The 114,387-nt window shown below is 40.4% G+C and overlaps 3 protein-coding genes and 1 long non-coding RNA gene across 6 annotated transcripts in view; 2 read left to right on the top strand and 2 right to left on the bottom strand.

The window, feature by feature from the left end:
• Positions 1-29,587: 29,587 nt before the first annotated feature.
• LOC146706205 (uncharacterized) lies at positions 29,588-34,478 on the top strand. Its single transcript, XR_014921466.1, has 2 exons — positions 29,588-29,730; positions 34,137-34,478. It is a non-coding gene; the product is annotated as an uncharacterized LOC146706205 (long non-coding RNA).
• On the bottom strand, positions 33,456-93,898 carry ap3b1a (adaptor related protein complex 3 subunit beta 1a). Of its 2 annotated transcripts, none has more exons than XM_085464300.1 (27): positions 93,600-93,898; positions 83,327-83,402; positions 83,138-83,212; positions 80,946-81,041; positions 80,633-80,793; positions 79,207-79,273; positions 73,765-73,947; positions 72,743-72,892; positions 71,149-71,246; positions 70,931-70,985; positions 70,777-70,848; positions 70,522-70,584; positions 70,285-70,417; positions 70,066-70,175; positions 69,778-69,954; positions 68,724-68,910; positions 67,911-68,041; positions 66,565-66,709; positions 65,386-65,560; positions 63,064-63,202; positions 61,545-61,593; positions 58,205-58,308; positions 48,607-48,835; positions 44,958-45,042; positions 44,190-44,287; positions 42,628-42,766; positions 33,456-34,313 (listed from the first exon to the last, which is right to left on the bottom strand). In XM_085464300.1, exons 1-27 carry the CDS (start codon positions 93,725-93,727, stop codon positions 34,160-34,162), a joined length of 3,279 nt encoding a protein of 1,092 aa, XP_085320426.1. In that variant the 5' UTR covers positions 93,728-93,898; the 3' UTR covers positions 33,456-34,159. The 2 variants fall into 2 exon arrangements, with proteins under 2 accessions (XP_085320426.1, XP_085320428.1); XM_085464302.1 differs by lacking the exon at positions 93,600-93,898 and adding an exon at positions 85,810-86,268.
• A 554-nt stretch (positions 93,899-94,452) lies between these two features.
• LOC146706203 (secretory carrier-associated membrane protein 1-like) lies at positions 94,453-108,422 on the top strand. 2 transcript variants are annotated; one of them, XM_085464299.1, is made up of 10 exons: positions 94,629-94,694; positions 99,448-99,568; positions 100,120-100,197; positions 101,882-101,989; positions 102,605-102,716; positions 103,018-103,146; positions 104,426-104,585; positions 104,688-104,789; positions 105,457-105,574; positions 105,675-108,422. In XM_085464299.1, exons 2-10 carry the CDS (start codon positions 99,566-99,568, stop codon positions 105,822-105,824), a joined length of 960 nt encoding a protein of 319 aa, XP_085320425.1. In that variant the 5' UTR covers positions 94,629-94,694; positions 99,448-99,565; the 3' UTR covers positions 105,825-108,422. The 2 variants fall into 2 exon arrangements, with proteins under 2 accessions (XP_085320424.1, XP_085320425.1); XM_085464298.1 differs by lacking the exon at positions 99,448-99,568 and having other exon boundaries at positions 94,453-94,694.
• Positions 108,423-113,562: 5,140 nt separating this feature from the next.
• lhfpl2a (LHFPL tetraspan subfamily member 2a) overlaps positions 113,563-114,387 on the bottom strand; it is a 6,858-nt gene continuing 6,033 nt past the window's right edge. The window contains exon 2 of the mRNA XM_085464297.1: positions 113,563-114,292. Within this exon, the coding sequence (XP_085320423.1) occupies positions 114,036-114,292 (257 nt within the window). The 3' untranslated portion in view covers positions 113,563-114,035. The remainder of the gene's footprint in view (positions 114,293-114,387) is intronic.

The following is a 114,387-nucleotide window of genomic DNA, read 5'->3' as shown; positions in this document are numbered from 1 at the left end:
AAAAATAAACAACAAGTTAACTTCTTTAAGTCTAGAATTACATAAAAAAGCATAATGTAATTGTAAACAGATATGCTGTCTTTCAGTATTTGTCAGCACTATAATCTCTAATCAAGGCATATTTTACACTGCTCTGTATCTCACCTCAGTTAAAGGACTTTTGCTGTATATGACTTAAAGATTTAGAGGATATTTATTAAAACTTTATTTAGAAATGCTAAAATGTTACCTACAGGCCTTGTGAAATACAGATAGTATATATGCTCAGCTGATCAGTTGTTCACTGCCTACCTACTGTTTGGCCACTCTATTAATATTAAATTAAAAAAAGAGTCCCTCAAAGCTCATATTGCATTATTTTGATCTTAATGAGAATCTGGTTGTTTATGTTGTGTGTTTTGAGGATCATCCACATTAATTAGAATTTGACAGATCCAATTAAAATTGTGGGCCCATAATGATGTGATGGGGTTGCCACCAGGGGAGCAGCCTCAAAACAAACAGCACTGGTTTAATGTAAAGGTTGAGGGGCTGGATCACAAAAGCTCGAACAGGAGGCACAAGTTTATGCGAGCGTACGTGCACACGAGCCTGTTTTCATCGTATCGTGCTTCTCTGCCACCCCCACCTCCAGAACCTCATAAAGCTCATAGACGATAATGATCCTGCCATAGACTGTAATGATCCCACCATTTCATGGGGTATTACACTATAATGATGATAGTCCTCGACATTTGCATCCCATCCAGCCTTTAGCTGCTGAGCTGCACCACCATCTTACCTGGCACGGGTAATTTATAGAGCGAAGGCGTGAATAAGCCGCTCTGGAATAATACAACCAGCACTTAGAGTCAGCCGCAGAGATTTATTATGGGAGTGTAAACCCAAAAGGCAAATAGGATCGACATGCTGGGGTGTGTGTGTGTGTGTGTGTGTGTGTGTGTGTGTGTGTGTGTTTCCTCTATTTCCCGTTCAAGAATAAAGACATCCACAAGAATCCACCAGTGACAGCTCATAAAGGATGATGGGGAGGCGGATGTGAGACCTGGGAGGGGTTGAGGTGGGTGGGGATGTGGGTGTGGTGAAATCATAAAAAGTCCCCCCTCAAAAAAAAAGACAGAGAAGAAATGAGACAAAAAAGGGACGGAAGCTAACGCCACCACAAATATGTTCTTTTCCCGAGAAATTTTTCACGACCGTTCTTTACAAACAGAGAGACACATGCAACACAGAGACGGCACGCACTCAAACACACACAGGGAGGGGGGGAAAAACAACAACCCTGTGCGTATTTTACTCTGAGAGTTAATGGGAATAAAATACCTTGGTGGATGAGTGCAGATGTGTTTGATACAAATAGTCATTTTCCTATTTGCTGCCTCATTGAGCATGATGAATGATGGGAGTCAGGGAGGCGGCGTGATGAATGGCAGCACCTTGGCTCCATTGCATGCCCTATTGATTCTCCTTCTTTATTACTCCTACAACCCAGCTGGCTGCTCCTGCCCTCCCTACACTCTCTCCTCTCCACTGAGGGTGAGAGGAGGAGGAATTGAAGTGGGGTCTTCTTCCTACTGTAAGGCCACACCTCTAACAGGAACAACACCGTGTGTGTGTGTGTGTGTGTGTGTGTGTGTGTGTGTGTGTGTGTGTGTGTGTGTGTGTGTGTGTGTGTGTGTGTAAACATCCAAGTGAAGAAGCATAATGTGTGTGCGCTTGTGGCCTGCTGGGACTTCATGGATAAGGGAAAAATGAGTTTTCTGATTAGCAGATTAGAGGCCAACGGTTTCTAATAGGGACTTGTCTGGGAGTTGCTTAGTTAGAGGGAGGGTGTGTGTGATTGTGTGTGTGTGATTGTGTGTGTGTGTGTGTGTGTGGGGGGGGGGGCATTTCGAGGTGGCCACCTCCTTGCTTTCTTGTCTATTTTACTTTAAATGGGCATAGATATACACAATGAACACTGTGTTTCATTAAAGAAGACTTGAAACTGCTAGAGGCTATAAACTCATTAGTAAAGTTTTAAAGGTTAGAGATGGAGTAAAAATATGACATTCTTCAAGACTTCTACAGAATTAGGGTTCTCTTTGCCGACCATAGGGGTCACGCCTTACTGGAAATTAGAAAAAATGCAGGTATAAGGTACTTCTGCACTGGTTTTATGTTTCAGATCCAAAGATTATGATTATTTTATATACAGTATAAAGTTAAATAAATCAATAAATGTGCATTATACTGCTGATGAAAACAGTTTCCAACAAATTTAAGTTAGTTAAAGTAAGTCAAATTAATTAAAAATGGCAGGTACAAGACTTGTATCTTCCACTGTCTCTACAGACAGCCTCAGAAGCTGGGGCTCGGACTGCCGGCCCTCCTGCAGAAAGGCAGGCCCATGTTACCTCTTTGGGCTGCGCCTGGCTGGGCCCCAAGAACGAAGACCTGACAACCAGCCAATCACCCTCAATCTCCCACCCCAGGCCAGGCTCCAGGGCAGGTTCCTGGGAACCTTGGTCCCAGGCAGGATCATTTGGATTTTGTTTTTCTTTGAGGTCATGTGAATCGCTGTTTGTCTGTAATGACTGAAAGAATAAGATTGCGGTTACAAACAATGAAAATGAGTTTTTTCCCAAGGGAGAATGCCTTCTAGGGAGAGGTTTTCCCATGTCGTACTGGCAGAAGCCCCCAGAGCAGACCAAGGCTACTGATGGATGGATGGATGGATGGATGGATGGCATCTATCAGGGAGTTAGGGCAATATCATACAAATTGTGAAGGGAAATCATGAAGTACCGAGTGGCTAATGTGTTTTCATTACTGTCATTTAAAATTATAGATCAACATACATACATCAACATTCTTATTAAAACACATTAGTTTATTGAGTTAAGTGCTATCTGAAATACTCACAATTTGTGAGTATTCCACCAAAGTGGACCCCAGAGTTCTGGACACTTTTTTTAATTCTTTGAGCAGTAGTACATTGCTTTAGTTGCTGACAAATTCAAAGTAATGATGCACAAAGAACATGATAAAATAATGAAATTATCTACGTATTTCTAAGTACTGAGTGCTCAGTGAGCTTTAAGAGTCTTATTCTTAAGCATATTTCCCTTGCACCTGGTACACAAGGTTTGAGCAGTCTTTGAGATAAGTAAGAGGTAAAACACGTATCATATACATTTGAGTGACAGCGCTGTGTTTTCTCTCAGAGAGAAGATACGAAAAAAACAACTTGTGCCAGGGACTGTAACCTCAGTCCCGTCGGTTCTGTCAAAACAAAGGCCTGTTCATCCATCAGTCCTCTCATCTGAGTCCACATCTGAGACGCCGGGCCTCAGCATGGACGACAGCTCTGTGGGGGCTGGAGGTATGTTATGACTGGTCTGTGTGTATGGTAGGGGTTCATTCCTGGTTTAGAGGTCATGACAGGTAAGATGTGGAACTTGGAGACATAGCTGTTGTAGTCCAGCTTGATTTCCAGAGTCTCTCCTGAAGTCAAGCATGAAGAATGGTTGTTTTGGTCAATTACCTCAAGTACTAGTTGCAGAGCGTGTCAAAATAATACAATATTAAGATGAAGTTGTTCTTCCATAAGCATCATGTATACGGCACTCTAGCAGGATTGGTGGATGCAAATTCAATCGCAGATTTGAAAAACAATACTCATCGAAAATAATGGGCAATCTTTGCCGCTGATGAATTAAATTTCAAATCATTTCCTAAATGGGCTAGCTAGAGATAGAAGTGATCCCAACCAATAATATGCATGCACATATTACCCTCAGAGGCACACAGACACCATACACGGCTGCTCTCGCACACACACACACACACACATTTGCAGGCATCTACACACAACCATCTTGCTCTCAGCATGGCCTGCGCGAAGCTTCCCAGACTAAATTACAAATGTTTCAGTGGATTGGAGTTGCAGGACATAATGAAGCAGTGCGGCACGCTGAGAGGTAATTACCCAGCAGCACTCCTGCCGTTCTGCAGCCCTGCGAGGTGAGAGAGAAGATGAATAGCCAAAGTACAAAACCACTGACCCCTCAAAAGTTTCATTTACCATCTCCCCCCTTCTATCTCCCTCCCCCTGGTTTTGGGGAGCTTGGAAGAGGTAATCATCTAGGGACAGTTTTGGTAGGTTGATGAATGGTGTGTGTGGCTTTGGTGCTCGTACGCACATGCACACCTATTTATCTGCTCCGGCCCAAACCCAGCCGAGCAGGGCTAGAGATGTGGAGCATGCTGAGCCTTATTGAGTCACCAGGGCTAGCTGAGTGAGGAGACAGGCCAAGGGAGGAGGAGGAGGATGGGAGGGGGTGGAGGGATGGAGCGATGGAAAGAGGACAGACCGCCTGGCTCGGAGACGTGGAGCCGATCAATTTTCTCCTCCAGCCTATCAGTCATGTCCTCTCACTCTGTCCGTTTCTGCTGATGACACACTTTCTCTGCCCATCGGCCCATTTCCAGGCCAAGAGCGAGAAAAGAAAGTCTAGCTGTGTGTGTTTGTCTTGAATGTGCATGTTTGTGTGTGTGTCAGTCTGAAACAGAGTGAGAGAGTGAGAGAGAGCACACACCTGGGGGTTGTCCAAGGGGAGAAGTGCTGAAGACGGCGGGGGCTGGCTTCTGTCAAAGTTTCCTCTCCCACGAGTACAAGTGAGGACTGAGAAGAAGGGAGGAGGAGAGCATATAGCAGCAGCAGCCCCTTAGGTGAGCCAGACTCAGCCTCCTCTCCCAGGCGTGCCAGCGAAGGTGGCAGGATCCAAAGCCTTGTCAATGCATAATGCATTAGAGGCCTCCTTCTCCTGACAGCCCCCTCTGCCGCCTTCCACTCCAGAAGCCTGCCCGCTAATCAAAAACGACACATCCGAATGTCCGGACATACACACATGCGCATGCTTGCACGCCCAAACAGACACACACACACACTCGGGCAGAAATTTACTAATCAAAAAGTGTATTTCCTAGAGGCTGACTCCCAAGAGAAATCCAGCTGGAAGAAATTGGAATAATTTATTAGCTTACAAGTTTTCGTTGACAGTTAGCCCGAGGCTATTTATCTCAGTAATAGAGAACGTCTCCAATGTGGCAAAATTGACCAAATCAAACAGCTTTGATCAGAAAATGAATCTGGCAAGGCTGTCTGTCTCTGGGTGTCCCGTGAGGCGAGCGTGAAACAAACAAAACTGAGAAACAGAAACTGAGAGAGAGAGAAAGAGAGAGATTATTTAACAAGTGACCACTGGGGGGAAAAGAGTGAAGGATAGGCTCACACTGCAAGTGAAATCTCTCACTATGAATTATTATTAACGCAACAAAAGGCGGCCGTCGATATTTAAAATGGAGGATATTGCTGGATAAATAATGTGACAACAGCAGAACATCAAAGCAATTTGTAGAGTTTACGGTCTCTCTTCATCGAGTTTGGGATGCCATAAATTGTCCTGCTTTTTCATATTACAGCAGCAGAATAGCTAATTCACTTTGTCAGCTACAAAAACAGGGAAACAGACAAAAACAAAGGTGACTGTCTGACAGAAAAAGTCCCATCAACACTGTACTCAAGATGCCTGCTTTTGTGTGTACTTGGATTATTTTCTCTTCAGTTAGGCCGATGGTCCCCATTGTTTTTATCTACTCACTCAGCCCTGTGAGATGGACTCAGGAATGTCTGTTCCCTCAACATCTTTCATGTTCAAATGAGTTCAGCTGGAGTCATTTTAAACTGGGTCTGGATAACCTTTAGTCAACCCTTTTTCAGTAATTGCTAGATTTATTAGTATTAACAGTCCATACATACTTTACGGTGTTGGTTTTAGCTACTATTTTATTCATATCTTTACTTGTAGTTTTTAGCGACCAATTTCACCTGTTTCCTATGTTCAACTAATATTTCATTAGCACTTTTAGATAACTGAGTCAGTATTTTTATCCTGCAATTTGAACTATTAATCCATGATATTCTTTCTAAATAACTGACATGCTAGCTGTGAATTTAGCTAGGTAATTTATATTTTGTTCACAATTTTAGTCAGCTGGCTACTATATTTAATTTATTCATAGGCCTAATGATATTGCTAAAGAACTGAACAGCTACTATATAAGCTACATGTTATTCATAATTTTAGCTAGCTACTATTTTTCTCTTTGCTTATCTATAATGATATTGCTAAAGAATTCAACTTCTAGCTATAACTTTAGTTAGCTAATTGATAACATTTTATTTAAGTTTTAGGTAACTACTGTATTTAAACATTAATTCCTAATTTTGCCGTAGGAGATAGCGGTCTACTAACTAGAAGTTTAATGGTTCAATTCCTGGCTCCTCTATTCTTTATTTTTGAAGTATCCCTGTGCAAGCTAGCTGCAAGTAGCATCATCATCATAGCATCATCTATTTAAATGTGTTTGTGAATGTTGAATTTGTTTAAAAAACAAAAATAAAATGACTGTGTTAAGGAGGAAGTAGGAAAGTGTTTTGAGTGCTCAGAGTAGAAAAGCATATGTGTGTAGTCTATTTATTTATCTGTACCCCTAGCTAATAATTTCAGCTATTAGACTTTTACAAAACTCTTTCTAACATTTTACTCACTTTTTAAAGATTATCTCCTTTAATATTTTATGCATTTCTTTGAGCTACTCTTCTCTACTTATTATTTTGATCTAGTTAACTGTTCTGCTCAGACTTGTTCAGGTCTGCTTACAGTTGCTCATCTTTCCATGTAGGCCCTGTCTACTGCAGAAGTTCCCTCTGGAGTAGGCCATTTATACCGCTGATTTGGATTCAAGTGAGTTATAGTACAACAATCCATGCACTCTTGTCCACTATAATACAATTCCCATTTGCAATCTCTGAGTCCTAAAGGGATGTGGAGATGCTTCTAAGCCAAATCTATTTCCACTCCTGCACAGTATATCTGTCACTCTGTCTCAGTGACAAAGACACTGAGCCGAGCTGTAAAACATGCTTTTGACATGATCCCCAGACATGCCTCTCACGGTGAGGGACACATTCATTTGTCGAGGAGACTGACAGACAGTTCAAAGGGTCATCGGGCTGACACCAAAAGGGGACAGTAAACACACCACAACCGTCTCAATTAGCAGCTGATTCACAGCTGTCACGCATGGATCCCAAAGATAGGTCTCATTATGTTAAATGGATGTCAATCACACAAGCCTCAGGGCAACAAAGCGAAGGAGGCGGTGCTGGAGAGAAGCGAGTTAGAGAACCGCGGCCCTAAATGTGAGTTCCAAAGAATGACATATTTTGCAGTGTTTGAAACGATCAAACAAGTTTCACTTACGCAGAATAGAAAAGTCAGTTCAGCGTTTCTTTCTTGACCTCCCAGCTGAATGGAGAAGTTTATAGAACAACAACAAATTCTTTCCATAAGTGTTGAACCGCGCAGCAAAGAAACAATGATTGGATCACGGCGGGAAATTTCTCCATAGACTGGCATTAGCATTGACCCCCATCCTCCTCCCTCCCCCACCTCCACCTGTTCTGCTCCACGCCTCCTCCCACTCCTCGTCCTCTCCAATCTATCCGCCTAATGAATTTTTACCTGGCACAGGCTGTTTTAAACTCCATTTGGACTCGTGCCTACAATTACCTCCTCAGAGTCTCCAAAGTAACTGCGCACAGCCTAATTAGTATGCATTATCAATTAACAAACTTAATAGCTGGCAGATTGATTGGATCCTCTGTAGAAGGGGGCAGAGCTGAAGCGAAACACCAAATGAAAAATCATCTCCCCACGCACTTCTCATTTCTCTTGCACACAGATTCATGGATGCCTGTGTTTGAATGTTTTAGCAGTTACTTGACATTGTACATGTGTTGTTACTATATGTGGCTTTTTGGAAAATATATACAAACACATTAATTTACATAATGCCGTGTATTTTTAAAAATGCAGCTGTGCAAGAAGTATTTCATTACTTTATCCGTGTGACTGCACTGATGCCACTGATGATACATAAACATCTTATATTTTAAATTTATTGTTTTTATTATTATTATTGTGGCATCACTGTGTAGCCAGTAGTTTATCATTTTATCATCTCAAGTTAGAACAAATGGTGACTACTATATGAGTAGTATTTGATACTTTGTTTCATTGTTTTTGATTTAGTATAATGAGCAAAATATTGTATAAAATGTTACTTTATTAAATCACACGTGATGACCTGATTATAGTTCATGTGTGCAGTATGGTTCAGCTTTCTCACATTCAGTCAGTCACTGTCAAAAAAATAATACTGCCACTATTCAAAGAAGCACATTAGTTTAAGCTCAATCATCTCAGTCCATAATCATAAAGCTGATTTCATCCCTATCCTTAATTTTTGCACAGCGATTCCTGGTGCAAAATATACCTGTGTGTGTATTTATAGCACTTCTAATAACTTATTTTCCACCAATGGTGAATGCATGCAAAAAAATTCACTATTATGTCATATAAAAGAAATAAAATGTAAAAGTACATGTATTCAGTGGTGACTGAGATGTTTGGATAATCTAAGAGTTCTATTATAACGTTATATTTCACTCTATAAAAGTATTATTTAGAGTCATGTACATATAATTATATTCATGGTTGTAACCACCTACGATGTCATCAAGGTCTGAACTTCAGTATGCTTTTTTTAAACAAAGACAGTAAAAAATGCCATGAATCAATGTCTGATTTTCAACGTGACTTTTAATGTGAAAGACTCTTTGGGAATTCTACAAATTATACAAACCCCACAGGGAAGTAAGGAACTTTTTTCATCGTGCCATTTTCATTTCAAGCAATGAAATAACTTTTATTACTTTTTTTCATTGTTTTATAAACACAACAGTCATCTTCTATATTTCTTTGTCTCTGGTTTTGATTTTGAGTTTAAGTTTTGGTTGTATTGCAACTCCAGGACCCAGCCTCTTCTAAAGTGTAGCTTTTTCTACTGTTCATTGGAGCATTTTTATTATGGTGCATAAAGAGTAAAAAAAATCTGGACCTCAATAATTTATAAAAGCTACTTATGCCTCTGATTATATTATTATTCATCTATAATTATCTTAAGTTCCAGTCACTGATTGCTGGTTTTTAGTGATTTACAAGTTATGCTAACATATAACTATGTGATGAGTTCATCGTAGGTTTAGGAAAACCTTGAATATTCACCAACCACTCATTCGCAAATTATGTGCAGTAGAATTATTTTTTTCAAAGAATGAAAAGAAGTACAAGTAAACTATAACCTTGTAAATTGTATATGTAAAATGTCTTTGGTTGGCACACATATGTGAATACACTGATCTTCAATTGAAAGCACCAATACTGCACTATATAAAGTAATGAGCTATAATTAATGCCAATTCCTGCTTAAAAAGGGTAAATTTAGCTAATTATTAATGCAAGAGTTTTTTAAGTAACTAGATAGATAGCTGTGAAATAAGTGAAGTTGGTATTAATGTAACGTGAAAGTATATTAATTGATTAACTGCAATACTAAATCAAACGCACTGCTTTTTAACATTGCATATTTGTGATAAAGCCTTGAGATGAGATGAGACAGAAAAGGACACTTGCAGTAATTCAGTACTAGGAGTTTTAGGAAGGAGAAAGGTGGATGATGGGAGCCGCAAGGGTGAAAAATGAAAAACAGCTTCACTGGGACACATGTTAGGCAAAAGAAACCCAATTTGTCAGGGAGATGAAAATCATAGTTAAAGGATTCATTTTGTGTACATCGACATCACCATTAAATTGTGCTGTCTGACATAAAAGTCGCTGAATGGATGGGAACGTCAACATTTTTCACTCTTCTCTTAATTAATGCCACCTGTTTCCCCAAAACCTTTTAGAATCATTTCTGAAGGAGAGAAACGGATCACCTGCTGTGTTACTGGCTTCCCTACAAAAAAGCCCAAAAGCCCAGAAGAGATCCAACGGGACTATTATGTTCCAAAGTCTTCATCTGACTTTGTTATTTGTGTGCCAAGTAGGGATATTATCCAGTTTGTCAGCACTAAAGTCTGTAACTTCAGCCCACTTTAAAGGACTTAACATTCTCCCAGTCCAGACTATTTAACTGAAGCGTGTGTTTATGAGGGAAAATAACCCACCTTAATATCACTCTTTATCCACAACACTAATGCTTGAATAACATTCATAAACGCATTACCAAAACATGTTTGACAGAGTCGTTTTAGATGCAAATTGGCCAATACGTCCTCAGCTTAAAGTGCGCTGTCTGTGGTGCTAAAATTTAATGCTGCATTGATTCACCGTGTGTGCATTGTAATGAACATTTTCACTAGATTCAAATTGTTGGATTAAAGAAACTCGCTTATTTACATAAATATCAATAAGCAGACATTATGACAATTATCCGCCCTATTGGCCACAAACTTTATATGCTTGAAAATATACTTTATTTTCATTAGGAGGCATGAAATGCAGTCATTAGTGCATTAATTAAGGCCACTATAAACAATTATCTGGGTTAGTTTCTAATTTCTACACAGAGCTACTTAGGACAGCACAAAGGGCATGAATTCCAGCAGCAAGTAAAATAACAAATGGAATAATGTTTGTGCTTTATGGGTGTTTTTTTTCTTCTTCTTCTTTTTGTGGCAGAAATGGCTTCTCAGCACAATAGCAGTGGGGTCCAGAGGATAAGGAAAAAAACAATCCATTACCTGGTGCAAACAGCGGTTGTCGAGATAGTTCATAGTGCGGTAATACAGCGGCAGAAATGTGCTGTAAATGCAGGGAAGCAGCGAAATTGAAGAGTCACATACAATAAGCGTCACCTTAGCGGTGGGGTGGGGGACAGTGACCGCGGGTGGGAGGGTGGGGGAGCCCGGGGGGCAAATTCAGCATTACCTTTGGAAACACTGCTGCAACTTTGCAGCAATGACAGAAAAATTGGTTTTTCTTAAATTAAAGAAGTAAAGCTGATATTTATTGAAACAATGTAAAAGGCCGACTTGGGGTTGAAACCAATGCAGTACAAGAAATGACAGGATTGTTGATGAGTGTCATCTTACTACAACTGTCAACCAAATGTCAACCACTAACAAACACACCTTAATTTTTTGCTCCATGTTTCTGAAATCTGACTATGATCAGTGTCTTGCTAACATTTACAATAGAAAAATGCAACATTTGTGGTGCCTAGGTTACTAAGATGGGCTTATCTTCAAAATATCTTGACATTTCCAATAGAAAATTGTCAGGAAATAGAAATAAAGTATTTATTTAATGTCACGGCCATCGTGTTGGCATCGTTTTATGTTCCATTTAGGTTTTGCATGTATTGATGCATTGATCCCCTTAGGTGGATTACAAGTACTTCACAACCATGTAAAAGTACTCAGCTACTTGATAAAAAGTGCAACACAATACCAAATGTGCCTCTGAAACCATCGATGAAAGCTCCCCATGGTGCATGGTGTGTATAGGCAACAGAGAGGGATGTAAATCGCAGACTAATTAAGGAAGAGCCCACAGGTCCCTGTCCAGTTTAGCTTTTAAATTGTGTCTAATCGACTGAGAGCACGTTTAAAAGGCGCGAATGAGTGACTTATCACTAGTCCTGATTCGATTTGTGGAGCTAAATGAACATTTGAAGGGTTTCAAATGGCTGAATGGGCTCTTAGCACAAAGCAGGTTGTGTGCTGCCATTAGGTTCTGACCAAATAAATATATATGTTACACATCATCATCACAAAAAACTGGATCAGTATTTCACTACGAACAATGTGACACATCAAGGAATCTATCAAGAGGCACCACAGTGTGTTTGTGAGATAGAGAGAGCATACAAGGGCATTCAGTGTTGTGTGTGCGATAGCTGTGAAAGCCTCCTTCATCGTCAGTTTTTTTTCCAGACTTTTTTTTTTTTGCACTGATGTATATTTCGCTGTGCGCCGGCCTTAATTTTGATTTATAGTCCGTCCATAAATTAGAAAAATATGTTTTAGAATTCCATCCCCTGGAAAAAGCCCAGCCCGTGATGTCAGGGGATTGGGTGATATTTAAGATGTCAGAAATACATATTGGATTAGTGCGCTTTGTTCCCCCGCAAAAGCAGGTGTTTAATCATAGCTGATGGCTGGAGCGAAATGCGTTAGGACAGGCCGGGCACCAAAAAACGGGAGCCGCGTTCCCATTGCGATAAATCATACGGCCCAATGTTGTTCCACTCACACTCACATCATGCCCTCCCTCTTTTTACCCCTCCCTCCCAACATCAGTCTCGCTTTGGCACGCGCACGCTCACTAGTAGTAGAGTATCACGTGCTGCCTGGCCACGCGCTTCTCTCTCACCTTTGCACTCGCAGGGTTAAATCAACCGATCAGCAGTGTAATTGAAGCACTAGTCCATCATCTGATATGGTGACAGCAAAACAGTTATTCCCTTTTATTAATTTACATCTGATTCTTTGGGCTAATCGACACACACACATTTGTATATATATATATATATATATCGATAGATAGATAGATAGATAGATAGATAGATAGATAGATAGATAGATAGATAGATAGATAGATAGATAGATAGCATGAGCACAGGTGAAGTCTCCTGTCGTCGTCCTTTCCTCAAATTCTCATGAATAATCCGGGCCCTTTTGAAACTCGTATAAATCTAAATGACATAAATGAATGCGATCAATCATTTTGGTGGGGGGGCTTTAACTCGCGCCTTTCTGGAACTATAATATATTTTTTGTTGATATTAGTATCTTGATAATCCCACGAGGTCATTTGCTCACCTAATCATGGCTCCACCTCAAAGCCCCACACCATCGTCGGCACCGTCATCATCTTAAACTTGATTACCGCGCCCGGGCTGTCCAGCCATGAATCCGCGAATATATATATATATATATATATATATATATATATATATATATATATATATATATATATATATATATATATATATAATTTTTTTTTCCCCCGAGATTGATGAGAGGTTCGGAGCCCAGAGGGGATGCAGGGGATGGCGAAGGGAGACGTTTAGAAGAGCAAACATTTTCAAGGTCACCAAGTGAACTGGAACCGGGGGGATGCATGGAGAAAATAGTGCTTTTTGACACCAGCGCGCCGTTTGATTAAAAGGCAAAGTAATGGGTTTAAACACACGCAGCGAAAATGCCGCCAGGCTGTGTTGGCTTTTTTCCCCCGCAAATTACTTAACGGTGCAGTGATGGAAATAAGGTTGTAATGTTTGGTAATGAAAAAGAAAGCCTATATATTCTTTTTTTTTCTGCTCTTCTTGTTTTCTGACACACAAATAGATTGCCTGAGCTAATAACCGGGGCGCATTAGATTTTTTTTCTTTTTATTTCTCCAGTGTGGGAATTGGAACACATTTCTTTTTTGCACTGGTCAAAACGATGAAACATAAGACGCTTTTGTGACGGGTGAGACTAAAAGCCTGCTCAGGATTTGAGAGAGGAATTCGAAGAGAGAGGAAAAAAACTATTTAGTTGGGGGGAAAATGTCAAGCTTGCATTTGTGGGTTAAATAGGGGCCTCGAATGCCTCCTGGTGACACCGGGGATACCTGCGGAATAAAGGAATCTGCAGAGCAGAACAAAGAGGATTGCAAAACACACTGGAAGATGATTTAATGCAAGGTGCGTGGAGGAAAACAACCTCGAGCATATTAGCTTCTAGAGAGAAGTGCTAATCATGCATGGTCGCCAGTGGGAATAAGCGCCTGCAAATCAAAGCTGTATGCTTGGCTAAATATAAGCTTTATTGGACATGGAAATTCAATAATCAAACTACCTTGGAAAAGAGAGCAGAAATCCACTGAGGGGCTCAGAGGCCGCTGGATTTTTTTCCCTGAGTCTGTCTGTCTGTCTGTCTGATGGCTGTGCTGTTTATCCTGGAAGCAGCTCTTCAATGAGTCTCTTAATTCCTCTCTAATTCCGTGTGTCAGGGCTTTGCATCCCCGCTGTCCCGCCCAATGGCCCTTTGTCGCCCCCGTTTTCAGCTCTCCCCGGCATTACTCAGCTCAATGACACACGGCAAATTGCATTTAATAAATTAGCTTAATGGATTCGACGATCGGTTAGCGGGCACAGTGTTTCCTCTGGTTAAGCAAAACATTTATATCCCACAATCTCTCCCTCTCTCTCCCTCTCTCTCATACTGTCGCTGTTACGTCACAAACAGCTCTGCGGGAGCGCGTGCTTAATTGCTCACCCTTCTCTAGGCCATGCGCAATAATTTGGCTTTGCTTGTTTTTGAGTGATCCGAATTCATTCACGACTTCGTGGCTAAGGGCTCCTACTCCTACTGAGTCTACATCCCTGACCCGCACTGACACTTGTGCGTAAAAGGTGATGCCAAATCATGCTGAATCACCATCGTCATCACTATCAGCACGACCATCATCTTCCACTCATAAAGCTATACACTGGCTGCACGCGGTTAAATGTCACAAACCCTCATTCCCCCCTCCCCGCCACAGCAATCCTTTATGGCCTCTGCATGTTTGGTTGCGCAAAACAATCTCATCGGACATTATTGATGTTACAGATGTTATAGTAATCAAATTACTGGCCTGTGAAGGGCCCCTCTGTCTTCGCGCCGTGTGATGAATTATAGTAAAGGTCATAGCCTGCTGGTGCTTTATGGAGGGTTTGTATGTTAACGCTCAGGTGATTGCCTCCAGGGTCGGCTGGCCAGCCAGGCAGGTACCTCGCACACTCACACATAAACCATCAGGTTGGAGGTTTTTGATCTCAAGAGGAAAAAAAAGTGGAGGTGGGGTCACTTTTTTGATAACACAACTTTACCTTACCTATTTACATTTAAGTTCAGCATATGGGAAACAAACAAGTGAGATAAACAGCCCTCAGTTTTGAAAGTAAAAGAAATAAACAGGAAGTTTTGTTTATTAGAAAATATATATCTATACATTTCCAGTCCCTCTGTGCTATAAATCACGGAGTTCAGTAAAAAGTGTTGTACTGGAATTCTTCATTATCCATGACTTTCCAATGAACCAGAGGAAGCTCACATTGTTGGTTTAGATATCAGATTTTTAATTCTGTAAGTGTACAAGAAGAGGAATTATAATTTTATGTGATTATTGATAGTACATCAGTATTTCTCTTGTTATTGGTGTTAATCTTTCATGCGCTATAAAAATGAAAGACCCAAAAAAAACCCAGTGCTATAGTTATCAACCTTATTTTTCCTGCACATTTACAGTTGATTTTTTTTATGTATTTATTTGTAATGGTAATAAAGACATGTTCCTTGGCTATAGCTGGTTGGTTGATATATATAAAGTTCTATTTAACACTTAACGTGTCATCCAAACACAACATTGATTTTTTTCTTATTATGACAGTAAATCAGGATGTGCAAACATTTTTAATGTACCTGTAACTGTAATAAACGTATTCATTGCACGTATAAACCTTTAAATGTTTGTAACTTATAAGATGATAATAATTTGTTATATCTTTTTAAATATGAACATTACTAAAGAAGTAGTTAAGTCATGTGTGAACATGTTTGTTCCCCCCGTGGATCTCATCTTACCCAGACTTTATCTTAAAATCATCTGCTTTTTAGACATCACAGTCACATTATCATCCAAGTTCATCAGCCTTTAACAAACTCAAGTTCAATGAGTTTTTTATTGTCATTCTTATATATGCTTATATATTCTATATTCTTATAAATTCATAAGAATAAAATTTAATTTCAACAGGAACATGATGTAGACACATAATGTACACAGTGGTACTCAACTGTACTTAAAAAAAGCAAACACACAGTTACTGTAATTGCAATTACCACATTACCAGCAGTGTACCGACAGTAACTGTATGGTGTTTGTTGTTCTGGCAACAAGTTGTAGAAGAATATCGGTGAGTGTGAGGAGGAGGAAGCACTTATAATAATAAACTTCAGATACTCGTCACTTTAACCTCTGCAGACTTACTCTGGGGTTATGTGGTTATAATAAAGCCAATCTTTATTTTAATTGTGTAATGTAATATTGTCAAACTACCCAACGCAGAACTCTTTCCTAAGTAATTTACTTGCTGACAATACATGAGTACAATACATTTATTAAAAGAAAACAACAGTCAGTGGTGATTAAACATGTTCAGTCTGTAGTCCAGTTTGGCTCTGTTCTTTCTTGATTTGGGGGTTTACATTTTTAAAAATTACAATATCCGGCTATTATAACATCTATATTAATAATGCCATGTAAAATGTGCACCAGGGAACCTTCAGAGCTTTGGTGAAGTTCAGGTCTGAGAAGTCAAATAGATGAAGCTGAGTGAGGAAATCTGTGATCTCCAACATCTGAGCAAGTACTACACTGTCAATTATATTTATTATTGCTTGCATCCTTTGTTTAGAAAGCTTAATAACAAAACTTTTTATCATGTCTATTTTTATTGCTAATTACACATTTTTAAAGCCTAAAGATCAAATACCTAGACACCCAACAGGTACCAGAACCAGATCCAGGCTGCTGTTGTAATATAGGTTACTGTATTGCTTTCATGCTGAAATAGTTTTGTAGATTTGTGTCTTGGTGGCAACTTAATCTCAAGGATCACAGAAGATGTTTTCAGAACTGATATTAGTCAGATTTATGTTTGCTTGCTGCACAGGTCCACACTTGTTTTATTATTATTATTTTTATAATAATAATTTTAAGAAGTGGATAACACTTAGCTCAATGATCTCAAATGAGGCAACACATAGACGCATTAATGTGTACTTTATTTCTCGGAGAAGCTCGTAAATCCAGTGATTTTCTTGAATTCATTGTCCCCACAGAGGAGGTGCACTGACTGGTTTGGGCAGGGGAGGGGGTGTCTTGGCTGTCATTCTGGGCCACATTAATCCACACGCAATTAGGTGTCAGCGCGCCGCTGTTCGCAGTTTGATGATAGCCTTGGGTTGCGCACGGCGGAGAGAGCCCTAATCAGGAGAGTAAACTCCGCTATATTTCAATTTGGGAGGGCGCTCTTCCGCTCCAGGGGGGCTGTGGCACCGGTGATAAATAAAACGCCCATTTACTCCCCCCACCCCCCGCATTCGCCCACCACAGACATCCAAACTGCGCTCGCCACCAGGCCTCGTAATCATAGTCCGCATTTGGACGGCGAACATAAATCACACAATTGGAAACGCCATGATTAGAGATGCCAAACTCAAACAAATGCAGCGTGTAACCTTGTCAGCCCGGCGAGCTGATATGAAATCATCTTCAATGAGAAATGAAACTAAATGGAACAAGTTGACACTTAAACCAAACACTGGGTCCCTCTCTGTGAACTTCAAATAGCGTTCGCGAGGCACGAAACCGAAATCCACACGATCGCGTCCAGATCACAGTTGTAATCTTAACCTAACAAGATTACCGCCGCCCTCTCGTGTAATCCCCCCGCAGTATTATGACACATCTGTTATTAGCACATGTGACAAAGGTGTCGGTCTGAGGGGGCCGGGCCTTTAAACTCCTTTCAAATGTTAACCAGCATGTTCTTGAAGCCGCTTAAATTGTTAATTGGCTGAACGAGTCCATTTATCTAATCCCTCAGTTTCCTCGCTGTCCTCAAACTCTCCAAACCGCCAGTGGATTTGGGCTCAAGTGCTGCACACGATCTCTATTCAAATATTTCCATATGACAACTGCTCACAGACCACTCCAATTAAAGGCCAGTTGCTTTCTATTTAAGCCGCCTCAAAGGATCTCCGCTGTGTGCGTGGCGCAAACAAAAGGATCTTTCCAAAGCGTTTAGCCTCCCCGCCCACCCCCCAAAAAAGTGACTCCGGTCGACCTAGATCCGCCCACTCAAAGGCCATCTCAGGGGATTAGATGCTGGATTTAGGAGAAGAATTGAGGTTGCAACACTCTCTTTCCCCCAACTATTTCTTTTCTCTTTGCGCTAAAGAGGCCCTGTCTGTGCGTGATCAGCACCGTGGAAATGAGATGCGCATTTAAATCTGAGAGCAGTGTCCGCCGCCTGTGGCCATGCGCTGCCAGGAAACCTGCCCCGCCTGGGGGTTAATTAAGAGGCCTTCAGAGCTGCAAGAGAAGGAGAGTTCAGGTTTGATTCTCCCTACATCTGTGATTCCTAGCAAATTCACCCCCCCCCCCCCCCCCCCCCCATTGCGTATAAAGGGAGGATTTTTAAACAGTAAATTAGCATTCAGATGAGGTGCATTACAGCGCTGGGCTGCAGAGCGGGACAGAGGAAGAGTTAAAGATGATACATTTTTATGTCCAGGGGAAGATACTGATGAGTGCTTGTGACACAGCCTGCATTCACGAGGCAAAGTTTTTGTCTTTTTTTTTTTTTCTTGTAATCTAATCTTGTGGTTTTTCTTTTCAGTATTTAACTAAAAGAAAAAATGATGTGATTGATCACTATTTCATCTTCAGGTTCCTTGCCTTTCGCTTATTTTCTGCCACACATGCACACGTTAACATTACATACGTTGCATTCGGGTTAGAAAGGTGTGGAAACGCGGTGTCCCTCCACTCTCTTGTCTTCCTTCACACCCTGCTCTTACGATGTGTATGTTTTCTTTGTGCAGCTGCTATTCCTTCACAATGTTTGAACATTGTCACATTTCAAGCACCTACACCTTTTCCTCCTACAATGCCACACGTTTTACACTTTGTGTTTGCCGGACCCAGCCTTTGTTTTCTCATACTCTATCCCAGCTGCAAATTTCAAGTTGGGAAACAACAAATAGCTTTGCTGGGGTGGCTCTTAATCGATCAAGATGCCAAAAAGAGTCCCTGCTCAGACAGGAGTGATTTTAGAAGAGAGTAAAGATCTGGAACATGATAAAGAGGAAGAGTTTTCAGAGCAAGAGGCTTTTTCGCCTTTCTTGGACAGGACAATGCAGACTTTAGACAGGAGAGTGGGGAGTGAGGAGGGATGACACACAGGAAATGGTCTGGGGTATAATCCAGGCCCTGCAGTGAGGTCACTCACCTTCAGGACATGGGTCATCAGCTTAACAGGTGAGCTATAGCAGCATTGTCAGTTCAGAGTCTGTCAACTACAAAACAAGCTCATCAGCAACCATTAAGGAGAGAAATATGGATGCCAAAAAATTGTGAAATTATGAAATTGATTGGCCCTCTTGCCCAAAGATTGGTTATAGGTTAGTGATAGGTTAAGAGGCAGGGTACACTCTGGGCCACCCTGCATGACTGCCAGCGTGGTGCAACCAGAGCCAATATAAATGATGGTTACTCATGTGCCATCAAATCTGATTTTGAACTTTGCTATCCCTGATACTGGGATGTTCCAGATCCAGTAACAACAAAAAGAAGAGCTGCAACGTGTGTGGGCCCAAGATGGACAGGAAGACACTGTATTTAATTCAATTCAGTTTTTTTTATAACCCATCAAATCACGACAACAGTCACCTCCAGGTGTTTTATATTGTCAGGTGAAGAACCAGCTATAGAGAAACCCTCAACAATCAGGTGACCCACCCTGCACTGAAAAAAAGAGCATGTTAGATTTACTTAATTCAATAGTGGACATTAGTTGCACACAGATGTTTTGCTTTGGCAGAAACTTGTTTAAGTTAAAGCAACACAACTTATTCATATTTAATAAACCTGTGCATTTTGTGTTTATAAAACATGATTGAAACATGTTTAGATGAAGTAAGTTGAGCTCTTGGAATATTTTAATCCTTCACAAATTTGTCATTTTATTCCAGCACTATTCAATAACTTTTACCCCAATACTAATTGGTTACTTAAATACTACATGTTGTCTTCATATTAACATATTGTTCAACAAAGTCTAGAGTCTGGTTAACATAAAAATTGAATGGATTTGCAACAACTTCCTTCCTCCTTTCTTTACCTGGGTTGCAGGGAAATAACCCCGAAGTGATAGGTTAAGAGGCAGGGTACACCCTGGACAGCTCAACAGTCTATCACATAGAGACAAACAACCATTTCCACTTACATTCACCAGTTAACCTAACTCTAATAACTAGCAACTAACCACTCTTACTAGACTGTATCATGACATCTCAACGAGATCAAATTAAGTTGTTGAATTTCATACAGATCCTACATGATTGAATTACGTTCAAGATAGAAACACGAAATTATTTTGTACAAATTTGTAAATAAAACAACCACCCATTTTCTTTTTTTTTTCAGTATTCCAAAAAAAAAGTAGAGGTGGCTGCTCAACTTGAATGAGATGGATGCCTTCCTCAAACCAAGATCCAAAGTGCGCGAGCCAAAATCACGTGCGGTGTTGCAAGATTTAACATTGCTTTATTATTGACTTACTTCACTTGAACATGATATGAACAATTTAATATACCCTCTCTGCATATCATGTAGTATCTACACTATATAGTTACGCTTAACTTTAAAGCATGATGCAATTGTGTTAAATACATAAATGCTTACATAAATCCAAGAGATGGGCAATCCCTTTTTTCAGTCTGAGGGAGCACTTGGCAACAGGAGGAAGGAAAAACTCCCTTTTAACAGGAAGAAACCTCTGACAAGCTGTTCTCTGATTCATCCACTAGAGTGTGAATGTTATATAGAAAGCATGCATAGGGAAAATAAAGCGCTTGTATGAATGGGTGTCAATGAGCAGTTTGAATGCTCAGGTAGAGCAGAAAAAAAATTATTTAAAAAAAAAAGTGATAGTTACAGTTATCTGATAAGAGCAGCTGTTCTTTTCATGCATTTATCAAACACACTCCGTATTCATTCACAGTGCAGCTCGGAAAAAAGTAATGTAGTGAATTTAGTAACTTCCTCGAGAAAGAATTATCAGCTGATTACCCTTTCCGTTTCCATCTTCAGTCTGAAATTGCCTTCACTATCTTATTTCCACGGGGAGGGGAGGCGTTCATTTTCTCCATCTAATGACTAGAGGTCAATACATCTTCTTCAGCCTCACATCATCTAAAGTTAACACTGATGCACAGCAATGTCAGCATGCCGGGGTTTAAGAATTCAGCGGTGCACAGTGAAACAGTTGAGCAGAGGTTTGTTTCCATATTTGCGCAGTAGTCATGCGTGAACGCATCACAAACAAGTGAGCGCGAGTCTGCGGGCCACAACACTTAAAAATGCTTCACAGCAGCTCCACAGTGTCAGTGCCACGCATGGCGGTGATTAGCTGACCATCAGCCCCCTGTAGCACTCAGTATACACAGTCTTCGGCCTAGAAGTCACTCCATTATGTGGAGTGATTCAAATGTTTGGATCCATGCAAGCAGCATCTCCATTAGACGTTTCCTGTATTTACTTGCAAAGCTTGTACAATTAAAAGAAACTGCTATCATTGTTCCCACAAAACAGATTCTGTTCATGGATATTTATGATGATTCATGAGCGGGGGGTTGACTTTGACGGTGGGAAACCATGCAGTCAGATTTTATTTTATGTTTTTTTAATGTTTTATTTCATTATTATAATTTACAATAGATTTTTTCTTTTTTTACCTTGGCGCTCATCAGTTATAAATTTATGAGTTTAAGTCAGAAGATAGTCAGAGATCACAAATTTGGCAGGTTTTATCATGGTGTATTCATAAAGTAGTTAAGTATTGGCAAAATCTATATGTTTTTTAATATGAAAGAGCGCATTTGGTAAACCTCACGATAAATGCAGGTAGGTTCAGTAAGATTTAAGAGATGCTAATACCAACAAAAATAATTTGATGCTGTTTATTTTCTCAGTTAATCAGTGAATTGTTAAGTGTAAACTCTCTACTTCCCGGAGGTGTTAGAGGCAGACAGTCCAGAATGCACATTAAGACCAATAAACAAAAGGTACAAATCCTCACTGTTCTCATCTGCGTGGTTGAAGCTCCGATTATTAGCAATAACTGCAGAAATTCACTGTGTTCTAAGGGGAAATAAACTCATGCAAACATAATGCACTGTGTAACAAGAAGAAAAACAGCAGATACGACCGCTGTCAGTAACCAAATCATGAGGAAGGGCACAGTCAATTTTCTAAATGCCACTAAATTCCTTGAATGAACATCCCATTCACTGAAAGCAGAAACAAACACACACACAGAGGCACTTCTTCTCTGATTTCCAGGCTCCGCTCTGGCTTTTATAATCATTGAGAGGAACGGAAGGCTGATGCAGATGCAAAGTGTTTGCAGGCAGAGAGCCCTGGCACTCTGCTCGCTGTGCTTTATTGTGCGCTCGCTGTCACATACAGGTCTTCATTAGGAGCGTCGAGAGACTTGGTGAGGGGGCTTTTGTGCGCGTGAATCACTGAGGTTTATGTGTCTTTTTGCACCACTAATATGCCACTATGTCAGATGGAGTCTGCTTTAGTGCAAGCCTTTATGGGGGCAAATTGGTGGCGAATAGGACAGCGGAGCACTTTAACAGCACTCACCTTCTTCTCACCCCTTTTAACTTATTAACTTATATTAACTCATTTTAACCTGTCAACTGCGCTGCGTGTGTATCCCCAAATAAATCACAGCGGTGCGTGCAAAAGAGTGTATCTCAGTGCAAAATGTGTTTACCCCTGTGTGAAGACACACACAATCAAGCCTTTTTTAAAAACACCCACCCACACACCTCCCCCTCCACCTCCCCCACTACCCCCTAGTCACTACTAAAGCAGCCAATCTCCATTTTGACTGCGTGATCACTTTTTAATGCACTTGAGTGGTTTTTAAAGTGCAATAAAATGCTAATTAAAGGCTAGTGGCGGGGTTTTTTTCTCTTAAAGCCTGACCATAAATGTGTTTTCTTTTTGTGCACGCTTTCACTGTAACAAGGGGGAACTACAAGCATGAGTCAATTGTTAAAAGCACCTGCAAGACGGCCCTCGGTGAGCTGTGCTTCTTTTGAAAGAATAAGAAAATAGAAGGTGAAGAACGTCGCCTTTGAAAGAATTAGCAAGTGGCCGGGCTTTCTTTTTCATTTGAAGGGTGGGTAAACTAGAGCATAGGCCTTTAAACCTCAAGTATGTTCCACATTTTCTTTTAAGAAAATCATATTCAAATGTTCAGTTCAGATGAGAAACTGCAACTATTTTTATTAGCAGATTTCACAATGAATCTTATTCAGTTTTCTCACCCAGTTAAAACAAATTCTGTTGTATAACAATTATAAATGATGAAAACAAGCGATTATGTACCTACATATGAGTCAATTTGAATACGAAATTCAGAAGAAAATCTGAAGCCATATTGAATTCTTGTTTCATTTTGTTGGAACGTTAGAAATTTAACAGCCAGAAAAAAAAATCATCATGTTTTTAAGAATTCAATGTTCGGCAAATTGCAGCCTGAATGATATCTGAGCAAACATCACCTGTTGAAATGTTCGCAGTATTGATAGAAATCAAACTGGATGGTCACGTGGAGATTTCTGGAGATTTTGAGAGAGAAAAAAACTCATTGTGAAAAATGGGATTCACTGTGATTTCTTTTTTCTTTTTAAAAAACAAATTGGAACGTACTCTTATTTGTCCACTTCTTTAGATACATCTGTTCAACAGCTTGTGAATGCAAACATTTACTCAGCCAAACATATGAAAGAAACCCAGTGCAGTTAGGTATTTAGGTATGATCAAGACGAGGTGCTGATCTTCAAACCGAGCTTCAGAATGAGGAAGAAAAGTGATTTAAGTAACGTTGAACATGTCGTGTTGAATTGCTGATCTACTGGGATTTTCCCAATTGCACACCAGTTCTCTGGGAGAAAGACCCTTGTTGATGTAAGAGGTCAGAAAAGAATATACAGACTGCATCAACCTGATGGGAAAGCAACAGTAGCTTAAACAGCCACTCGTTACAACCTGAACACATAGCAACTGAAGCAGAGGAGCTACAGCATCAGAAGCCCACACTGAGTGCAAGTTAGACCAGTGGTCCCCAATCCCCGGGCCATGGACCGGTACCAGTCCATGAGTTGTTTGGTGCCGGGCCACGAGAGTTGAGGCTTGGGTGTGAAATGTATGGTTTTAAGGGTTTTTATCGTTAAATATTTATCATTTTTATTGTTAACTCAGTTTCCCCAGGTCTTTTACCGTGTGTTATGAATAAATCTTCTTTTTTTGGGTACCGCTACTGGTTTTATTTTGTTGTATTTATCCGCAACACCTCAAAGGCTGGTCTGTGAACATATTGTTGGACATAAACTGGTCCATGGCAAAAGAAAAGGTTGGGGACCGCTGAGTTAGATGGTAAGCTAAGAGCATGAAACTGAAACTACAATTTGCACAGCCTCATCAAAATTGGATGATAGAAGATTGTAAAAACAGTGCCTGGTATGATGAGTGCTAATTTCTGCTGCAACGTTTGGACTGTAGGATCAGAATTTGATATAAACAGCATGAAAGCTTGCATCCATCGTGTCTTATATCAAAGGGTCAGGCTGGTGGTAGTATAACTGTGTGGGGGATATTGTCTTGGTGCACTTTGGGCCCCTTAGTACCAACTGAGCATTGCTAAAACACCCAAGCCTTCCTGAGAATTGTTGCTGACTACTCCCAGTCCTTGTCAAAACAGTGTGCCCATCCTCTGATGGGTAGGAATCTTTCAACACCGTGTAACAAAACTCAGATCATCTCAGACATGATAATGTACACAAACGGCTTCCACAGTCACCAGATCTCAATCCAACAGAGCAGCTTTGGGATACGGTAGAACAGGAGACGGCTGACCAAACTGTGGTCAAGCGGGCAGCGAATACTCTTTTTACTAAGATTAAGGCACTTTTTTTATTTTTGAAACATCTAAAAGACAAGCACAAACCGATATATGTATTCTACTTTGTATTTTATTTAACTAAAAAAGTAAAAATATATTAGTATAGAAAATACCTGTTAACTGTTATCACACATTTCATTTATAGCGTCACTTATGAAATACCATGTAAGTACTTTTTCAGACTACATCAGTGACATCTTTAAAAGCATATTTCAGCAAGTAACCTATCAGAAACCCTTCGCTCCTCATCTCCTCTGGACTGTAGATCGATAAATGTGGGAAACCAAAAAAGAAAGTGAAAAATCAAATCAGCAGAGCTGAATGTGTCTGTCCTCATAATGAGCCTCTGATTGAACATTTCACTGGGCAAACATGTAGTCATTAGTCTCTGTGCTCCAAGGAAGCATTTAAAAGAAACTTCAGTAGGAGAAAAAAAAAATCAAATTACAATACAGGAGTCACAGGAATAGCTGTGAAGCATCAATTTAAGCATAATCACCACAATTACTGCTCCCATGGGTCTACTGAAGTTACACTGTGATTGTTTTCAGGGAAGAAAAAGAAAGAAAACGTCTTTGCGAAGATATGACACCTATTCCTCAGATGTCACACATCTTCTCGTTGCTGTGCGGGTCTGTGTTTTAAGTGCATTCAGCTCATCAAGGGAGCATAATTTTGTGTTTCCAGAGGATTAACTGCATTAGCGTGTTGTGAAATGATCAGTTGCTGTTTATGCACTGCAGACTTTTACCAATCAGCCTGAGAAACAAATCAAATACGCGTGCATATGTGTGTGTTTCATGAGATAGTTTAAAGGGTCAGTTCAAGGAAATTACAGACATCGTTTTGTTTAAATTAACTTTTTATGGCAACTTAAATGAAATCTAAGGAAAGAATTGTGTTGTAAATACATGTGAAAAGTGAAAATATATGCTGTCTGGAAAATAACACTTCCAAAGTGAACAGCGTAGTAAAAATGGGAGTTTTTGACTGAGTTTAAGGAGATTTTCTAAATGTGTTTGCTAAAGTGAAAAGAAAACAAAAATATCATCGTCGTCCTAAATGATCTCCCATTGCCCTGAGTTGGAAACCTTTAACATATCCAGGCATCAATTTAACCACCCAGAATATTTTTTCACTTCCACAGCAGTCTAGCCCACTGGGCATAAATTAATCTGCCAGGCCTGAGCATTTTTTTAAGCTTTGTTTTGTTTGTATCCTATCAGTCTTCTGTCACCCTTAATTGTTTTTACACATCTAACAACAGCTTGTGGTAAGTCAATCTATAAAATATGGCCTTAGCGATCAAACCACATTTATGTCATCTAAATCTGAGAAAGGAGCAAATCTACTCTGCTTAAAGTTCTTAGCTTAACGTTTTTGAGGTAATGTGACTCTTCTGGGACTCCAGTAACTTTCCTTTTGTATCTCATACTAGGTCTTGGTCCAGCCCCTCAGTTCACTTCCTCGCCCCTTCTTTTAAGTCAGCTCTCTTTCACGAAGCTTGGGTAATAATTGTGGTTATAAAGCTTAGGAATGTCTGGCCATTCTTTGTGTCAGAAAGCAGAATTATTAAAGCTAAACTCATGGGCTAACAGCATTAAAGGCACAGTAGGTGATTTTTTTTTTTTTTGAGGTTATACAATAGAAACGTGGGTAAGATCAACATCACCATCCCACTTAATTGTGTTTTAAGGTTTGTGGTTACAGATCGGTTTAAGTTCCTTTTAATTCAAAGTTTAAAAATACCTCTTTAAACTATATATGACCATTTAACATTTGTACGTGTATATTTTTATCATCTCTTTCTCATTCTGCCTCTCTCCTCCCTCATTTCCACTTCATCCTCTTCCTCCACACCTCAGGCCTCATCTCCTGAATTAAAGTCAGGTCACGATATTGTGACAGTTATTTATTGACAGCAGATCAGGCACGCTATCCTCCTGTCTTAAACAACAACAGCTGGTTATGAGCTAACATTATATCATCTAATTTTAGGCTCGAGTTTCTTTCCCTCTGATAAACATTTTGATTACATTCTTCTCACATTGTATGAGTTTATTTGCTAACTGTCTTTGAAGTGGATCCATTTCAAAGAAAGTTTCACTAATAGTAGCTAACAGCAGCAAAAATAGCTACATTTTATGTTTGAAAAATTCAGGATAACCTAAACAACTCACCTCAGTATCACTGTCGATGATGATCATTGTCAATGATCATGACAATGAGTCACTTACTGACTCATCGCCTCATATCCAACTCCTTTCACAAAGTTTTATAGCCTCTTCCACAGCGAATAGACGTGGACACCAGCTGAGGTAAACAGAGGACTCAGCTCAGACTCACTACAGTACAGTATAGGGTCTACCTTACAACATAAAGCACCTTGAGGTGACTGTTGTTGTGATTGGGCCCTGTATAGTTTTAAGAGTCTCAAGAGTTGGGAGTTCGCCTTGTAATCGGAAGGTTGCCGGTTCGAGCCCCGGCTTGGACAGTCTCGGTCGTTGTGTCCTTGGGCAAGACACTTCACCCACTGGTGGTGGTCAGAGAGCCCGGTGGCGCCAGTGTCCAGCAGCCTTGCCTCTGTCAGTGCGCCCCAGGGTGGCTGCGGCTACAATGTAGCTGCCATCACCATTGTGTGAGTGTGTGTGAACGGGTGGATGACTGAGTGTGTAAAGCGCTTTGGGGTCCTTAGGGACTAGTGAAGCGCTATACAAATACAGGCCTTTTACCATGTATTAAAAAACTGAATAGATGAACGAGTTGTTTGTCCTACAGCAGCCACCATAGCCAGGATTATGCACTTAAATTGGGATGGGTCAGGAAACAGAACTTAGCCGACTGCCATCTGCAATCTACTGACATCTAGTGGTGAGATTTTGCACACTGTACCTTTAAGGATAATAACGGCAATAACTGAAAAATCGAAACAAAATGTGAGGTTCTTTACAAGAAGTGTCACCTTTATTTTTGACATAATGTACTTTCCTGAAACATTTTTTACTTTCAGAACTTTAAGTCTTATGTGATATTATTTGTTGTAGGCCACACGTGAGCCAAACATGGCCTGAGGGCTGGAATCAGCCAATGGGCGATCTCAATCAGCTTCTTAAAAGGAAAAAGATAAATAAATATTGGGGGAAAATATCTTAATGAATATCTCAAATCTGACTGTAGGCATTCCCCTATTCTTTTTCTAACCATTGATAATGTATTGCATTGATAACGTTAACCTGCTATAACAACAACTGAACCCTCGGAAACATGAAGCTGTTGTGCAACCCTGATTTTTTTCCCCCCATATAGATTACTCAACAAGGGTAAACGTGACACCAGAAATGTCTGAGGGACTTGGCCTGGACATTAAATAGTCTCTAATCTGCCATTACCTTGGTACAAAGTCTGTGTGAAGTCTGATCACCCATGTGAGATGAGCACAGGTAGTAGTCCGGTTAATTCACAGCAAGCGAGGGGTCACCATGTGTTTTGTAGCCTCCACGCTGTGCCCGGACAACTCCCCCACTTAAACCAAAGAATTTTCAGTAGTAAGAACATAGCTGAAGCACACCTGTCGTGTGCATCAGATGAAGAAGGCCAACAGTCTCTAATCGGATTCTCCCGACACTGTCCGGGGCTCATGTGTGCAAACCACAGATAGTTAAAGAGATGGAGGCAGCTGCTGTGAAGTCCTATTTTAAAACCTCAAGATGAGTGTTTCTAGAGACAGGAAGTGACTAGCAACAGGCAGATCTTATTATGAAACCCACACTTACTAGCTATTAACTTATCAATCGCAAGCCATTAGCGAGTAAGCTAATGACTTGGATAATATACATATATTATTATGTGTGTGTGCACATTTAACTCCAATGCCTGACCAAGCGCTTAAAATGTTGCGTAAGGGATAGTTCTTCCAAACCACTTACACTACTACTCATAGTACTGGTTATGGCGTTGTTTATGATGATGATGATAATGGTGATAATAGTGACTATGATGGTAATGAAGACAGCACTGATGATGATAGCAAAGATTATGGCAATGGGTGATGTTGGTGATAATGATTGTGGTGGTGACAATAATGGTGAACAGGATGGCAATAGTGAGAATCATTGTGGTTCTAATGATGTCATTAAAAACCCATTAAAAACCAGTGGGTCATAGCTGTAGAAGTCCCAGTTACGGCTAGTATACAGTATGAATATGTTACCATCACTTTATAATACATCCGTGCTGTTAGAGCTCAGCCTTCACCCGTGGATGAGAGGGGATATGAAAAGTGTTGGATAACTATAATTCACAACATGACCTTTATTGGTTTTTGTAAGAGTGGAAGAGAGCACACCAGAAAAGATAACTGAACAGTAAAGACTTCCAAAGGGTTATAAAGCGAGAGAGCTCATGTGTTGTCTGTGAATGGCTTTTTAGGTACTGATAAATCAAATAAGTGGCAGACGATGATAAAGAAAGAGCTGCTAAGAGTACTATTTGCTTTGTTTGAGTCTGTATGAGAAGCTGACATGTTGATTAAACAAATGTAAATGTAATTTTATTGTTATGACAGAACTAAAACTCGAAATGTAGCGAAGGAATAATTTGGACTGCCACTGCCATCTTTGCTTATGCGTGCTGTATCTTTGTCTGCACTATCCGTGGCTCCTTGTCAGATGAACGAGGGGTTGATCAGACTGCACAGGCTAATGAGAAGTCGCTCTCGGTGGTAAGGTCAGACAGGCGTTTCCCGAGCCGGGCTCTTCTTTTTCTCTGCGCCATCGTTCCCTTCATCTCACTCTGCTCTGTTCAAACAGAGGCTGTGATAAGACCAAGTGAACAGGCCCATCATGTCACTGTGCTGCAGCCTAGTGAGGGGAACCGAATCAAGCTGTCACCGTGCAGGAGTGTTGAGGGAGAGGTGAAGGGGAAGAGAGGTAGCCGCCTGTTCTCCCATTCCCTCCACAGAGCCCATTATAGCAGGTGCCAACACTGGGAGACGCATGCACACACACTCTCACACTCACACACACAGTGTTGTTTCCATTACTTCAGAGCACATGGCACTGACTTACATTCATCTTCTAGAAACTTATCCAACCTTAAACCAAGTCTTCACCCTGAAAATGTAATGTTTTATGTTATGACGACTTGATTTTGTCAGCCCAAGTGAGGTTGTACAATGAAAATAAAGGTCATTCTATTCTGCTATATTACCATGTCTGCTTTAGTTTAGCTTGTTAGCATTCTTTCTTCAAAGTTATATGATTGAAATCTAGCAGGCGATGAGCTACTAGCACAGAGTAGCACAGACCCATTTTTTAATCTCAGTGTCAGCATCTTAGCCTCTGTCATGTGTTGGTTTTTTTTTTCTACATTTTATTTACCCTAAAAAGTTACCTTATTTTGGTGAGAAGGTGAAATGCTAATGCTATCATTAGTAAGCTTAGCTAGCAAGTCACACTCATTAGGGAACTAGGGACTCAGTAGGGAACACGCACACACAGATATCAGATAATTAGTGATGACATACTAAAGCTTTACTCACTAAAGCTGAAGCACAAAGTTTTTAAATGTCTGCAGTTCACAGCAGGTCATGTTCCCACACAATTACTATACATATGCTTTGTTTTGTTTTGTTTTTTTTGTTCCAGAATATGAATTAAAAATGCTAAAGAAAATCTTTAATGATGCTTGAAGTTGAGCATTTGAACATCTGAATCTGTTGGGATCAACGCGCTTTAGGAGCCAGCCTCAGTTGGCCAATAGATGAGCTTTGGATTTCGAGGTTGCTGGGAGGTGTAACATGATCACTAGTCTCTACTTCAGTCGCATATTGATTGATAGAAAATCCAGTGCAGTGGTGCTCTTTTCCTTAGTATTTGCTTTATGGCCACATGCTAAGGAAAATAAAGTTGCTTATTGAAAGTAAGATGATCACCACAGTTAATGTGTCTGTACAAGATTTCATAGCTATTTATCCGATATCAATCATCCTTGTGTTTACATTAACCTCTGATGATTTGACATGTGATCAGTCCAGTTACTTAAAAATGTCCATATACAACCTATTGACAGCATAATGACATTTTTCTTCACAATATCAGTTATCCTGCACCTGCCCTATATGTAGGGGCCTTCGGCTCTGCTCTAGTATCTGTGAGTCTTATATTGTTGTTATGCTGAGGTTTCCAAAGTGATTCTGTTTGCACAGCTATAAAAAGACAATAAACCAGAGCCAGCTAAGCTTCCGTTAATTAAATGCACATTATGAAGTTGAAGTCAGACAAAAGTCATCTATTCATCACCAGGATGTTAAACGAGTTATTTCCTTAGCTGGAAATAATTTTAAAAATTAAATTAATAAACGAAAGATGAATTAGTCTCTTTCTAAGGGATTATTTAAGTCAGCAAGCGCTGATGTAAGGCTCTAATGTTTATTCAAACCTTTCCACCATTTGCTGCTCTCTTCTTCCGTTTATGCTCATCATCGTACGATAATACACCAACATATTAACGCCAACGTCACCTACACGATCAGGAGTTCAGCAACTAGATTTGACACCCGTTTATATTTTAGGCCGCTGAAGGTTCTTTTCTATCGCACATTATGACATTATGACATGTTACCAACCAGGTATTCGTGGCTTCTGACTACAGTCGCAATACTGTGACATGGACATGGGCTATTTACTTAAAATAACCTCAGGATTTGTACTCTAGTGTTTTCAGACTGAACCTAAATCACAAAATTATAATAATATTCTTTAATATTCAATATTGTTTTGTGAAAACCAACACATATCTCTTTTTTGGGAAATATCTCAGTCAGTAAGGTAATCTGCTGACTGAGTGTATGGGGGGCAACTAGAAATTTTTCTGTGGTTCTGGGGGAGCCAGCAGGTATCCTCAAGTTCTATCCATCAGTGTTGTTTAAGAATATAATTAGATCATAAAAAATTAAGAAAGTTACTTCATTGTCAGATAATAGCGCATTAAGAGCAATATCTCTTTTGCTCTCCACATCGACTGTTAACCTGCATGCAGTCATGCCGCTAAAATTCTGCTCTAACATGTGGAGCATCTAACATGTTAAGATCCCAGTCATTTAAACTCTATTAAACCCTTTATTACAGGCTTGGCTGCTCAGTCTGTAGCCACCGCTAGCTGCTTTCTAGGCTTCAACATCAGCTAATCTGACCCTCTCGGTCATGTTGATGGTGTTAGTGATTTCTGAAGCTTTAAAAAAAACAGTTACCTGATAATTGTTTGGTTACGGTTTATTTTATTCATATGTTCCATATATTCCACATATTTCATCCTATATGCACTAATTATCAGGTATCTCTATCTGGTAAAACCACTTGCTAAGCTTGCTAGTGCTAGCTTGTTCGTTTGCACCCCACTCTCTCATCCAAATATGGTTGCTTCTGGTTCTGAAATGGTGGAGGAGCTACCTGCTCACTTTGTTACTCTGAGAAGAAAATTGTAATTTGAGCATCACCTGTGTGTTATGATGATTGTTTATTTAAATGGTCCACATGGTTGTGAATATCTTGCCAATGGAGGCTAGTCATTAGCAAGGACAGGTACACGTTTAAAGGGTTAGGTGCTTGACTTACTGAATGAGTGGATGATTCTGTCCTCATTTAACACCTCTAGTTTACCAGCTAAGTCACTCACTATCTCAGATATAGATATCCTCATTCAGCCTCTGACGAATCCGATTTTTACACACACAATGAAATTGTAACTTAAACGAGTCTTCTTTTAGGCAGAAATCTGGGCTGATTGTGTCAGAGCCAGTCACATAGACACAATCATATAATCACCAACAAGTTGCCCAACCCACTGCTTCCTGTGGGCCTCATTTGAAAGAAAGTCTTTCTGAAAACTTGTAAAGCATGCAAGTATTTTTGGAAACCTCTGTGTGGATCTGTATGATGAAATGCAAGGTGTGTGTGTCTGGCAGGCCTGACACAGTGTGTGTGTGTAATGGGAACAGCTGGCTCAGGGAATGAGTACAGAGGGAGAGGTGATGGATGCGAGTGGAGCTCCTGTGACAGATGAGCTAACAGGTGTTCACCACAACCCTCAGAGAGACGCTATTTATGAGCCGGAAAAGACAGCCAGACGCAAAAGCACACTCCGCCACCGGCCTCCTCAGTGCTCAAACACATCACGTACATCTGCACAACTTTACTCAACAATGAGCGACACGGCAGAACTGCCTTCAGATGGAACAGAGGTTTTAGTTTGCAAGAAGCAGCTTTGCTCAACAGTCAAGTTGAAGCCTTTTCATGGCTGTACATACACAAAGTCCTCATGCATCTTGCTGCAAAAATTACCATAAAACATTTTTTATGGTGCACCTAATCTTGCACCTTACTTTTACTTTTCTCAGTTTGCAACTAAGCTACAACTAAATTTGGTGTTCTTCTCATGTTTATACTGACTCTGCTTCCACATATAATGCACTCTCTTTTAAAAGTGAATGACCTTAGCTTGTAGGAGGGCAGTGATTCAAGAGGAATCAACCTCTTTAGTTTAAAACAAGTGCAAACAAATAGGGGCTTTTGCAAACATTACCAGCCTCAGCCTGCCAATTAGAGCTCAATTTTTGTTTCAGCCACATTCTGTTAAATGACTAGACTGCATGACACAGCTTAGTTTTAATAAAGTCACATTTTTATTGTTGAGATGTACAGATAAAAAACACTCTTGGACATCCGAGTCTGATGTTTGGTTTTCTTGATAATGTCAGGCACTGTAACAAATGTGATTTGGTAATGTTTCAAGGCTAGAATGTAAAACTAAATCAGTGTTTGGTGTCACGGTATTCATACAGTTTTATGATTTGACATTGTGTTTGTGGGTCAAAATGCCACAGAGCATCCCCCCCTCTCGCCTGTTATTGGTGGCAAAGAAGTCGAATGAAACATCGCAGAGGCACAGACATGTTGGCACTGTGAGTGGAGCGGTGATGCAGTTCTTCCCCCCAAATGTATGTACAGATGTTGGTACATTATCATGCTTCATCAAACCATAAACAGCATGAGATTTAAGTAATTACTGCCGAGGAAAATGGCCAGTTAGTCGGATATTTTTACCATGGAGTTGTGTCTGGAAATACTTAAACACAACGACAGCAAGTTCAGTTTAATTCTAATTTATTCTAACTTCCATGAGGCTTCTAAAGATTTAAGATTTCAATTATTCTCGTGTTTGAAGATATTCTGTTTCCAAACACATAGGCCACAGAAATAAACACTGAATAGCATTTTTCAGTTGTTTACACTTCATTCTTTGTGAACACTTCTCGCTATGGTTCTTCTGCATTTTGGTGAAATCTTCAATTAAGCGTCGCCCCCGTTTATTTTTTATTACAGCGAGATGAAAAGAGGGGAGGATCCTACGCCTGGGCGAGGGCTTGTTTGAGGTCTTGGAGCAGCATGGAGGCCATGACGCTCTTTTCTGTGTTGATGGTAAGCAGCGCTCCCGAGGACTCGCTCAGTTCTAGAGACACCAAGACCAGAGCTCTGCTGCTGACTGTCTGCCCAGCAAACCTGCAGGAGAGGAGGAACACTTGGATCAGTTTCAAACAACCAAAGAAGAAACCAGGAACTGAAGTGCAAGGCTGAAAGTGGGACCTTAAAAGGCACATATGGGTCATACTATGAGCGACTGTTTAATTCTATACCACCGATAAATAAAAATTTATATAATTTTTATGATTACCGATCTTATTTGATGACCATCTTTGAGCCTGTCCAGTGTAGAGCTGATAAAAACAGATAAACCAGGCGAATGACATTGCCCCCCATAAGTAAACAAAGATATTAAGCCAATACTGCAATTAAAAATGCAGATTCAGCTGATCGCTGACCCCAGCGCTGACATTTTTGTCTGCTTGATTAGTTTGTGTCATTTCATACCCGATAACTTTAAAGTCTTTCAAACATTAATCACACCATCTGAACATTTGTCTGCAAAAAACTGAAACAGAAACATTAGCACAGATGTCGGCAAGTATCTTTTTAAAAATGTTATTGTGATATCAGCTCATATATCTATTAATCTCTACTGTACGCACAAAAACAACAACTTTACTAACATTTTACCCCTTCAGATCCACATAAACACTGATAAATGATAATTGCATTGTTTCCCCAAACTCATAAATCTTTGCAATGGAAGCTTCTCTAACATCTCACACCTTGTAATTACCCTAAATTAGGCAATGAGACAAAAGAGGAAAACGATGTGACAGGAAATACAGAGAGCAATGCAACAGACAGTTCATTAGGGAGGAGACACGCCCTGCAGTCAGTCAAACTCAATTTCTCCTGTTTTTATGGACTCCGAGTGTCTGTGAGTGTGTGGGAGCCCTGAGACCAGTATGGGGGACGCTCCGTCCAACCAACTCCCTGTGGGCAGTGAGGAGAATTCTCAGCCTCCAGTTTCCTTGGATACCATCCCCTGTAGACTGGGGGCATATCTGTGCACACATGGTCCCCATTGAGAGGGCTAACAAGAGGCAGACAGGGGCTATGACCCAGTGTGACCCTCTTTGAGGGTGCCGGGCTCCCTCTCCTGCCCCCCTTTGGCCCTCTGCATCTCTGAGCCTCACGTGGCTAACTCTCAGCCATCTGCCTCCATTTAGCACTACATCGCGCAACAAAGACCCCCCGTGGCAGCCCGCTTAGGCCTGACAAACAGCCCACAAAGAGCTCCACTTAGGCCTGACTAAAGCCTGTGAAGAGCCCCCACAGGATGGCCCGTGAACAGGCGCCGTCACAGAGGGTGCGTGGTGGGAGCGACTAGCACATCCACCAATTAGCGCGCACACGTTAAAGATGGGAAGGGGGGTGGGGGGCACATGCGTACACAATGAAGCCCAGTGTGTCTGTGGTGTGTCTCTGGGGATGCTGCTAAATTACCATAAACAGAGAAGAGGGAGTTTATCAGGGAGCTCTCAGGGAGGAGAGAGAGAGTCCTCCTCAGGCTTAATTAAAATATTAGCCACTTCAGCAGGAAACAGCAGCCATTCATGAAGAGGATGAATTTCTCTCTTGCAAAAGTACCAACCTCTTTTGCCCCGCTCTTATTTCTTTAAATAATTCCGGGCATGTGTATTCATCTAGGTTTCCAGCTGTGTGCAGGATGTGTCTGCAGCTGCACTGCATTCCAATCAAAACAACAAAATCCTACTTGTGCTAAGGAAATGTTTTCTTCTTTTTTCACCGGAGAATCACGAACAAATCTAAACATAAACGCTTGTCCCTTGCCCTGTTCCCTAACCCTCCCTCCCCCCACTGTCAAACAGCCTAAGGTGTCTATGTGGTCCCTGTGGCTTTGCTAATAGATTTAGGATATAAATCTTTTATTTACTCCGACAGTTAACACTACCCCGAGGCTGCTTTTATTTCGTCTCAGGAGACGCTGCCATGGGCTTTTGTTCACGTGTGGTAATAAGAGCGACTGAAAGAAACATGATTGGGCTTGATTTCTGAGCGTATTTGCTTTGAATACTCTCACTTTGCCGTCTGTAGCTGTGTGCAGGTGCAAAAAACAAAACAAACAACAAAACCCCCCCCCCCATAAACATCAGACAATCTCTGCGCGTTTTTAAGGACTAAAAGGGGGAAAGATTAAGGTCAAGCGCGCCTTAAATGGGTCATTGGTATTCTCCTGCACTCTTCACATATCGGGCTAAACACTGGATTAATTGCAGTGTATGGAAAGAAAAGCAAAGCATAACCCCTGGACTTAGAGCAGGTGGATTGGCATCGATCGGCAGGGCTGCGGCTAAGCATCACTCTCCAATTATCTGTGATTCTCCTCAGTGCAGAGAGCCTGTGTGTGCCATCTGCCTCCCCTCCACCCCGTCACTGGAAACACAACGTCGGCTTCACCTTTACATTCAGCCTCACGCGGAGAAGACAGCGAAGGCCCAGAGGATACGGCTCGGCACGCAAGAATGGATTAAGTACACACTCCTCACCCGCATCTCAACTAAACATGCAACCATGTTTGATTAAAGAAAAAAAACAAAAAACAAAACAAAAACCATCATGTATGTTTTCACCAAAATCAGAAAGGCTGAAGCTGACTGTGTGGAGACTACAGCTGGATGCTAGAGCCATGCTGGTTCTTGGCCAGGTGGACAAGTGTCCTTCAACTGAGTGGTCAGTGAGGCCAGACCAGAGCTGAACACAAGCGAGCAGACTCAACCGCGGCCAGGCAGATGGCCAAAGCTATTAGCCCCGGTTAGAACCAGGAACCCTCCGCGCATCTCCAGAGCTAAGCCATACAGACAAACTGCAGCACTGCACTCAAAGGGCAGAGGGACAGACAGACAGCAGAGGACAAACACAGACCAGAACAAGAAGATAAAAGATAAAATAAACCTGCCACAGAGGACATTTGTGTAATTAGGCCGGTTTTAAACAGAGACAACTTCAGTGAAATAGAGGAAAATCCAGTGTTTAGACAAAAAAAATAATAATATCAAATTGTAAAGTAAAGAGAATGAACAGCTTATAAATCAAGCGCCTGAGGTTTTTATTTATTTATTTATTTTTTGCTTTTCAAAATTAGCCTCTAACAGGAGGGATTGGCAATGCATGCAAAATTCGATCAAATTTGCTTTCAAACGGACTGAAAAATAGAGCACATTTATTCTATTCCGCCTGTTTAGACATAAACAAGAACAGCGTTTTCTACATTTGCTTTCCTGCTTGATTTATTGCCATCCTCCTTTCCAGCAATCAATTTTTGTGTTTCAGTGGCATCCCCACCCCTCCACCTCCGCTCAGCCTTCACGCCTGTTTGGGAAAAGCAGTGCTGCACCCTGCTGATAAACAAGGGGAATGCAGGGATGTAGATGGGAGGCGGGGGGGTTGGGAGGAGGCAGGCTGTTACTTTGTTAAAAAGCACCTGTGCCGACTAGAGCGCTGTGATCTATAACACAAAGCCTCATGAGCAAGAAGTGTGTGTTGTGAACTGTATCATTCTTGGGCTTCATATTGAAATCCCATCCATTATTTCTACATTAAAGCCCAAGTCTCACTCTGCAAAGGGGAGATTCCTGTGTGATCTTACCAAGATTAGAGAGTCCTTTCTCCAGGGAGATCAGAGCAGAAAAACAGGGCCTGGATTGGAGGTCACCTCACATACCACATTTAATGCAGAGTGACCTCTACAATAAGCTCTCAGTGGGTGTATCCGATCTGATCGATCACTCGGCTTTGTGTGTGTGGGTTGGGGTGTTATTCAGGGGGGAAACAGTAACACACAAATACCACAAGTAAAATGATCACCAGTGCTCAAACACGGTGCTAATATTATGCTTTTTTTTTTCACTGCAGATTCTGAAATATAAAGATTTATTGCTTTACACTGCTTCATGCACTGATCTGTCACAACATTAAAACCACTGTCTAATGTTGGGTAAGTCACATCCACATGGTCTCCTAGCAGGACACTGGACTGTAACAAGACTGCAAATGCTTTTCACTTTACCAGGCTCCATGATATATTTAGGGGTGGGTTTTGATTATCGATTTATTGATTAAAATCGATTCTAGCTTGGATAACGTGATATCGATTCATTAAAATCCTGAATCGATTTTTTAATATAAATTTATTTTGCCTGAGATGCCAGAATCTCAGGTTAAAATTCACAAAATTTCAACAACCACCAAACAGCTAAAACAGTAAATGAGAGCAGGAACACGGATCCTGCACAAAGACGTAAACACAAAGCTCGGACCTGCCGACGGATCAGAATCAGTGAGATGTCGCCTTTCTCACCCGACGGCACGGACACGGTCGGGGCTGAAAGACGACAGCTCGCCGATTCTGATGTTTCGGCGGGTCTGCGCTTTGTGTTCACGCCCCTTTTGCGCTGATTCTGAAGCTGTAGGTTTTATCTCTCTCCAAACAATATTGACTGAACCAGCAGCAAAAGAAGATCCAAACTACGCTTCACATAAACATCGTCATGAATTCTTTCTTATTTTTGTTGTTTTGCTTCCATCACGATAAAAATCACACTTCATGCACAGCTCTCTCTCTCTCTCAGTGTACTTCAAGAACAGTTTCCTGTCTAAAAATCTGTTTTCTGCATTATTCTCTTGCTTATTATGCACAAGTCTACCGTTGTTTACAGCGCTGCCGGCCGCTGTTTTTTCCTTTTACTTACTTCTGAAAAGAAAGCCTCATTTCTGCTGTTCAATAGGCTTCTGAACAAAATTAAACTTAAAAAAAACATTTATGCAAAACGCTTAGCTGCATCTCTAATAAAACCTCTGTAACTTTGCTCTGCTTCACTTCAGCAGCATCAGGTAATGTTCATATGTTGGTTAATGGTTTTCTTTCGTTTTTGATCTACTGCAGAATATTTTTATAAAATCCCAGGCCAGGAAAATCACCTTCATGTTTTTCTGTGTTTTATCCTCAGCTACTTTGACACAAAGGCATCTGCTGTGATGCTCACACCTTTGATAAAGTTTCACAAGCTTCAGCTCTCTTTTTATAGATACAAAAATATGGAAATGTGCTGATGCATGATCTGAATTATAATATTTTTGACTGTCTGAGGCAAAATTTCCCCCCGATTCAAATCGAATCGAATCGAATCGTCGATCAAATCGATTCGGGACCTTGTGAATCGTAATCGAATAGATTCTAGAAATCAGTGACCAGCCCTAGATATATTTGACTGTTTGGGGGATTCAGAAGAAATGCTGGACTTCTGATGGGCGAGTTTCACTACTTTATACAAACTGTTTCAACAGATTAATTAGCTTAGGGTTCAGTATCTTGCCCAGAAATAGTTGGGGATCAAACTACAGACCTTCTCTTTAGCAGACAACCCGCTCTACCTCCGAAACCACAGGGTTGGGAAATGATGATTAAAAGCAGTCTGCTGACATTGTTAAAGAAAGACACATCTGCAAACTTCAGACTGCTCATTGTCTGGCCGACCAAACAAAATATCTACATCTGAATAGCCAAAAGCAGCACTTTTGTGCTTTTCAAAACTATTTTCATAATTAACCTTAAAACTGTATGTTAAGTCTGTATTGAAAAAAAATCACTTTTGCATCTCAGGAGCAGCTCAGGAGGTAAAGAGAAGTTCAGCAGTCCACTTCCTGAGCTCCTCCATCCTGTGTGTTACTGAACCATAAACTGTCCCAACGCATTCATCAGTGGGGTCAGCAGGTAGAGCAGGTTATCTGCTAATTGAAAGGTTGGTGGTTCAATTCCTGGCTGCTCCAGTCTGCATGAAAAAGTATCCTGAACCCTGAGCGTTCATTGGAAAGAGGCATGTTGTATAAAACCCTTAGAATGCTCAAGTAGAGTCGAAAAGCACTACAGAACCAGTCCATTTCTGTGTGTGTGTGTGTGTGTGTGTGTGTGTGTGTGTGATTAGACTAGACAAGCACATTTAGCATTACTCTTGCCAAATCACTTTATGATTATTATATGTTTCCCATTTTATTAGGTTACCACATATAACCACCTCTTACAGATCACGCTGTCAAAGATGTCAGTTATGTTTGAGGAGACTGTCAGAGAGGAACACCACCTTCTCCATCAGACAGACCTCCATTGGAAGCAAGTGTGGAAGAGGTGGTCACCGTATGGACAGCAGCGGACCATATGGAAGAGCGTCTTTATCACTAGAAGGGTACAGGGTAATGCTGGGACGCTGTCCTCTTCTTCAGCAGTCACAAATGTAGCAGGGAGATTGATAGCGTGGAGTCATTTGAGCTATCGGTTATTCTGAATGAAGTATGGGCTTATTGGATGCACGTCTTTCCTACTGGCTAACATTGATTTCCACTCACTCTTTCAGCTCCCTGTACCCTTGTGCAAATGTGTCCCTCTTCTTCGCTTGTCCCTTATTTAGCCAGCTTCTCCAACATTTCTCCTCTATTGTGGCCTTAATCCATAAAGAAATTATCACAAGATCACTCAGAGATGAGCAGACAGAGACACGGGCCGGTATTAACAGACAGACACAGAGACCGTGAGGAGGTCGGAGCGCGGTGCAGAGGGATGGAGTGAAAGACAAAGAGGAAGTGAAAGAGAGACAGCAGCGCAGAGGGAGAGACAGATGGGGGTGCAGAGATGAATTGAAAGAGAGACGGAGCAGGAAACAGAGGGAGAGAGGGAGGTGTAATTATCTATCAGGTGTTCGGGTGTGCGTGACAGAGGAGGAAGCTCATTAGCACACTCTGTGTACACCAATTACACAGCCAGGCTTCTCAGGGCATTCCCCTGGCATGTCTATGTGAGGCTGCTGGGGACAAACAAGCACTTCCACTCAGTGACACCCACATGCACGCTGCTTAACCAAACTCGGCCTAAAATGCACCGGGCGCCCGGGAACAACTCGCAGACAGTAGTGTAAGACTACTAAATGTCTGATATGAGTCCTTATCGTTGATGTTAGCTGCACAAACATCTTTTTTTTTGGTGAGGAAAGACTTGCTCGTAAGTGTTGGTTTGTTTTTTTAGAATGCAGCATCCAGTCAAAATGTAATACTAATATTAGGGGGGAAAGGTTCATTATAATGTACTTTAACGTGATAACTCTTTTACTATTAGGTACACTTTACTTGGATCTCCTTTCACCATCTGCCTTGACGTTTACGACATTCTTCAAAGATTCAACAAGCTGCAGGAAACACTCCTCTGAGATGTGGTGGAACAACAGAACGGTAGGTAACATGGACCAAAATCTCAAAGGTGTTATTGGATTGAGATCTGGTGGCTCTGGAGCTATTTGAGTACACAAAGTGTCCAGAAAGGGATGGAGACAGCAACAACACTTGCTTCTAAGGATCCCAAAGTGTCCGAAAAAAGTAGAATTATAAGACCACCATCATCAGCCTGATCCATTGATATCAGACAGAATAAACCAACACCATCATGCTGTTTAGACCCAATTCTGAACCTGCCATCCAAGTATCGCAGCAGAAATCAAGACTCATCAGACTAGACGATGTTTTTGCAATCTTCTATCCAATTTTGGTGAGCCAATGCAAACTGTAGCTTGAGTTTCTTGTTTTTAGGTGACAGGAATGTCTTCTGATGCTGTCGCCCATCTTGCTTCAAGGCTTAATCTGTTGCACATTCAAAGATGCTGTTATGCAAAACGTTGTTAAAAAGTTTGTCACCTTTCTATAAGCTCAATCTCCTCTGACTTCTAGCACCAACCACCATTATCGCCCAGAGAACTGCTGCTCACTGGATGTAGCATTTCTCTAAACTCTAGAGCTGGTTGACTTGGATAAATCTGACACCAACCACCATACCACATTCAAAGTAACTTCAATCACCTTTCTTTCTCATTCTAATGCTCAGTTTGAAGTTCAGCAGAAAATCCTGACTACATGCCTAAATGAATTGAGTTGCTGCAGTGTGCCATGTGTAATCTCAAGGCTTCAAACTGATATTCCATAATCCAGTGGGTGTCGTCACAGTGGTTCTTTTAATCTTTTATGTAACTAGTATTCTCCCTTGAAAATAAGACCTCAACAAGACTTAAGTGATGAAATAAAATCACCTTGTATTTGAAGGAATAACTACAGTTCAAGTTAACTTTGGTAAAGGACAATTAACAGTGACCCTTAAGCCAAACGCTAAAGCCATCCGAGTCTGTACTGACTTGGCACACAAACGTTATTTCACGTCTTTTTGCTAAGCTAACCAACTGTTGGTGGTAGACAACCCAAAAAACACACATCTGAAAAAAAAAAAAAAAAAATCATAGTGCTTATATAAGAAAATCTCAAATCTATTTGCAGGTCCAATCTATAGCAAGAAAAAGAGCTTGATAATAATGGAGATGTGAATGACCTTTACCTGCTGAAGTTGTTTTGACTGGAAGGCACTTCTCCTACGTTGGCTACAGACAGGACCTGCTTGTTGATGGCTTGCCTGGATGCATTAGCTGTTGCCATGGTGATGGTTGCAGATGCTTCATTCATGCCCTGGAGCTTACCTGAGAAGATCAAAATGTTTAGCCACCAATAAAAATATAGTTCGGCATTTTTAAATCAGTAAGTGCAAAATTACACAAAAGTCCACAGTCAAGTATAGAAAAAAAATAAACACAACCCTAGCTGTGCAGTACTGTGGAATCAGGTTTCAAGATTAAAACCTCCCAATGAAATAATGCCTTCATCAATAAAGCAAAAACAGACTCCCTGGTTGGTTCATGAACACTCAGCAATGAGCAAGCAGTTTAAAAGAAAATCACTGGTGAGGTAAAAATAAAAGAAACAAATATATTAAAAACCTATTACCATAAGAATTAAACTCCACTCATTTGGTTTTAAGAATGATAAATCTGCTAGAGAGAAAATGGTCCTGAAAAGCAAGTTGTTCTTTTTAAATTCTTTTGTCTGCGTTTCAGAGGCACTCAAAGGGAAAAAAAAAGCACATTGAATGAAACTTAATTAATGCAGGAGCAGCATTTAGGAGGCACTTAAGAGCACACTGATGGCTCAGATATGAGAGTACACTCTCCAGTCTCAATAGCGACAACAGCATGCACTTCTACAGGTGTTTGTATGTGCTGGAAATACTGTTAAGTGCCTCAAAGAAGCAAGCAGTGTTTTAATGACCAAGAAAGAAAAGGAAAGGAAATGCTGATTAGTGATTGACTAAATTTAACATTTGCCTGTGTGTGTGTGTGTGTGTGTGTGTGTGTGTGTGTGTGTGTGTGTGTGTGTGTGTGTGTATTTTGTATCTATCTATCAATCACAATCAGAACAACAAAGTCACAATATTGCAAACTAACCAATCAAGTCATTCATATTTCTCATTTTCTGTGAAGCTTCATTACCGATTTGTCAAAAACATCTTGCCATAGCGTGGCCTGATGGCAGTTGCAGCAGCAGAAATCTTCTAAATACAGCAAAAACCTACGGCTTCCTTCAGGTGGCTAAAATCTCTTTTGCTGTTCTGACCGTGTCTGCTCAGTTTCTGAGCCGTTCAGAGCTCCTGACTGCTTCGAGCAGTGCCTGATGCCAAATATTTTAACACCCTGACAGTACAACATCTGAAAAACTCAACTATCCTCAGTAGAGGAAAAACAGTTTAAATGGTTTCATTTGAAGGTAATACACAAAGTGAAATTTGCTGATAAGCGCAGCAAAATCTTAAATATGATCTATTAAATGTATTTGCTTCTCTCAAATTCATCAGCCAGTTTTGCTAATGTGCTTGTGAGATTATAATAATTTCAGTATATATCATGAATTGACATTTCCATCTCAAAATATGGTGATTTGATTCAATTTGGTTCAATTTGTTTGCTTCTGTGTGTTAAACACCTTGTTTCATTTCAGCTAACAGAACGGAAAAACAAGACACACTTTTACTTCGTTCGACAATAATCTTTGAGTCACACAGTAATTCACCTTGCTCCTTGCAGAAGTCTTGTTCTGTCATGGTGCTGGCCATTAACAACTCTCCTACAGCAGGCTGGATGGACACACTGAACTGGTCCTCCTTGGTGCTGAGGAAGGATAAACACACACATACCACAGTAGCAAATGATTTATTTACAGAAGAAAAAGCAAAAACAGATTCTTACAAAGAAATAAGCAAAAATGCCCCCCCCCCCCCCCCCCAAAAAAAAACAAACAAACAAAAAACCAAACAAACAAAAACACTTTACTGCTTTTTTGCTGCATAATTTAAGACATCTGTGCACTTTTGTGTATGTATGCTCGGTTTGTGTATGAAATGTTTCTCTGATCATCTTGTAAACCATGCTGGGTGAATGGCATTTTGGGCCACATTGATCCCCCCGTCCGCCCAATCTCAAACTGATTTTCTGATAAGGTTATTGATCGGCTGCACAGCGGTGCCAATGGCATTCAGCAGGTTGATTGGGCTAGGGCTGATTACTGGAGGAATAATTGTTATTCCAGTGAACCAGGATCAATTGTGCCTGATGTCTCACCTGGGAGTGCTGGCACAGAGAAAGGTAGGAAAAGGAGAATTAACAAAGAACACAAAGAGAGGAAAAAGGAACATAAGAGAAAATGACATGTAAGGGTGCTGCGATGATGAACAGGAGCAGAAAAAAGGTGGTGAGGAAGATGTACAACTGAAGGTCTTTGGGGTGGGGGTGGGGGGGAACCACACCTGACTGAATATGAGTGGATGTCAGGCTGTCTTACCACAACTGGAAGTTGGCTGCTTGTGTCGAGTCACTGAAGTCAATACCCATGGATACCGTCACCGAGGCCCCTGGCTCCAACCGCTCTGAGAGTGGAAAAGAGGGGAGGGAAGACAAGAGGAGCAAAGGAATCAGTGAGTGACAAGGGCACAGTGTGCAGTGTGGGGAAGGTGGAGAGAAGGGAGGTGGGGGCAGCAGCAGAGTGGAACAGACAGGCATCCACACCACTTGTGTTTTCTACTTCACAAAGCAAGGCCACCGTGTGTGAGAAATCTATCCTTCAATCTCATTCCACACACCTCAGCCTCAGCTACAAAAAACAAAAAACATGAAGGACTAGCATATTTCCAAAACAACAGGCTTGTCAAAGGGAGCACAGAGAGAGAGACAGAAGTGAAGCAAAGCCAAAAATGCTGAAGAGTGAATCTGGACAGCTGAATGCTAGAGGTGATGGAGGAAGAGGAGGAGTGGGAGGTTAACGATGAGAAGAACACAGAGAGACAGAAACATCCTGCACGCCTCCCTACTCGGCCTGCGTTTCTCTCTCTGTGGAGCAGGCCCGTTTACTGTACAACTCTTTCCACAGATAGAAGAGGAGGAGGAAGTGGAAACCCAGTGAAAAACAGAGCCGTCATGGACGCCCTCCAATCCAGCCTTCTGTGATGGGCTCTAAATCAAGTAAAGTGTTTGCTTTGTCTTTAGGGTCTTTGAGTCTGTACACAAATAAATAAGCAATGTGCACTATTAGCTAGAGCTGGGAGATAGAACGATAACGATATGTATTGCGAAATAACTTTTTCTCGATAGAAAAGTTAAACTATTGCGATAGGCCTCATCTCTCGTCCTCTTAAAACAAAAAAAAGAAAAAAAAGAAGTAGAAGAAGAAGAACAGCCAATCCAAATTAAATAGTGCAGAGCCGAACCAATCACAGCCGCAGCGTCACGTCAGGTGACTTGTTACGTACAGCACAAGTGCCAAGCCGCACATGTGTATTTGTTTGGTAAGCAGCCAGCCGCCGTGCCGCCCGGGTAATGGAGGAAATGAGTGTGCTGACTAGAGAAAAATCAACCGAGAGCGTGACCGAAGGTTACTGAAGAGAAAACAGATGATGGTTCCAACGCCGGAGAGATTGTTGAACGGAAGAGCCATAGAAGTTCCGTAGTGTGAAGGTATTTCTGCTATTTCAAGTCTGACAAAAAACAGAGTAGCGCGCACTGTAAATTGTGCCGAAAGCAAGTCTGGAAATGCAATAAAGCGGTGCATGCTCAATCTCTGACTGGAAGCGCTAATTCGTCATTCGGCTTTTGTCAGACTAAAGTAACTGTTAAAACTGTTTGAAAAGCTAAGCTATACAACAAGGAGAGATTGAGAATTTCCTTTGAGTTCTCAGTTTATTTGATATTGACAAAAGTTAGTCAGTTTTGTCTGTTCTTCTGTAAAACAAACTAAGATTTATTTTTAGAATTAATATTTTGTTTCTAAGTGGAATTGACAATTTAGTCTGTTTCGTTTGTTCTATTTTGAAACTTAAACGCTTTAGCGGCTGCCTTTTGTGTAGTTTGCAATATTTGCCTTTATTTATCTGAAAAAGTCTCATGTTCCTTAAGTACATCTACCCTGTTGAACTTATTATGGGAAATAAATATTTAAATCAAAACAAGCTGCTGATTATTTCACATTTTACTTGTGAGCAACAGCACATTTAAATCTTACAAATATAGTTATTTGGCTTATATCGTGATAGATATCGTTATCGCCTGAAATGAAAAAAAAAAAACATATCATGATAAGAAAAAATCTTATATCGCCCAGCTCTACTATTAGCTATTTATTTTATTTTAAGAAGAATATCGACTGGGTTGTGAACACTCAGCTGGGTGTAAGGACCTCTAAACAAGTAGCAAAGGAACAGTTTATTCTTGTTTTAGTATTTAAAATTTTTTATTCTAACACAGGGTAAAAATTGGAGATAATCTAACACGGACTGGGGAAGAAGATAATCTACATTACACCTACACATGTAATGTACATATCCACTAATCTAAATCTACAATAATTGTTTTGGCCATATTGAGATAAGCTACATGTAAAGTACTTGTTCCAAATGAGTTAACAGAAAAGCTGTTAATTGGTTTAGGAACATGTCGGTAAACAAATCAAGTAATCAAAGGGCAAGATTTCATATTAAATACAAACTGTGTCATGTATTTCTCCTCACCACACATTAAGGTTTGTCTGCATTCGTCCTCTGCAAATTATCCAAATAAAGTTCAGCCGCCCACTCGCCGGGCTCAGTTGATCCAAATTAGAAACTGTTTGGCTGCTCGAGTTTCTTCAATGCCCAATCAATCTCCCCGAAACTGACAGTTTTAACATGCTCTGACGCACAGCAGTTCTCTTTGTGTGTGTGTGTGTCTACACAAATGGAATATACCAAGTGTAGTCATCATACAAGAGTGTGTAAGGGCAATAGGTGTGAGTGTATGTTTGTTTGTAATGATTAGAAAAGGGATTAGCTGAAGTAACGTTGGCTGTTTTCAGGCTCAGGGAATGAGATGGTGTCATTAGCTGATGAGAGGTTACAGTTTTTTTTTTTATTACATTCATTAATATCCATTTAACAAAAACAAACAACTGCACAAGATGATTGTGCACAATCAGGAGTGACCTGATTGTGAGTGTACTGGTCAGATCAAGGAATTCTTTTAAGTCACTATCCAGACCAACGGTTAATCCACTGACTGAAAAACAAAGACCTCACCACCGCTGCCAGAACATCAAGGACTCAGTGACAGTAATACTGCCACAAACACTTTAACTAATGCAGGATGACATAAAACGGCAAGAAGAAAAAAAAAACATTTAAATGAGTTTACACAACATGAAAAACATCTAAAGCTTAGAGTGCTGTTCTGGTTTAAAAGTCAGGTTTGTGGTATGGTCATTGCTTGTCCTACAGGCAGACTCTAGGAGGCCTAAACTCAGACTGAAGTGGCTGCTGACTCAAACAAGGTGTGAAGAAAGACTTATCAGGACTGAGCAAAAGAGAAGAGCAGAGAATCTGAGTAAACTTGCACTGCTCCCTGACAGGTTCTCAGCACATCTGCCAGATTAAAAGTACAAGGGATAGAATTATCTCCTTTCTTGTAATAAAAGCTAGCCCAGTGTATTAAAAGCTAAAGGAAGTAATAAAGGAAGCAGTGATAGTATTTTTGTTAGTATTTGCAGAATTCTAACAGCTCTTATTATCGCTGCCACTCACACACTTTGGGTCACTGATCTTTTTTGCTTGTGAGAAAAAAAGCTTCTTCCAGTGAAACCCCTCGACACATGTATTGTAACTAAATTACTAAAAGTAGTAAAAGTTTAGTTTATAAGCAACTAAAAACAGCTTGCAGAAGCACAACAAAGCATGCTAAGGAAGAACACTTCAGGAGACGATACATCATTAGCACAGATTTAAAACTGTAATCCTTAGTGTAGAAGAATTACAGAATTTCTTTTGTTAGCACTGATGTAAATCCATGACCTACTTTAATTATAAGACAATGCTGAAAATGTGCCATCCTGATTAAAAATAAGTAGTGTGCTTACTATTTACTGGGTTTGTGATGACCCACTGTGGAGTATTTACTGAAATCAAACTCACCAATGGTGTTAAAGCAGTGGATGTTCAGGCTTGCAGGGCTCTGGTCTCCTATATGGATCTCCTCCAGGGCGTGGTCTGAGCTGTTGGTCAGTATGACCTGTACTGCAACCATACTGGGCTGGTACAAACATGGCTGCCTGGGGAAATGGTACTTGGCCGACAGACCTTTTCCTGTCATATGGTGAAGCAGCTCATAGGTTTTCAAAGGGCCAAAAGATGAAGTGGTGACCTGGAAGGACATATAAAACAGGGATATACCACTGGTTCTAAATGTGGGTTTTTTGGAGTCATTTTGAGGAAACAAACAATGCTGACAAAAAAAAATCAAATCATAAAAAAATGATCATTATAGTAATAAACTCCAGTTTGGGCAGGAATGAACCAAAGCCTGCTGATGATTAAAAAACAAAAACAAACACCCAACAAAACCGCAAATGCAGCACATTACCCAACAGCGTAAAGCTTCCTGAATCAACACAAAACCAGAGACTGCTTTGTACATTACAGCGCAAATGCATCAACACAAAAAGTCAAATTAATACAAATCCTCGGTTTGCCCATCACCTATATTCACACAATTTATTTCATCCAATCAGCGGCCAAAAGGCTGCATTTTTAGCGATGTGGGACGAAGTGTTGGCTGCCCGCTCTCCTACCCCAAAGCTCCCTTTATTAACTCTGTAGGATAAAGAGGAGCACATTTAAGAAATGCCCTCCAATCAGCCCAGTTAGGTGGAAATGGGCTGGATGCTCAGTCAACCCAGGCTGAATAAAAACAACCTCTAATGAAAAGAAACACAAGTGCCTGCATGGGCCAAAACTGCCATTCGCTGGCCTTTTAAAGGGGCTTTTACCTTTTCAGAGGCAGAAAACAGCATTAACTTAAAAAACATACAGACATGAAATGAGGGGGAAGAGTGTGGTTGAATGTTTTTTTTTTAAAAAATGTAAAAATTAAACATCTCATTACTAGAATAAAAATTGTTAACAACCGGTGCGGCTGAGATTTTTATCAGATGCTCTCGAAAGAGAAGGTAGGACAGCCAGCAGTGGTACACTACACAATGCAAAGTGGGGGGGAAAATCATCATGTGCACAAACACCAGACACACCTCTGCTGTAGGAGGAAAAAAAACACTAAGTTTGAAAAAAAAAAAATCTCCAAAGTATAACAGCTTTCAGTAGTTTAACAGTCAATAGAAGTCAAAGGCTCTTCTGTCTGGAATGACAGCACTAATTAGTTAAAAACATGAGACAGATATAGCCTTTTCACACCCTCTGAAACAATTAGCACCTGAATGCACTCACACACCAGCACAGAGCCTAAACAGATGCATGTCATTCTGGTGAAAATAATGATGAGTACAGAGACTTAACAAAAAAAAAAAAAAAAAAAAAAATCTATTTATCACCTGAAAGAGATTAAAAAAAAAAAACTCAAATAAGTCACAAGAGTAACAAAATGAATGGCAAAAGAAAAAAAACAAACAAAACAAGCAGTGGAAGAAAAACAGATCCTGTAAATAAATGATTAAGCGAGGTGTTTCAACTAACTGAGTTAATTGAATATGACTAAGAATATAATGCGAGGAAACTGTGGAAAGGGGCGGGCTTGATGGTATATCTCAGCGTGTTGAGTAGTGTCAGCGTGCATTGTTTTATTAAAGTAGAACGCGCTGCCAGAGCGCTCTCAGTTGGGTGGGAAATGTAAAAGGAATCCTTCGCCTTGTCATGTGCTGCGTGAGGATGAAGAATCGCTTTGACATACGACGAGAGCTGCCGAGACGAGTCTGAATGTGCTCGCTTTCGAGGAAGCGATCAGACGAAATCAGACACTATCGCTGTACTCTTGGAGCAACGTGCTGAGAAGCAAAAAGTCTGACAGTTTGGATAAATTTGATGAACAAACAAAGACACAAAATGTAAATTAGACAGCATCATAGTCTTCTTTGCTTATTTCCTACTGCATACGCTCCATCTCGGGACTATTAGAGAAGCTTTATGAGACTGAAGGCTCAGAATAACTTTCTCAGTACCTCTCCCTTTAACATCCAGAGCTGTGTGCCTGAGATGACCGCATTAAGGATATCTCCTCTTAGTGACATCATACAAACCAAAGATTGAAAGAAAAAACAAAAAAACATCTGAAATCAAGTTTTCAGAGTTTTTGCTCACAGGGATCACTTATACACTGACCATCATATGAAACTTGTTCAATGTGGCCACTCATCACTTTAGTGTATATATGACAGAAAACTCTATATGTTTCAACAAATACTATACAAACAAAATTTAACAGCTTTATTCAGCTAACGAGTACGGCAGATTGAGCCTAAAATCTGATGTACACAGTGGATTGACCCTGGATTAACATTAACCCATGGGACATAAGTTTCTTTTCCCAGGCCTTAAAGGTTAGCTAGTAGCTCTCATCTCTTTAAAGTAGTGGTGGGCAAATCCAGGCTGGTGTCCTGCAGGTTTTAGATGTGTCCTTGATCCAACACAGCTAATTCAAATGGCAAAATGACCTCCTCAATGTGTCCTGAAGTTCACCAGCGGCTTGGTAAAAGACTAATCATGTGATTCAGGTGTGTTTACCCAGGGTGAGATCTAAAACCTGCAGGACACCAGCCCTTGAGGCCTGGAGTTGCCCACCCCTGCTTTAAAAGGGACATCCACAGATTAGTAGCAGCATGTCAACCAGAGACCACGCCGTGACCATGACATTCTGCAACTTCAAATAACGTCCAGGATGCCCAGAAAGAGAACCCAGTGCTTGTGGACTCAGGTAAACTCAGCTCTGCCTCAGATGCACGTAAATCCCTTCCAAGCTGATGTCGCCTTGGTACAAGAGGAGAAACCAAAGATCAGTCTGAAGCCTGCGCTGTTGGCTGAGTCAGATAAATGGTAATACACTGAATTCATTCTTTTGCTTTTATAATCACCTCATTGTAGACCTTTGCTGAGACTGCTGGCTTAGTTATGCTTCCTAGGCCCTTCCATTAGCTACACTGCAATAGGCCTAGGCTGCTGGGGGCTTCCCATAATGCACTGTATTTGTTCTTCACTCACTTCTTTTCACTCTCTCTGTTTATATACCACTCTGCATTGAATCATTAGTTACTGTTCATCTCTGGCTCTCGTCCACAGTGTGTCTTTTGCCCCGTGTCCCTCCCCTCACCCCTAACCGGCCATGGCAGATAGCTGCCCCTCCCTGAGCCTGGTTCTCTTGGAGGTTTCTTCCTGTTAAAAAGTTTTTTCTTCCGACTGTCGCCAAGAGCTTGCTCATAGAAAGTCATATGTTTTCTTTCTATTGTTTTAGGGCCTTTACCTTACAGAGTGCCTTAAGGCGACTGTCGCTGTGATTTGGCGCAATATAAATAAAAATGAATTCAACTGGATTCAACTCTGCCATTTCAGAAACAAATAAAAGCTAAAACAGTCACCTTTAAATAGGTAAGTGCCTCTGCAAGTATACAGGTAAGTAAACATCAGAGCTTTAACATTCATCTGCTGCTAATAGTAGGATTCAATAAATATTATATCAAGTATTACTTTTACTAAGTATGACATCTGTGGCTTATTTTCAATTATTTACTTCTTCAGTAGTAACAAAAGACTTTTGGCCATTTATGTATTTTATTGCCACCAGTATCAACAAATTCATAACCACGAACACATACAGAATAAACTCTTCTGACAACAACACCATCATCTCCCCTCGGCCTCGTGACATGCTCGCAGCGTCTCTTGTCCCCAGACCGCCGTCTCTAAAGGAGGTCAAACAAACATTTGTTGCTGCGCTGTAACGCTGCTCTGCCCCCACAAGCGCCCGTCACGCCACCGCCGGCCCGCAAATTTATTGGGCCACTTTTGGATGTGTCAGAGCAGTCGGTGTCGATAAAGCTCGTCGTAATGTTTGCCACCCCATCACAGCAGAGATTTACCTCCCTGACAGACACATCCTGTTTCAAGGTCTTATCTGTCGCCTCGCCCCAAGCAGGCGGCAGGAGGGACGGACAGCGATAGGACAGGGTTTCAAACTGCTTATTATCACCAATTTGACACAGCGGACAGTTAGAGCCTGACACAAGTGCCCACGCAAGCCGCTTCACCCTTCCATCCATTGTTGTCCTGTTATGCGGTGCAAGCCCATAACACCTCAAGTGTAAATAAGAAGGGAAGAGGAATGTAACCTTGACTTCTCTGTCAGTCTGCCTTTTTTCCCTCCCCGCCTCTCTGAGCTTGGCTCTCAGTCTCCACCTTGGACAGGAAGGAGGGAGGTGACAATGAGCGAGGAAGTTGATTGAGAGGCTCTATTATGCATCAACTTAAAGGAAGCTCCCGTGATGGATGACACAGACACCAGTCACCTTCAGAACCCGGACGACACGTTCCCAGCATCCTCTCTGGCAAATGACCTGAAAATCCCGCTGACATATTCAAAAGGGCTAACCAGAGCCGGGCAGCCTTGTGCTGTGTGTATTAGAAGGCCAATTTCAAAGAAAGCAGGGTGAGGCGTACAGAGATGTATGGGCATATATTGAAAATCCATTTCTGTTTTTCAGACACCGGATTCCATTATGCTCTACAAGAGTTGTGAGGATTAAGGTGAGGGACATGTGTTTGACTTTAGGGCCTAATTGTTCCCTTCAGTCAGGAGATGACAATTAATTGAGGGCCGTCACAAGGACCTTGACTGCAAATTGAATTAAATAAATGTTACTACAGCCTCCTAAAACTACTTTAATGTAACAAGAAGTCTCTCTGGCGCATATAGACAGAGGTTAGTTCATTTATGCCAATTTGTCTGTAAATTAGGTATTCTAAAATGATTAATTTTGAAATTTTCCATTAAAGACTATTAGCAATAATAGAGGACTGTTATTCAGAAACAGAGGTGTCCTTCATCGAGTTTTGCAAGTGCTGTTAACAGCCTGTCAACACTTTCTTTGAATTAGCATCATAGTCAAAAGATCTTCAACTGCAACTGATTATTTTCTGCATTAACACTTAATAACTTGGACAATAATTGAATCAAAACACTAGAACTGAAGACTACGAAAGCAAGTGTTCGGATTTAATAGCTGCAGCCGTCAAATTTGAACCATTTGACTATTAAAATTGTGTGCCGAAACCTTTTTTGATGACCGATTCTAATCAGATAATCATTTCAGCTCTACTCAGAGCCAAATACAAAAACATGAATTTTAACTAGACACAACTTTCACAGACACTCGGATCAGGATTAAAGAATACTAACAGATGTATGCACGTGCTTATAAATCACAGATACTAGTGGATGATAAGAGTATACATTTACTCTGGCATAAGAATAAGGAAGCAACTCGCATATACTTGGATATTTTCCCAACAGTACACATTGTTATTCACAGAAAGACTTCGTGATTTGGTCACAAAGCTTTCATGATAAGAGCTTCTATTAAATCTTCAACACTTACTTTTAAGCACTCAACATGCTGCTCCTCTAACATAGCCATTGCTGCAGAGAAGACAGAGTGTACTACTGACACGGTTACCTTATTCACTTCTTCAAACAAACTTGTCAGCCATTCAAGCACTCAACTCCTACAAAGCACTGCTGACCCAAATATTGTCTGTGTTTTTTCTTTATTGGACACGACTGGGGGAACACAATTCTTGTATCCTTAGGTTTGTTATGTTAAAAGCAAAAAGCCATTAAAACTTGACATCATATCAAGTTACAGCACATCTGCCTTGCCTACTCTCATTTGCTTTATGTCTGTGTTTGTCACACTGTCCCACATGGTATTGTGGGTCACCCACAAATAGTAACCCACTACTACTTATGCATGGCACCGTGCTGTAGGGATTAACTGTGTTGCCTCACAGCAAGAAAGTTCCTGGTTCATACCCCAGGTGGGGCTTTTCTTTGCCACTGTGGGTACTCCAGCTTTCTCCCAAAGTCCCACTGCCATGCATACTAGGTTAATTGGTAATTCAGCTGTCTGTCTCACATCCATGGCTAAACAGCTATAAGTATATGAAAAATGTGACTTGTAGTCTGAAGCAATTGCAAGTCAATTACAATTGATTTAGATGTTATGCTTTACTGTCATTTTAATTAATATTTTAACATCTGGTTAAGGGAAAGCAGTTGACAGTTAGCTATGTAGGTGTCAGCTGCACATTTATTTGAGAAACACAATAGGAAAAACGTACTGTAGTTCAATTCAGAAAATACACTTATAATCACATTTTTTATTAAAGTCCAATTATTTATGGAGGTCAAATCTTCACAAGCATTTTAATGCTATTGTAACCTTAACTTGAGGATGAGAAAACATGATGTATTGTGAGAAATGGACAGTAAAAGGCAGAAAAATAGCCTAGCAATTATGTTAATAACTGTAAAAATAAAGATTTAAGAGCTTACAGCAGTGGCCCCCATTAATTAAATGGCAAAGTGTTTTTGCTAAGACAAGTTTAGGTGTCAACTGTTAATGAAAACACACATAAGATCATTAGAGGTTTGAGAGAACACGGTCATAACCTTAATCACGCCAGACCAATGGCGTCAACAAAACCTATATGAAAAAGATAAAATGCTTATATATATAAAAATAGATATAGAAAAATGAATTGCGCCTGAAACAAACTTATTAATAAGCAAGAAGTGGCTAAGGCAGTCGCCATTAAAATACAAACATTTCCCAAACTACCTGCTGGCTACACTGACTGGCTGCTTCCGTGTGGGCATTTATTCCTACTTAAGCCGCAATCTCCGCAGTTTGAGTGGCAGCAGGAGGTTTGGAGGGCAGGAGCTTCTATATTCGTGGCGCTCGAGGTCCTTTTGCTGATTCATAATTAGATGTGAACCCAGAGCGCCCACTACGGGGGAGGTCAGAAGGGTGAGGAGGGAGGCGAGGGAGGAGGAGGGGGCGAGCCGGCGTCCGCCTGATGGACACCAAATGAACAAATTATGATGGCCCCCTCTGGGTGTGATGGGGTCAAATGCCCCGCGCCCCGCCGCTGACAGTTCAATTTCCCCCCAGCGCAGCCCCATTCGCTGACTGCTAATTATGAATGAAAAGTTATCAGCCTCAGCCACCCCGCCGCACACACGGACAGCGGTCGGAAGAGGTTTGGGGGTGAGGTGCGATGGTGGGGAGGATTTAAGAGGCATTTGTGAGAGATCCTAATGTCAAAATGTTATTAGAGAGAGCGGTAGCATGAAGAAGCTGAGGAGAGGAGGAGGAGACAGAGGAGGAGGTGGGTCAAAGACAGTGGCCAGGGTTAATCTAAATGCCTTTGATAACCATGCAGTAATTCTCTAAAAAGGCCCGAGCACTCAGCTGAGACAGACTCGCTGCCTCTGTGGGCAGATTGCTGAGAAATAGAAATGACACTGGGGCCAACGTGTGTGTGTGTGGGTGTGGGAAAGAGCTGTTGTTGAAGAGCATGCATGGGGAGGGGCGTGCGTGAATAAAGGTGAGGTTATTTACCCTTGTCTATGAATCCCGTTGCCCATCATGTATTTATGCATAGAATTGACTCTAAATCAGATGTTGATGTGCAAAAAGTTCCCTGTTCTAATCTGCATTTCTATTCTCTATTACTCCCTGGCCTTCACCTGAGGAGAGATTGGTTAACAAGACTTGTGCTGCATAAATGCTGGCCTGAGAGCAGCTGTCAATCATACTGACTGACAGGCGAGCAGAACTGACGGGCAAACTTAGAATACAGACCAGGGCTACGCACAGCAGCAGAGACCATTCACATAAGCTGGGAGTGCGCACACAGACACACACAGTTAAATCTGGGTGTACAAAAAGTTAGAGACAGCCTAAAGTCACTTTTAAAGAGACCAAAGGAAGCTCATTTACACGCCTGTGATGACAACAAAAAGTCAGCGGAGTTTACAGAGCAAAAAGCAAAAAAACAAACCAAAATGCAACATAAAAACATAGTAACCCACGCTCAGCCCTTCTTTATTATAGCAATCCACTTCAGTCTTCAGTTCCTTGGATGCCAGTAGTTCAGGAAGAGTCGGGGTTCACGTTTATAGTCAACAAATTACATTTGTACAGTTATTTTATGCCTCGATTACGGTCACTGTATTCATTGTGTTGCGTGCCAACTGTGGTGCTGTGGTGCCAGAGGGCCCACTGCAGTCTTCTCATGAACAATAGGTTTCACCACTCACATAAAAACCTCTGTATCAGCACTGTATGCAAGACGAAGTCAAAACAGGAAGCACAGCAACTGTTTTTTGTTTTTCAAACACTTCACCTGACTGTCTCCTCTTTTTTTTTTTACTGTTGTTCTGCTTCTGTGTAACGTGAGAATCTCTGAGCTCCTGTCGTTGAAATCGCAGTAAAGTGCGACAAAAATCGTGCTCACGTCTTTGAGCTGGGACAAAAACTGTGAATGACAAGTTGAAATGACACTAAAGCACAGTGAGCAGTTTTGATGTCACTTTTGGTGAGGGTGACAAAAGTGAGCAAAAGGCAATTGTTAGTTAGTAGAAGAGCTTCTAGTAATGGATTATAGTGGCAAAGAAGTAATGGGGGAAAACACCTAGACTAAAAACTTTAGGTAATTCAGCTTCAGCTTTTTTTGAAGTAGTAAATTACCCTTTGCATGTACAAAGAAGCTATAAAAATCCCCAAAAACAAGTGGAACTAGACACTGAAGTAATAAAATATAACAACAACTAAGCGGTTTAAGGAATTCATTCACTGAAAAAATAAAAATAAAAATAAAAAACGTTAATAGATTATCTGTTATTTATTTCACCAACTAATATCTTTGGGAAAAGCAAGCTATGCCATGCTTACAAGGTTGAAATCAATAAATAGCTTTGTATTAGAACGATAATCATTACTCACAGCCCACAAACAACAAAACTACTCAATTAGATTCTAACCTTCTGATGTGACATTGTCAAAGAGCAGAGTTTCCATACAGCTGTGTCACAAAATAAGACACAGCAACAGCACAAAGAATAGTCTGGACATTTCCCTCCCAGGAGGGAGACAAGATACAAAATACACAGACATGCAGAGTCGCTCATATACTGAGGAGAGAAAGGAGCCGTCACACTGGGAAAGGTCAACCATCAGATATACACAACATGAGGACACAAGGGACACAACATCTGACAGAGAGAGATGGAGGGTGACACAGGAGGAGGAGAGAAATAAGGGAGAGAGAGAGAGCGAGAGCGAGAGCGCGCGAGAGAGCGAGGGGATGGACTCAGAGACGAGAGAGAAATAGAGATCAAGGGTGTGGAAGTGCAAAAGACAGTGACGGTGAGAAAGACAGACTATAAGAGATACAGGAAACAACGAGAGCTGTTGGACCATCCTGACTTGCTATAAATATAACAAGGCAGAAAAGGTCAATAGTTGGCGTCTGGAGCAGAAATGTTCCACAAGGGAGTGAGGCTCATTTCACCATCTCATATGCTGCTCTGCTGTACTGTCAGTGTCAGACAGAAAGGAACGACTGACTCTCAACACACATTGATGGAGGAAATGTCAGCCTGTGTGCATCTAATACACGCATGCACACACGCGCACACACACACACACACACACACACACACACTAACCTGCACAGTGGAGGAGATGTTGGAGAGAGAAAGGCCTTCGAGGTCGGACAGCAGACTTTGAGAGAGCACAGAAGGCTTTGGTGCGTTGGTGGGTGCAGGAGAAACTAAAGAACGCAAAGAAAACAACAACAACGTAAAGATTATTAAAGCTACGGTACTACAGCGATGTCGCACACAAAGTTACTTTTTAAAATATAATTACAATATTAATAATAATAATACTTTATGACAAAAGAAAGCAACTGAAGGCTGTTTAACTTTTACTCCAGTGTTATTATTAAGTCACGTCACAACATGTCAGAGCAAACTGACGTATAAAAATATTTCAGCATTGAACGTGAGCAGTCATACTGATATAAATGTCAACAGGGTCATGGGATCTTGTGTCAAAAAGTAATTTAGGAAAACCTGATTCAAACCCCAAAACATGAAGATTATCTGGATGCAGAGTTAGACACACAATTTAACATAAACTACTCCTCAAACTGTGATTCTCCTGTTCCACACAAGCTGAACGGCACTTTTTAATATCACATAAAAACTGTGGTGTTTTACTTTGCATTGATTTTGGAAGTTGGAACTGTAAACACTCTGAATTCTTTTTGCCACTGAAGAAATGAACAAAAAGTTTAGAGCTCTTTTTCATCATCATCCTACAAATCCCTGTAAGCATTCGTCTTTTATGCCTCCCTTGAGTTCCACAGATACTGAGTTATGTCCAAGACAGAAGTTAATGACATTTTTGCTTTCTATATTTGATAGCTTGCATCAGTCACAGATAAACGTGCAGCAAATGTGTGCACGGACATGTGAGATGAGTTTCAGCAAAGGTTTTCTACAGGATGATTACCTACAAATTGTAAGCCGATACATGAACTGACATCTATATGGTTAAATACAGTCCCACACCATACAGGGAGTGCAGAATTATTAGGCAAATGAGTATTTTGTCCACATCATCCTCTTCATGCATGTTGTCTTACTCCAAGCTGTATAGGCTCGAAAGCCTACTACCAATTAAGCATATTAGGTGATGTGTATCTCTGTAATGAGAAGGGGTGTGGTCTAATGACATCAACACCATATATCAGGTGTGCATAATTATTAGGCAACGTCCTTTCCTTTGGCAAAATGGGTCAAAAGAAGGACTTGACAGGCTCAGAAAAGTCAAAAATAGTGAGATATCTTGCAGAGGGATGCAGCAGTCTCAAAATTGAAAAGCTTCTGAAGCGTGATCATCGAACAATCAAGCGTTTCATTCAAAATAGTCAACAGGGTCGCAAGAAGCGTGTGGAAAAACCAAGGCGCAAAATAACTGCCCATGAACTGAGAAAAGTCAAGCGTGCAGCTGCCAAGATGCCACTTGCCACCAGTTTGGCCATATTTCAGAGCTGCAACATCACTGGAGTGCCCAAAAGCACAAGGTGTGCAATACTCAGAGACATGGCCAAGGTAAGAAAGGCTGAAAGACGACCACCACTGAACAAGACACACAAGCTGAAACGTCAAGACTGAGCCAAGAAATATCTCAAGACTGGTTTTTCTAAGGTTTTATGGACTGATGAAATGAGAGTGAGTCTTGATGGGCCAGATGGATGGGCCCGTGGCTGGATTGGTAAAGGGCAGAGAGCTCCAGTCCGACTCAGACGCCAGCAAGGTGGAGGTGGAGTACTGGTTTGGGCTGGTATCATCAAAGATGAGCTTGTGGGGCCTTTTCGGGTTGAGGATGGAGTCAAGCTCAACTCCCAGTCCTACTGCCAGTTTCTGGAAGACACCTTCTTCAAGCAGTGGTACAGGAAGAAGTCTGCATCCTTCAAGAAAAACATGATTTTCATGCAGGACAATGCTCCATCACACGCGTCCAAGTACTCCACAGCGTGGCTGGCAAGAAAGGGTATCAAAGAAGAAAAACTAATGACATGGCCTCCTGGTTCACCTGATCTGAACCCCATTGAGAACCTGTGGTCCATCATCAAATGTGAGATTTACAAGGAGGGAAAACAGTACACCTCTCTGAACAGTGTCTGGGAGGCTGTGGTTGCTGCTGCACGCAATGTTGATGGTGAACAGATCAAAACACTGACAGAATCCATGGATGGCAGGCTTTTGAGTGTCCTTGCAAAGAAAGGTGGCTATATTGGTCGCTGATTTGTTTTTGTTTTGTTTTTGAATGTCAGAAATGTATATTTGTGAATGTGGAGATGTTATATTGGTGTCACTGGTAAAAATAAATAATTGAAATGGGTATATATTTGTTTTTTGTTAAGTTGCCTAATAATTATGCACAGTAATAGTCACCTGCACACACAGATATCCCCCTAAAATAGCTCAAACTAAAAACAAACTAAAAACTACTTCCAAAAAGATTCAGCTTTGATAATAATGAGTTTTTTGGGTTCATTGGGAACATGGTTGTTGTTCAATAATAAAATTATTCCTCAAAAATACAACTTGCCTAATAATTCTGCACTCCCTGTAGAGAGTATAAAAGATGGAACACATTTTGAAACCTCAATGCTTTGTTAGCTTTTGGAGCCAGAGATGATCTCATTTGGAGGAGAAGCGATTTATCAAATAACTCCAGGAAAATTGGTTAGCAAGCTGTCTCCATAAACTGTGCAGATGCATCAGACATATACACATATCAGCTAATTAGTGCAAAGTAATAGACCAATAAAACACTCGAATTTCATTCAACAGACCTGAAGCTAAAACTTCTTGGGCAGTCTTTACCTCACAGCAATATTAGCAAGACAATCCATTAAGATGCTTCAAAGGCGCAAAATAGAGGGCTGCAGGTCAGTGACTCAGTAGGTGAGATGATAGCGACCAGCTGCAGCTGCCTGTGTCAGGACATCTGGACATAATCCTCCAGATGGACGAGTTATACATAAATTCACCTCACTCAGAGCTGTTATGAGGTGGGAAACTAGCTATACAGTTAAAAAGGCTTTTCCATGCTGCAAAGTTGGGAGTGTCTGAACTAAACTGCAGTTTTTGGCACTCTGGCTTCATTTTTTCAGCTGAGGTTTCCGCCTCTTGGTCCACACGTTGTAAATATTTAAACTCTACTACAAATTCTAACGTGATGTTGTGAATGCCTACACTACAGTTCTCCAATGAACTGCACTTTATTTTTAGCCAAGCGATTAATGCAAGTCCAATATTTTTTCTACCTCTAACTGGTACAATTCAGTTCTCCTCACCAGGACTTGATCATCTATGTCTGCTTGCTACTTTGGGCGGTGGGGAAATAGAATACACATCAGAGGTTTTTTTGTGAAGCCTGCTGCTCTTGTTAATGTGAGTTTATGCAAGCGGAAACTGTAGGAAAACTCACAGTCATCTAGATCCAGTAAAGAGACTTCCTTCTTGGAGTTCACTGCCACCTAAAAAGAAAGCACAACAACATGATGGTTTCAATTTCAATTTCACCAACAGTGTCTCTGAACACATTCATCCCACGTTCACGGGTAACATGTCTGGAATTTTCAGTGACCGGTCACATGTCATTTTGAGTCACAACTGCTACTCACCACCCTCTGCAACTGAGTCAGGCTTGTACGGTGTTGACAATAAAACAGTGCTTAAACGTAAGAGGGCTTTTATCGCTCCTTCTCCATACCCTACTAACCAACCTGGCACCACTCACATCGCATAAAGAGCCATAAAATTCCACTCTGCATAGCCCAAGCTGAGCAGATAGGGAGGGGGGAAAAAAACCAATGTGATATGAGTGAAAACAAACCATAAAGTTAGAGGCCGTATCTTATCAGATTTTCTCTGATTGACGCTCGGTGGTGGTAATAGAGACGGAAACCTTGTTACTAAAGGGTGTTGTGATAGAGCAAGACAGACAGAGAGAGAGGTGTAGAAAGAAAGGTAGAGATGCATAATTCATAAGCCATGCCCAAATGACAAAGTGTATGAAATGAGAATTTCATAGCGCAGAAAAGCAAACGGAGGGCGAGAAATAATGTGATGAGCAAAACAGATAAGAAAAAGATTGTAAGAGCTGAAAGGGGCCAAATGAAATGCTGGAAGGGAAAAAACAAAAGGTGGTATAGTGGAGCCAAATCATATCCCAAGGTATAAATCCTGATTTAGAAGCTCTTGTGCACCTACAGAACAAAAACTCGCTGCGAGAACTGCACATTAATATTTAGAAGGCTAAGCAGAGCAGGGCCATTATCCTAATATCATACTCTATACTGATTTAGACATTATGCATTGTAAATATAGTACAATATCATACATTTTAATGTGACAAAGGTGTGTTTTCCTGTATTGTTTTATACCATTATCTTCTCTTTAGCACTGCATAATGGATCTTTCTCCCCTTAAATTTCATTTATAATGTGTATTTTTAATAGTCTAAGAAGTTCTACAAAGACACTAATTCAAGGCCATTATTGCAAACGTGTGCAACTACAGCGACCAATAAGTTGAAGTTCAATTCAATTGCATTCAATTTAGAGATATTGCAATGACACAGAGCGATCCCCAGTAATCCTATAATCACGTAATAAAAAGCCAAGGCAAAACAGTGGTGCGTGCCAGTGGATGCGACATGATTTTTGGCATGCGCTACTGTCCAACAGAAGATAAGCGGTGTGGGCAGAATCAGCCTCAACCTTGTACAACAAAGCAGTAGTTGAGGGTCATTTGATCCAGGCTGAAACGACAGATCAACGAACTGCAAACAACCCACGACCCCACCATCTTTGGAAAAAGCAAATGCATTTTATTTTTGGTGGAACTGCACTGATGCTGTTGGCAGCCTCTGTTCTCAAAGTTAGAAACTCTCACTCGCAGTTAAATCCAAATAGGCCCACTTCATCCATGCATTATATCGTCACCTTGGGCTTAGCCTTTTCTTCAGTCTTCTTCTTGGGTGCGGGCGAGTCTGACTCAGAGTCTGACTCAGAGTCTGAGGAGCTTTCAGAGGATGAGCTGCTAGCTTGGCCTACAGGTCCATTGCCATTTTCATCAGAGTCACTGAAGAAGAAAACAAAATGAGCTTAGTAGTCAGAGAATACACATTAAAACAGAAAAACCCAACACTCTCCATTATTTCTTAAAAGTAAAATATTTATTTATTCCATAATATAAAACAGTCTGGAAGCCAACAAATAAAACAAACTTGGTGCTATTGTTTTCCTATTTTGCATCCAACTTGAAAGCTTCAGCCCCGATTAGAACAACAAAGATCAATCTGTTTTTGTTTGTGAAGTTAATTCAATGTTGCATTTACTCAAAAAGATTTTTTCCATCTTTCTCCTCTCTCTTTCAGTCTTGCTGTCCCTCTTCAATTTGTCCCGATAATGAGTGTTTACTCCGCCTGCCTGGGATTTTCAGCCGTTAAATTAATGAGGGGAATTGTGACGGTAACTGGCTTTTTAACTTGGGCGATGATGAAAAGCCAGTATTAATTTGGCCTACAGATTTCATTTGCTGCGAACAGGAAAAAGTGATATAAATCACTGTGGGCCTGATTAGGCCCTGCCTGAAATGACTGGGCCATAATGAGGGCATTATGCTGTGTTTGTTGTGGAAGCACTGGGGTGAGCTGCTCTAATTACCGTGTGTATGTGTGTGTGCGCGTGTTTGTGTGTGTTTGAGCACTGGGGTGAGTTGCTCTAATTATACTCTCTAATGGAGAGAACAGGGTCAGCCGCCGGCCTGTCACACAGTGAAATCAGGTACATTCGGTGTGAGTTTGTGTGTCCATGAGCAAATGAAGTAGAGTGCATAAGAAACTAAATTTGCTAGTGTGTAAGAGAGTGTACGTGAGCATACTCAGTAGTAATGACTCAAATCTCATTCACTGGTAACACCGGGCTGTTAAATGACCAATCAAAAGTCATTATCCATTAGCCATGTAAATGTGGGTTACGCTACTGGAGGAAAATTCTCATTGATTAGCTTGTTAATGGAACTCGCGCTAACAATATTCCAGCAGTGCTGCCATCATGTGTGTGTGTGTGTGTGTGTGTGTGAGAGAGAGGGAGATGGTGCATATAGAGTGTAACAGGTGTGTATGATGTTTTTTTCCCTCCATGTGAATCTCCCAGAAGACTTTAACTAGAAACATAAACGATCAGGCAAAGGATTCTGACCACTGACAGGTGACGTGAGTAACACTGATCATCTCTTCATCATAGCACCTGCTAATGGGTGGGACAACACATTAGGGAGTAGGTGGACATTTTGTTATCAAAGTTGATGAAAATAATTGTCAAGCATAAAGATTTCAGAGTTTGACAAGAGCCAAATTGTGATGGCTGGACGACTGGATCAGAGCTTCTCCAAAACTGCAGCTCTCGTCAGGTGTTCCTGGTCTGCAGTGGTCAGTATCTATGAAAACTGATCCAAGTAACAGTGCTAAAAAACACAAACTACAGTCATGGGTGGCCAAGGTCGCTGGCTCGTGTTGTCCGATCCAACAGACGAGGAGCTACTGCAGCTCAAACTGCAGAAAAAGTTCATGCTGGTTTTGACAGAAAGATGTCAAAATACACCGTGCAGTACAGTTGGTTGTGTATGGGGCTGCGTAGCTACAGACCATTATAATGTTTGGTTTTTTCCTTCTAAGAGATCCACTGGATTTAGTTTCCATGCCCCTCGCATATCTTAGAAGTAGATGAGACAAAGACTCTGGCACAAAGACCATGGCTTCGAGCTGGACGACTGCTAGGCTTTACTCCGGTATCCATAAACATGCCAGTTTGAATACAGCTATACCTTTTTTTAAGTTGAGATTTTACAACATTTTCTGATTGTCACATTTTGTTTTGAATGTCCTTTTTTTTAAATATGATTGAGCAAATTTTGCATCCTCTATCCACACTATAGGTGCTAATGTAAATCCTGACATATCAAGTCTGAGGGGTTTAGTGGAGGAAAGCTACAACTGAGCATTAAGAACTGTAACTGTGAGTGGGCTGTGATGAATAATATAAACTGCTGAATCTTTCAACAGATGGAGTTTGCTCGGATGCAGCAGAATCGTGGGCACATTTGTTGCTGACTACGTGTTTCTGGCAAACACACACCTGCTTAATTAGCAAAGCCAGAAAGAGAAGAAGAGAAAGACGCAGGTAACATCTGGACACGCCGCCTTTGCAGGGAAGAAAAATTATGCTTTCAGATTGTGACAGACAGCAGGGATTTCAGTGTACCTGTCACCAGCAGGCTTGCTTTTCTTCTGCGGTGCTTTCTTGGTCTTTTTCTTCTTCTTTTGATCTGATTCAGACTCACTGGAGCTCTTTTCAGATCCACTGGAGCTTTTTCCAGAATCACTGGAGGTCTTCTCTGAATCCTCACTGCTTTCCTCCTCGCTCTCACTGCCCGATTCTGTACAGACACATGGACACTGTACATATTAAACCCAAAACAAATCAGACTTTATTCTTTGCTGAAATTTCCTTTCATATTACTTATGATCTTAATTTCTTCAGCAACAGCCACTAAATGTACTGACAGTCAATTAGCACCTTATAGTATGCATTTATAGCTTTTTTTTTTGGGGGGGGGGGGGGGCACCATTTCCACCTGTATATCAAATACAAACGATTTTTGTCATTTTATTTATCAATTACCAGCCTCACTGTTTGCTGCTGACTCTGATCTGTGCTGCAGCTACTACTTATTTCTGAAGGCCCCTCTTTAAGTTTTAGTTGGTTGTTTTGCAACTGCACGTGATGAATGAGGGATGGATCTAAAACTTCACTGGCTAACAGCTTGTCAATCATCAGGACTCTGAAATGACTGCTGCTCAACACTAATATATTCCAAACCAAAAGCACAACAACATCAAATGTTGTTCAGCTCAAATTTGTAAATTCTCAAAATGATCAGTTAGCCAGACCTGGATAAACATCAGAAAAATAGACGGAAGGATAAAATTAGAGACACATTTCTAAAATCAAACACTTTTGAAAACACATCAAAATGAAAAACACATTAACAAATCTGTATAGTTTAATGTTATTATGCTTAGTAAAATGTTGTGTGTTCTATTTTGCTTGTGTCTACAACACTGCTGATCCTGCATCTCAGATTTGATTTGATAAATGGTAAAAAAAATAAAAATAAAAATGGATGCATGGATCGAGAACCATACACACAGGAAGTTTTAACGCAGTGAAAATTTTGCTGTGCTTTACACCTCCAGCTTCTAAACAAGATACCAAACTTTGATATGCTTTGCCCCGTGCAGGATAGTCGGATCATGGCCTCAAATAATGAGTGTGTCACTAAATCAACCAGTCATGCTAATGTTGGTTATGCTAATAACCAACAACATTAACTAGGCCTCATAAAAGGGGAAACTTTAAATCGGACAGATAGAAACAAACCTTCGCTGCTGCTGCTGCTGCTGTCTTCACTTCCACTGCCGCTGCTGTCGGATCCTTCCTCCTCTTTCTCATCTTCATCATCTGAGTAGAACTTGTCAGATTTAGGCTGTTTGGTCTTCCCAACTATTAGTGCCGACTCTCTCAGCTAAACGGACACAGCAGAGGGAAGATGGACCGGTTAAACTACAGAATCCAACTCAACTCAGATTCTAACTCATGCAATTTAAGCATGAGTTAGAATCTATAAAAATCTGATTCCTAACACGTAACAGAGGCATGTTCACATTTTGCACGTTGTGTAGCTGCTGGTCACTCCACACAGGCTTCCTAAATGTACTCAATTAAGCAAAACCAGCAGTGGCTTTTTCAATTAAAGGAGTTTTTAGCAGTATGTCGTCACCACCAAATCCCCAAATATGTTTCTGCTAAAGCTCAGACTTAAGTTTGTTGACACCACCGCTTTATTGCTGCTTATTGTTGCATCAGGAGACACACAAAGTAACAGTGATAAACCTGAGAGAAAATGCTAAAGCAATAATGTCCCTCACAAAATAAAAACTAAACTAAACACAAGAATAATTCTATAAAGGTTGTAAATGATCATGCTTAAAATATAAATAAATCTTTTCTACGTTTTCTTTTCTATATTTTCTGTGTTGCTCAGTCATTGGTTGACTGATAAAATGTGGGAAAAATGAGAAAAATGCACCACTTCATAAATCCTCACAGAATAATCTAAGGTGCTGCACAAAGGCCAAGTATGCAGCAAATGAGAACTACTTTGAAGTGTAATTTGAAAACAAGAATAAAGATTTGCAGCTGGAAATTAGGAAAACTTGTCACCTTTAAAAACAGTCAGTTTGGAGTTCCCCTCCAGTCAGCCAAGTAATAGTTGGAGGTAAAACCAATGATCTTCTCATTTTTTCCTGACAAATGCTTCATAATGTTAACAGAGAGCCTATGACTTCTAGAATCAGGACTGAGATGTGGTGCATTCTCTTTCCTCCCCTAAGGGCATGAGTTTCCTCACATTTGAGCTAGTTTTGAATGTCTGATTTGGCTCACGTTTTTCTTTACACATCTTGAATACTGCAAATATGATGAGGAGTGTGTAAAAGGCAAAAAAGCAACACATCTGAACTTGTCATGTAACATATACACACACTCAGTGTGTTGTGTTTTTGCAGAAAATGTGTATTCAAAAAACCCACTGTGAAAAACACAACAACAAAAAGTGACCGCATTAAATATAAGTGAGTCCAAAAAAACATTTTTAATGCGTAAAATGGTCTCCTGAATTTTACACATCTGGTGTGTAAAGACGTTTAGGAAGGTGGATTTCTTACTGGTTCAACAATCTCCACGTTTCTCACAGTCTGGTCGGGAGCAACAGCAGGCCAGTCTGGGAGCTCCTGGTACCCAGTGGCTTTAAGGTTAAGACTGTGGGAGAGAGTGCCCAGCTGGTAACGGTCTCGATCTGAAAGTATCAAGAAGAAAAATTATGGGGAAAAAATAAAAAAGTTTTTAAAAAAAAGTTTAATAAGTGGTGGAGAAATGGGATGGGGCAGCAATGACCTCACTGTGTTCTAAATGAAGGAAACAGCTTATTAGTGGCATCTTCTCCACCAAGCACCGTCACCTCTCTGTCTATGATAACACGTGATCACACTCCCTGCTCTGCCTTCCCAAATGGCGGCACAAGAAGACAATCAGTGCGTGTGCTCTGGGAGGTGTGATTTGCCAACCACAAAAAAGGACTACTTCTGAATATTAAGAATGACAGAGGCCGTTAACACATTCATAAACATCCAGTAAGTGCAAACTGAGCTGGAATGTTAATGTTGTAGAAGGCAGCTTTTCTCTGGTGTCAAGCGGGGGAGAGAAAGAAAAGACAGCTAAATGAGAAAGCCGGAAAAAAGGTTAGCATGAGCTCAATAATTTACCCATCTCATTAGTGTGAGGTAAAGGTTTCTGACCTAACTGCCCTTCAGAGAGACACACACACACAGCAGAATAATAAAACCTCAGCCTGAATCAACTTTGCATACTGCAGGAAATAGAGCCACTAGGTTTGAAATAGATGAGCAGCTAATATGTATTCAGTGATGCGGGAGAGGAATGAAATTTAATCTGAAAATGGAAAAGGTATTTAAAAGTACCTTTGAAGGCAGACTCGAGCCCTGGAGCCGGTTTGGGGGCCAGTAAGATGCGTCGAGCGTACTTGCTGAGCGCGCCGCTCTTCTCGTTGGGCACTATCAGCTGCCGTATGAATCGTGTTCGGTCTCTGATGTCGTAGTTCTGGTCGTATTTGCCGAGGTTCAGGATGTACTGGGTCAGCAGCTTGGTCTGGGGACAAAAGTGTGGGTGTTTCAATGCTTTATGTACTTAACCAGCAGGTCCCCACGAGATTAGAAACTTGAAAGGAGACCAACCCAAGACAGACCATTAGGTTGTGAATATTTGAAAAAGTCAAGCACAACAAAAAATGTCAAGGAAACAATTCAAGTATTTAAGAGGAAGATGAAACCAGTTAAAAATAAATAAATAAAATAATTAAAAATATATCATTAGAGGTGCTGTTTTGGACAGAGCTGTGGAAGCATAAAGCAGACACGTTTGCATAACATCCAACTAACACTTTAGAAATCAATGAACTCTTTCAGTGATGCCTGCAAACCTGGTGTACAACCAGCTGAACTGAGCCAGGAGCAAATGTGAGTGTCGCTCATCAACAGGCATCTCCTTCTCCACAAGGCTAGAGTCCTTACTTCAAAACCCCCATCTCACCCAAGCACAGGGAGACAGAGCACTTGCACCAACATAAATGATTTAGGTAGACATAAAAACAAAATCTGCTCCTGTCGTGACAGCAGCATTATCGCCCCAATCTTTTACTGAATTGTCATTACAAGGAGCAAGAGGTGTGATAATGTGCTTTGCGAAGGCAGCGTCTGGGCTCATAAAATCAGCTCACACACCAATTTTACCTCATCTGACTCAATGGGTCTGCAGACACCAAGTGGCTCTAGAAGATGCATTACATTAAAACTGCTTCACAGCTCTGTACTTGAAATGGGTATTTAGCAATGAGTTGCAACTATTCGCACATAAAGCTCTGTAAACAGTTACACACACACACACACACACACACACACACACCACACACACACACACACACACACACGATTTTTCTCTGCATGTCTTATTTTGCACCTGCTTAGAGTTGGTCAGGTAGAGCTTTGCAGCTAGATTGACAGTCTGCAGCTTGACGATGTCCTCCTCTGCTGTGAACGTCTTTGCCATCTTGCGCAGTACATCGGGCGCAATCTTTGGCACCTTCTCGCAGTACTCTCCCATCAGCCACAGGATGCTGGCTCGGGCCATGGGAACCTGCAGTTGAGGGTGACATATCAGAGACAAAGAGCAGCACCTGTCACAGTGTTATTTCAGACACAATGCTCCAGTGATAACTTTCACGAGCAGCACAATCATGAACCGTACAGTGACGTTATCGAAGAGCTTGGCCATGTGTTTGATGATGTCACCGTGCTGAGTGGGTTGAGTCTGAAGCAGCTTCTTGATGACCACGATGCTCTCGGCCACCACGGTCTCTGGAGAACCGAAACAAGTCTTCACAAAACTGGACAGAGCCGACATCTCTAATGACGAGCTCAAAGTGCAAATATGGATTCAGGTAACTATTCAGTGAGGGCTTTTTACCGTCTCTATTAGAAAGCAGCAACACCAGACCGTTGAGGCATGTGTCCGTCACCTCAGAGATGTTGGTGGCGCACCTGCCGATGGCCTGGATGGTAGCTGCTGCGAACGCCTTGTCCTGACTCTTCACGTAGGTCTTGGAAAAAATAAATAAATAAAAAGAAAGATCAGATGTACTCAGTGTAATACCCCAACTGGAAAGTAGGTAACACATCTAATCACACAAAGAAAACAACAAACCTGGAATTCTCTCAGAATTGTGGAGATGTTAGCTTCATTAGCTAGATTGGTCAGGATCTCCAACTGGAAAAATCATAAACAGAAAGGTGACTGTTGTTAGGTTCATGAAAAGGTCAAAGAGGCTCAAAAGCCAATATGGCAGTATTTAAATGTGTCAAGCTTGTACATAATATTATACTATTACACATAATACTAAGCTCAGTATTCTTATTTGAGCTTACATGTACATAATGCAGAAAATAAAACAGGGGCTACCTTTAGTGTTTTGATATGCGTGGCATCTGTCGATCTCACATAGAAACTCTTAATGAAGGGCTCAAACATCCCCTGTTTGAAGAGAACTCGTGTTACTACACAGGCTGCATCAACCCAACACACTCTCATCCCTCTGCTATCCATGAGCACTCACCTTTCTCTGTATAGACATCGTGGCGATGTTCTGAAGCACAATGTACTGCACTTCTCTGCACACAACAGCAAGAAGACAGCACATTCAGACATGGACATAGTCACTAGCAGCAAATACGCAAATGCTGTATAAATATACACACATATATATGTATTATTATTATTATTATTATTATTATTATTATTATTATTATTATTATCATCATCATTATTATTTACCTGTGGCTTCTCAGGAGTCGAACCAGTGACTTGGTGACAATACTGACTTCATGTTTAGGAGCCAGATGCCAGTAAAGCTGAGCAACAGCCATCACTACCTAAAAATATCAACCCAATAAGATAATAAGTAGATTATCTCACAGCATCTTATTAAAACAAACTTGTTACTTTCTGTCTGCTCACACTAAAATCGTCTTCCTTCACATGCATTTGCTCAGGCTCTACACCGGCACTCTCAAAGAGACTCTAAAAGTCATTTTTCAGAAGCGCTTTAAATAGCAGGAGGACGTGTGTCCGTCGTTGCAGGCACAATGAGAGGCTTCGGGCGTCTATGAAGATTGAGGATGTCACCGTGTTGTCATGAGTAAAGACACAGCATGTCACATTTTAATCAACACTTTCATTTGGGAGCATTTTTCCTTCCCGCTGCTACATAGCGACAGAGACCTTGAGGCTCCCGGATGATGGAGACCCGCACTCACTCTGGTTTTTATCGCTTTTATTCAGGCTTGTGTGGCGCATTAAGACAGGTATTCTCGTGTCTTTGTGTGTGTGGCGTGTCCTTTGTATGTAGTACTTTGAGTGAATGTGTTATTGCACATAAATGTGTCCTTCCAGGGTTACAACAGCATTAGCTGATGTGTTCAGTAGGCAACAGACACAAAGAGACGCTTGTGTTTCCTACTATGTCCATCAACTTTGGATGTGTGTTCATTCGACTAAAAACAGTCGTATTAGTCTATGCATGTTTGCATACCATTAAAAAAAGTGCCATAATAATGTGTGAATGGAGCCTGTAACTTGTTTATGAGGGGACTGCTTCTACAGATGGTGTTACAGTTTGTTAGCCTGACGTCTGAATCAAACAGGTCTAGAGGTCTGTCTGTGACAGGCAACCTCTGGTCTCTCACTTCCCAACTGATCAGGGATGATTGTTGCTGAATGTTGCCCACTGTCTCCAGATGAAAAACACTGCATGATCATTTTGGCTGCTAGAAGGCTGCTGCAGTTACCTATAATTCCTACACACTGCAAACACTCGCTATATTCTCTCCAAGCTATACTGAAACTTGAAACGAAGAATGTTCTCCTTCAAAGTAAAAGTAAGTAAATTAAAATATGTGCTGTGGCAATATTTTAACAACTACAGCAATCACAAAGAGGGTTTTTGGTGCAGTACTGTATACCTCTTTGCCACCAATTTCATGCTTCCAGCAACCTTCAGCATCCACCCATCAAATGGTTGCAGAATATACCCTTTTCCCCAATGACCAGCTGTTACCGACTGTTCTCCAGGCCTGCATGAATAAAACTTTTGCAACTCATTTCATAGAGACTTGGCATATAACTATAGACCAGTGACACTGTTTTAACAAAAACTAAAACAGTAAATTTACCTCCTATCTTTCTGCAGATACCGCCCGACTGCACCAGTCTGTTTCTCTGCATCTCACACTGATGCTAATCAATCAGCGATACAGATTCTTATTGATGGAGCATGAGTTACCATGGCAATGTGAACCACATTAGTAACCATGAAAACCCAGGGTTAAACCTGAACTTGTGTCTACATGTCAGCGTTTGAGTGACTCACAGCGGTGTTCCTGCTCTGCAGTAGAGGTTTGGTGTTCCTGAGCAGCAGCCTGTGATCTGGATCCATGATGTAAGGCTTTGCTTCTGTCTGGTCTTTTTTTTCCTCAGAGTCAGAGTCATAGAAGGCTTTATTCTCATCAAACTCAGCACCCTGAAACACAAGCATAGTACATCAAACTAATGCACAAAACTATTTTAATAAAAATAACCCTCTAACAAAATTACAATTAATGATTTTTATTGGATTCTTGTGAACTAAAAATGCCCAGCCCTCAAGCTGAAGGAACACTGCCTTTTAAGTCTTGTTGGAGTGCTTGGTTGGTGAGATGCATCTATAAACTGTACATGTCCAATTAATTCATAAGTAAGACTGTCATAAAAAATGAAGCACAAACATGTGGACTGTACTATTTGTCAGATAACTCCATTAAACCGTGTGTTTTAATGCTCTAAATTTATGCTTTTTAACCTGGATGTTTATAGAGACTGACTCTCTTTCAGAGCTGGTGTTAAGTGGCTATTCCAGGAACTGCCATTTTTGGCACGGACCACTTTGACAGATGTGCTGACACAGGCAGCTGTGGCCAACTGTCTGCTAGGCCTCACTTCCTCTAATTTAAGTCACTGAACTGGTGATCTCGAGTGCATTTAAGCTCATGGTTCACTTTGGAGAATGCTTAAAAAGGCAATAGCTATCAAGTAATGTGGTTTGGTGTGAAGTACAAGGAGAGTTATTAGTCTGTTTGATAGCACTAAATAGCCTGTGCCCGTGTGATGCACCCATGCAGTTTATAGATGCAGTGTGCTAACCAAGCTTCTTAGCATAATCCAACCCTGTTGTCTTAATATGGTAACTTCTGTCTCCAAAAACATAACAGCAGTCAACTGTTTCACAAATGTGCAGTCCAAAAAAAATCAACAGGTGGCGTCACACTGGCTTTGCACATCTTTTACATACAGTCTATGTAACTGGTACTTTACAAATGTGAATCACTATTGCTTTTTGGCCCATGAAACCCTTACCTCCGTCCAGGGACTGGTGAACTGTGTCCTGGCATAGCGGGTCAGCATAGAGATGATGACCACCTGGCCCCACTCCTCCACATCCACCAGCAGATTACACAGTTTTCTGTAGTTCTTGTGGATCAGATCGATGCGATCTGGGCACACCTCCTCAAAGGCCATGACCACACTCCCAGCCACCAGCTATAGAAAGGATCAAAATTAAAACAAAGAACAGAGAGAAGCAAACTCGTGAGGAAAATGTCCCCCCCCCCATTTATTTCACTCCACTGTTAACATGTGAGTTAATGAGGGTTGTATAGATTTGTTAAGCAAATTGGCTAAGCTGCAATATACACAAACTCTAGAGAAATAAAACACTGGTTAACAGACGTGACCCTGGATGCAAAGTATTATAATTGCACTTTCAAAAAAGCAATGGCAATTTACAGCTTTGATTAAAATACACAGTTCATCCTGTAAGCAGTTAGTTGATAATTGAAAGTAAATTGTTTGCACTTAAAAACATAAGTTTTCTACTGCTTTGTGTTTGAGAGAAGCCCATCAGTCAGAGTGTTTTTCTCAAGCATAAGTATTCAGTTCATGTGGAAAGCAAGCCAAGGAGGAAGCAGCAGCTGAGAGATCCAATAATCAACTATGCTTTATTGGTAAAGGGAAAAAACCCATTTGACTGTTGCTCACCTCCCACTCCCACCCACACCATCACCCAACTGCCTGCTGCCTCGCTGACTGACTGCAAGGCTGAGTGAGTGACACGGCAGTGTATTAATATGCAAACAGCATTATCGCAGGCAGGTGAAGATGAAGAGAAAGGGAGCAGAATTCAGTCTTCCCAATTAAAGCCTTCTGGCCCCTGGTGGCCCTGTGGGAACCCAGAGCATTTACCCATCAGCACTGTCATGAGCCTGCATTGATTGCGTGAGTGTGAGAGATGTGCATGTGCATAGCTGCCGTCTGTAGATTCCCACAGAAATCACACACAAACAAGTATGTTTTACTATACTGCAGTGCTGTATATATAGTTATATTTCATGATATGCACAGGAATTTTATGTATATTCAAGGAATGACACGGCGCTCCGGACAGTGATTAATGTACTAAGGCCAATAGTAACACACACAGACACATGCATAATTCTAACTTTCATTTTTCCTGTCTTGATTATTCCAACTCATTTTTCATGTGCATTTCTCAGTCCTCCTTTGCATGTCTTCAAATAACCCAGAATGCAGCAGTTAGGCTGCCAACAAAAAACAACACATACTCCTGTCACCCCTATTACTGCTTCACTTGCTTCAGTGAAATTGAGAATTTTAAAATGTTATTATTTACATCAGTGTATCCAGAAAGTATTCGCAGCACTGTGTAGAATTATAAGGTGAAAAATGAATTTAATCAATTTTGGAAAAAAGGCTGAAACATGATCAAATGTGGAATAAGTGACGCACTTCTAATACTTTGCGGATACACTGTACAAAGTTCTATAATGCCAGGCTCCTGTATATATAGCAAAACTGTTGACAAGTCTTTCCAGTAGTCAGCCTGTTCAATCATCAGGTCCACACTCTGTTTTAAATACAGAGGCAACCACACCTTTGAGGTTGTACCGCTTAAACTTTCTGCCGTCATCAGCCCACCGGGTTAACTGAATCTGGTCTTCAACAACTGCTGAAAACTAATTATTATACTTACTTTTAATTGTAGTTCACACAAAAATCAGTTTGAAAGTATAACCCTAAACCATGTTTCACTATATCCTATCATCATCATCATCATCATCATCATCATGAGTCTAAATGAAAGAAAAAATAATTAGTTAAAGCCACAAAAATTGAATCATCACACCTCTATCCAATCATTTCAGAATTTAAAAAGAATTTAAAGCACTTGTACAACCACTGTAATATATAGAAAGACGTTCCAATGAAAACTATTCATAGAGTCTGACCGGTAGCATAAATCTTTCCAGCAACCTTCATTTAAGCATCAGTGTCAATAACATTTTACAGCAGACTAACTTAGTCAAAGCATTTAGTAAAACATGGATTTTTAAGTATGTCGTGTGTATTTTTGTCTTCTTCTGACCCTCTCCTGTCTCTGAGGCTATTAAAAGCAACACTCCTTAGCACGTGCATCCTGCAGCAAGGCTTTGTGCATTCTCTACCAACTTCCCCCATTAGACACAGCTCCAAGGTAAACTACATGCACCATCAACAAAACTGACACCCCAATCTATGGAGTTCATACACCTCCTCCCCGTCCCCTACCTCGGCCATATTATCTACCCTGCATGACAAGCCGGTAATGGAAAAATCACACTAAGCAAATGGTTCTTCTAATAACAATAAATTTCCTATAAAATTATGAAGGGCTCAAACCGTTTCCTTGCATCTATTTTGCTATGAATTCTAATTAGGGTGCCAGGAAGGCAGAGTGCTGGGTCATCACGTCAGAGACAACGCGCGCCTTTTTGATTGATGGCCCGGTGTGGGGTCGGCCTATCCTCCCTCTGCTTACTCTCTTCTTTCTCCCTCCCTCCCTCTCTCCTTTTTCTCTTAAATTAATGGGCATCTCACCTAGCCCCTAATCATAGTACCCCCACTGCCACTCCCCCCAACTGCTCCTCCTTTCTCTTCTCATTTCAATTTTGCAGAAGGTGCATGGGGGAGAGGGGGGGAGAGGACGGGAGAGATCGATCATTTATCTTGTAATGGCTGGATAATAGATCCATCACGGTAAAACAGCTGCACAAACTCCTGTGTTGTCTCTGTCATCAGGCCTTCCCATTTTCTCTTTAAACCATCCTGCCTATAAGCAGCCCCCCCACCCACCACCACATGTGTCACAGCCATTTAACCAAAGAGGCACATCTGTAAAGGTAAATGTCAGCAGGCCTGGACAACGCCATAGCCTGAATGATAACCAAATGCTTCCATCTCCCACTAACACCATTGTAATACCAGTTCAACAGCTTTAAGCCACACAGCTAACTTAGTATGAAGAAAAACTGTGCAACAAATTGAAATCTGACTGAAAAGCTGCCAGAAAAACGTAAGGTTCCAATAGAGTTGTTGTTAAAAACTGAAATTTCGATAGCTTTATAAATACAAAATATGTTTTTCGTTATGTAAAACCAGATCCGTAACCCTGCTGTACATGCTGACTCATCTACATTAAACATTAGCACACCTAAATGTCTAGGCATGAATGCATATGGATACCCTTTATAGTCAAGTCTCATTAAATTATTTATAAGCACATCTAATAACAACTGGCATTGATCAAAGTGTGATACAGCGTTAAAAAACATCCACAAAAACCCCCATCAAAACTCGATCTGATTTACAGGCAAAGGAATTAAAATGAGTTTTCAACCAGGTCTTTAAAAACAGTCTTTGTTGGTGAATGGGGTTTACCGGGGGTTAGGAACAGCTATTCGAAAGGCTCAGTCTCCTCTATGTTTCACCCTGGACAACAAGACAAATAACCCAAGGACATCTCCTTAGCAAACTTCCCTGATCTCGTGGGAACGTGCGAAATTAAAAGAGGTAATAGTGACCTTTCCAGTCACCTTGTGACAAACACAGTTTGGGGAATTGGCCTCTTTTCTAAACTGCAATTTTTAACTTAACTATGACATTTTTTCATAGCAGGAGAAGATGGATTTTTGACAAATTCATGTGATATTCAACCAATGTTCATATATCCAAGCCAGAACTAGTTATGACTAGTCATAAGCAATGACATTCTGATATTTTTATTAAAATAAAAAAATGATACAAAATGCAAAAATTACATACAGAGGATGGCGATCTGGCCTGTGTTATTTTTACGAATTAGATATGTAATCTTTAGTCATTTACAACCGCTCCAAATGCCTTTTCTTTTTCTCCAATATTATAAGCAACATTATCGAGAGGCTAGCCTGGAAAATTAGCATTTCATGTCTGCAAACATCAACAGATGTGATTTTGATGAAGAAAATCAAACCAGCAAAAGCTGAGATATATCAACTCAGTCTCTAGTAGACAAGCAAAATAGTCCAGATTTCTAATGCTGAGAGCTAATGCTGTCTGTAATTTGAAATTTGGACATATACAGTTAATTTTTGGCAAAACTGTATGAAAATAGTGTTCAAGTGTTAACATACCTGTTAAAACTGTTCCCTTTTATTTAAACTGCAGTCTTGTTTTCACTTTTAGATTTCAGCAGGGATGAAGATCATAGATCGGCACATTTGTTTGTTTGGACCACACGTATTTTGTGAGATATTCGCCTTTGTAAACTTAAGGCAGTCATAATGTGAGATATTTTCTTAATATGAGACAAGGATTAAAAAATACTTTGCCACCCCAAAGTAAGTACGACCGCTGAGTTCATAACAGAACCTACATAACAAATATTCACAATCGCAATCAATCCAGCTGATACATAACAACTGATGTCATCATCAGGGTTTTTATTTCACACTTACAAAGATCCTAGAAAGTTTTTGAAGGCAGCACAAAACAGCCATCCAGCTAGTACACTAACACTTGAATGTAGTAGCAGGAGTAATCCTTTCCATTACATATAATATAACAAGAACCTCTGATGGCACCGATTCAGCTCTGGACATTATTGTGGGACTTGTAAATTCTACATGGCATCGTCGAATGCATCGCCTCACTTGAAAGCTATTCAGCATCCACTGCATTTAGGTTTTTCACCATTCATCACCGACTGATGTGCTTGTGCGTCTGTGTGATGATAGTGCCCTCTCTCTCTGTCCCCTGCCTCACAATGTGGGCTCCAACAGGGAGAAGTCATCTGTCTTCGTTAGCGTCTGGGGCTAAATATGCTATGCATCTGGTACTGGGCTTCCACTCCCCCCCCCCCCCATTCCCGTTTGGCCTAAGCCGCTTTGCTTTGTTTATATAACGGTAGGCATACTGTATGAATACATAATTATAACAAACTGTGCATGATTTGCACATGCAAACACAACGCACTGCATCCTCCAGCCAGTGTCTACATATTTGAAATTGGCATTTCAGCACCCTTAGTATTCACTGTGACCTCGTCAAATTAATGCGCTGCCTGCTGACTTCTAATGCACCTTCTGCATTGTGTCTGTGATTGGCCAAATTGCAGAATTTGAGAATCCAAGTCATTTACGGTCCATTTTGGGAGAAAATTTGAAAAAAAGAAGAAGCTGGCCTTTGAGAAAATTAAGCTGACACTAGCATCAGTGCGAAAATTCCTTCCAAATGGACACTTAACAAGGAGCATCTGAAGATGTGTGGGTTTAAGTGGGTGTTAACAAACCGTGGCATTGCCGAATGAGCTGTGGGATGGAGAGCTAAGAGAAGAATCACTTGACTGGGGCGCCCTCCAGTGGTCTTCGTTGTCAAACATGGGAGGTGTACTGTGAACCACTACGGTACTCTGTGTCTGCTTACCGTGCTTTTGTCTTTCAATAGTTTCTCGATCACTTCGATCAGCTGCTCCTTCTGATCTGGGTCGAGGCTGAGGACAAAAGACAAAGAGGTTGGAAACTAATTGTCAACTACAGAATGGCAATTATTCACATACAGACTAACAAATTAAATCATGTCCCTGCTGTGCGTTCAGAATACAAAGATGTCTGTGCGTGTTTAACCAAAGCCACTCCCTGCATCAATCCGTCACTGCTTCACTTTAGACTACTGTAAAACATCATCATTGACCATATTTTTAACCTGTAAAACACTCTAGGTTACACTGCTGGTATGTTAGCAGACAGGAGAGTAGCTGCTTTTGATTAACAGAGACCAGTTAGATCAGCACGAAACATTTTCATAACCAATTAAATCCAGTAGCCCGAAACTACTACTAATCCAGAGCTTGATACAGGCCCTCAATTTATCCTCTGTCTGAAACAAGCTGTTTTAGCCCCTCCCCTTTTAAGGCAACCCTACCTCCTAAAACCGCTTACCTGTGATTGGCAGCTCTTCACAAGTTGCTGTGCTCACACAAACAGGTTGCATGCCATGTTTAATATGAGTAGTAGTATGTAGCCCTATATTCAGTTTTCATTCATTTTATTTAAAAAAAATCAATTAAAATACAAATTCCAAACTGAACATAAGATCGTTCTTTGTGAAACAGGCTTCCCCAAAGCCTACGAGTTGCATAAAATCAGGTAACAAACAGCAAATATATATACAATTCCAAATGTACATTATCATACCAAAAAGAATCACTAAATATCCTACGATTGCCGTAGGAATCATAAAATAAAAACATTTTTAAAAATCCAATACATCTAGACAGTGGCACATGAAAACGATAGGATAAGCCTCACGTAGAGCAAAGTTTTGACTGATCCATGCCATACAGGCTTCAAAATCAAGTAGCAACGATTATTTTAGAGGTGTTTTTTGTTTGAAGACAGGCATTTTAAAATGTGTTGAAGCTTTTTCCAAATGTATGGACTTCTACAGCTCACAGTAAACTTATTACCCCAAACTTATCACTTTGTAAGGGCGGTTTCTGTCTTCTATGTGTACACTGGAATAAACTCACAAAGCCTTTTGCCAAGTCTCTACAATATAGAACAGAACATAAGGAAAAGCATAAGAGGTCTACGGTATATAGAGCATGAAGGAATTTCAAGAATCTGATAGAAGCAGTGCAGATAAATAGCAAAACTGTGCCAGGTTTTCTAAAGAACCATCACTGATCATCAAACATGCACCTACTACTAAGATAAGAGAGCGATAAAAGCGGGGCAAAGCCCCTTATGCCAACATTGCCCAACCTTCACTGCATTTACTGCTCAGTTCACTGTTGAGGCAGTAAGACGAGCCAGTAAAACTTACAAGTCTTTACCATTGATGTCTTTACCTGTACAGCTTTTGGATCGCATGTGCTGAAGTCTTCCTCACATATGGGGACAGGTCAGCTGCAGCCTCCTTGATGGCCAGCATCATAATGGGGACAATAATGGGGACGCGGATACTGGACAAAACCCTCAGAGCACTAGCCCGGATGAACTGGTTTGGGTCCTGGCACAGAAACAAATTGTCAGCGAGACAGTGTGCCACAACAAAAACAGTGCCTCCCAGCACCAAGAGAAAAGCAGGGAGAAGTGAGACATTTATCATCCTCTGATCATCAACACATTCATCTATCCGCATCCAGAGAGACTGAATGTTACCTTAAGGGCCCGCTGGAATGTGCTAATAGACAGCAATGCCAAGTCCTGCTGCTTCTCTGCATACCTCACCAGGTACACGTACACAAGTTTCTTGAGCTGCGAAGAACAATGACATCAAAAACAGCAATAAAACGAAACGGCTATAAAAGAAAAACCACTGCAGCAGACATGAAACTAATCAAGCAAACCAGCTGTGTTGGAAAATTTAAGCAGGTTTGTGTGAGGACACACTGTTTTGTTTTTTTACAGACAAGAAGAGTACAAAATATAACACAATACAAAAATCGGCTTCCTTTACGTTGATTTTTCTAAGGGAAAAATTTGAGTTTATTATTTTAAAAGACTGGGGGTTGGCGGTTGGGGGCGGGTCGATGGAGGTGGAAAGCTTTCCTGTTTTAATTTCAAAACCTGCACTCTCAATAGAGAATGGTTTCAGACAGAGGAGCTGTATTATGTGTTTATATTTCCCTCCCGAGTCTTGTGCTTTGGCTCCCTCACCTATTCTTTGCTCACCGGAAAGCCTGAGATAATATTTGTTCTGGATTCTGACAGGTTTAACTAGAGGTCAAAGGTGCTTTGCCTGCTGATTCACATCAGCTATTCCGAGAGAGAATAGACGGAGCTAATTTTCTTCCTATGAGCCTGTTGGGTTGGAGACCATGAAACTGGGAGGAAAGGGTTATGAAAAATGATTTACCTAAGGAACTATTTTTAATTTATAACCTGATTTAAGCTGGAGGTCAGGTCTAAGGTTACGTTTTAGGTACAAATCACCAAGCGCTTTAGCTGGTAATCAGCACCATGCTTTCTAATGCAACGAGTATTGACCTGTGGTTTCACAGCACAGTTCTCAATCATCATTGAGGCCATTACTGCTGAAAGTAATGGCATTACTCACTATAAAAAAAAGGAGACAAAACCCATCTGCCCTCAAGGATCGGGTTTGTGTGACCACAGAGCATGCAACAGACTTCGTTTTGAACTGCTAAATAGGCAATTACGTGCAGTACAGATGAAACTTGCTCCATCTCGTGTTATTTTATTTTGTCCCTGAATTTCAGTGTAAAATTCAGTAAATAAAACAAAGAGCACCAACATTAAACCACGAAACGCTATCAATAAACTGCATGTTCTTGTGCAGTTACGCTCACGCTCTAATTATTGGGGCTCATGGGCAGCTCGAGATGACACGAAGTAGAAGGGATGACGGCGGGAGCGAAATAAGAGGCCATTTTTAGCACGACATACTGTAGCTGAGCAGAAACTGAGAAGAGAGAGAAAGCACAGACCAAGACCTCACACTACCTTAGCAGCTGGTGTGTATGAGGCAGGAGAGAGAAGATGTGTCTCGGAGCTCTCTTCCCCCAATTACATCCACCCACCTGCTCCCATACCCCTGCCACGAGCTGGTTCGGCTGCATGCCTCGCACACAGCGCCTGGCCTGGCTGGACCCCCCTCCACACCGGCTTACATGCTGCCTCTCATGCTACCTGATTATTCTGCTGCTGCTAATCAATATTCACAGGCTCTGGGCATGGGAGCGCCTCTTGAGCTGCTGCTGCTTAATGTTCGGTCATTCACTGGAATAGGCGGTGGTTGAGTTTTTCCAAGGCTCGCAGGATTCAGTGGCATGTTGGCGCAAGCTCACAGCAGCTTTACAGAATATTTATGCTGTTGCTACTGCTGTACCAATTTATGGCTCAAAGTAGGGCTGAGAAATAATCTAATTTTAATTAGCTCTGCATAATAATGCTGCTGTTTTATCATACTTTGCGGTCTAAGACACAGAAGTCAGTGCAACTTTGTGAACTTGCTTGAAATGTAATACACCTAACAAAGAGGTGCATTTTCTTACAACTGAAGAGATGTATTAGGTATTTATTTCCATAACACAGACTGTATTCTTACACCGAGTCTATTTAACAATATTATCTCAATCTGCTGCGACCATTTCCCGTTTCCTTGCTTTGCTTTCTGTAGAAACACTAACTTTAAATGTTCAAGCACATGCATGCGTCTAAAGCAAGAAAAAGATTCTCAGTGGATCTAACTATTGTTCTGTAAGTTCCCCCTTTGGGCGTCATGCTTTGGGAAGTCACGTGCTGCGTTGCGTGAGAACGAAATGAATCATAACAGTGAACTGCATTAAAATAAATGAAGTAGTGCGCGTTATTTCTCAATCGTGTCATACCTCAATATTTTTACTCGCAACATTCTTCACCACAGCAGGAAACAACTCAGAGGCACTTTTGCCCTTGGCAATGAGCTGGAGAAAAAAAAAGAAGAAAGAAACAATTAAAAAAAAAAAAAATTATTACCAGCACAAAACAGCTCAGTTACTTAAAAGAAATGCTTTAGTGGATTCCTGTGATGCACTCACCCCGACAATTCTCTTCATGGCCTCCAGTTTGAGCGACTCCTTGTTGCTCTCCAACATCTCTTTAAGGTCTTCATTCCTGAGGACAGAAGACATCCTGGGTGTTATTGTAGTCAGTGGTTAGTTGCTTTACTTATGTCCGAATTATGATTCAGCGGGAAATCTAGGTTGCAACTTAAGCAGTAATCATCCGCCTAACAGTTTGTGCACCTCTAGAAAAACGTAACTACATGTTGGATCAACGCAGACTGGAATGTTACAGCCTCGGGTTAAGATCGTAAATGGTAAATGGACTGGTTCTTATATAGCACTTTTCTACTCTACCTGAGCACTCAAAGTGCTTTACAGATTCACTATTTAGAGAGCAGACAAGCACTTTGAGCAGCCAGGGATTGAACCACCAACCCTCCAATTAATAGATGAGCTGCTCTACCTGCTGAGCTAGAGGAGGAACACCCCTGGGGTTTCGGGTTATAAGTTTTTAGATTTGAAGATAACTCATGCTTGTACATAACATGGGCACAAATACAAAAGAATATGTAAATGGATGAGGTGTCTGCTCACAATGCAGCAACAATGGTGTCCTAAACAACAACACAACTGCATCATAACAATGATGCTACTCAGCAATCACATGATCACCACATTAATTCCTTGACTAATTCAACCAGGCAATGTTGCTCAAAAACAACCCACACAACAGGATGCTTGTTCCACAGAGATGCTGTGCAGGATGGAAAGCAAGCTGCAGACAAAAATAAGGAGTGCAGATATGTTCTGTTTTATTTTAGGTATATAATAACCTGGTGCTTATCCAAAATGATCAAAATTAATGACAAGATCAAATCTGCCAATATTTAGCAGTAGTGACTCAACAACATGGCGCTTGAGCTGCAATCCAGATGCATGACATTATTTATCACTGACACAGATGCATTGTGTTTATGAGCTTTGGGTCTGCCCATTGTGAGGAAGCGATGTCTTAAAAACATTAAGTGAATTTGAAAAACACAAACCTCCAAATTGAATTTAGGCAAAAACCTATTACAATTTGGTGGTCTAAGGTCAAGGGTCAAGACTTTATCTCGAACTCAGGAATTTACATGCTAATTATTTCACACAAATCCCATATGGAAAAGATATATATATAAATCTTACAAAGTTTGTATCTGTCTTGTGTGAAACTTGTATGAAAAGCATACAAGAGTGAAAACAGATATAAGATCCCTTGAAAAATTATATAATGAAACTTGTATGTTTTGGATACTTACTAAAACAATATATGAAAGTAATGAGAAAGTGGCCACTTTCATGAGTAAATCAAATAAGCCTTATATGATTCACTATATGAAGTTGGCCACATCGTATGCAAGTCTTTTATAAGTTTTTACTATTTCTTTTCCATATGGGATGTCTCATAGGATAAAATGAGCAATTATATTTTATATCCTAAAGCTCAAAAGGTCAAACTTTAGTTTCTTAATCTGTAAACAAAAAAAATAGTTTTTGTAGGACAGCAACTAAATCTTTGAAACCTTAACAATATTTTATATAGAGCCTCAAAATGATTGAACTAAATTTGAAAAAAGCTCCACTGCATGTGAATCTGTAATATCTGATATTGTTTGGTATGACTTCAGTATCACTTTAGTCAGTTTACACCACTGAGAAGCAAACGTAACTAATGAAATTCCCAACAACCTTGATTTTACTTTATATCTTACTGTAATAGACAAATGGTGACACTGTTAAATGATATAAAAACTGTCAATTTACGCTGTTAACAAGCATTTCGTTAAAAACACTGACATGTCAGATCTGCTACCATGATATGTGAACTTGTCCAAACATTTAGATCAAACTTTAAACTGTCTTTAACTGCTCCCTTGCACAAAGTCCATGAGATGCTGAACTCGCCTGTGTAACACCCAGGCATCAAACTCACCAACGCCTAGCAGTCTTTCCAAAGGTGAGAATGGGCAACTTTGGGAAGGAAGAACTCCCTTTTAACAGAAAGAAACCTCTGACAGCACCGAGCTCAGGGAGGGGAAGCCATCGGCCTAGTTCAGAGGTGACGGGAAAGAAAACAGCATCTACGCTTCTACAACTTTGGTCACAACTAGACCTGATCCTGTGACATTTTTTAGCATTCAGGAGTGAAAACAGCTTTACTTTTAATTCATTATAGGTTTTCAGTATTTTATTTAAATCCACTTTAAACATTGCCAAGTTAAAAAGACTGCACTCAAGTCAATGACTGTTGTTCAGACTTTTTTTTTTTTCATATGATAATCTTAATTCTAAAGGAATAATTTGTAATGGTAATCTGAAAATTCAGTTTCCATCCACAAATAGTCATCATTTTAAAAATTTGTTACCTGTATTAGTTACATCTAAAGATTTCAATGTTATTTAAAGGAAAACGCATATATTTAGCTGTCAGATGTTACAAGAAAACAATGACCTGTGTTGTCTTACTACAGTACCCGGCTTTGTGTGAGTCCTTAGGGCTACTGTTGGTGTGTGTGAGTGACTGTTCTTCCTGACTGAGTTCAGGCTTCAGAGTAAGCTGTAAGTTCTCAGCAGACACCAACACTGTCCTCATGGCTCCTGCTGCCTCCGAGCGCAAAGAAGAGAAACCAGCGTCCATACCGCTGCAGTCCATTCAGTGGTGTCTGTGCGTGTGTGTTAGCTGTCTAAAGAACAGAGTCCACAAAACCACGGCTGACTGAATTTCCACGGACCAAAGAGAGCTGTGGTAATTACTTTCCTTCAGGGTGTACTCCCAAGTTCTCTTGGCTTTATTTACAGCTGTCTTCTTGTCCAGTTCATAACTGTCAAAGCTAGGAACTGTGGAAAAACAGCACAGGCTCCACTGCTTTGTCACTGTCATTCACCGGTACTCCCTTCCTCTTCTGTTGGGCAAAGGGGGAAAAAAAAGTCACAAGATGCCCCGTCAGCTCACTAATGGCAAGTCATCCTTATGCCTGAGGGTAATGACCACTTACTTGGCTAATTAGCCATTACTATATTAAACTGTTACTCCTCTATTCTGAAAAATGCTGACTTTCATATGGAAAGCTGTCTCACCTGGCTCCTGGTTGTGTATGTGACTCTGCCTCTGTGTGACTATGGTCACTTCCCTCTAGAGGAAAAAGGAGGGCCTTATCTCTGGTGGGTAAACACTGAGCTACTTTTCATCACCACCACTGCACAATAATCACTTTAAATTGGCACCACTTAGAGCACATGCGTCTGCCAAGTTTTACTGACAATGCCAACAGGACAGGCCGACATCAAAGATAACAGCACCGAGCTGAATGTCAGGAAATACTCCTGAAGATGTGAATGGTACAAAAGGGTTTTGAAGAGGGAGAAATGTGGACTTTATTCCGGAGTAGATGAGTAACATGAGGGCCTGACTGAGTAATGACTCGACTTTGAAATGTTTCGTAAGCAACATTGGCGCAAATTGGGAAAAGTTTTTGCTCTACACAGTATCACATTCATCACACGCAATATGACAGAGGATTATTTTGGCAGGTATATCCAAAGCTCCCTCTTCCAAAAGATTTTCTTGAGTAACATGATAGAAAGTAAAAAGGACAAGGACATAGCTACCATGTTGAAGTCCTGTTCTAAAGTCTCAAGGTGAGCATTTTCACTGTTGCCATCTTCTGTGTTTTGAAACAAGCCATGGATGAATCTGACTGAAATCACGCTCTCATTGGCTGGGGACTTCTGATTGACAGGTTGTTAGCCAGTGAGCATAATGTGGATAATTTCCACAGTCAACTTACTGCTGAATTTAGTAGAAACTACAATGAGTAACTGAGCCCATCGACAAATGTTTACAAAGTCAACCTTCCTACACTTTTATGGGACCAGACATCTTTTTGCAAACACAGGTATCACGACCACACGATGGTCACAAAAAGAATGCACAATTAAAGTGTGTGCTTGCTACACTTTAATCTAAATTGATCCTTTGCACCATCTATAGTAACCATTTAAATATACTCTGTTGCAGAACACAGACAGCAGGAGACCTAACGGCCAAAAAGTTATTCCTGTTATAGTTCTTTGTAATCCGCCGCCTGGGCACATGCTTGCTTGGTGCATTGTAATATAAATTCTCTGTGGACGAAATTCACAACACAGGGACCCAAGTGGACCCGTGAACATGAAAAGTATAAAACGGCAATCACTACTTGGCTGTCGGGTCACTAGCTGTATGTGTCCACAACAGAGTATAATCCAGGCTTCAGTGAGCACTAAGTACAATAGTACATATTTGCACATGAGCGGAACAAATCTGTGTTTGGTAGCGACAGAAATATCCAATTTTCTTTCCTTTTTAAAAAAAAAGCAAACAAAAAAAAACATAGCATCCAATTTTTTTCTGTTTACACTGAAAACCTAAACAACTCAAATAGTTAAAAAAAAAGAAAGAAGAAGAGCTGCATCACGTGTGGCTGATTATTAGCTTTTCAAATCTTTTTTCCCCATCACTGCTGAGATTGATTAGAATATAATACACCCATGGCAGTCTCCTAATGAATATTTATCACAAACAGGCCACATGTGTATCCATCTCATTTAATGCTGTGTTGTAATACGTGAACGCAAACACATTTTATTATGTAGTCTCTCCTTTTTGCAGAAATCTGAACACAGACCTTATGATGTGTATAGAAAATAGCTTGTATAAAATTAGAAAATAAAATATTTTCATGGTGAAAATATTTCTTGGCACTCAATCATCATCAATTTAAACTAACATGGAAAAGAGTCTGAAGTGCCAGATCTTAAAAAAAAAAAAAAAAAAAAAAAAAAAAAAGGTGGTTACTAAATGGGTGCCAAATTTTGCAGCATTTCCAGCATTTTTGAGCCATCATAACTTCGTAAGAACAGGAGCTCTTCCGGTGAAATTTTCAAACCTGTAAAGCACATTTAATCTGTCGTCAGCAGTTGTAACCAGTTCAATTACACACCCACACCAATGGTCCCATCCTAAAAGCAAAATCATGATTTTGTTTTGTTTTTGCTTTGACCAAACTTTAGCATCAATATCATGTGACATAACATAGTTTATGTCAAAGGGGCTGAAAAATGCTGGCAAAATTTAAAAGCACTAAATTTCATTGCACCTCTATGTCCTTTAAGCGCTGCAACTCGGAAAATATTCATAATATGATGGTACCGTTTTCTACTGTGAGCTGAAGTTACTGGGAAGAATAAACAGCTGACCCTGAGGACATCAGATGTGAACTTTTTTCACATTTGGTTATTTTACGTGGAATCACCCTGAAGTTAAATCTACGATGCAAGGTTGTTAAAATATTATGATCCACATTATCAACAGGTTGGGAAAAGCAAGACTAGTCTACAATACTGGAACAGCAGTAATAAAAGAAGAACTGTAAAAAAAAAAAAATTGCAAGTGGGAATTATCAGCTGATTCAGGGATAAACTGGCAGCAGCAATACAAAAAAAAAAAAAAAAAAAAAAAAAAAAAAGAGTAGCAAGGCTAAATTTGCATGACTCCTGACTAGGGCTGGGCCATATTATACCGTTCACGGTAATACCGGTATAATGTTAGGCAACGATAGGAAAATGAAATATCGCGATAGAATGGGAGTAAAACGCGCATGCGCAGTGCCTTTGTTTTCATACGCACATGGCCGATTGTTGAGTGAAACAGATGATCCAGAATTGGTTTGTAAAAATGGTGCAACTTCCGTGATGTGGAACTGGTTTGGTGTTTGTCCGTCAGATACACAACAAAGCACATTTTTTTGCAGAACATGCAAGCGGCCGTTGTTATTGTCGTATTTGTCGGACTAAGATGCTCTTAAATCTGGGAGTAATCTGGGTCCTAAACTCCGTATGCTTCAGGTCAAACAACACTGCAGCATCACTAAGAGTTAAAAACTGTCTAAATTCTTTCATCTTTAATAAAACGATCAGCATTGCTGCTTTACCAGGTGTAACTATAAAGTTTAACTTCCAGGCATCCATGAAAACAAAAGTTATTACATTTAACGGAGTTAGAAGTTAGCAGGAAGCTAGCAGAAGTTAGCTCGCTAGTTTCGCTAGTTACCCAAGCATGATATTGCATGTTCTGACTGAGAGATTTCTGAAAAAAATCAAACGTACACCTCTGCTATCACTTGCAGCATAAATGAAGACAGGAAACTAAACAGCAGTGACGTTTGTAGGGTTACTGAAGTTGGGCTAGCTGGTATATAATGATGTGCTACGTGATCGCTAGCGACACAGCTATGTTAGCATAACATAAACAGGGAAGCTGGAGGACGAACACTAACACTTTTCCACTTATAAAAGTTAACGTGAAGGTTCTTCATGGTTAGAGACAAATGCAATCGCATGGCAGGATGCTGTAAACGGACCAAACTTCAGTCAGGAGAACAACTGAGATAATCCATCCACAATACGAGGTTAGTCATTAATATACTGCAACAACATGGGAATAGAGCAGCTGCCAGAGAATTCAACATTAAGGAATCAATGGTACAGAAATGGAGGAAGCAAGAAGAATGAGTTTAATAAAGTTTGATTTATCTGACTGCTTTGTTTCGCTTAATGTGCCTTATAATCCCGTGCACCTTATGGTCCGAAAAATGCGTACTGCACACTGCAGTTTAATGTTGCAAAGCACCTCTTTTTAACTTCAGTGGATATTATACATGGTTATGCTCAGGACATGTCAGCCCATTTCTAGTGGAAATGCCTTTTGGTTAAACTTTCAGCAAGGAATTTGTATTTGTACTGTTACATTTTTATAAAGCTTTAATGTACATAAAAACCAGCTTCTTGTTTAAGTGAATATAAATGGAAGGTTGTCTTTTTGCGCTAGTAATGTTGTGGAGTTGTATTTTGTCTCGCATCAATTATATCGTCGGTTATATCGTTATCGCAAATTTTCAAATATATATCGTGATAAATATTTTTGGCCATATCGCCCTGCTCTACTCCTGACTAATGCCAGTAGGCTGGAAATACCAAATAACCATTTAACATGCACAACCAGCCTCAAATACAAAATTCAATCTTCCAGCACTTCCCAAGATTAGGGAAGTGAAAATAGTATAATTCCTTTTTTTTTTTTTTTTTTTTTTTTTTTTTTTTATTAATATTTTTGGATGGACAGAAACATTAATAAATAAATATACAACTGCAATAATCATACTGTCAGTTCTCTGTCCGTTTCTAAACAAACAAACAAACTAAGACAAGCAAACAAACAACACACTAACAAACAAAAAAAAAAAAAAAAAAAAAAAAAAAAAAAAAAAAAAAAATTACATAAATAAATAAATAAATAAAATAAATAAAACCCAGGAGAAACAAAATGATACACCGCCTCCTGGAAAACATCAGCAAAAACAAAAACGAATAAGGGTAAAACCCCCTGGTGCAAAAAAAAAAAAAAAAAAAAAAAAAAAAAATAATACCAATACCAAAATACCAATGACACATGAAATATCCCTCTAAGAGACCATTTATCATAATGTCTAAGAGACATTGTCAATGTACCGCAAAAAGGGACCCCAGACCTGCTCAAAAATATCTTCTCTTCCCTTATAGTATAATTCCATTTAAATCCATCGCTCCTTTTATTTTTTTGTGACTGCTTCCAACACAGAGAAATACAATAAGTCGATACAACCAAACTGCTCAGCCACAGTGAGACATCTCTTTGGTCTCAGATAATAAATTAGCCTTATGTTTCTATGATTTGTTGAACCCTAGCACAGAGCTCTCAAACAGAAACAAGCGCCCTTTAAACACTAGAACATATTAGAGCAAAGTTGCATCTCTCATCACGTGCAACACACATTCAGCAATTTTAACTAAACTTCCAAATTTGATCTAATTTTAAAAGAACTGACTCTAAATATATCCTCAGCTATTAAAACATTAATGAACAAATATGCAATGTATTCTCCAAGCACGGACATGGTGAAGTTGACAAGCCTTGCGTGCAGCACTAATATGAGACACAGATAATGGCACTAGCACAAAATGCATTTTGGATTCACAGACTTGGTCATTGTGAATTGTGTCTGACAGACATACAAACAGAAGGATCATTCAAGCCCTTTCATATTCTTCTGGTCCCTCAGCTTGGCCCTGAGGTGGCCAAACACATGGCCAAACACATGACCAAACCTCCCCCAACTGGGTAGATGATCATGTGAGACAGTGTTAAGGTTTATTTCAACTTAATAAGAAACATTTCAGAAAACCAAGATCTACAGTGATGAAAAGCAAAAGGATACATGAGGATGGTTCCTGCAGGAAACGCTTAAAATCAAATCAGAAGCTGAACTGTGACCCAAAACTTTTATGAATGTATAAAACTTACTAACAGACTGAGGCCTGAATTATGCTTTAGTAGGAAATTTACTAAAGCACAGTAGATGCAGTGTATGGTTAAGAGGGGTTTCCGGTTACGTCGCAGGGACATAGGCTTAATGCATAAGTCTAAATCAAGTTAGAGCTCCTCAGATTTTAAGTACTGCAGTCAAGTCTAGACCAGAGAATCTGGTACCCTGTGTATGTACCTTCAAACACAGACTGTTACACTAGAACAACTGAGATGCATAGTCACAGAATTTGCAAGAAATTTCCAAAGTCAAAAGATGATTAAACTGGTTATTGGCTGCCCTCTAGTGGTAGAATGCAGACATGGAACTTAAAATACATGAGCAACACAAGCTTATGAAGGCAACTTAATAGCATTTCTCCATTTGCTGGTCTTAGAAAGAAATGTACTGACTGTCAAATTCTGGGTCCAGTATTTATTTCCTTTTTTTGGTGGTATATTATGTTTTGCTAGTTATTGTGCAAAACAAAGAAATTCTCATGATAAAAAATACATTTTGAAACTTTTCATTTTATCATCATTCCATATTTGATCATTTACTTTCAGCACAGGTATAAATGCTTGCAAATGTATGGGGCACTTATGTGGGCTACATCATAGGCTCTAGATAGATTTACAGCAGAAGTATAAACTAAGCGTTATGCAGCACAAAACTGATGCAACAAAGATCAACGATATAAGTAAAACACCATCTTACTTGTTGACAAGTCAATAGGCCCAGTATGACATTTGAAAAACATTGGTTTAAAAAAAAAAGTAGCTAATACAGCAGTAAACTGAATTGTAGATAAAACATAGAAATATTCTCATACAGTTTTATAAAGGTTGAGACAGAAAGAGGTGAATAAAGTACAGACAAGAAATACAACAAACTTATCTTTCCAAGGATTCCTTTACTTGCTTAGAGCTGGATAACAGCAGCTTTAATGAGCATAAAAAAATGAAGTTTTCGACATTTTCTTTAAGCCTTTTGACCACTGTGTAATAGGGTCAGCGCAATCCACCTGCAGGAACAGGACTACACGTGTGTCCCAGCGCTTGTTCATTTACAGCCAGCAAATTCACAGCAGCTCTCATCTTAAAGTGCTTTAAACTGGTAAAAACTTTTGAAAGATTTGGAAGAGAACTCCAACGATCAGGTGTTCCACTATAACCACCCACTTTGCGACAGTGGGGGGGATTGCGTCCCTTTTAACAGTGAAGTGTGTAGCATCCGCTTAAAAACATGCAAGCACTTTCTGCTGTTTCACAATAAATACCGGTATCCGAAGATTCTGTGATGAAGCCACTGCAGTTGATATTTTATCAAGCTCTCCCTGTGCAGTGATTGCAATGACTGGAGCCTTACTGAACTAACTAACCCAAACAATCACAAAGCGGACAGAGATGAATACACAAAAGAGCCACCAAAATTCATAATCACAGTAAAATACAAAGTAATCAGGTGGAGATAGTAAAAAAAAATGATCGCAAAAATGACAAAACGTGACAAAAAGTGTACACTACAATACGAAAAACAACCACGAGATGGAAAAAAAACAACAGCAAAAAACAGGCAATACAAGTACACCCTGAGCACACAGAAAGGTGCAAAGCAACTGGAAAAACCAACCAGAAAAAGGAAAACTCAGTGATCACAAACACGTCCAAGCCACGTCTTGCCATTTTATCGCTCAACTTTGCTTACTGCAGAAGAGACAGGGGGCTGTCATTTGCCACCATTGCCCTGCCTGTGGATGCTACTGGCCTCTTTTCAAGACTACGAAACTGGAAGTTAGCCATATGGAGTTCAACAAAAACAACCCAACTGTGCCAAAAACAACCACCGTGACGAGAAACGGAACACACGCTGAGCTAGCTTACTTTTTAAAGTCGGCGCTGAACAGTCCGAAGGCAGCTCCGGTGCTCGAGGAGGTCGGGGTGCTTTCTTGACCCGCTTCCACCGCAGCCTCCGCTCCTCCTTGGTCGTTGTATGAGACTCCTGTCGACATGCTGAGCTTTAAGGCAAACGGCCGACAAAGAAAACTTACTCGCCTTTTCTTACGAGCTATGAAATGTTCATAAAGTTGGTGATAATGTTAACTTAATGTTGACGCTAAAGTTCCTGCAAAAACTTCTTTAATGTATCACCCAACTTTTTACACGCAGTAGCGGAAGTGTGAGTTGGACAAGTGAGCGTCACATGACAGGGATTCAGAGGCAGAGAGCTCATAGATCTATGGCAACTAGAAGAGACTCGGCCAAAAAATAGATGTTGCCACAATGTTGAATAGCCAAAGTATCACGATAAAGTCCACAAGGTCAAAACAGCAACATTTTTGTCAAGACCAGGGTATTTTCAAGAAAAGTGAGTTTTCCTGAAGTTTGTGCTATTGTTGTCATACTTTATTTTTACACTTTAAGTGTAATAAAGTATGACAAAAAGTCTAAATGAGTGCGGGTATAAAAAAATAAATCAAATATTTTCCAAGTAATAATATTATTTTTTAAAATAACTTTGGGATATTTTTAATTCTTTCATTTTACGTAGATAAGTCGATGTACGACCTGACATTTAATCGCAGATAAAATATCACAATTCTATGACAAAATGTAAAAATGAGTGTGAGTAAAGCGTTAAATTATTTCTAAATAAAACATTATTTTTTTTAAAAATTACTTTTTGGATCTTTTTTTTTTTTTACGTTTCCCTACTTCCGCCTGACGTCTCGTTATGTCACGTGTGTTCCGCTGCTGGTGACCAATCCCCCACCTGGACAGTCTGACGCTTGACTTCAGCCCTTGTCTTTTCTATTACAATTTGTTCGAAACAGTTGGTCTTTTGTAACTCTCTGCGCCGACTTTGGCTATAAATATTAGCCTTAAGACACATTTAGCGGAATAAGTCGTCCTATTTGGACAATGTCAGATTTCGACAGCAACCCCTTCGCGGACCCGGACTTCAGCAACCCGTTTCAGGTAACCTTAACAGCCTACATTAGCCTACATTAGCCACTTTAACTTTAGCTGCCGTATCATTTTACATTAAGACTGCGTGGCTTGGAAAGACTGGCATGGGGTTGGTTTGAATAAACCTGCTCTGATAAGGCGACTTTAAATTAGCTGCTGCCAAAACCCTCCCGCTCGGTTTCAGTTGAACTGTCACTTAATGTTGCCGCACTCTGACTGGCAGAAGTGACATAACATTAAAAGATATGAGGCTATGCTTCCAGGTGTTGGCTCTGATTCAAACTGAAGCAGGTTGGGTCGCTGGGTTCTGTTATAATTATCCCCCATCCCTTTAAATTCCCACCTGCTCGACATATTTCCTCACATTTACGACCTAGTTAAACAACTTATGCTCAGATGTTGCGTATTGTTTCTTTTATGTTTGACATTACGTTAGAGTGATTGACTTAACTTGCCAACCTGGAGACGATAATGTTAAAAACTGATCACCTGATCATGTAATGCTGTGTAGGAACGTAAAAACAGAGACAAACATCCTTTCCCTTGCCTTTATTGTGCTGTTGTCTTTATTTAGGCGTCTGACTGAAGACGTCTTGTGTTTACGCTCACACAGTGTTGTGTCATAATGAAAGCATTCATGTGATCATGTGCTCCTTGGTATTTCCAGGCCTATCCTCCTCCGCTCATATCAGGTGTACTCATCAAAACAATCAAGTTTTGCTATTTTCTGAAATTTCTAACATTAATGGACCAAAAACATAAGACTATTTAATAATTAAAATAATCACGAGGTGCTTCCCTCAGTTTCATTAAGACCACATTGATTGTTTTAACATTGATTGTTTGATTGGAGCATGCTAAGAATAAGCTAAAGAAGTGTTTGTTTGTTTGTTTGTTTGTTTGTTTAACATCAACCAGCCAAACTGGGTTTATGTCTTTAGCAGTTGATTGGGAATCTAAACATTTAATGCTGTTTTTAGTATTTTCTATGAAATGCTTAAAAGATAAATAAATGGACTGTCATTTAGATCTCCAAAAGTTGATTCTGTTCATCTGGACGTCATTTTGAGTTTCTTGAACTCAGCAGCAGTGTTGGTCAAGTTACTTGAAAAAAGTAATCAGTAACTAATTACTGATTACTCCCCCCAAAAAGTAATCCCGTTACTTTACTGATTACTTATTTTCAAAAATAATTAATTACTTAGTTACTTAGTTACTTAGTTACTTACAACCTGAAGAGGTGATAAAGTGAGATCTTTCAGCCCAATTCTACTTTTTCTACATAATCCATCATACAAAATGTAATCAAATGGAAAAGTCTCTTTTTTTAACTTGTTTTATCAGTTTTAATCTTTTAACTTTATGCATCAAGCAAAACATTTAATTATATGCAACATTCTCTGACTTGAATAAATTAGTTTAACATTTAAACCTATTTTCTACACATTCCAGCACATAAAATAAAATATTTTTTGTGTTTTCACTCACTCTTTCAAACAGATGCAAGTAAAACACAGCAGAAAATAAATAAAGTCAAAGACTCAGCGGTCCTTTTGCTCTATTTTCACCTGTAAAGCAGGAGCAGGGTAGGCGGAGGGTTACCCTGGTGTAGGTGTGCTGCGGTCAGTTGAAGAATCTGCGCGAGTGTCTCTGTGAGTTTCCCATCACGTCGTAGCTACTCGGTGCTTGCTCGGAAGTTTAGGGGTTTTTTTCGCTGTAAAAAGAAGTTTTCTTCCCACGCACGATGGACGCTAATGTTTTTGTCACTTTTTATGGAATCAAACTCAAAGTAAGGTCAGTACTTCCACACTTTAAACGCTGCACGCTCATACTCTCTCCCGCACTCGATATATTATCCATTGTTGATCTGCACACAGCTGCTGTCACCAACGTCGCACTTGCTTACGTCACTGTCATGAGACATTCTCGCAAAAAAAATCACGGTTTTAGTAACGCAGTAACGCAGCGTTCCTACGGGAAAGTAACGGTAATCTAATTACCGATTTTGCAATAGTAATCCCTTACTTTACTCGTTACTTGAAAAAAGTAATCAGATTACAGTAACGCGTTACAAGTAACGCGTTACTGTAATCTGATTACTTTTTTCAAGTAACAAGTAACGCGTTACTGCCCATCTCTGCTCAGCAGTAACATCTTCAGTGTGCTTGTTATGTCCATCAAAAGCTTAAAATCAACTTTTTTTGTCATACACAACAAATAACATGAGTAAAACTTCATATTTGGAAACTAGAAGCCCTCAAATAATATTGCTCATTCAAAGAACATTATAAATTATGCTCTTTAAATGAGGATAATTTACAAAATGCACATAATGGTGTTATCTGTTTGATGTTAAACTAGTGGTTGAACCCACGTATTTGTAGTAATCCTGTAATTTATTTACAGTAAGCTTAATTTAAGCTCAGTCTAAAAGTCAATATTGTGCACATCCACACACAACACGTGTTATGTTGCTGGTAAGAAGCAGGAAGTAAAATAGCAGTAATTGATAGATGACAACACCTTGTTCTACTGTAAATGCAGTAAATACTTCCCTGCAAGTGTTATAACAACAAAAAGAGAAGCCAAAGCCACAGTTATCTAAGTTTTTTATACCGGTCATCTCATTTGTTGGTAGTTTGCTGTTAACTTCCTCTCAGTAGCCACAGCACACTACTGCTGATATTTAGCAGTATAAAACAGAGCAGTATACAGCTGAACTAAATGGATCAGCCTTTTGTCATAAATAACAGATCTAATTTCTGAGTCAGAATCAGACTAATCCAGAATTAGACCTGTGGTTCTTTAACCTCAGACAATGTATTTGTTAATTGTGATATATCTGTGCCTGCTTGGTTCTACACAGTACAAGGAAAGCATGTGTGTTTTTTGTTTGTTTTTGTCAGAGAATACTATATTAAAAAAAATCTATTTTAGTTGGTTTGATTCATTGCACAGACTTAAAAGAACCCAGCGTTGATGGGAAGATGGTACAGGCTGACCACACAGACGCAAGGAGAGTGAATAATTAATTGGGTTCATTAACATACTAACACGAGTGCTGAAGCCCTGCTGTCCTCCCACTTCTCTGTCATGCGTTGGCTCTGGCTGCCTTGCCTCAGGATAATGGGAGCTTTTTCCCTTCTCTGAGCTATGTTCAATAGTTCATGAAATCATATGGTGACATGTGGTTCCAGGGTACTCGTTGGCTCCTTTCCTACTAAGCTTCATCACTCGCAGTCATGCATCAGATTAGAGCTGGGCGATATATCGAGTTTTTAAAACATATCGATATATTTTTATACGAGATATAAGATGTGACAATATCCTTTATATCGATATAGTCTATGTTACGTTATAATTATAGTTGTGGAGCCGCAAGTTTGCCTCTCTTTCGTCCACTTTTGTCTCTACGCAACGTTACTCCGCCTCGCCTTCACTGAAGACAACTCCCCCTCCTCCCCCATCGCTTCACGTGCAGGCAGCGACAAGACGGACACGGCAAATCTCCGTTAACGAGTTACTGCGCATCGCCCCATGCGTGGGGCTGGACGGCGTCAACGTGCTAACGAGCTAAACATGCTAATGAGCTAACAGCGCTAACCCTAAAATCCTTTCATTCTCTCAAAAGTTGATAGCGCGCCTTATGTATGAATTCTGGTTGTGCTTGATGGCCGCGAACCGATTTTATGTGGTACACGGCGCTCAGCAATCTGTCAAAAATGTTTGAGTACGACTTTGGTAAGCTACGGAGCTGCACCGCTTGATAGATTGTCGGCGCATTACGGCTACCGAGGAGCTATCAACGTAATATTACCGTATTGTGTGTGTATAAGGACCATAAATGGCACCTGTAAGAGAGGTGGTTATGAAGTGGATTTCAAACTCCAGGCTATCAGTCACACAGTAAAACTTGGGAACAGAGCAGCTGTGAAATCTGTCTTTGTTATTACGCTCAGCGTCTTTTAGTTTACATTTTGACTGCACAATTGTGAGCTCTTTGTTTAGCACAAAAACAACCTTGTTTTCTTTTATTTATGGAGCATTATTATTTAATGAATTCTCATAATTTAATTTTGAGTAATTTTTCATGTACATCTGTGCTGTATGTTAATAAAAGTGCCTGTGTGACATCTGGGACACAGCTTTGACTAAGAACTCTCTTTTTGTTCTTACTTTATGGCTTAAAAAAAAAATCGAGATATATATCTTATATCGCCATCCAGCTAAAAAATATCGAGATATGAATTTTGGGTCATATCGCCCAGCCCTACATCAGATTGTTGAGGCTGTTTTGGCCTATTTCTCTGGATGTGGGCTCAGACATTAGGCTCTATGTTAGCGAATAAAAAAAACTTTGTAAGGCAGCTAAGAGCTCACTTTGTAAGGTTTGTAGCTTAATCAAACGTGAAATGAGTAGAAACCACAGAGAGTTGAAGTCTTAGATATGGTGTCGTCAGGTGGTTGAACTGTGCACCTTTTTTGAATCCTGCACTTTAATCAAGATCATGGTGAACACACGTTTGCTGATTCTCCTTGTGTTTTGGGTGGGGGTGGGGGGGTTGTTGTTTTGTTTTGTTTTTTGTTTTTGTTTTTTAATGTTCTGGAGCAGGAACTCCAGAGCTGGAGGTTTCAAAATGAAGACTTCGTTGAATCTGCAGTATGTGTTTGTCCAGCCACGCACTAGTGCAGCGTTAAATTTTAAACACGACAGGCCCTGAAATATTTAGTGTGTGTGTGTGTGTGTGTGTGGAAATTTAAGAGTCAGGGAGACGGAGAGGACTGCACTGAGACGGGATAAGGACAGCACTTCGGACTATACGGATTAGATGTTAATCTTGAGCAACAATTTGAAATTCGTGCGTGACTGACGGCAGCTGATGGTGAGCTTATTATCAAAAGAGATGTATGACAGTGTAGCTTAGCTGACACTGACAGGAAAAAGGAGTTTTGCATGCAAATGGAGGTAGAATATAAAGTAGTGGCTTGCTTTATTTTGAAAGTAGTTTTGATATGTCAGTCTGGCAAATTAGGACTGTAGTTAAAAGAAGCATGGAGTGCTTTAGCAGTTTAGGAGCACAAAGCATAACCAAAGTATGTCTTTTTATTTCGGTCTTTGGCTGCCAGAGCAGCTCAAGAAACTCGTGGTCTTGGCTATTTATAATGACGTTCTCGTGAAAATTATTGGAATCATCTTGTCTTTGCCAGTATTGAATTATAGGCCTGTTGCATTTTGAACACAGAGAGCTTTGGCCTGGATCTCAGCAGAATAATGGAGGGTTTTACTCTGTAGGGATTTCTACTGCTATCCCTGGTTGAAACACAAAGACAAGACAGATCAAACAAAATGTATTGCTTTATAGTATTACTCAATTACATTTATCTCATGTAAAGCATTCCCTTTTAATCCTTTTTTTCTTCCTTTTTTTTTTAGGATCCATCAGTGACACAAGTGAGACAGACATCTCCTCCAGGGTTAGAGGAGTACAATCCCTTTGCAGATGGCAAATCGGTGAGTACTTGGATATTTGCATTTAGTAGCAGTGAGGTTAAAGATCAGGTAGGTCCACCAGAATTACTCAGTAGGTATTTGAGCCTAAAGTTTTACTTATTTTTCCAGCTTTGTAATACATCATGTGAAAATCACATTCCTTTAAAATTATATTCAGCAGAATAAAAGACTAATAAATCCCACATCTGTCCGCCAAGGCAGACAAGTGTGACAACAAAGAGTTGTGCTTTATCTGTAAAATGCCACACTCTTCAGTCAGAGAAGAGCAGCTGATGATTATTCAGTCTCAGTTTATGCTTTAGTTTTGGGGTTTTTTTTAAATAAAATATTTCATCATATTAATGGATCCCAAGCTAATAATGGAATATACAATTACAGTTTTGTATAGTTCAGACATGTATTCTATGCACTTAGCTATGTTATTGGTCGTGGGTACAGACCAGGCAAACCGGACCTCTCTTTGTTGCTGATGTCACTGCCCTGTTGTTTCAGCTAGACATGGCCAGAACACCTTATCTAAATGCTGAGAAATATCCATCCCAGTATTGTTTGACTCTGAGCCTCTTCCAAATCACTAATCTCACCCTGTCTCTGTTTCTTTCTCTTGTCTGTAGCTGTCGTCTTGTTATGAGTCGCTGCCCAGTCTGTATATATAGGCAACTGCTAGAACATAGTGATCACGTGGTTCACATGCTCAGCTCCTAAAGCCACCAAGACATGTGTCCTGAAAGCTTCCACAATAAGAATTGCCACCTTATTGAGCTGGAGTTTTGACTTGCCCCTGGTAGGGTCTCCAGTAGCAAAGTATTCAAAAGATGGCGATGGGTAAGAAACTTGGGACCTCTGTTATCCTCCCCAGGAGAGGAATACTAGGAATCCTTCAGACCTTGGGTTAGGGTCCATTGGCAAGACCCCGATTATTAAGCCTTTACCCGTGCAGCCCAACAGGCTCAGCCATTCTTCGATAGCTTCACTGCCAACAGCTTCACTGTTGTTTTGTGCCTTCCAACTGCACATATCTTAGCACATACACACATGCAGTTACATAAGACTAAATCCTAACATTGAGCAGTGGTTCCCACCTTGGAATTCAAGATCGCTTTCAGCAGTCGCAAGATATGTGACTGCATCAGTGTAATCATTTTCAGCCATCTAAATGTTATTTGACTGAATCCATCTGAGAAGCAACTTTATCAGTGACAAAGGGCTGTAAGAAGACTGTTTCAATAAAAAGTTTGGAAGCCAAGAGACTGAAGTATTGTGGTCAGTTTAGCTTTTTGAAGCTTTGTGAAGAAATGGCCTTGAAAAGATGTTGTTATATGGCTGCAAAAGGTTGGGCACTAGATCTTTGAGCATGGATATTGTATCACTGCTTAGCTTGGCTCAAACATTTTTGTTTCTCTTAAGAGCTTACACAGGCTTCTCTCTCTCTACAGTACAACCTCATCAATTTCACAAATTTGTATTGTACGTTTTTTTTTTTCATACATGTGCTCTTCACCGTTTGTTGCTTTCATTTGTTTTTTTTGTTTTTTTGCTGTGCATCTTTATTAATGCTCTAATAAAATATGAGATTTAGTTGTGTTTTGAGTATTGCAATACAAACCTCTGATTAACTGTGAGGTCACATCATTAGCAGTTATAGGAATCATGTAGTTTTGCTCTAACCATGTGTACTTTATAGACACCTGCAAGTATGGCCCCCAAGACTACAGGCCCTGCTGTCAGCACTCAGCCAGCCATCATGAAACCCACAGAGGAGCCCCCAGCCTACTCACAAGCTCAACCACAGGTATATGTGTTGATGGTATACAGCCAAATAACAGCAGTTATTTCAGTAGAACTTTTGGCTATGCTTACAGCTGCTGCTGTAGTTTCTGCCACTTTCTTTTCAGATTATACAAAGGCATTCTTATTTTTACACAAAGAAATGCTGATTGAGTTACCAAAGCTATTGGAACTGAGGTGAGAGCATTACGTGTCACCATGAGCAAGCAGACTGTGGTGCATCTATTGTTTTAGTCCAGCAACACCAGCAGAGACTGAGAGAAAATGTATTAACACCACGGCTGATTTCACACTGAGTTTGTGGACAGAAAAGTGGCTCTGCGGGAGACCGCCTCTATCTGTGATTGGCCTTTGTAGCAGAAGTAGACACAGAGTCAGAGGGAAATCGTGGTTGGTGGAGGAAATAACTTGAGATTGAGCATCTCGTTTGTGAAGCAGACTCTGGGGAATGTGTTGTTATGATGTCTGTTCTCCTGCTGGTGCTGTCTCTGCAGAGAATTGGATTTATTCCAAAAGTAGAAATGGAGCATTTCTAGTGAGCAGGGAGGGGGAAAGTAATTGGCCAAAAAGTTTGTGTACTATTTCCAATGTGTTGACATTTGTTTGTGTGTGTTTGCAGGAGCAGTCGCAGGCAGCTGCTGAGCTGCTAAGGAGACAGGAAGAGCTGGAAAATAAGGCTGCAGAGCTGGACCGCCGGGAGCGAGAGATGCAGTCAATCAACGTATCTGGGGGTTAGTATGTCATCACAACACAGCCACAGATCAGTGCTGTCATAGCAAAGCATTACAGATAATGATGACGCTTATAAATCCACAGAATGGCTCATTATATGCCAAGCAATGACTACATGTTAATTTAAATGTTAATTCTCATGCACACAAAAAATAAGCGGGAATCAGTATTTGCACTCAGTAACTGCTAACTGTCATCTGACAGAAGAGCAGCACGTAAAACCTGAGCGACACTTTCAAAAAGATGTTGAAGTAACTCACAAGCTTGACTTTGATTTTTTTTTTTTTCCTGCTATTGTAGGCAGGAAAAACAACTGGCCTCCTCTCCCAGAGAGGTTTCCTGTGGCTCCGTGTTTCTACCACGATATTACTGTAGACATTCCCGTAGAGTTTCAGAAGACAGTCAAAATCATGTACTACCTCTGGATGTGTAAGTAAACTTTTTCTTAAAATTGACAGAAGAAATTTGCTGTCTTGTACCAAGTCTGGAGTTTTTTATCCTCTGGATTTCAGAGCTAGGCTATAAGTAGTGCATCACCTGTGGCCTACTTGTACTTACAGGGACGGCCACTGCAGCTCAGATTACTCGTGCTCTTTAGTTCCTTTTTTCTTTTTTTTTTGTGCAAAATGACAAGAGAGGGTGTGTATATCCATTTACAACTAAAGAAAGGACTCGAAATGACTATAAACTTACGTATCTGATAAAAAGATAGCATCTGCATTTTTATTCCTGCTTGCATACATAGTTTTATGCATGTTCCCCGCAGACTGTATCTAAAAGATGGACTTAGACACTGTGAGATCACCCATTGATTCTGCACTTGCCAATGAAGTGGCCTTGTTTGCATTAAACATTTGTGCTAAATTATCAGCTAATACTAGCAAACTTTTTTAGCAAACTGCATTCTAAACTACGTTCATACGTGCAAACACGTACAACCACATCTGCTGAAATAATGAAATTGTTAATGAGCTGATAATCTGCTGTTTCAGATGACTCATTTAAAGCAGTCCTGAGTAGTTTAATCCACCAACTCCCCGAGTCAAAACCTCATAGCTCCTGATGGTGAAAAATACTCTCTGTTGGTGTATGTGGGGGGTGGAGTCAAGACTTCAAGTAGAATTCAGTAGCCACATGACAAATGCACGTGCCGCAGTCTTGCAACCTGATGAAGCAGCTTGATCATATGATTTGCTATAAGGCTGGTTTACAGAATTCAGTCGTTTTTACTAATAAGTACAAAGACTTTGATTTTTAAATCAACCGGCTGTATCTTTTTCAAGCTCAGGTGAAGGGTCTCGGTACCACTGCTATGTCAGCTAGCGGGCTATTGTCATATTTCACACTGTGCTGTAAAATCCCTGCAGTCAAACTGACTCAGTGAATGTGTAATACCTTTAACTTTGCAGACACTGTTAGGCCCTCGAGAGCAAATGGTAATGAATTATTAACTGTGTGCGCGTGTGTGTGCGTATGTTGTTTCCAGTCCTGCACTGTGTTACATGTTTAAATATTAAGTTTCAGTGTTTCCTCCTCTTCCATCCAAGGCTTGATTTGGTAGGACTTGATTGGACACTTCTCCTTCAGCTTATTTTCCATGTTTGGCATGTACACTTAAACAGCCGTTCTGGCACACCGTCACACTTAAGCCGAAGTCCCCCTCCACATATTTACTGTATTTTTTTTTCTCTCTCTCTTGACCTTTCAGTGCACACTGGGACTCTGCTTGCAAACCTGATCGCCTGCCTCTCCTGGTTTGCTGTGGATGGAAACCGAGGTGTGGACTTTGGCTTGTCGATCCTCTGGCTTCTGCTTTTCACGCCGTGTTCTTTTGTCTGTTGGTACAGACCGCTTTATGCTGCATTCAGGTAAACAACATGATCCAAAATTGTGTCCACAAGTACAACAATCACGATGACCCTCCTGTGCCCACTGTGCTCTTTATATCCTCCACTTTCATCTTTCTACAGGATCGACAGCTCGTTCAGGTTCTTTATTTTCTTCTTCATTTACGTCTGTCAGATTGGCATCTATGTCATCCAGTCTATTGGCATCGCTGGCTGGGGAGCCAGGTAAGATAACACGACTTAAAATAAATTTCCATAGCATTGTATTTTTATGACATTTTTAGGTAAGACAGATGTTACAAAGACACATCTGGGGTTACTTAGTGAGGTGGTTGGCTTTGCATTTAGTCTAGATTTTGGTCTTAGTATTATACTGAGAAAAGTATCAGTACTCTATATCGTAGATCTCATGAACTGATCAGATAATGCGATGATTAAGACCAAGCCTGAAATATTTCTATATTTGTGTTAATTAGATATTGAACTTGTCTTTTTTTTTTTTTTCTTCTTGCAGTTTTTGTTTTGCTTTTAAGGAGGAAAGCAGGAGGAAACCCTGCATTAGTTAAGAACCATTTAAAAAAATTTTTATTAGAATATACATTTAGTCTAGTGAGTATTTACAGTGAACAGCTACAACATGCCACATGGATAACACTGTCTAGGTCCCTGTTGTGCCACTGTAAGTGTCTATGGTGGCACATCCTTTAGGTCTAGGTAGTGTGGAGGCCGGGTCTTTGCTTTACCCTCTGTAGTTTGAGTGCTCCTGGTGTGTGACTTCACCCAAGTAAACTACAGCATTTTAAACAAGTAGTTCTCTCAGAGGATTGAGATGGTAGTGAGACTGGTTAGTTGTCACGTCGTTGTTGTGTGTTAATGATTTTCTTATCCCTAGCGGGTGGATCTCAGCTTTGACTGGCCTGAATAAAAGCATCCCAGTGGGCATTATAATGATCCTCGTTGCTGCTCTCTTTACCGCTCTGGCTGTCCTGTCTCTCATCATGTTCAAAAAGGTAAATGCACAGTCAGCCTATAAGATATCTGAGTGATGTCTGTTACAGACTCTTCAGGCCCTAATTTTACCCTCTTTTCCGCCTTTCCTTCTCCCCTCAGGTCCATGGCATGTACCGTACCACCGGTGCCAGTTTTGAGAAGGCACAGCAGGAATTTGCCACGGGCGTCATGTCTAACAAAACTGTACAAACGGCCACTGCTAATGCTGCTTCCAGGGCTGCACAAGGAGCCTTCAAGGAGCAAGTCTGAAGCAGAGAGCTCGCTCATCTGACCCTCCTCTGTATCCAGCTTCCACTTATAACTGCCTTGTTTGAACAAGTTACGCCCCCCTCCCCATCTTTCTGACACTACTGAAGGGGTTTTTGTGGGGGTGCTACAGCTGAACATCCACTCATCTACAATCTTTAGCCTCTCAACCTTCAAACAGGCTCTCTTGTCCCAGTCTACCTGCTCCTGCAACACCGTGCACTCTAGGAGTCCTTTAACTAGAGTGCTCAACTTTCTTGTCTCTGTGTGGATTTCAGGGTTTGTGTGGATGTATGGCCAATTAAATGAAGGTTTGTGTGCCTTTTTTTAAATGTTGTTGCTGTCCTCGAGGCCTGCTCGTCTTCAGGCAGATTCTAATGTAGCTGAACAGACTGTTTGAAGTTACCTGGGCATTTCTCACCATGAACAGATGCTTGCTTTCTGTGTGTTTATCAACCTAATCACCACTTTCTCTTTCTGAATTTATTTATTTATCTGGCAAAAGGAAGTTATCTTTGAGTTAAAGCAGCATTATTTGATCTGTTTCGGTGCTTTCTTCTTTCATGAGTGTATGGCCTAACACTGCTGACCCCCAATGGAGTAACTTTATACTGCTGAAGATGAATGCTGTGCATTCCACTCCGCTGCTTTGCTTTCTACTCTCTTCGCTCAACTTAGAATTGGGTATGTAAAAAGTATTTAGCCTGAAATTCCTTAAAGTGATATCTCATCTAAAATCTTACCTACCCAAGTATCAGCACTCACCGGTGGAGACTGGTGAATAACAGAAGGAAGATATTTCTGTCATTAATGAAATATTACAATTAGAATGAAGCAAGAAATAAAATAATATAATTAACCCTTCAATTTTAGGCAAACGGCAACTTCCGGGGCCGAAACACACCGAAGTGCCAAAAACGCTCCAAAGGCGAGTCAGCCCCCATAGATTCCCAATGTAAAATCTCCAAGTGTAGCCATTAGATTAACGTGTTTGTAGCTTTAAACAAGAAACGGGTTGAGCCGCGACAACTTTACTTGCTCGCTAACATCAGCCACTCCACCCTTTCATCCAAATATGGTCACTTTTGGCTCCAAATCCAGCTTTGGCGCTGTGGAAGTGCTAACAATCAAGTTTCAAAACTCAGAGTTGACAAAGCAGTGGGCAACATCACAGTGGCTACGCCATCGTTTATAGTCTGCGTCGTTAGTACAGGGATGGACAGAAGTAGATTGTGATCACAGATTGATGGCACTGTTTTGCCATCTAAGCAGACAACAATTGTCATTCTGCAAAAGCTACAATCCACAAGCAGTGTCTGATATTAGAGTATCACTTTAAAGGTAATTGTCAAGTATTTATTTGACTGAAATCTTCTGCTTCTATTGATCTGCATATCTCAGCAAGTCGCATTTTAAATCTGGACTTGGGGTTCTTTCTCTGACGTTGGCAGTCAGTACAGATACTTCTAACAGTGCCCTCAGGCCTTCCTGCTCAGTAGTCTAGATGCTTAACTTGCTTTTTTATTGCATTAGCTGAGTCAGCTTGATTTTCACCTGAAGCCTACCATTTTGTGTCCTTTGCTAAAGAGAGCCACTTCTCCATACACACAGCTGCACGATTTATCAGCAAGGAAAGTGTAATTCGTCTCTAGCTTCCCTTCAGTGCTGGAGATTTACCTCAGCTTTACTCAGGATGCTCTCCGCTTGCATGACGAGGTTAAATATTATACAAGATTGTACAAAATTTGACAGGCCTCTGGTTTTAAGTATGTCTTGTAAATCAGTATCAGTATGTTGTAATCACAATAAAAGTGACTTAAATTTGACAAAAGGGGCCAGTACATTGATGTTGTGTTGTGACACTTGTGTATTCTTAATTTTTTTGGAAGTCAAGCAAAACTACAACCACATCTGTTCTTTTACTCTCTCGTTTTTGTGATCAGATTTAACAATACAATTCCACCTGCTAAAATGTCTTTGAATCTGTCTTTCTATGTGTTATTCAAACTGCAAAGCACTTTCCTTGATTTTGCATTTTGTGTGCGTGTGTGTGTGTGTGTGTGTGTGGGTGGGTGGGTGTGGACGGAGGGAGTTGGGTCTTTAATTTTTAATGTGTGTGCAGGACAGTCTGGCTGTGGGTTCCTTCTTGCCTTTTCTGTATTTCTTTAAGTTGTTTTCTCCCTACACACTGGCTTAATTTGGGCCAGTACAGTAGTTAAAAAGCATCAGGCTGAATTACACTTCCAGGTTTTGCTGTTAGTTTTAATATAAACATGAAGCTGCAATGCAATGTGAACTGTGCGTTGTACTGTAGACCGACTGTGGCTTCAAGCTGTGCTTTAGAGTCATGAATTGTGGTATAAAAACAATGAAAATTAAAATGCTGATCCACATCTCTTAAATTTTATATATATTAATATATATCAATGTTTTTGAGATGAAATATGAAGGGATGTGTGTATGTTTTGTGCAGTTTACAAATGGTAGACTATCTGCTCTAAATGTTTGTGCAATTTTAAGGTTTCACCTACAATCGCATGACCAGTAGTTTGAGTTTTGTATATTTATTGTATTAACGCTGAATAAAATTCTTCTTCTATATGTTTCATGGCTTCTCTTTGTATGAAATTATGCTCATATTTGCATTGTAGAGAAAAACGTTAAAAGGTACCCATTATACTTATCTTCTGTGTCACACACAGACATATAGATGAAAATGTAAGAATTTCCATGCTGTTAAACAGAGCAAGGAATTATTATTATTATTATTATTAGACAGCCTTTCCAAACATCCTAAATTTATTTTGGATTTTTTTTATTGCCTTCTTATATTGTCTTCTCAATCCCAGTCCATTCTTTGGTAATTCTCTCAAGCTTCTCCAGATTTAATGGTCTTCTGGAGGTAGTTCCTCACAAGGACCAACGTATGTTTTGGGTCGTTATTATGTTGGAAGACACAGCAATGGCCCAGATCAAGTTTTGATGCTGATCGGTTTTCTTTCAGAATCTTCTCATGCCTTTAATTTCTTCATGAGTCCTTCCTGACAGCAATGACACTCTCACCCCTGTGATGATGGTGACTTTGGGTTCTACACCTCTCCATTGTTTCTTCAGAAGTGGAGTGTTTCTTGGTCTGTAAGCTCACAGTTCATTACTGTGCAGGGTTTAAGTGACTATCTTTTTTGAGGCTGTAATTCCCAACTTGGCTAAGTCATTCGCTCGTGTCTTAGCAGTTGTTCTGGGGTCTTTAGACTCATCTCTCATGAGTTTTCTTTCCCAAGTCTTTCAAATCTTTGGCTTCCTACTTCTGCGAGACTTGTTCTGTACTGTGCGACTCTTTCTTGATTCTTGATGAAATTTCTCCCTTCAGTTCTTGACACTTTGAAATGCTGTGATAGCTTTGTACATCCATCTCTTGCTTTGCGAGCATCAACGAATTTTTTTCTCTAAACTGAAGTCTAAAGTCATTTCTTTTGTTTTTGGCATGATGACAAGTGACAGCTCACACCCTCGCTGAAGTTTTTATACTGTGTGTAAATTGGAAGGTAACCCTCAGTTTTAACTTGGTTTTACCAGCTTTGAGCATTGCAAAGTTAAAATTCATCATTGCACAGCAGTGGTTTGTGCTGTGGCTCAATAAAAGAGCCATTTCTCAGGAGGCTAATAATATTGACCCTAGTAATTTAATTCTCGTAGTCAGTTCTGTTAATTTATGATTTCTAATGAAAACGAATTTAGAAAAGCTATGTTGAAAATCCTTTGCACTGTTTAAAAAAAAAATTATGAAAAACTTCAAATTTCATAGGTGCTAAAAATGTGGTCTCATCTAAGAAGAGTATGTCTTAATATATTAAGCATGACCAAATTTTCAAATGAGTATTAACTACTGGCTAAAAGTATTAGCTGTGAGCCAAAAGTACCAAACTTCCTTAAAAACGTTGCATGATGTCATTAAGTACATGGTCAACTCAAGCACAGCATGAGCACTGGCTACGAGTACAGACTCCCCACCCACCCACAAACCTTTTGTTACTGAGAGGGAACCAAAGAGAAGAGAATGATGCCATAAAAGGAGAGGAGGTGGGTTATTAGTTTTCCTGAGTGGGACTTTAAGTGAATGGTTTATCCTGCAGGTTAACATTTCACCACCTTGCTGCTTATGGTGAACCACAAGTATGCAGATTGTGGATTATAAATAAAGTCTTCCAAAAATTCAAAATTTTTCCTGTTTTTGTCAGCTGTTTGTGAATTTCACACACACAAAAAAAAAAATAATCTCACGAAGAGACAAGTGATGGATTCATCCCCACTGAAATCCACTCCAGCTAACAACAGCTTTAAATGTTTTTTGGATTAAAAAAAACAACAACAACATTGCATTAAAGTTGCACAAAAGCCCGGAATAAGTTTAGATATTTTTAACCCTCAGTCAAGCAAAACTATTCAGCAGATTCCAAGAATAAGACTTGAAGCTGGGAAAAAAGCAGGGGGGGAAATGAGCTTGCACTATCTGTCGAAAACCAGATGAGGTCAGTATTTATCAAAGGATGTAAAGATCAGAGTCACCTCAGAGTAAATATGGCTAGAGTGACTTCCAGCCAACAGCATCAGATTTTGTTTTACAAGAAAATTAATCTGAGTTCATTTAAGAGGTTCAAACTGTAGGTAGGCAGAAGAAAGGGGCCACATCTGAGAAAGACTGTAAGATTATCAATAAAATAACAACACTCAGTGTAGTACTAAATATGAAGAGGCTAAAGGAACAATGTTTCACTTTGTTTAACAATTTAGGATTAATAAAACATTCCGGACAGAGATCAAAGTTTCAACTTTTTAAATGCTGAAAATCTAATAACATGTTTTGTGAAAATAAAAAGGAAACTCGTATATCAAAAGTGAAACAATGGGGAAGACAAATCATATCAAATGTTTTACTACAATGAACGACATATACTGAAAGACGGGCAGAAATATGTCTACTAAACAAAGACATTTGAAACAATTCTGACCTTTATAAAAGAATTGGACCCAACAGAAAGTGGGTTTATAATAATATAATAATTATTAAAAAGAATAATTGGGTTTTGTGTGTACATGGCTCATCTGTGAGTCTTTAAATGTTTGCTGGAAACCAGTTCATTGTTATGTGATTGACAAAATAAGTCCCTTTGCTACGTGTAAAAATGTAAGTAACATTTGCGCCTCTGCTTCAGCTTCAGTAAAGACTGAGATGCTAATTCGCACTGACATAGGTCTGGCTGACAGCTAGCTGCTCAAGTGGCCACTTCATTAGACCACATGGCAACAACGCAGTGCATATAGGCATTTAGACCTGGTTAAGACCTGCTGTAAACCACAGCCTACCTGAATATTGTTGCTGACCACTTTAATTAAAAAAATATATCCACCTGTAAGTCTTTTAATTCTTATAATGATGATTTTAAACAACAATTTTCAAAGAAAAACTAGCTGAAATTATCTCCATCCAGTCCCTTGAACGCTTTTATGAAGTTGAAGATGTCCTCCAACATCAGCGACAAGTTGCTGAGTCTGAAACAGATCTGCGTGAAATAAAGCAGGACGACACTCTCGCAAAGGAGGAAACTTTTAGCAGACCAGACTCACTGCCAACAGGAAGGGGCACAGAGGAGAAATAACAGCCATTCTTTAATGCATTTGAAACATTTTCTAGGAGTGTGTGAAAACCCAATGTGCTGTTGGCTGCTCTGTCCGTGCTGTCACATGGGCTTCCTCTGACTGTCAGCTGCCCCTGGATGATTACAGTTGCGTTATTATTTCCAAAAAATTAAAACAATGAGCAGAACGTCACTAATTAGCTTCTTGGATCTGAGTAAAGCAGCAGTGAGGGAGGTTTCTCGTTACAAACCACCCTTATTAACATTACATATAGGGACAGGAACAATTATCAATATAAAAACAGTTTTTTGTGTGTGTCAAGGTAAAATCTGACATCAGTCCAGGCTTTTTCAGTTTTAAATTTGAACCAGATTCTCATACAATCATGTGTAAGTCCCTCTCTAACATGACTTATCAACATGTGAGACTGAAATTTTCCTCTTCCTGGTTTGAAAGGAAACAAAGCTCACAAGTTCTGGCTCTTTTCTTTAAGTTTTTTTTTTTCCTGACTCAAAAGGAAAATGAGAAGCGAAAAGTAAAAGCCTGTGGCAGCAAAGCAGGCCTGACTTTCTGCTGCGCTCTTCAGATTGCACTATTTGTCATGTGCCTAATCTGGAAGTCATCAAGCACTGTGTTTAGTTTGAGCTAAGTCTGAAGTGGAGGAAGGGAGCCACAGGGTTGAGCTAGAAGCTTCTCTGTAGTCCACATGGAGGCCGGGACATCTGTGGAAGGAACTCCAAATACACTCAGGTTGAGTGCAAGTATTGGCATTCAGTGCTGGGGGAGGAAAAGGGCCAAACAGACGCTAGAGGTGAGAAATGTGTTGTTGTCCATTTAGGCAGTGAAAGGTTTTTGCATTAAGCACACGGTAAGTACAGACTAGGTCGCTAACTGAATGCTAGTAGTCACTTTTGCTAAATCCAGTCATTGAATTGGGCCTTTTGAACATGTTTTATTGTGCGTTTTACCTTTGGGAGCATTTTAATGCACTCGTCTCACAAATAATATGGCTTACTGTGCATTAGTTTGCGCTAAGAACTTGTTCAAGAAATCTTGTTGCTAAACAAGGTGGCTAATATTAGCTTTTAACTTCATTATCTGCTCTCTTGGCCTAATATATCCACTTCTGGAGATGCTTAATTTAAAGGCTTCCAAACTGGAGTTCACAAAAGGCTAAGTAATGCAAAGGTGGCAACATTCATCCTTTACATACAGTCTATAGTTTTACAAAATCAAGTTGTCAACAAAATACCCAATATACCATATATAACCAAAACAATATTAATTTAGATGATAGATCTGTACATGATAATGAATCCTAGCTAGACGCTAATCAAACTGGTTTATTATTTAACTGTATAAAATATATTGTTTTCTTCTGCAGTTCAGTAGCTCAGAGTTCTAAAGAACATGTATTTCAAAGCTATACTTCACTAAATATACTTAGTTACATTACACCACTGAAAACGAGGTACACACATGGAGAGCTGAGTTCTGCATCAGTGGAAAAACTGATCACCCACTGGTTGGAAAATGCACCCACCCCCACCTCAAGGGCCAAACCGAGGTCTCAAGCTGGCTGCTCCACTTGCTGGGCCTCCTTCTCCCCCCTTCCCCACAGCAAGGCTCTCCCTGGATAAGAACTGAAACCAAACTTATTTTCCCCCCCTCCTTTTTATTTGTTTGGCAGAAACAAATGGGAATAGACAGGACACTCGACACACTCCCAGAACCAGTTACTTAACAACAGCAATACTTCATTTATTTATGTGTCCTCATCATTCAGTCCATGTGCACAGATTACAGGATGTCTGCTGAGGAGCACCAGACACTTCACAGGTCAACTGGTTAGGATTAAGCCCACTTCATGTTAGGATTTGACAAACAAAATGCACCGAAGAGCCTCCTTTGCTCGTCCTTGTGCAGTCCATGTGAAGAATCGTTTCCACCGATACATTTCAAGCGTCTACAAACACATTAATTAATCAAATAGTACATTCTGTAAGCTCTAAAGAACATCCACTCTGAGCTAAAGGCCATTTATTTTTATGAGCAGTTTATTCTGACTGACTAGTGGTTCCCTTGTTGACAGTTAACAGATCCAGGTTTATTTTTTTAAAGTTTTTTTTCATAGTTTTTTTTTTTTTTTAAGGCAAGAGTGACATCATCAGCCCAGCCTGGATCCAGCTGACCATCATTCTGCGATCATAACTATGTACAAAATATATATAATCACGCTTATTTACAGAACATGTGGTAACAGACAATGCCTCGCAGGGCATCCACATGCTTAAAATGAATACATAACAGACACAGCACCTCTAGTGGCAGAAAGACAAAGACAGAAACTTAGAAATAAAACAAACAAACTTGGCACTTATAAGTTTCTCCCACTTCAAACAGAAAACTGAGACAAAATAAGAGTCAGTATTAGTGGTAAACAATGAATGGGCCCTCAATTTCACAGGCCAGCTTTTTTATTTTTGAATAGGCAGAAGAGGGCCAGATCATAAGTGGCACATCTCTGCCTCATCCTTCTTCTCTCCCCCCACCTGCACAATAAGTGTTATCTGAGCTTCACAGGAGGCAGATCAGGCTCTTGCCCTCCTCGATCTCCTCCTGAACCTTATCGCTGGAGGTGGCGATCTCAGCCTGAGCAGAGAAGACAGCGCAGACAAAGGTGAGCACAGTGCCACCCATGGCGGTGTAAAAGGCCCAGCCCATGGAGCAGAGACCGGCGCGGTACGGCGCCGCGTCTGGTCCGCAGTACAGCTGGACCTTGTCTGAACCCCAGCCAGCAGGGTACAGCATCAGACCTAGGATCAGGAACAGACCTGCAAGAAGGGAAACAAATAAAAGACATCATAACTCAAGTGTTTGTAATGAAATCCAGCATACGTAGCAGCCCTGTGCTTATTATACCTTGAAA

The sequence above is a fragment of the Copadichromis virginalis genome, linkage group LG7 (assembly GCF_057382275.1).
Source record: "Copadichromis virginalis isolate Kocher_CV1m ecotype Utaka linkage group LG7, C_Virginalis_male_GT1.1, whole genome shotgun sequence".
Lineage (NCBI taxonomy): Eukaryota > Metazoa > Chordata > Actinopteri > Cichliformes > Cichlidae > Copadichromis > Copadichromis virginalis.
This window is presented reverse-complemented; position numbering and strand designations above follow the sequence as displayed.

What these genes read in the sequence shown, in the direction of transcription:
- LOC146706203 (XM_085464298.1), top strand. Translation starts at nt 94,638, where the DNA reads ATGTCAGATTTCGACAGCAACCCCTTCGCGGACCCGGACTTCAGCAAC. An exon ending in CCTTTGCAGATGGCAAATCG is followed by an intron (nt 100,198 to 101,881) that starts GTGAGTACTTGG and finishes TGTACTTTATAG; the next exon opens with ACACCTGCAAGTATGGCCCC. An exon ending in CATGTACTACCTCTGGATGT is followed by an intron (nt 103,147 to 104,425) that starts GTAAGTAAACTT and finishes TTGACCTTTCAG; the next exon opens with TGCACACTGGGACTCTGCTT.
- ap3b1a (XM_085464302.1), bottom strand. Translation starts at nt 85,988, where the DNA reads ATGGACTGCAGCGGTATGGACGCTGGTTTCTCTTCTTTGCGCTCGGAG. An exon ending in AAGGACTCACACAAAGCCGG is followed by an intron (nt 83,403 to 85,809) that starts GTACTGTAGTAA and finishes TTCTGTCCTCAG; the next exon opens with GAATGAAGACCTTAAAGAGA. An exon ending in CCACTGCTTTAACACCATTG is followed by an intron (nt 45,043 to 48,606) that starts GTGAGTTTGATT and finishes TTCCACTCTCAG; the next exon opens with AGCGGTTGGAGCCAGGGGCC.